This window comes from Microcaecilia unicolor, chromosome 4, assembly GCF_901765095.1.
Source record: "Microcaecilia unicolor chromosome 4, aMicUni1.1, whole genome shotgun sequence".
Lineage (NCBI taxonomy): Eukaryota > Metazoa > Chordata > Amphibia > Gymnophiona > Siphonopidae > Microcaecilia > Microcaecilia unicolor.
This window is the reverse complement of record NC_044034.1, coordinates 286,678,768-286,822,946: the sequence shown is the minus strand read 5'-3', so window position 1 is coordinate 286,822,946 and position 144,179 is coordinate 286,678,768. Positions and strand designations below refer to the sequence as shown.

The 144,179-nt window shown below is 45.5% G+C and overlaps 2 protein-coding genes across 2 annotated transcripts in view; one reads left to right on the top strand and one right to left on the bottom strand.

The window, feature by feature from the left end:
- The window catches only part of LOC115469697 (STE20-like serine/threonine-protein kinase), a 233,442-nt gene extending 217,187 nt beyond the window's left edge, over positions 1-16,255 (bottom strand). Inside the window, 3 exon segments of the mRNA XM_030202484.1 lie at positions 2,826-2,874; positions 5,278-5,442; positions 16,109-16,255. Of these exon segments, the coding sequence (XP_030058344.1) occupies positions 2,826-2,874; positions 5,278-5,442; positions 16,109-16,255 (361 nt within the window).
- Positions 16,256-23,973: 7,718 nt separating this feature from the next.
- On the top strand, positions 23,974-103,756 carry STARD7 (StAR related lipid transfer domain containing 7). The gene is made up of 8 exons (XM_030201639.1): positions 23,974-24,356; positions 30,609-30,826; positions 35,571-35,620; positions 35,809-35,919; positions 36,053-36,135; positions 51,568-51,667; positions 91,783-91,867; positions 101,838-103,756. Exons 1-8 carry the CDS (start codon positions 24,064-24,066, stop codon positions 102,008-102,010), a joined length of 1,113 nt encoding a protein of 370 aa, XP_030057499.1. The 5' UTR covers positions 23,974-24,063; the 3' UTR covers positions 102,011-103,756.
- The last annotated feature ends 40,423 nt before the right edge of the window (positions 103,757-144,179 follow it).

The following is a 144,179-nucleotide window of genomic DNA, read 5'->3' as shown; positions in this document are numbered from 1 at the left end:
GTGGTTGGTCACTTCTGCTTGTGATGAACCCGGAAGTACGTGATGTCAATTCAGGAGATGGATACAGAGAGCAGGAATGCCTCAGCCATGCAGTCAGCTTCAGAATGTTGGAGGTGCGTTTTATTATATAGGATCTATATCTATCTATCTATCTATCTATCTATCTATATATATATACACCTATATCTATATCTATATATATATATATACCTATATCTATATACCTATATATCTATATATCTATATCTATCTATATATATACATATATATATATATATATACCTATATATCTATATCTATATCTATATATATATATATATATAACATTTAAGTCATATATATACACAGTGCAATTCGCTTAAGTGCAAGGGTCTGGGACCAAAGAAATGAATGCACTTAACCGGAGCATGCACTTAACCGTTGTGACCCAAAGAAGCTTGACATCTGATAAACATATGTACAGTACTGTTTATTACTATACATACAGTATACAGTCTCCGTTAACTGACGTTAGGCTTACTTGAAGTAATCAGTTATAGTCCTCTGTACACTATTGGGTCTGTGAGTAAAAACTGTCATAGCACTGACATCCAGTGGCCTCCAGATAGGCCCGCACGGTGTTGAGACTCTCCAGCGCTCTTGCAAAAGTGACAGGAGGAGGTTGTTGAATTTCGTCAGCATGTGCCTCGCTGCTCATTTCATCATCTGTTTCATCATCAGCCGTTGTTGCCTGCATGTAGGCGCATATCTCGACATCAGTGCTGTCGTCAGCTGTTTGTAGATTGTAATCAACAGCTACGTAGCGATTAAACTCCTCTTCAGTAACACTGGCTGGGATGTCAATAACCTGTTCATCTGACACGTTTGCAACAGCTGCATCTGTTTCATCCCTCTCCACATCCTTAACAAAGCTTGCCCGCTTATAGCAGTTCACAATGGTTGCCTGTGTAACATGATTCCAGGCTTCTTTCTGCTTATGTAGGGAATCCAACAGTGATAGATTACGAGCCAGTTCAACAGCACGTTTATCCTTGCCAATCCGGTCATCCATAACGCTCATCAGACGACGTAGCACAAGAGCCCGATAATGTTGTTTGAAATTGGCTATTATGCCCTGATCCTTAGGTTGGATCAGAGAGGTAGTGTTTGGTGGCAGGAAGACCACCTTGACGTTAGACAGCCTGACATCATCCCTGTGTGCAGCACAGTTATCACAAAGCAACAAAATCTGACGCTTTTGTGCCCGCATTCTAATGTCTAACTTCTTTAGCCACTGCTTCCAAATCTCCCCAGTCATCCATGAATTTGTGTTAGCCTCATATGACACAGGAAGTCGCTTAACTTTCTTGAAGCAACGGGGCTGATTGCTCTTTACAATGACGAGGGGTTCCAACTTCTCACTTCCATCCATAATGCAGCAAAGGAGGATCATCACTCGGTCCTTCAACGTTTTACCTCCAGTAGTTTCGGAATGTGTGAATGCAAATGTTCCATCAGGAATCGCTCGCAAGTAGAGACTGTTTTCGTCAGCATTGAAAATGTCACAAGGTGCAAACTCGTTCAAGATGGTAGGAAGAACTGAAACAACCCAATTTTCAGCACCAAAGTAATCAGCGTCTTGTTTCTCACCATGCTGTTTCTTGAATTTTATGTTGTTCCTCTCCTTCCATCTTTCCAACCATCCAACAGTGGCTTTGAATCCAGTTAGTCCAAGACTTTCAGCTAGCTGGCTAGCTTTCTCCATAAGCAGTGGACCACTTACAGGAAACTGTCTGCTCCTGACTCGATAAAACCACCGAAGAAGAGCATTTTCTACCTCCTCAGCTTTTCCTGCCCGTTTTTGTTTCTGTTGTGGATTTGTATTGTTTTTCCAGTCTTCCAGAAGCTGGTCTTTCTGCTTCAAGACACGTGAAATTTGACTGGGATTGACACCATATTCTTTAGCAATAGATGCTTGACTTTGTTTGTTTTCTAATTTTTTAAGAACTTCTATTCGTTCAGCCAGTGTTAAAGTCTTACAGTTGCATGACGACAACGACGACCCCAGTGTACACTCTAACAACATTCTTTCGCTTATTCTGCCTGTGGCAGTTAAAGGGGCGGTAATTTTAAAATCTCGATGGCTGTCACGCACCAATCGGCTTCCATATTCCGTGCGCGCGCTTATGCGGAGTCTTTACTGCAGAGGAGCGGTCTTAAACCATGCATATAAGCGAATCTTGCACTTATCAGTGGTGCACTAAACTGAAATTTGTCCCCATAGAAATCGATGGTGCCAAAAACGAGACCGAAGTACGGCATGCAGTTAAACAGAGCATGCGCTTATCCGACATGCACTTAAATGGAGTGCACTGTATATTTAAATGTTTGCTATATTACCTCATTTAAATTTTGGACAATGAGGGGCAGGGAAAGGAAGAAAGGAGGGTGTCCATTCTTCTCCCTCCCCCCATGACCACCATTGCCATAACCATGGGAGGCCCTCAGCAAACTTTTGCATGGGGGACATTCATTTGAACTTATACCATTGGAGCTCAAGGAAAAGACTGAGCTCTGGTGAGTGAGATGTGGATAAAGGCAGAGATAGAGAACCATGAAGAAGTGAGAGAGTGCTGAAGAAAGAGACTAAGTACTAAGGCATGAGGTGCTAAGGGAGGAAATGGAATGTGGGAAAGCAGAAAAAGAGAGCATGAAGATTAGAAGACAGAAGAATCTGAAGATGCCACTTCTATGTCTACACTGAGAAACCATTGGAGCCAGAAAAGGTTAGAGTTAGAAGATGTGTGTCTGCAGTATTCTTTATATATATGCTGATATTAACTTACCCAGCATCACTGCATCCAGAGCACCTCCAGGACAAAATTCAATGAAGATCTGAGGAAATAAGACAAAGTAAAGAAAGTAGAGAATAGACACAAAGCAAGGATGGATTTAGGGTAGGATAAGTAGGTCACCTTAAGCACGGGGTGACAAGGGGCAACACTGAAAGCCCTAAAGCTGGGTATGATATTGGGGAAGGAGAAAACAGCGAGTGGGAACATGCATCAACCATCAACCAAAAAAGGAAATCTCCCCACTGCTCCATATTAATCTCTTGCCTGCTGTTGACATGAAGTATGTGTTCAGCTCAAACTGGCCCACAGCCTCTTCTGTTTTGTGATTACTGTGGAGGAGTAGCCTAGTGGTTAGTGCAGTGGACTTTGATCCTGGGGAACTGAGTTCAATTCCCACTGCAGCTCCTTGTGACTCTGGGCAAGTCACCTAACCCTCCATTACCCCTGGTACAAAATAAGTACCTGAATATATGTAAACCGCTTTGAATGTAGTTGGAAAAACCTCAGAAAGGCCGTATATCAAGTCCCATTTCCCATTACTCTTTCTGACCTGTTAAGGCCACTGATGCAGGATGAAAACCATAGCCATATTTTGAGGTGAAATTCAAGCTCTTGGGCCTAACTCATTGCAGAAGTGTACTGTCTTTTTAACACCACATATTTTCATCAATGGCTAAGAGATAGCTAAACAGCATATTTATCTGCATTAGCAAGATACTTCTCTGCATAGTTCTGTTATCAACTGTGCTTGGAGCAGACAGACACAACAAGGCACAGCAAGATGGGAATATCTCTTGGTTCACATCACACGCTGTTGTAAACATATTTTTCAACATTTCTGAGTTTTTTCTGATTGGCTACAGGAGATATCGAGGCTCATTTTCAAAGCACTTAGCCTCCCAAAGTTCCATAGAAACCTATGGAACTTAGCCTCCCAAAGTGCTTTGAAAATAAGCCTCATCATCTCCTGTCTGAAGAAAGTATAATCGCTATGGTATGATTCTGTTATTTGACACATCTTTGGGGGACTCCATCTCAGGGCACTTGAAACAACATCTATAGGGACTCTGTTGGAACTTTTTCTTGGGACTTTGCTTAAATATCTTTTATATTTCACTGAGACCAGTGCATGGCCTTGTGACTTTAGAGCTGGCAATTATAGCCTGCTGCTGCCCTCACATTCCCCAGGGCAGAGGCAGAAGAAGGTCCCTGTTGTTTCTACACATCTGCCTGCTGTGATTACCTTCTGATTATGCTAATTGTCTCATCTGATGCAAAGCAGCTGTGTCCATCTGAATCTAATTGTCTGCTGAATTGGCTGCACCTGCATGGTATCACCAATTGCTATAAAAAACTATGTATAATTATGTCTATCTTGGGGTGTCTGATGTGGATTTGTTTGCTCCTTGCATAAAAGCCATACAAAGATCCATGAGCTATGGCTCTATCTAGATTATTTGTGGCCCCAACAGTGTACAACAGCCACCATTACTCTCTGCCTTCACAAAATAAAAGTGGTAACTGAGTTTACAAGAAGGTCATTTCCCTTCATGGGCAGGAACCAATGGGGAGTGCCAGTGACGTAACAGTCCAGAGCACAGCATGCAGCACAGCTGGCCCTGGCACAAAGTCACTCCACTAAACCACAAACACCCTCCCAATCCTCCAATAGGCCTTATGTTGTAGTACAGTTCACCTTTGTGACAGAACAGTGTGTTTTAAACCTGTAAAATTGCTTTTATTAATGCTTGGAGTGCATTTCTCTAGTTTGGCCAGCAGGTGGTACATGTTTTATGATAAAGTCGTTATAGAAAAGTGCATGCCCTCTTAGTTTCACTAAGTGAAGAAGCGAATCTACAGTACTGTGAGCAGTATACTTTTAAAACTTGTTGACTGGGCTCAAGATTGGCCTGGCGTTTGAAATTACCCAGCAGTTGTTGCTGGCTGTTGCTTCAGTCTTAGCCCAGGAGAAAAGAGAGACAGATCTCTTGCTGAGGCTCGGTGAATGTTTAGTTAGTGTTATAATTGATCCATATTTCAGTTACCTGTTACTGTTTGCTATTTGCACTATTTTAAGAGAATAAATATAATTGTTTGTTTCCCTGTTTGTCTGGACTGATAAAGAATCCTGGTGGTTTGTGTTGGGTCTGTGAGTGCCTTCTGGGAACTGTGGGACCACTGGGAGGAGTGTGGCTCCAGTAACTTAGAAATCACTGGGGATAACTGGAGCGGGAGACTCGCCTAGAGGTGGTTGTGACCCAGTCGGTGGGAGGAGGGTGTTAGTGTAGAGCACAAGTGGCAGGTGCAGGTGGATCTGAGCTGGTGAGTGGCTAGGAATTTTGTGACAGTCTTTATACAGAATTTTCTTCCAGCACAGCTCACTAAAAACCTCCTCCTCAAACCCATTCCCCTTATGAAGGCTACTTTTCCTATCACTGCTCACCCAGAGCCTTCCTTCCCAGTAGAATGCCTCTAGCAGTTTCACGATATTGGGGTGTTCACACTGAGCCAGGATATCAATTTCCACCATGTAGTCCTCCAGATCCTCCTCACTCTGTATGTCAATCATCTTTGCAGCTGCCAGTACCCCAGTGTCCTTGTTCTGTGCCTGCAAAAGAAAAGCAGCATTTATAAATGAAAATAAGATCATCTGGCTACAGTAATCATAACATGATCAAATTTTACTTAATACCTGGGAAATCTACTGAATTTATATTTAACTTTTAAGACTATGAGGAAATGAAGAAAATGTAAAAAAATAAAATAAAATGAGTAGCTGCAAAGGTTAAGATTAATTAGGCACGGGCATTTAAAAAGACCATCTTAGAATACATATGACAAGAACATAAGCATTGTCATACTGAGACAGACTGAAAGCCCATCAAGCCCAGTATCCTGTTTCCAACAGTGGCCAATCCAGGTCACAAGTATCTGGCAAGATCCCCAAACAGTAAATAAGATTTTATGCTGCTTTATATCCTTTTGAAGCTGTGGTCTCCAAAAGTGAACAGAGTACCCAAAATAAGGTCTCGCCTGAGACTTATAGCTTCTTTCTCTTGCTAACTATGTGTAACTTTCTTTAAATTAGTCTGCTTATTTTCTAGTTCTTCTTATTCTCTTACATATCTATATGTTCCATCTTTGCTTATACCCTTCATTTACTGAATTTTCTAAATCCTTTGGGACATCACCTGGAGATTTATTTAAGAAGTATTTGATTAAAATTTTGAATTTTGCCCTGAATCTGTTCCCCCTTCAAATAAAACAGCCTCTGGAAGTGAGCCCTTATGCCAATCCTAGAGCGAGGTACCAGGCCCGAAGGCGAGGAATCAATCCTAGAACAGGCAGTTGGAAAGGCCCAGGTCTTCACCTGCAATGACCACCATTTTCTAAAGGTTGAGCCCCTAGGTTCAGGCGGCTGGCAGGACTTCGGTAGGAACTGGGCTGGAAAACACTACCAGGAAAGGTATTAGTATTGTCCGTAGAAACGCAAACAATGGTCCTGGCCTGGAGGAAGCAAGTAAGGTTGGCAGAAAAAGTGGATACCCACATACAGTAGGTCAGGTCCAGGACTAAAAGAGCAGGCTTGGGTCCAAGCAGGAGGGGAACAGGGGGCAAGGTCAGGTTCAGGCAGAGGTCCAGGCAAGCGTCGTTCCAAAGGCAAGGTCAGGCTCGGGCTGAGGTCCTGGCAGGCGGCGATCCAAAGGCAAGGTCAGATCCAGGTAGGCGGCAGTCCAAAGGCAAAGTCAGGTTCAGGCAGAGGTCATAAGAACATAGGCACCGCCATACTGGGAAAAGACCAAGGGTCCATCAAGCCCAGCATCCTGTCTCCGACAGTGGCCAATCCAGGCCTCAAGAACCCGGCAAAAACTCAAAAAACAAAACAAAAATTTAAATTAATAATGTTCAATGGACTTTTCCTTCAGGAATCTGTCCAAACTCCCTTTAAACTCAGCAAGGCCAACTGCTGTCACTACATTCTCCGGCAACAAGTTCCAGAGTCTACGCGCTGAGTAAAGAAAAACTTTCTCCTATTTGTTTTAAATCTACCACATTCTAGCTTCATCTTATGTCCCCTGGTTCTATTATTGTTAGAAAGTGCAAACAAACGCTTCATGTCTGTTCGCTCCATTCCACTCATTATCTTGTAGACTTCTATCATATCACCCCTCAGCCGCCTCTTCTCCAAGCTGAAGAGCCCTAACCGTCTTAGCCTTTCCTCATAGGGAAGTCCTCCCATCCCTTTTACCATTTTCGTCGCCCTTCTCTGCACCTTCTCCAATTCCTTTATATTTTTTTTGAGGTGCAGCGACCAGAACTGAACACAATACTCGAGGTGCGGTCTCACCATGGAGCGATACAACGGCATTATAACATCCTCGTGTTTGTTTTCCATCCCTTTCCTAATAATACTCAACATTCTGTGGGCTTTCTTAGCCACCGCAGCACACTGAGCAGAAGTTTTCAACGTCTTATCCACAATGACTCCCAGATCCCTTTCTAGGTCTGTAACTCCTAACACAGAAACTTGCATGATGTAGCTGTAATTCGGGTTCCCCTTTCCCACATGCATCACTTTGCACTTGTCAACACTGAACTTCATCTGCCACTTGGACACCCAATCTCCTAGTCTCGCGAGGTCCTCCTGTAATCTTTCACACTCCTCCTGCGACTTGACGGCCCTGAATAACTTTGTGTCATCTGCGAATTTAATTACCTCACTAGTTACTCCCATCTCTAGGTCATTTATAAATATGTTTAAAAGCAGCGGTCCCAGCACAGACCCCTGAGGGACCCCACTAACTACCCTTCTCCATTGAGAATACTGACCATTCAACCCTACTCTCTGCCTCCTATCTTTCAACCAGCTCTTAATCCACTATAATACCCTACCTCCGATCCCATGACTCTCCAGTTTCCTCTGGAGTCTTTCATGAGGCACTTTGTCAAACGCCTTCTGAAAATCCAGATACACAATATCCACCGGCTCCCCATTGTCCACATGTTTGTTCACCCCCTCAAAAAAATGCAGTAGATTGGTGAGGTAAGACCTCCCTTCACTAAATCTGTGTTGACTTTATCTCATGAGCCCATGTTTTTGCATGTGCTCTGTAATTTTATTCTTAATAATAGCCTCTACCTTTTTGCCCGGAACCGATATCAGACTCACCGGTCTATAATTTCCCGGATCTCCTCTGGAACCTTTTTTATGTTTCAACAATTTTTTATTGATGAGGTCACATGGTATACAATTCCATCTCAGTCAATATAAATCGTATAACGGCGAAGTCTAGTACACATTACTAAACCTGAAACGTCCATCATCAATGTTTTCCAAACTTTTTTCCCCTATCCCTTCCTTCTTGTCTTCTCCTATAGTTATAATGTGTACATGTATAATTACTGTGCAGTTGCATAACTATTAACAATAAACTTTTATATGAAACTCCAATATTTGTAACTCGTGTTTTACTCAGTGTATTATCCCAACAATATTTACTGGTGGGTCCTCTTAATGTGCTCCTTCAAAGGATTGTTCTCCTATCTAATAATACACATGTCCCTCTATTATGCATTGAACATTACCCTTCCCACTCCTATACCCCCCTCCCCCCAACCTCCCTCCCCCTCTACTCGCATAAAATGTTCTCTAAACATCATGGTTAGTTACCTCTACCTCTGCACATGCTATTACTACCAGAGTGTAAAATATTGGTCTTGCTTCTTTTGGCACTGTGCTCCTCTTACAATAGGGGCAGATTATTGAGCACTGCGCTTCTCGCCTTATGTGAGATTCTGGAACCTTTTTTAAAAATCGCCGTTACATTGGCCACCCTCCAGTCTTCCAGTACCTCAACTGATTTTAGGGATAGATTGTATATTACTAACAGTAGCTCTACTAGTTCATTTTTCAGTTTTATTAATACTCTTGGATGAATACCATCCGGACTTGGTGATTTACTACTCTTCAGTTTGCAGAACTGACCCATTACATCCTCCAAGTTTACAGAGAATTCGTTTAGTTTCTCTGATTCGCCCGCTTCAAATACCCTTTCCGGCACCGGTGTCCCTCCCAAATCCTCCTCGGTGAAGACCGAAGCAAAGAATTCATTTAACTTCTCCGCTATGGCTTTGTCATCCCTCATCGCCCCTTTAACACCACCGTCGTCCAGCGGCCCAACCGATTCCTTGGCTGGCTTCCTGCTTTTGATGTATCTAAAAAAATTTTTTGCTATGTGTTTTCACTTCTAACGCTAACTTTTTTTCAAAGTCCTTTTTCGCCCTCCTTATCTCTGATTTGCATTTGGCTCAGCATTCCTTATGTTTTATCTTATTATTTCAGTTGGTTCTCTTCTCCATTTTCTGAAGGATTGTTTTTTGGCTCTAATGGCTTCCTTTACCTTACTGTTTAGCCACGCCGGCTGACGTTTGGTCTTTTTTCCTCTTTTTCTAATGCGCGGAATATATTTGTCCTGTACCTCTAGGATGGTGTTTTTGAACAGCTTCCACGCCTGTTGCAAATTTTTTACCCTGTGAGCTGCTCCTTTCAGTCTTTTTTTCACCGTTCTTCTCATTTTATCGTAATCTCCTTTTCTAAAGTTAAACGCTAGTGTATTTGATTTCCTAAGATCACTTACTTCAAAGCCAATATCAAAACTGATCATACTATGATCACTGTTATCAAGCGGCTCTCGCACCGTTACCCCCCGCCCCCCGCACCAGATCATGGGCTCCTTCTCTCGTCAACTCCTGAACCAGCTGTTCCATGAAACTGTCCTTGATTTCATCCAGAAATTTTATCTCCATAGGGTGTACCGATGTTACATTAACCCAGTCTATATCTGGATAATTGAAATCACCCATTATTATTGCATTGCCCATTTTATTCACTTCCCTAATTTCATTTGACATTGCAGCTTCCGTTTGCTCATCCTGGCCAGGCAGGTAAGTCAGCAGAGAGTAAACACACCAATACTATCCAAAAAAAAGAAGTAGCTGAGGCAAAGAAACACTGAATGATTCCTTCCTTAATAGCTGAAGGCGTCTGATGTCAAAGGAGGTCCACGCCCTAGTTGTGCGTGCCGTAACCTGAAAGCATGGCGGGATGACGCGCTGTAGTTTGACGGTGTGCATGTACAGAAGATGCATGTACATGCATGTACAGAAGACGGAGCTACACACGTACATCCAGCGCGTCTGAATCAGGAACACTGCAGCTGCACATGCCTGACCCCTGTATCTGATTCCGGGTTTGTGACAAGTGTTAAGTGTGGCTGCTCTGCGCTGTCACAGACAGCTTCATACATGCAGACAAGCTGCGTATATAATAGCCATCTACAGCCTTTTTTTCTTTACCTTCTTTCCTGCTTGCCTTGAAGTGCCTGCCTGCCTGCCTGCCTTGAATCAGAGCACATTTAGCTGACACAGACCAGGGCTGCCGAGAGACTGAGCCAGGCCCGGGACAAAGCTGCCGTTGGCCCACCCCACAGGATCGTCACCACCGCTGCCCCCCCCCCCTCAGGATGGTCGCTGTTGGGCCCCCCCAGGATCGTTGCCACCCCACTTTCCACGATTGCTGCTGCTGCTGCTGCTCGCCATAACTGTTGCGTACCTTGGCTGGCGGGGATCCCAAGGCCCCGCCAGCAGAAGAGCTCATCCTCCAGCACTGTTCTTCTTTATTCTGCCACGTGGCCTTCCCCTGTGGCTGCTTTTTCTCTCGGGTCGCGCATGGGGAATTTTCCTCCCCCCGTCCTCCCTCTCAGCAGCCCTGACACAGACGACTTTATACACGCAGACAAGCTGTGGGTATAATAGTCCTCTACAGCCTTTTTTTGTTTACCTTCTTTCCTGCCTGCCATGAAGTGCCTGCCTGCCAGTCACAGTGCATTTAGCTGACACTGGTGTCAGCTAAATGCGCTGTGATTGGCTGAGAGAGACCAGCTGGAATGGACTGGAGCAGAGAGCTCCAGGGGTGGCTGGCTCCGAGCTGAAGATCCATTTTCGCTCGTTCTGATGAATGTCAACTCCAGCTGACACAGCTTCCCTTACAAATGATGGGAGAGAGAGTCGAGAAAGAGGCTGGATCAGACAGGAATCTCCAGACTGCTGGCTGAAATTTCCTCAATTGCTGTTCATCCCCCCACAACCTTTGCACTTTCAAGATGCCGGCCATCGGGAGGAGCAAAACCCGGAAGATCAGCTTCCTTGTACCAGCAATAGATGGTCTGTAGCTCACAGCAGCCCATTAACGAGAGCTGCAGATCTCCCGTTAGATTTTCCACGTAAAGTTAGAGACTGCTTTTGTGCATGGGGTCGGAAAACGGCTGTGCATCGCCTTGCATGCACATTATAATAGTAATTAGCTCATTATAATAGCTTTGCATTCCGTTTTCAGTTATCTGCTACCATGACAGGAAAATGGCTCGGACAACACTTTTGTGCATGTCTCGTTTTACTACTTGCTTGCTAAACCGGCTAGAACTAGTTTAAAAAAAACACATTGTGTGCTTGTTAGATTTAGTGCATCTGGGCCAAGAGAAAAGGAAATGGCAGCTGTCTCTGCATACTGTCAGAATTTTCACACCGCCACCACTGTAGTCGATCTTCGAGTTCCACAACAGAACAGTACCTGTTTTTTTGGTACCTGGTCAAAATGGCCCTGACAAAAAAGCTCCAAACAAATAAAGCTCCCGACATAATAGTCCCTGACATAACAGACACTGTCAAAACAGCCTGCCCACAGTATATCCCTTGACAAATTAGCCCCCCGACAAAAGAGCCTGATCAGGCTGCTCAGAATATGGAACTGCATTTTTTCCCCTAATAATCTTACCTTTCCAAACAGGATAAGGTTGGTAAGACTATGAAAATGATGACAATACTGGAGTTTTTTTAATTAGCATGTTGATGGAAGAATAGTTTCTTTAAATAGCAGAACAGATCACGAATACCAGTTTGTAGCTATAGAATTTTGTTTATTTATATATGCTTTATTTAATTGAATGCTGGTAGGAGTCTTTATCAGTGAAGATTTCAGTTGTTGTTTATTATATTTTTTGTGATGTGTTATTTTTTCTTAGGGGGCTGTTTTGTTAAGGGGGCTATTTTGTGTAGGTGCTATTTTGTCAAGGGTTGTTTTGTGGGCGGGGCCATTTTGTCAAGGGCTATTTTGATAGGGTGTGAAATGTCAAGGGTTATTTTGTTACAAGGCTGTTTTGTCAGGGCTCTTTTGTCATGGTTATTATGACTGGGTGCCGGTTTTCTTTCTGCAGTGCTGCCATAGTAAAAACTCACCAGCAACCCTGCAAGGAGACTAGGCTGACAAAGAAAAACAATGAAGTAATTATTCTTGCTTGTGTCCAAATATTCCTGATCAAAATTGTATTTCTCTCTTTTGTTCGAGCTTGATTCAATAAACAGACCTCTGGGGACAAAAAAAAAAAAAACCCCCAACAAAGTCAAAAACAAAAGCCTTTCCAGACCAGCCTCTTTTTTTTTTTTTTTGGTAAACCACAGTGGGTAAATAAAGACCAAAGAAGCACTGATACACACAACTGCTAGTCAAACCGTCTGTTGAACATCAATTAAGTTTGGACACTCAAGGAACCTAACACCCTTAAGAAAAGGTTTGGTAAGGGGGAGAGCGAGAGATCTGGGACCCTCAGATATTACACCCCTAACATCTTTTTTTTTTTATTCAACACATAACTAAAAGTATATGCCAAGCAACTTGGTGTAAATGCCATATAGTCCTTTTCTACCACCACAGTTTTTGGTTAAAAACAAAAAAATGATTGATAAAATGCAGCTCCTGAGTATCGTGGGTAAGGAGAAACAACAAGCAGAGATGTATCTGTGCTAGGTATCCATTTCCTGTTTAACATGTGATATATTCTGCGGTTACAGCAAAGCTTCACAACAGGCAGCAGAGTTTCTGAGGTGGGGGAACATACTCTAAAACAGTAACAACCCTCCCCCCCCCACACATATATACGGAAACTGACACTGCTTTCCTTACATATATAGAAACTGTAACACATACACACTGATAGCAGATAGAGACCACAAACCCCATATTTATTCCTGTTGCAGTACCCTACTTACTCTCCAGCTTTACCCTCACTGAAGATCGGTTCTTGTCCTAAGATTGCTCCAATACTCTTTTCGCCTATAACACCTCAATTGAGATCTTGTTGCATGTATTCTCCCCCCCCCACCACCTCACACACACATACATACATACACACATTTCACAGAAACACTCCTAGCATCATTCTTTTGCCCATAACAGAGATCTCCACACCAATTTCACGCTCAAACTGGCAAGTGGCTCTTTGGAACTCTGTGAGAGTTACATCTGATGCATCGCCTCCTGCAGCTAGGAAAACCTATACTTAGGAAGGTATCTTTTAAAGACTTTATTGTTTAGGCAATGCTACAGTCATGACTAAATTGTGAAGACTGAATACAATAGTTTATTCTAACAGGGAAAAACGTATTTATAATAGTTGATTATGTACAGTATGACACATGTTTACTGCTCTTCTTCATTGTGAACCACTTAGACACCAATTGCATGTAGCGGTATATTAAGTCAATAAATTCAATCCAATCCAATTTCCCTCCTAAAACATTACAGATTCTTTTCTAACAAAACAATAATAATAAGCTTCAAAAATTATTACTAAACAATATCATATAATAACTTCAGTGCTCAGAACTGTGAAGCTTAGCCAATAATGGATGAGTCTCCACCATCCAATCATCAAACTGCCTGTAGGCTTATTAGGCCAACAAAAATTATTATTTTTTACAGCTACCTTGCTGTTACAGTTCGTAACAGACAGTACTGATCCCAATCTCAACCGCTCAAGCTATGACATTGGAAAAGATGTTACTGTTCTTAAATAATAAAGTAGAAGTTCACTGGTCGGATGTGGCTTCTTTAGTCCACTACTGGACTGATATTTTACTACCCTTGTGAAAATAATCTAATGTGAAACATCTTCTATTGAATATCCATAAAGATGAAAATCCACCAACTACTTTGAATCTCAACACGGTGCCATGTTTTGTATTTTCAGCATCATCTGGGGATTCAAAAATACCACTATCTCATTCAGTCACTCTGCTATAACCTTAAAAAACAACAACAACAACAACAACAACAAAACACTATCAGCAAGTTGGGTTGAGTACTCAAAAAATATCATCACTCAACCCTTCTAACAGAGGCTTGTCCATTATTGGTTAAACCTCACGGTTCTGATCACTGAAATTATTATATTGTTTAGTAATACTTTTTGAAGCTTCTTATTATTGTTTTGTTTGATTATTGGGAGCTTATCATTATTCTTAATCTCTGATTATTCTTTTCAAAACCATTTGTTTTGTTTCATTTATGTCCCATACAGAAAGATGACCTCCTAGCAGTAGTACTGCGAGACTACAGCTAGGGGAGCCATTCTGACAGAAGGTGGCGGCTGAGGCAGAGCATCTGGGGATTGAATCTATCCTGGGATCTCCCCCCCACCCCCCCCAAGAGACTTGTAATGATAGGCCCTGGTGGGTCTACAAACTTGGAAGAAGCAGGGAATCATTTGGCAGTTGGGGTTACAGAGGGGATGGGTTCAGATTGGAGGTGGGCTTGACTCTTGAGTGGAGGGCAGTTCAGGAGATGTTCAGGGGACTGGAATCTTGAAGGAGGGTTCAGAGGATGATTGGGGAACTGGAATCTTGAACAGGGAGAGGGAGGTTCAGGGATCATCAGTAGCCTGACTATACCAAATGGGGCCTAGGAGAATCAGGCAGTGGCTTTGAGATCCGATGCTCAAGGGATGGTAAAATTTCCAGCTATCACACAACTTGCAGTGTTCATCACAAGTCGTATTATAGAATTTAAATAGTAATTTATTTATTATTTATTACATTTGTATCCCGCACTTTCCCATTAAAAGCAGACTCAATGCGGCTTACATAGTAATAGGTAACACAGAATTTTGTTATGTAAAGTAGGAAAATAAGTATAACATAGTAATAGGATGGATGGGTAGGTAGAGATAGGTGATAGAGAGGAAGGTAAGGTGGGAGATAGAGTAATGGCTGTTTTACATGCATTTGCATGTTTTGTATCTCATTACTATGTATCCTGCAGTAGCTTATTGTTGCACTAAGGTAATTTGATGCATTAGACCCCTTTAACATGCATTGAGGCACATATTTTTATCTATTTATTAGATTTATATACTGCCTCTACAATCAAAGCAGTTTACATGTTGCATTCAGGCATTTACACATGATTTAAAGCCCTAACACACCTTGATAACGTCCCCCTCCCCCTTAGTTTTCAAACCAGAAACTCATTTAATTTATAAATTTGCATTCTGCCTTTTCTGTCAATGGCTGTACAAAGTATATCACAATCTAGTAACAAATACAAAACATTTACAATATAAAAAGAGTGTAAGAAAAAATATATAACAAACATGGTAATAACAATAAAAAGTGTTCAAGTAGTTTATGTGACACAGGAGAGCTCTTCCATCAAAGCATAAAGGAAACCTACTCTACCTACAAACACAAACCTTTCTAGTGGAATCTGTCTTAGCAGCCAGAAGAGCACAATAAATTTCCTCAGACAGATTCATAACTGTGATTATTTAAGTAGATATAAGAGATCAGCAGCGTGGAGTGGCCTAGTGGTTAGGGTGGTGAACTGTGGTCCTGTTTCCCACTTCAGGCACAGCACAGGCAGCCCCTTGTGACTCTGGGCAAGTCACTTAACCCTCCATTGCCAGCTACAAATAAGTACAATATGTAAGCCGCATTGAGCCTACCATGAGTGGGAAAGCGCGGGGTACAAATGTAACAAAAAATATATAAACAATTAAAAATTAAGGGGGAAGGGAGGTCATGGATTTTTTAAATACTGCCTTTCTGTGGTACAACAAAAGCCCTTACATATATTTTATGCAGGTACTTTCTCTGTCCCTAGAGGGCTCACAATCTAAAAGTTTTATACCTGGGGCAATGGAGGGTTAGATAACTTACCCAGGTTTACAAGGAAATGTGGGAAGGGAATTTAACCCACTTTCCCAGTTTCTTATCCCACTACACTAACCATTAGACTACTCCATACCACTTTAACCCTCTTCTTTCTTAAATAAATCCAATACAGTGATGGTGTGTTTGTTCCCTTATGCTTGCTCCTCCAGACTTTGGTTTATTCTCTCCACCTGTATGTAGTAGGTGGCGGTGAGCGAAGGTGCACTTACCTTAAAAACTTTGCCAAAGGCTCCGTCACCCACCTCCGCTGTTACTGCCCAACCATCCTCTGGGTTCTCGTCCCGTTTCACATTCTCATACAGTTTTATTTTCTTCTTCTCCATTCCCAACTTGAACAGCCTTCGGAAGAAATCCATCGCCGCCAGTACTGGGGTCCAAGGTGGGGGCAGAGTCACCTCCTGCTGTTAGCCCGGCGAGGGGAAACACCGATGGGGGCGCATACTCCGCATGCAGAGTCAAATCGTCTGTGGTGGGGTGGGAAAAGGAGAGAAAAGACACCCCCCCCCCCCCCCGCGCTTCACACCGATTACAAGTTTTTCTTTCCCCCCCCCCCCCCCCCCAATTAAGGAATCAAAATGTTGACCCAGGAAGAGGAATAGTGTTATCCTTTCCCTCGGCCGGCCGATCGGTCACCAGATGAGGGTAAACCATCCGTTTAGCTGTGTTATTTGGGCTCCATCATGCCCTTGTTCACCAACAGAGCACCTGTGAGCTACATCTGAGGTTAAGCAAGTACAGCAGCAGCACCACGTCTGCCAAATTCCGCGTTTCCCGCTCGGTACCTGAAAAAAAACAGCAGTGTGAACAGAATCTTTGAGGAAATAAATGAGAGTGGAAGACAGACACTGCTGCGAGGTCGCAGGCATTGTAGTCATACGTTTCTTCTACAGTGGTTCTCCCGCGCCCTGATGAACCACATCGTGGCAGGAAACAAGCTTTGACAGATAAACTGACAAACAAAAAACAGCCAAAGGGGGGAGGGGGGTAACACACGAGGGTTCAGTTTGGACCCAGGCACAGGGAGCAAAAGACTTTAAAGATGTGTTCTATTCATGTGTTAAAATTGGCACAGGTTCCAGTTCAGATCTTTGGGGCACACTACAACGGGCCCTGTTCCATGTGAAAAGCTACAGATCTAGCCCTACTCTCTGTTTCCTGTCTTTTAATAAGTTTCCAGTCAACGGGGCTTGGGGCTGTCAACATTTTGAAAGGAAAAAAACAAAACCACCACACCTCCGTTGCCCATGCTCTTTCAGTCCTGATGCACTCCCATTAAATAAATAAAACTTAAAGTGAGAACAGCAGACAGTGCAGTACAAGAGATTTCAGTCTTCAGCCCCTATTGAGCCACAATCCTCTACGTCCCCCAACACACAAATGCTTCCCCCAAATAACATTATAGCCAAACAAATTCTGCATCCACAGAACTCACTCCCTGTCCCTTTCCCAACAATAGGTGCAGTGCAGAGCACAGCTAGAACATTTCCCCATAAAATTTGCCCTGCACAAAAAGTATAATGTCAGTAACAAGTAACAGCAACATAAACCCTCTCGGTACCAAACATGTTCGCCCCATTTTAGATAAGTCATACAAATAGAAATCCAGATGCCATTCTTTTTGGTTTTTATTTTAGTTTTATTCTTTAACTAGTAAAAAAGGCCATTTCTGAGACCAATTAAACGGGCGCTAGTAAGGTATTTGTTTTCTGCAATTAATGTTTTGAATGGGATATTTAGGATAATTGTGTTGTCATGGTAATGATTAGTTTACATTTTTGTGTTGTGTGTAATATTTTTGTTTGTTTTTTTGTTGTGTTGGTTGTTATGTTATTGTACTTGTAGGATTTAGTAAAAGAGATTGACAAAGTAGTTTGTGCCACAGTTTTATTCATATGTGTGTGTGTGTGTGTGTTTCACAGAGATAGTTTGTGTGTGTGTGAAAGTGAGAGAGGGTTGTGTTGACTTGGAGGTTGGGGGTGTCTGTGTGGTTTTGTGTGTGTGTCTCAGAATGGTGGGGAGGAGGAGGGGGCGGGGTGGTGAACTGAGAGGGTGTGATGGGGGAGAGAGTGAATGTCAATGTCTCCATGTTGCGCATCAGTGTTTGTGTGTTTTTTTTTTTTGGTGGGGTTTTTGGGGGGGGGGGGGTGATTGCATGTGTGTTTGAGACAAAGATCTCTTGTTTGTCACAAATATATTTTGTGTGTGTGTGTGTGGCAGTGATAGAGGGTGGTGCAAAGTTGGAGTGGGGGGCGAGTATCAGTGAGGGGGGGTGGCAGGCAATGCAGGTTGGTAGGTAGGGTGGTTGGTTGGGGGAGGGGGAGAAAGAGAGAGTGTGCGAGTAGATTGTACTCCCCTGAATCAACCCTTCTTCAACGCCCAGAACCCTGACGTCAATTTTCCCAACGCAGCTTGGGTTTTTTGCATGCTGCAGAACAAATGTACCACATTTGTATGTATTTAAACGCAATTGCAATAAGGGTTTCCATGCGAGTTAAAACCAGAGCTGAAACCCTTCAGTATGGTTATCCCGTAAGTAACACCGGGTTACTCCTGTGCTAAAGCTTTGTACACTGCCTCCACCTCCCCCCCAGTCCTCCTCACCAGTGATTATGCAGCGCCCTCTACCGCTGGAAACCTAATCAGCTCACCTTCCTCTTGCACAGGAACTGCTCCACCTTCTCAGGGCTACTGCCCTGGACATGTTGGCAGCTGAGTAGCACGGTGCACACGAAGCCGTCGGCGGGCGTGACAAAGCGCTGCTCCACATAGAACGCCTTGTCGTCCCAGCAGAGGAGGCATGTGCAGATTTTGAAACGCAGCAGTCGCAGGGAGCGGCGGTAGTGTACGGTGCAACCACTCATCACCATGTCGGCACGGAGCTTGTGCAGGGCGCCCAGCAGGCCAATAGGCTTGAAGTGCACGAAATGCGCCAGGTCGGCCTCGCGCTGATAGCGCGCGTTGTTCATGTGCAGCAGCAGGTCGCTCGTGCTGCTATGTTGTGATTGGGCACTGTCACTGCTGACGCACCCGGAAGTGGAAGACGTCATCATTTCAGATGGATACAGAAGCACGAATGCCTCAAGGCTTATGTCCACGCAGTCAGCTTCAGAACGTTGGAGGTGTGTTTTATTATATAGGATAGGATTATTGTACATCGCTTTGACTTACATGTTAAAAAAGGCGATTAATTAATTTATTTATTTGTTACATTTGTATCCCACATTTTCCCACCTATTTGCATGTTCAATGTGGCTTACATAGTACCGTAAGGCGTTTGCCATGCCAGTAAGGAACAAATACAAAATGGTATTATGGTGGAAAAAAGTTAATATGTTACAGACACATTTGGGAATCAGAGAGAGGAAGAGTTGCATTATGTCCATTACTAGGTTAAGTTTCCTTGTGTAGCAGGGTATAGGCATTTAAGTTGGGTCAGTAGGGTGTGCCTTTTTGAATAAGTTAGATTTTAGTGATTTCCTGAAGTTTAGGTGGTTGTATGTTTTTTTCACGGCTTTTGGTAGTACATTCCACAGTTGTGTGCTTATGTAGGAGAAGCTAGTTGCATAAGTTGATTTGTATTTGAGTCCTTTGCAGCTTGGGTAGTAGAGTTTTAGGTATGTTCTTGGTGATTCATAAATGTTAATAAACATAAACATGAACATAGTCTCCTTCTAAAATGGGGAATAAACGTCTATCAACTTGCCATATCCTTGTCCCACCCAAAATACACCCAGACCACGCCCCCTGCCATTTGACACACACTTAGGTTTCATATGTGTATATACCGGCTTTGTAAAATAGGGATTTAGATGTTTATACAAGATACACATTTAAATGCCAGTTTATACACTTACCAAATGCAAATAGGGGCTTGTAAAATGAGGGCCATTGTGAACTAATACTAAACTATATATAAAGCAGGGGCATAGCCACAGGTGGGCCCGGGTGGGCCCAGGCCCACCCATTTCCACCCAAGGCCCACCCAAAAATCCATCCCTCACCCCTGCCGTGAAGCGTCTAGGTTAAATTAAGAGCGCCGGCCGGCAGCAATTCACAGAGAACCACTCCGGAGCCTTTCCTCTGTAATGATCCGCCCTCTCTTGAACAGGAAGTTGTGTCAGAGAGCACGGATCGCAGTAGAGGGAAGCTCCCAGAGCAGGCCTCTGTGAATCACTGCTGGCCGGTGTCCTTAATTTAAACTAGAAGCAGCGCAGCGAGAGTGAGGGAAGAAAAAGAACCGAGTAATGGTAATCCGCGGGGCAGGCTGGAAGTTAGTGGCTGTACCTGCAGGATGGGAGAGGGGTGGGCTGGGAGACAGTGGCTGCACCTGCGGGGGGGGGGGGGGGGGGGGGGCTAGAGGCCGAAGGGGAGAGAGGTTCTGAACCTACAAAAGTGGGGATTGGCTGTTCATGAGGAATTGTGATATTGAATAAATAAGTGTATATTTATGTCCCTAGTCATGCATCCAAAGTTTATATAATCCTTTCAAGAAAACCAGTTAATTGTTTAACATATTAGTGGAATATTACCACAGAGACATGGTATGGTTGCATTTTAAATACGGTAATACTAGAGCCCAGCTAAGGAACAGGTTTTTTTTTAAATCTTCACTTGACCCAACTTGCATTCCTTGTACCATCACCATCCAGCTGGCACATTTAGACTGGCGCTGGACAGAACTTCTACATGAAGAAAGCCCTTCCCTCATTATTTAATACCTCTTTGTGAAATAGTAATAGTAAAAAAAAGGCAAGTGCATTTTAATAATATACTACTGCAATCCACAAAAGAAGCAAGTTCCCACATGCCATCTTTTTCTTAAGATGTAGGCACAGGAAACATTTATTTTAAATGTTCCCAGGTTTCAACCTAATTCATGTTTAATGTGGGATATAAACAGTGGTGTGCTGGAGCCGTCTCGCACCGTCTCACAAGAGCCGGTTGTTAAATTTATTGGCATCTTGCGAGCCGGCTTGCCTCTCCTCCCCCCACCCCGCGAGCTGCAGGCTCCCCCGCTCCCCCATCATCTCCTGTCTACCCTCAGCTCCCTGATAGCCCTCATTTCCTTCCTGCCACCGCCCTGTCTTTAAATATTGTATTTTTCCTTGACTTGCGGCGCTGGCATTGAAAGCAGCAGGCTCGGCTCGGTTCCAGCCTTCCCTCGCATGGTTCTGCCCTCTTCTGATGTATTTCCTGTTTCCATGAGGGCGGAACCATGCGAGGGAAGGCTGGAGCCGAGCCTGCTGCTTTTAATGCTGGTGCTGCGACTCGAGGAAAAATACAATATTTAATGGCAGGGCGGCGGCAGGAAGGAAACGAGGGCTATCGGGGAGCTGAGGGCAGACAGGAGATGATGGACGACCTGGGGAGCGGGGGATCAGGAATAGGGGGGGCTGGAAGAAAGCAGGAAATGTCTGGCGTTGAGTAGGGGTTGGGGCTAGAACGGAGATGGTTGACATGGGCTGCTGGGGGGGGAGGCTGGAAGGAGATGGTTAACTGGTGGATGGCGGGGAGGGCAGGGGGGAGAAGAGGGTTGCTGGACATGGGTGGATGGAGGGGATGGCAGGGGGGAAAGGAGGGTTGCTGGACATGGATGGATGGTGGGGAGGGCAGGGGAGAGGAGAGTTGCTGGACATGGGTGGATGGAGGGGAGGGGATAGGAGGGTTGCTGGACATGGGTGGGTAGATGGAGGGGAGGGCAGGGGGAGAGGAGGGTTGCTGGACATGGATGGAGGAGAGGGAAGGGAGAGAGAAGAAATGCTGGACATGGATGGAGGGGAGGGAAGAGTGAGGAAGGAGATGAGATGAGGGAAAAGGAAGAGAGGAGAAAAACTGCACATGAAGAAAATAGGCAGAAGCTGGATCCACTGGACAGTCAAGTCTGCGGAGGACCCAGCTTTTACTTACGGATGTAGGGCAAGAAATGAAGAAGAAAGGTGGAAAGTAAAGAAATAAATGGAAAGGAAGCCCTGGAAATGGAGTTAAGAGGACAGATAGCAGCAGAATCGGATACTGGGCCAGCATGATCAGAAAAACAAAAACACCAGACAACAAAGGTAGAAAAAATATTTTTCATTATAGTGTTTGGAATATGTCCACTTTGAGAATCAGGTGCTCAACATTATTTATTTATTTGCTGCACTTGTATCCCACATTTTCCCACCTATTTGCAGGCTCAATGTAAAAGTTTATATTTATTTACTTATTTATGACATTTTATCCCACTTTAAACATGAATTAGATTGGAACCTGTGATAATTTAAATTTTTTTCCTTGAGTAATACATTGCCCCCCCCAGGCTCACTCCCTGGCTATAGCCAGCTCTGCAATTTAGGGGGGGGGGAAGCAGAGGTGGATGAGGGGGGGTGCAGAGGTGGACCAGGGAGAGAGCCTGTTGTTAAACATTTACCAGCACACCACTGGATATAAATGTCATAAGTAAATACATAGAAAGTTTGAATGTTGAACACCTGATTCTCAAAACATGATGTCTGTTTTAGCGGCCCTTTTCCAGGAGAAAAAAAAAATCTCTGCACGAATATAACACATGCTAGTGTAACCCGGTCCTGCTCTCCCAGGTTAGAAGGGGCGTGAGAGGCACAGCATGATATTTTCACTTACTCACTCTGGTCCCGTCAGGTAATCCACTCAGGAACCACATGACACTCAGAGGATTAAAAGAACTGGACCATTTATTAATTCTTAACTGATGGTTTCCACTGTATTGATCTTCTTAAAGTCAATTGTAATTCATATTGCTCTCAAGATGGTCATAAGCAGTAATACATATCCAGGCTAATACTTATGCTTAACCCTCATGCCTGTCCTGCAGATCTGTCAGAACCCAGAGCGGATTTCATACTCCCGATATACTTCAATACCATCTGGGCCAGGCTTCCAGTAACTGAATACTCCCTTCAGGCTGCCACTCCGAAGGTGTTGCTATCAACCAGGGTAGACTGCAATCCCACCCAAGCCCCAGTGATGGCCAGACTTCTCAATCCGTCGAGTTCGGACTCCTCAATTGGTTGATGCAATATAACAGCTTACTGTCCAGGTAATCTATCCACTGGTTAGAATGCTACAGGACTTCCTCTTCTGATACAATGGCTCGTCTGGCTGGGGAACCAACAGTAACACCAAACTCCCACAACCAGAGCTCATTACTTCTTCAAGGGTCAGAACCAGTGACAGGATCCTCCTTCTCCAGTGGCCTAGTGGTTGGAGTGGTGGACTTTGGTCCTGGGGAACTGGGTTCAATTCCCACTGCAGGCACAGGCAGCTCCTTGTGACTCTGGGCAAGTCACTTAACCCTCCATTGCCCCAGGTACAAATAAATACCTGTATATAATATGTAAGCCACATTGAGCCTGCCATGAGTGGGAAAGCATGGGGTACAAATGTAAAAAAAATAAAATATTCTCCAAGCTCCTCCTGGTCCTCCAACCACTCCACCAGCAATCTGCCACCCAGGACTCACTCTATCATGTTCTTAAACAAACCATGGGTTACACTAAAGTATTCCTAACCAGCCCCTCCAAATGACATACTGAGTACGATTTATAACAAATTATTACTCTACCTATGAAAAGTTATTCAATTATTATACTTCTGTGTACATCCGTATGCTGCAGGTGCCGGCATGTTTGAAAATATAAGTGAGATTAAGTAAAAATGCTGCCAACAATATAGTGACAACTTGGATGCAGCAGCTCATACCTCTTAGTCATAGGTTTGCTTACTTTGTTTTTTGAATGTAAGCAGAGAACGACGCACGACTCCGAGTGCTACTTGGGGGGGAGGGGAAACAGGGACTCCCTTAGTGGGCTTCAACGTTTTGACGTCATGCCATCTCCTTTTTTAATTTAATCTCCTTGGTCCCGCTTAAATCCAAGGTGGCGAAGGCGCCCTTGACTATCCCCTGTGGCTTTAGCATAAGGATGTTAGAATGTTTTGCTCGCGGAGGCGGAGCATTCTTCCTTGATGGGAGTGCATCGCAACCAATCAGCGGCACCGGGAAGTTGACGTAGACAATTCAAACAGCAATGGGAGAGCCAGGGGGTGGGATATCAGCTCAGTTTGGCTGTGCGGTTGAAAGCAAGGAGGGGGGTCGAGCCCAAACGAGCCTGGCCTGCCCCCCTCCCTTTGCACTGCCAGTGCCGCCATGCTGCGTTCTGTGCCAGCTGCTATAGTTGCATGGGTCCTGCACTGGCGCCGCCCTGTCGGTCCCGGGCTACTGTCGTTGCTCGCTAGTCACTGTAGTTTTGTAACGGGGCAGCGGCTGCGCCGTGCGCAGCAAATCGCGCAGCTGTACAGTAACCTGTACACGGAGCACGCGCGGCGCGGCCTATGGCGCCGCCTGCGGGCCCGTCACGCCGGGGCCTGCCGTTTGATGGCCGCTCTTGGCGGTGTGTTCCTTTGGGAGGAGGCGCGAATACGAGACGACGAGCTATACAGGTAGGGTTTCCTGGAGTGGGGGGACAAGGTCTGGCTAAGGTCGAAGTTGTGATTAGCGTCCCTCCCTTCCCTTGGCTAGAAATTGTGATAAGGTTTTGGAAATCTGAGACACCTGGGTGGGCGGGGTCTTCCAATGTCAGTTTTTCAGCTTAAAAATTTGTCTTTATTTCTCATTCTTCCACTCTTTGAATTCAGCCATCTCCACCTCTCTCTTCCTCCTTCCAGACCAGTATCTTAATTCTTTTCTTCTCACCCCCCCCCCCTCAATCTCTCTTTATGGCAGTGTCTTTCAAGTCCAGACCTGGAGTACCCCTTGTGAGTCTGGTTTTCAGGGTATCCACATTGAATATGCATGAGCTTGATTTGCATACAGTGCTTCCATTATATGTAAATTTATTTATATTCATTGTGGATATCCTGAAAACTTGACTGGCAAGGGGTACTTCAGGACCAGACTTGGGAAACACTACTTTATGCCACTCGGCTCCTTTCTTCTGGTGGAAGCACAGAACAGCACAGAAATACAGCGTTGCAATGTGGAGGCTTTCCTTAATCCTTAATTTGTAGTTCTATTATTACTCTATATTTATTTATTTATTACATTTGTACCCCGCGGCTTACATAGTAATTGGGATTACAAAGTATTGGTGGAGAGAAATAAGTTGAGTATTATCGGAGTAATAAAAGAAATAAGAATGTAGAAATGCAGGGATGAGGGGAGTAGGAGAAGTATGAGCAAGGGTAAGTGAGCGATTGGAGGGTAAATGAGGCGGAGGGGAATGGGTAACAGTGAAGGGAGTAGGAGAGGTGTGAGTAAGGGTAGATTTTATTATGTAAACCGCTCTGAAAGCTTCTGCTGTATGGTGGTATATCAAATGTTAATAAACCTGAAACCATGGTGTGTCTCTCTACTGGGTCATACCCCTCATTGGGTGCGGAACCCGGCTGATATGCCCAACGTGTTTGAGGAGAGACTCCCCATTGCAGCTCTCTACTTTTGTGCTGCCAATGGAGGGAATGAACTGGAGCCATAAAGGGAAGGGATGATGCTGGTGTTGGAAGGTGGCAAGAGGAAGGGGAGGTAGGCATGGATATGCACACTACGGCACTTCTGTCCCCATTGCTAAAATCTGGCACAGATGTTTGCCAAACAAGGAATCATTAGGATAAGGGTCAGTCCCCTAAATTTGGGGATGTCTGGTAACCCTAGATCGTGATCTGTTCACAGGTTGCCTCATAGGCTTGTGTTTACAAAGTCACGCTGACACGGCCCTGCATTCACAATTGGCAATGCTGTGTGGCTTTGTAAACAGGGGTGATAATCTGAATAGAGGAGTAGCCTAATGGCTGGAGCAGAAGTCTGTGATCTAGAGCAGTGATTTTCAACCTTTTACATCTCATGGCACACTGGTGCAAAAATTGCCAAGGCACGGCATCAGTTTTTAAAGGATATATACGTGAGGAAAGGCTAAAGCGAATAGGACTCCAGCTTGGAGAAAAGATGGCTGAGGGGAAATATGGTAGAGGTCTATAAAATAATGAGTGGAATGGGTAGACATGAATCGCTTGTTTACTGTTAAAAAAATTACTAGGACTAGGGGGCACGCAATGAGGCTACAAAGAAGTAGATTTAAAACAAATTGGAGAAAATTTCTTCACTCAACGTGTAATTAAACTCTGGAATTCATTGCCAGAGAATGTATTAAAAGCAGTTAGCATAGTGGGGTTTAAAAAAAGATTTGAATGGCTTCCTAAAGGAAAAGACCATAGACCATTATTAAAATGGACTTGGGGAAAATCCACTGCTTATTTCTAGGATAAGAAGCATAAAATGTATTGTACTTTTCTGGGATCTTGCCAGGTATTTGTGACCTGGATTGGCCACTGTTGGAAACAGGTTGCTGGGCTTGATGGACTTTCGGTTTGTCCCAGTATGGCAATACTTATGTAGTATTAAGATTGTGTTTAAAGTTCAATAGTTAAATTTTTAATCATTGTGTTATCTTTATAGTTGAATATTTTTAGTGAAGACACAAGTTGGCAAAAGGGCAACAGAACATTTCAAAGATAACAAAATTAGGCACAAACATGCATTAAAAAACATGGAAGGCACCATTCAAAAATATTCTAATTCTTATGTTATCTGAGCCATAGCAAAATAACTCTCCACTACTAAGCACATTGTGAAAAATTACAAAACCTGAAAAAAATCCTAACGTGTACAAATACATTATACAAACTGTAGCACTAATTCCTATGATTCAAATTGGGTCATTCCATGTCAAGTGGTCTGATTGCAGAGAAGTGCCCTGCTCGACCATCACGGATTTCGATGAAATTTTCTGTGAACATTCATACATGTCCCCAATGAACATTGGTAAAGTTTTACGTTTGCCGATGCAATACTTGCTGAGATATAATAATCTGACCTCATACTGCAGCCTTTTATGGTATGACTCCGAGATTTCGGCAACTTTGAGACACTGTGAGGCATATTTTCAAAGCACTTTGGGAGGCTAAGTTCCATAGGTTTCTATGGAACTTTGGGAGGCTAAGTGCTTTGAAAATAAGCCTCTGTATCTCCAGCAATATTTTGTTGAGAGAAACAGAACTTGCCATCTTGTACAACATTTTGCGCTGTATTAAACAAACTAATAAAAAAAAATATTCATGAGCGATTTCCATGAAGAAAACTTGGAGCAAACTTGGTCCGAAAAATTTGCGGCATGAAAAAATTGTAAAGTTTGTTTTTTTATATCTCTGGAATTAAAGGTGTGATAAACATGAAACTTTGCACACAACAACTTATCAACACAAAGTTTTCGAATATAAAATTTAATTCTCCTAATATTTTCCATTAGTTCACAAATTGAGTGTAAAGTTGATGATTTTTGCAAAAACGCCAAAAATAGGGTATTTTTAGCCCACTTTTACAAAAAAAAGACCTTCTGGAAACTAATCATTTTCATTAGAAAGAGCATGTTTCAAACCCCTCTCTTTCAACTCAAATTTTAGCTGCTTTCTCAGCCTGCAGCTGTCCATCTACTTTTTAATTTTAAAATACCTACCAACTTTCCATCTCCTCTCACTCCCTAGCTCTCCCAGTTCCCATCTAATTTATTCCCCTTCCTAATCCCTTCTATCTTTCCTATACTCCCTATTGCTGCATTTTTTTTGTTACATTTGTACCCCGCGCTTTCCCACTCATGGCAGGCTCAATGTGGCTTACATGGGGCAATGGAAGGTTAAGTGACTTGCCCAGAGCCACAAGGAGCTGCCTGTGCCTGAAGTGGGAATCGAACTCCGTTCCTGAGTTCCCCAGGACCAAAGTCCACCACCCTAACCACTAGGCCACATTTTTACTCTCTCTACATATTATCCTCATCTCCCTTATCTCGTAGACAATCCCCTGTGATCTCTGTCTTATAGTTTTCCCAGTTTCTTTTCTCCCTCTACTCCCATCATTTGTTGGCCATCTTCTCTTCCCTGTGGTCCAATCTCTCCCTCCCTGTGGTCCAATATCTTTTCCCACCCTTCCTGCCCCTTGCGGTCCAATATCTTTCTCCCTTTCCTCCACATTCAGGTCCATCATTTCTCTTTCTTCCCCTCCACCCCTTGGATCCATCATTTTTTCTTTCACTTCTCCCCCTTCTGCCACTCTGGCCCATTGTTTGTCCCCACCCCTCCAGTCTGTTTTTTTCTCTTTCTTCCCTAAATCACCTCCATTCCCCAGGTCCAGTATTGTTCTTGTTCTTCCCTACCCCTCCCACAGGTCCAGCATTTTTCTTTTTCTTCCCCTTCCCTTCCGTCCACCTCCTCACGGTTCCAGTTTTTTTTCTTCCCCCCCCCCCCCCGGGTCAACCTATTTACCTGGCCCCCCCCCCCCCCAGGGTCTACTTTAAGCTGTGAACCGTGTCCTCAAGCAGGTTCCCTGCCAGCAGCAGTTAATTCACCATTGTTGCTTGGAGCCTCTCTTCTGCTGTAACCCGTCCCCTTCTGATGCAACTTCCTGTTTACATGAGGGTGGACCAGGGCAGAAGAGAGGCTCCAAGCAACCTGTGAATTACTACCGCTGCTGGGAAATTCCCTTCCAAGGCATGGTTTAAGGTAGATGGGGGTGGAACTAGTGAGAAGAGTTGATGAAAAAGGGAGAAATGCGGCACTGGGCCCCCTGCTGCTCTGGGTCCTCGATTGCCAGAACAGTCAGTCTGCTCCTGCCCACAGCACACCGGTTGAAAAATGCTGATCTAGAGAAGCAGGATTCATATCAGACTGATGCTTGAGATTGTGGGAAAGTTACTTCACCCTTTGTTGTCTCGGGTACAAATTTAAGGGTGGCTGTAGTAAGCTTGTGCTAGTGCATGGCTTCCTAACCCCAGTCTAATGCAAAAATTTAGCTCCTCAGTGTAGTAATCAAATAGTATGTAAATGTGCCTGGTGCAGAAAAACGTATGCTAACAGGGCAAAGTGCCCTGGTTGCATATGCACATGTGATTGTGCTAGGGTGAACTGGAGGTTCTACTCAAGACCTCCAGTCGACACTAGCTCAAACCTATGTGTTCATGAATCCAGACACTCCAACCCCAAAAATGTCCCTGGCGGTCCAAGTGGATCCCCACCTAGATACCAAAATTCTGGGTGGCCCATGAGCCCTGATGCAACTAAAAATACTTATGTGGACTAAAGTTGACCCCACCCCGAATCCCCAAAGCACACCTTTAAAGTGGGAGACAGGAGAATGCCCACTTGGTAGTGCCTCTGTGGCACATCCCAGGATACACTGCGTGAGCTCTGGTGCCATTTTCCAAGATGGTGATATAAAGGGAGGGGCAAGTGGATATTGCTCCTTTGGGGATTCTAATGGGGTGTATTGGGGAGGACACTTGGCTTCTGGGATATTTTTAGTGGGATCGGAGAGGGGGTGGGAGCCCACATGCCACTAGGGAAGTCTTTGGGGTACAGAGTGAGAGGGTTGGGAATCAGGGGGCAGGCCACTGGGCTACTAGGATGTTTTTAGGGTTGGGGATTAGGGGTTTGCCTTGGACCCCTGAGGTATTTTTGGTGGGCAGTCACAACAAAAGGCAAAGTACATGCAGATAAAAAGCAGTGTGGCAGCTTAGGCTCAAAAGGAGCTTTATTCAAATTCATAAATATGAAAGGTGGCACCAGGTGTAAAATATCCAGATTTCCACAAAAAGTTATTACTTAGCCTGACATGTTTTGGCAACCATAGCGCCTACATCAGGGGCAAATCATGTATTTTTATTGTGAGTCAGATAACATAGCCACCCCTGTCTGACTCCCAATAAATGTATGATTTGTCCTTGATGCAGACGCTATGGTTGCCAAAACATGTTGGGATTAGTTGTTATAACTTCTTGTGGAAATCTGGATATTTTACACCGGATACTTTCTTTTTATATTGATGAATTTGAATGAAACTCTTTTTGTGTATTTTTGGTGGGGTCAGGAGCCCATGAACCACCAGGAAAATTCTTGGGGGTCAAGAAGCAGGTGCCATTGGGCCACCAGTAGTATTTTGAGGGGGAGGGTTGATTAGAGAACTTGGGCTACTGGTGATCTTTGGGTCATCTTTATGCTGCTCTTCTGGAGGATGCAGCATCAAGTAAAGAGTAAAAAGCCACGCTAAATTTTAGCACTGTATTTTGTGGGAGCAACTACTAAATTCACACACCTTGCGTGTGTTTTGCATGCCTGCATGCCTACAGTGCTGTCCTTTGGCGTAGTGGTTTTACTCAATATTCTCTTTTGCTAGAAGGTTTTCTGCATTGGGGAGTAAGACTAGCATGAGACAATCTTCAGTAAACCACTGAGTTAAAGCATGTTGCAGTTTACTGCATCAGTCCCTTGGATTTAAGCTCTACGGGGACAGGAAAATACCTAATGTACCTGAATGTAATTTGATTTCAGCTTTATCTGAAAAGGTGTGGGCTAAATCAAAAATTCCTTTCCCTAATTTAGTCCTTTTTTTTTTTGGTCTATTATGTGTTTGGAGCTGTAGGGGTGTTGTAGGCTGCTGTTTCTGTGCATGCAATGGAACAAAACTAGGAGTGAATCAGCTTCTCTAGGCTGGCTTAGGTGAGGTGATAAAGGTGAGCCATTCATGACTACATTCCAACAATATTTCAGGGGTTGCTGGTTACGTATGTAAACTGCTCTTTTGTTCCTGCTTCAGGACCCAGGTTCTCATCTGTCTTATTAGCTAAAGCTGTCATCTCCTGGTATCTGCAGATCTGCTGAAGAGATGAGGAATATGGAGATGTTGGCTGGAATGTTACATAGGTTGAGACCTGAAGCAGGACAGCCATGCTTTTTGGATCCCAGGAATACTTCTTGCACAGCTGGCAGTGATGCAGCTGAGAGACAGGCTTGGGAGATGGTGATGGAAAAGAAACAATTCCGACTATGGAGGCGACCTATTGAGGGGACACACCTATATCAGTATAGAGGTGAGGTTTTGAGGCACAAAATGTGCTCATAGCTGTCATTGTACAGATGATAATGAGGAATTGAGAGAAATTTCTACAGCTTTTTAAGTAAGAGGGAGCGGGATCTGGGATAAATTTGCAACTGTAGAGAGTCAGGATGAATGTGCAGAGAGACAGAGTGGACGGTGTCTTGTAGACCTTTACTACCTTTAATTTATTGGGAAGAGATACGTATTTTAAATCAGTGTTGAGGTGGATGCACACATTTTGAAGCTGAGTGGCAAGATGGTGCGGGACTTTTGCCTTGATTAGTTATCCCATGTAGTTGCCTTTCCACAATCTGGATTAGCAAAAAATCAAAACCTCTATCACTGATTGAAAATCAAAGTCTTCTGGGTAATGAATAGCAGCTGAACTGAAGTGACTGATTAAAAGTAAAACATAATTAATTAATCCTTTAATTTGTTCTTGGATCCTGTGCCACTGAACTGCAGGTCATGGTGTTGCCAGGTTGGTACAGGTAAACTAATGCTCCAGAAATCAGGTCAATAGTGGCCAGGTACTGACCAGTACAGCCATGTAGACTTAGGAGGCTAGATGGTTAGGCAGAGTGAGATTACTTACCTGTAACGGGGTTCTCCATGGACAGCAGGATAAGTCAATCACATACTGGTGACATCATATAACAAAGCTATGGACAGATTAGCTGTTCTAGAACTTGGGAGAAAAAAGGCGCTTCTGAGCATGTGCTAGCCCAGGGGTAGGCAACTCCGGTCCTTGAGAGCCGCAGGCAGGTCAGGTTTTCAGGATATCCACAATGAATATGCAGGAGATAGATTTGCAAGCACTGCCTCCATGGTATGCAAATCTATCTCCTGCATATTCATTGTGGATATCCTGAAAACCTGACCTGCCTGTGGCTCTCGAGGACCGGAGTTGCCGACCCCTGTGCTAGTCGATTGCATTGCCCACCCATTTTCTCTTTAATGCATTCTCTATCTGAAAGCCATTTAATCTCAGAGGATAAGTTTTGTGTTGCTGATATATCCTGCTGTTCATGGAGAGACCCCCCATTACAAGTAGTAACCTCACTTTCTCCATGGATAAGCACGAGTCAGCCAGATGCTGGTGACTCCCAAGCATAGGGTTTTGAAGGGGTATTATATGGTGAAGTGTATATTCATCCCTTACAGCCTGTATGGAGTACCTCAGTGAGATGAAGCTGCAAATTCCAAGTTTAGGTTTGGACAGCTGTCTTATTTTTAACCTTGCCAAATGTAATTCTTATTAAATCTTTCACAAAGATAATATTATTTATCTATTAGTTTACTCGCTCTGAAGGGGAGGAAAAGACTTTAGAAGCTCAGCTGCTTGATTAAAAGTTTTTAGCTAAATGTATTACCATCACCAGGCATAAAAACCTCCCCTACTCTTGTAGACAAATTTTAATATTTATAATTTTAATTCTCACCTGTGATTCATAATATACTTAAAGGCAGCTTACAACTCTGTAGCATCAACTTTGCTAAAATGGCAAGCAATTGAACATTAGAAATATTAATGTTTGTCTACAAGAGTAAGGGAGGTTTTTATGACTGGTAATGCTCAGTTTAGTTAAATACTTTTAATCATTGGCTGAGCTTCTGAAGTCTTTTCCTCCCCCTCAGAGTGAGTAAACTAATAGATAAATCTTTCACAATAATAGTATTATTTAACAAGACTTACATTTGGCTGGGTGGTGTATACTTAAGAGTAAGTCTGGTAGCCAATTTGTCATCGGGCAGTTAGATATCTTTATTTGTAAGCAATTTTAATATATAGATTACAAGAATACTCTTGAATAGAAAAGGTAGCAGTAATCACATAAAAGTTAAGAAGAAAAGAATACAATAAATTAATCTGGCACGAGTGTTGGGGTTATGTGCAGTGCAGAGGCCTTAATCCTCCACTTAAAAGTCCTAGTGATTTACCCAGGGATGGCCCTGATCCTGAGAGGTTGAGGCATCAGCGTTATTGCATTGTGGGGATTGTTGCTGTCTGAAGGCTGGGAGGACCTACTAGAGAGAGGAGAAAAGGGCACCCGCCTGCTGATGTCTTAGCATGGCAGAGTCTTCCTCCATGGCCTTCTGACAGAGATCAGCACCAGGAATTACCTTTGGTGTAAGGTCTTGTCCACTGGGATAAAGGTTCTGTTTCTTTCAGTTGCAGGCTCGATGGGGTAACATCGAAGAGGTTTAATTGGCAGGAGACGGCAGGAACATGCTTAGCTCATTATATGTGTTGTCATGCTAATGAATAATTTACATTGTTGTATTATGTGTAATATCTTTTTTGTTTTTCTGTTTTGTTTTCTTTGTGTTGGTTGTGTGTGTGGGTGTGAGTGAGAGATGCTGATTCTGCATGGTAGAGCTTGTGTATTTATTGGGGGGGGGAGTGTGTGAGTGAGAGAGACAGAGATCTAGATTCACCGTGGCAGAGTTTGTTGTATGATGTTGTGGAGGTGGTTGGGGGGAATGTGTGTGTCCTAGTGAGAGACAGAGATCTTGATTTTCCATTTTAGAGTTTGTGTATTAAGGGGGGTGGGAGGGTAGTGTGTGGGTGAGAGAGAGAGAGATGCTGTTTCTCCATGGCACAGTGTGTGTATGATGTTGGGGGGGGGGGGGGGTGGAAGGAATGTGTGTCTGTGTCAGACAGAAAGATGGTGATTGTTCCTTGGACAGTTTGTGTATGATGTGGGTAGTGGTGGGGGTGGTGGGGGGGAGGGTGGCAGAGTTTGTGTATGATGTGGGGGAGGTGTGGAGAGGGTAACGGCGTCTGTGTGTGAAAGTGTTTGGAGGGGGGACAATTGCCTTTCTTCCCCTGAACTTCCCTTTCCTTAGCCCTGTACCGGAAGGGGGGGGCCTTGGTTATTGCTTAGGTTGGGAGTGTGTGAGTTGCATGACCAATCTGTGTTCCCATTCTTGGGGGGGGGGGGGGTGGTAGCAGTGTTCCACGTCAGTGTATGTGTTTTTTTTTTGGGGGGGGGGCTGTGGGGTGGGTGTGAGTCAGAGAGAGAGATGTTGAATTTCCTTGGTACAGCTTGTGTATTTAGAGGGGTGGGGCTGGGAGTGTGTGTGTGACAGATGCTGTCTCTCAATGGCAGAGTGTGTGTATGTATGTTCTTGGGGGGGGGTGGAGTTTGGTTGTGGGTGTGAGTGAGAGATGGTGATACTCCATGGTACAGCTTGTGTATTTAGTGGGGGGGGGGGGGGGGGTGAGTGAGAGACAGAGATCTAGATTCACCGTGGCACAGTTTGTGTATGATGTGGAGGTGGTTGGGGGGAGTGTGTGTGTGTGTCTGAGTGAGAGATAGAGATGTTGATTTTCCATTTTAGAGTTTGTGTATTAAGGGGGGTGGGAGGGGGTATGTGGGTGTGAGTGACTGAGATTCTGTTTCTCCAGGGCACAGTGTGTGTATGATGATTTGGGGGGGGGGGGGGGGGGGGGAGGGTGTTTTCAAGGAATGTATGTCGATTGTCCCTTGGAGAGTTTGTGTATGATGTGGGTGGGTGGTGGTGTGGGGGGGGGAGGGTGTCACAGTTTGTGTATGATGTTGGGGGGGGGGGGGGACAGTGTAGCAGCGTGTGTGTGTGAGAGTATGGGCACTCACCAGGATAAACTTTGCCTCCTGGTCTTGTCTCCGCGTATGCCGCTCTCCTTCAGCTACAGCTGTCAGATAATTGTTGCCTAGTCAAAAACCAACGGAGGACTACCTGAGTCCACAAAAGGCCAGCCGGTGCACTGCGTGAGATAGAGTGAGGGTAGGTGGTGCGCAGGCACGCTTGGTGTGGACACGCGAGTGGCACGATTCTTTGAGGCCGCGTGCTTGGTGTGGGCGATTCTTTGAGGCCGATATAACTCCTCTTTTTTTTTTTTCTTTTCTCATTACCCGCCCTCGACATCATCACGTTTTGATGCGAGGGTGGGGCAGAGAGAGATGGTGAGTCAGTTACACACATATGACTTTACGAACCCTTCACTGAAGCCACGGAGTCAGCTTCAGAACGTTGAGCGTGCTTTTTATTATAGATTACCCGCCCTCGACGTCATCACGTTTTGACGTGAGGGCGGGGCAGAGAGAGATGGTGATAAATCTTCTTTTCTTTTCTCATTACCCGCCCTCGACGACATCACATTTTGACGCGAGGGCGGGGCAGAGAGAGATGGTGAGTCGGTTACACACTTAAGAACTTACGAACCCTTTTTATTATAGTAGATGGTAACTCTCTATCATATATGTTAAATTTTAATTAGTTTCCCTAATTTTACCAGGATTGATGTTTCTAGAAACCCTCTTTTATTTCAGTATCCAAGTGCTAAGAATGTTCGTTTGAAATTGCTGTTCTCCTACTTTTTGGTTGCTCGTATATGGAATTCTTTACTGATTCAGTTAAAGGCACTGACTGACTACTTTTTATTTAGGAAATTATTAAATTTTGTCTTTAAGACATTTTTGGCATGCTAATGAGTTTTTAAGAATTAATATTAATTTTATTCCCAATGACCTGCAATGGAGCTCTTAAACTAAACTTGTAACCCGCATAGAACTTTTGGTGGCAGACTATAAGAATAACAGTAAATCTCTTCTTGTGGGAATTATTCAGGTGTTAGATGGGTTTTGTATAGTGCAGTAAGTGGGGGTTTCCACTCCCATTTTTTTCTTTCTTTTTGTAAGTGTTTCCATCTGCCCCTCTGAAAGTCCATAGCTTCTCTTCTCTCTCCACAGTCTTTGGGACATATACAGATGTCTCCCCTCGACAGTTCTTTAATGTGCAGGTAAGAAGCTTATTTGTGGTTTTCTTATTAGTGTGCAAAGTACCTTATTCAGCATGCTGACAGTGGTATCTTTTTTAGTGTTTTTTACCTTTTTTTTGTTGTCTGGTTGCTTTCTTCATGTTGTGACCAACATGCTGAATTCATGTTAGGCATTTGTTCATGTATAATTCTGTCTGTGTTTACTCAAGCTGGATACAGAATACCGCAAGAAGTGGGATGCTCTGATTATTCAACTGGACGTAATTGACCGGGATCCTGTAACAGGTTCTGAGGTTGTACATTGGATAACACATTTTCCAGTAAGTTCTGTGACTTTAGCACTTGAATTTCCTCTGCTTATTATGAGTTGGGGGTTAATGCTACTGCTTATTATTCTTCATCTCTCCTCTCCATTCTGTGTATTGCTTTGGCAATATTTGTTTTCTTTTTCAGTATCCGATGTATTCTCGAGATTATGTGTATGTGCGACGCTACCATGTGGATGAGGAGCATAACCTAATGGTACTGGTGTCGCGGTAAGTGTGGATTAGGATGGGAAGAGAACATGAATTGGGGGTTCATACACTAAAGCAGGCCAAGTAGTTAGAACAGTAGATTGAAAGTGGGTGACGCCAGGATTTAAATCCTGTGTCTACCACCCACACTCCTTGTGACTCTGGGGCAAGTCGCTATCTCCTATTTTTTTTTTTCAGGTGCCCACTTAGATTGAATACTCTGAGGCAGAAACATATTGTGCCTGAATACTTACCAACACCGTGTACATCTGGTAGTGCTGTAAGTCTGTAGCTGTGATGTTTGACAATACAGTCATGCAGTGCATTTTTCCTGGAGAAGAATGTTGATCCAGCTTAAAACTGAAGAATGCTGATCCTATCAGGAACTGCCATAGAGTTGTCCTTTTGCTCGTTTTTTTAATATTTTTTTTTTTTTTTTGAGAATTGATGCAATCCTTCTGTAGAAGTTCTTCACTTGTCTTTGAAGCATTTGTACAAAATCCATTTTGGGAGATATGAATGCCCTCTTAAATTACTGTCTAGGAACCTTTGGGTACAGCTAGACTCAACCCTTGTGCTGACCTCCCAAATTAAAAAAACCTTCAGGAGCTGCGTCAATCATCTGTGATAACTATGTTGTTTCTCTCTGTACATCGAGAAGACAAGTCTCGTCACACTGTTTCACCCCATGATAATATTAATGCTGTGTAACTGTAATGCATTCTACATTAGTCTGACAACAAAGGGTTTGCACTACCTCTAATTGATTCAGAATGTTGCAGCATGACTGATAGGTTGTAAGTAATGAGATTGCATCACACCATTCCTGCAAAAACTTCACTAGCTACCAGTACAATACAGGGCTAAATTTAAAACTCCTTTCCAGATCAGAGCATGCAGGTGTTGCATCCACTGGCTAGCAGTGGAGATAGAAAACTACAGAAGTATTCTCTGCCCTATAAGGACATTGTGCAGCTTCAACACCTCAGCAATTTTCTGTCTCCAGCAGGTGGAAGATGTCTCTAGTGCAGCTCATAGACTGAGGGTTGAGTACTGCTACTAGGCCATTTGGTGAACTGGTAGCCACTTGAGCTAGGGGGGGGTCCTGGGTAAGTGCAAACTTTGTCGCAGGGAGGGGTATACCCAGTGTTATGCCTCTTCCCCCGCCCAGGATATAACAGCAAGCAGAAATTCTGAAGGGGAAAGTTGATGTGGCAACAGACAACTGCTGGCAAAATGTTTGCCTCTCCTTTCTGGTAGTCTCCTGTGGAAGGGGGGTAGGGTGTCCTGGCTGGTTGAGCTCTGTGACTAGTGCTATTTACTTTTCTAGAGGATTATTCCTGTGGAGCTTCTTTGATGGCAGGACTGGCTGAAGTTGCAAAGTGCTGTTCGTTTTGTGGAGTGTGCCAGGCCAAGTCAAGGCATTGTTCTTCTTGCTGCATTGTTTGGCTGGCTTTGAGGCACGTTCCCAGCTTGGGAGAAGGCAGCTTTGATCATACTAAATATTTCTAAGGGGCTGTCCTTCTTTGTTAAACTGTACAGCGCTGCGTAACCCTAGTAGCGCTTTAGAAATGTTAAGTAGTAGTAGTTGATCATAGTGTCAGGAATCTTAGAAAGCATGGGAACAGCACAATTTTGACCTTCCATGTTTTCCCAGTCTGGACAGCAAGCTGTTCAACAGTTGTGAACTGCAAGAGTGGTGCAGGATTTGGTTACAGCAATGTTCCCAGTGCATCCAGATTTTTCTCCTTCGACTCCACCAGGATGAAATCAGCCCATCTCTGCACTTGAACCAGATGGATTCCTGCGTTTCAGTTCTGTTTGAGCAAGCCCAGTCGCTGGCATCTCTGTCCTCCTTTTCCAAGAAATCTCTGAGAGAGGATGGAGGGGGGATGATCCTTCTGTTCACAGATTGGGCCTGGCAGGTGATCCTTGTGAAACGATCTCAAAGTCCTTGGAAGTTTTGCATATTCTTTGCTAGTACCTCCAGTACTTCCTCCCTTGGAGATTCCATCATAGATGGTTCACAGAAGCTGACTAGAACCTTTTTAGTTCATTGCACCATTCAGGCTCTAGTTTCAGCGGAGTGTGAGACACATGATGCAGGGGTGATGGTGGGAGGGGCTATGGGCAAACTCTGTCGTCTTTTACTAGATGAGAAAGAGAAGTTTTTATGTAGTCCAGGTGGATGCATTGGTGACAGTAGTCATAAAGAAGACCACTGTTCCCATGGAAGGCAGCACTGTGCTCCTGGACAGCAAAGTGGAGGAGACCCTTAACATTTTTAATATTGTGGTGTTTTTGGGCTTCAGGCTTCCATATACAGCTCTTATGTTGCCAGAATCTACCTTCAGTGGTTTCAGCGCAGTGTGGAAACCAATTAGCAGTCGAGTGACCCTGATCCCAAACTGAAGGCGGGGTTAGCTATTTGTCCGATGCCCTCCGATTTGATCAGAGACCTTTCCCGTTCTATAGTGCTCTCCATTTCTGTGAGATGACTCGAAGTTGAATTGGTTAGCTCAGGGCTTGACACACCCTGGGCGCCAGGTTGCCATAGTGACTAAAAAATAGGATCTGGTTTCTAAGGTTTGCAGCCGATACAAAAACATACCTGATGAACAGTGCAGGCAACCACTTTTCTCTCTCTTCCTAACAAGGCAAACAAAACTGCCAATGAGATGCTGCTTTCCTTTTCCTGGGAATGAAAGTAGCATCTCGTTGGCTGGGAAGGCAAGCAGCTCTCATTGGCCAGCAAAGCAGCAGCCAATGGAGCCTTTTGGAAGCCCATGCCATTCGGAGTGGGAGAGGACGAAGGATGGAGCAGCAGTGGCTATGCAGAAGTGGAGGATGCTTCCCCCCCCCCACAACATGGCGGTTGTGCAGTGACAGCATCTGGGACCTGCAGGAGCAGCAGAGCAGAGAGAGCAGAAAGCAACATCAGGGAACCAGTAGGAACAGTATTGGGAACTGTCAGGAGCAGCAGCGTCGGGAACCAGCAGGAACAGTGAATGAACTGGCGAGAGCAGCATCGGGGGGGGGGGGGGGAGAGGGGTGGATCGGCAAGAGCAGAAAGAGAAGAGAAGAGTGTTGGGATCAGTGGGAGCAGAACAGCCTGCAGGGGAAGTGTCTCCAACCTTTGGTAAGGCTGCTTAAATTTACTTTCAAATTGCCTCTGCTTTTTTGTGTGGATCATGGGGGTGGATCATGGGAGACTACTAGGTGGGATGTGATGTGGGGTGTGGGGGAGACATGAGAGTGGAGGAGTAACCTAGTGATTAGTGCAGTGGACTTTGATCCTGGGGAGCTGGGTTTCATTCCCACTGCAGCTCCTTGTGATTCTGGGCACCTGTACCTACTGTGTAAACCACTTTGAATGTAGTTGCAAAAATCACAAAGTCGGTATACCAAGTCCCATTCCCCCTTCCCCCAACCTTGTGGGGTGGGGGGGGGGGTCATGAGAGAGATGGTGGGGGGATAATGAGAGAATACTGTGTGGGATGTGATGTGGGGTAAGGGTGGGGGGCCATGAGACACTACCATGTGGGGTGGGGGCATGAGAGAGATGGAGGGATCATGAGGGAATACTGTGTGGGATGTAATGGGTGGTTAATGTGGATCATGAGATACTATGTGGGATGTGATGCAGGGTAAGGGTGGGGGCCATGAGAGACTACCATGTGGGATGGGTGGGGGGGGGGGGGTTATGAGAGAGATGGTGGTGGGGGGATCATGAGAAAATACTTTGTGGGATGTGATGTAGGGGGATGGATCATGAGAGAATACTGGATGGTGGGCGGATAATGAGATGGGATGTGGGGTGAGGGTAGGGGGCCATGACACCACTATGTGGGGTGAAGGGGTCAATAGAGAGATGGTGGAGGATAATGAGAGAATACTGTGTGGGGTGAGGGTAGGGGGCCATGAGAGACTACTATATGGGGTGAAGGGGTCATTAGAGAGATGGTGGGGGATAATGACAGAATACTGTGTGGGATGTGAGGTGAGGGTAGGGGGCCATGAGAGACTATGGGGTGAAGGGGTCATTAGAGAGATGGTGGGGGGATCATGAGAGAATACTGTGTGGGATGAGGGTAGGGAGGCATCAGAGAGACTACTGTGTGTGTTTGGGGTGGAAATGAGGGATTGAAAATGGCTACTCCTGTGGGTCCCGCATTTTTCTCTCTCTCCACCTCCCTCTGTCCTCCTCACTCATTCTCGGTGAGTCCACAGTTTGTGAGTGGGAGGGAAAGAGGCAGGGTGGGGGGAATTGAGCTAGAATAGATGCCAGACGTGTGTTGGAGGGTAGAGGAACCAGATTATTGGGGGGTGGGAAGAGTGAGATGCTGACTTTGAGGTGGGTTAGGGACATGGAGAAGAGATACTGCATGGGGAAGGAGCATAGAGATAAGGATGTACAAGGGCAACGCTAGAGATGGGCACAGAGGAAAGAATAGGTTCACAGAGGGAAGATAGTTGCTGCACATAGAGAATAAATGTCAACTGGACAGGAGATCCTAGAAAGATAGTGATGAAAAACAGAGAAAAGTAGAAAAGAGATCCTGGGACCAAAGTTAATGGGGAAAATACGCTCAGACAACAAAGGTAGAAAAACATTTTTATTCTGAATTTATTTTGGGAAATGCACATTTCTGATATTCATTCCAATCCTTAATGTCTCTAGTATTGCTTTGCTTGCAGGGTCTGACTTGAGGCTTTAATTTTTGTGATTTGCCTTCATACCTCTATAGTGCTCTTGCTGCCTTGTTTTATATTTGTTGGAGGTCCAGGGATAAATGTGGCATGATAGAGTAATGTGTAGGTATTACTTATTAATAAATGTAGTCGCAGCCTCTTCCTCGGGCCTCAGACCCTCCTCTATCATGCTACATTTATCCCTCAAATGCCCTCTGCCCTTTCTATGAGAATGAAAGCCAATCAGTGTTTATTTTAATCATTGTGGTAGCAAATCTCACTCTTTGGGATTCTTGGCATATCTTGGTTCTGGTGGAGGTAATGCATTTGGTCTGCATTAATATGAATTCTATGGTTATATAGGCCTGCCTTATGTTTTTGTTTTGTTTAACAGTAGTTCATTCTCACAACAGTTTCCTTCTGTTTCAGTGTTGTGCTTACCCATTTCCTCTTTGTCTAATATTAAATTTTGTTTAAATTTGCCACTCTGTGTGCCATATATGCCAATAATAGGGGGAATCAGGAGGAGGAGAATACACCACTGTGTTTACTATTGCTTCATACCTTTTTCATTTTTCTATATTTAAATTGATGCTGTAATAAGTACTTTGTTGTATTATCACCTTGGGTGATCCATAAATATGCATAAGTATATAAATTACAGTTGATTCAAATCTGGCTCCTAGATTTTTCAGCTGTCACCTAGGTTCTAAGAAAATTTGTTGAATCCTGGGTTAGCAGATACAGTTTCAAGGATCACCTCACTAAAGTTCCCTTTAAAAACTGTTGGTGGTTGACATAGAGAAGCTAGTAAAGGATTTGGGCCAGGCTACTAAGCCTCGGTGTCTTTTAAGGACTAGCTTAAGGCTTTGGCCTATGCTGCTGCTAATCATCCATGTTTCAGAGACATCCAATGATTTAGACCAGGGTTTTTGGGTTACTTTATGTGAAATAGGAATCAAACAAAGCACCAGCAAGAGCAGTACCCATTCAGCTCACCCACCCAATGATGGGGTCCTGGTTCATTCCTCAGGAAAAAAATTGGCGGCTGGCTTGACTGTCTTTTTCAAGGACTGGATCAGAATTATGTCTGACCAGTGGGTTTTGGCCATTGTCAAGGGAGGATACAAGCTCGAATTCTCCCACCCCATTGACTATTCCTTCTTGAGGTCACCTTGTAGTGCTCCTGCAAAACAATGGGCAGTGGAAACCACATTATCCAACCTTCTTGATGTGGGAACTGCAGTCCCAATTCCCAGAGAAGACTGAAAAGAGCAGGTATTCCATCTGTTTCATCATACCCAAGAAAGAAGCCTCTTTAGTTCTGGTCCTCAAAAAGGTCAATTGGTTCCTGCAAGTGTCCCACTTCTGGATGAAGGCTTTGAGGGGCATAATGGAACAGAAACGCCTATCTCCATGGGCGTTTATCTCCGAGAACGGGTCCGTGAAGGGGCGGGGCGGATCGTATTTTTTAAAAGAAAAAGACGCCCATGTTTTATTCGTCAAGGTGTGAGCTGGGCGTTTTTGCTTTTCAGCGATAATGGAATATGAAATCGCCCAGCTCAAAAACGAATAAATCCAAGGCATTTGTTCGTGGGAGGGGCCAGGATTCATAGTGCACTGGTCCCCCTCACATGGCAGGACACCAACCGGGCACCCTAGGGGGCACTTTTACAAAAACCAAATAAAAGGTAAAAGAGCTCCCAGGTGCATAGCACCCTTCCCTTGGGTGTTGAGCCCCCCAAATCCCCCTCAAAACCCACTGCCCACAAGTCTACATCATTACTATAGCCCTAAGAGGTGAAGGGGGGCACCTACATGTGGGTACAGTGGGTTTGGGGGGGGTTGGACGACTAGTAGCATTAAGCAGCACAATTGTAACAGGTAGGGGGGGGATGGGCCTGGGTCCACCTGCCTGACGTCCACTGCACCCCCTAACAACTGCTCCAGGGACCTGCATACTGCTGCTTGGGAGGAGGGTATGACATTTGAGGGTGAAAGTAAAAAGTTGTGAAACATCATTTGTTGTGGTGGGAGGGGGTTAGTGACCACTGGGGGAGTCAGGGGAGGTCATCCCCGACTCCCTCTGGGGGTCATCTGGTCATTTAGGGCACTTTTGGGGGCCTTATTCGTCAAAAAACAGGGTCCAGGAAAAGTGTCCTAAATTCTAGCTCAAAACTGTTCCATTATCGGCGAAGGGCGCCCATCTCTGTTCGCCCGATAACCACGCCCCAGTTCCGCCTTCGACACGCCTTCGATACGCCCCCGTCAACTTTGTCCGCATCCGCGACGGAGTGCAGTTGAAAGCGTCCAAAGTTCGGCTTTCGATTATACCGCTTTATTTGTTTTTGTGAGAAGAACGCCCATCTCCCGATTTAGGTCGGAACTTGGGCGTTATTCTCGTTCGATTATAAGCTGGTTTGTGTTTCAGGATAGCCTCAGAATGCCCAGACAAATTTTTGACGGTTCTAGATCTCTAGGAGGCCTATTTCCATGTACCTACTTGACTCCTCCACCAAAGGTGTCTCAGATTAGCAATCGTAAGTCACTGTTTTCAGTTCTGGGCAACACCCTTCAGTTTCACTATGGCTCCCAGGGCATTTTCAAAGATCATGATGGTGATGGCAGTGGCCATCCCTACATGGATGACTGGTTGATCACAGCCTCTTCTCATCAGGACAGTGTGTAGGCCACCTCCAGAATAGTGCAGCTCTGGAATGGATAATCAGTTTTAGAAAGAGCCGCCTAGAATCCTTTGAGTCTGGAATACTTAGGTATCCTCTTCAACACCCATGTGGAGAGAAATTTCATTCCCAACTCATTCTATTGCTCCAGCAGAGATCTCTGATGGTTTGGGATTACATGAAGGTTCTGGATCTCATGGATATGAGACCTCTTTAGTTGTCTCTGGTGGTGGCCTATGACCTAGGATTACAGTTGTCTGTTATGAACCTTGCGAGCATGCTTCATCATGATCTGGTGGCTATAAGACAGTACCCTGCAGAAGGGAATTCCGTTATAATCTTTGATTGGATGGTAGTCACCATGGATGCCAGTCTGACAGGGTGGGGAGCCCATTGTCAAGAGCAAGTGATTCAGGGAAAATCATCACCTGCCAAAGCAGCATCTGAAATTTTGAGAGCAATTTGGAAGACTGTGCTAGCCTTTGCCCCAGCCTTACAAGGGAAACCAGTCTGGGTCTTCTCCAACAATGCGACGGCTGTACCTACATCAGCAGGCAGGGGGGCATGAATGTGTTGCTAGCCCTGAAGGCTCGCAGCTCTTCTGTTGTACAGAGTGCAATCTGACAATCTTCTTAGTGGCACAAATAGCAGGGTAATTGAATCTTCAAGCAGTCTTCTTGGGTAAGCGCTCTTGCATCCTGGCTCTCATAATATTTGAAGTGTCATTTTTTGGGTAAAGTAATTTATTATTTTAAATTCTGCCTAAAAATTAAGTGGATTACAATAAAAACGTATATAAAATAAATACAAAACCACATTTGTTGTTTACACTTGTGGTGTTTTATGATATTTTATACTGTATGTGTATTGTAAACTGTTTTAATTTTTAGCAGTTTATGCTTATTGTAAACTGTATTAAAACCTTGCTATAAAGTTATAATTAACTAGATAAATCAAACTTTTTGAGAGCATTTGTCTGATAATGAAACATCAGGGAAGCCCTCTTCTTGATCTAATGACAAGGTAGAATGCCAAGGTTTTAGGCTTCTTCTGCTAATGCCAAGAGTTTGGAGCAGAAGCTATTAATGCCTTGGTTCAGCACTGGCCAGGATAAGGCCTTCTCTACATTTTTCCTGATCAGCAGAAGATTAAAAAAAAATTACCTTTCATACCGTGAGAGGGTGGTACTGGTGGCTCCATATTGGCCCATAAGATCTTGGAATGCAGATCTGATTAAGCTCCAAATAGATCAGCCCCTCCATCTTCCTCTGTAGAGGTCATCTGCATCTGGGACAGATTTGTATGGAGGATCCATCACTCTGGTCTTACAGCTTGGTTCTTCAGAGGTCAAAATTGAAGCATGAGGGCTGTTTGGAGGTGGTCATTACCACCCTACTCCAGGCTAGGGAAATGTTCTACTTCAGTAGCATATGCTGGAGTTTGGATAAACTTTGAAAGTTGGTGTTTGGAAGAGCTGTTTCCCAGACAAACATCCTTGCATAAGATTCTGGGTTTCTTGAAGGTCTAGATTGTGGCATTATCTTGTTTTTCAGGTTGTGTAGAGAATGGCTTTCTTGGCATCTCACCCTGATGTAATTTGTTTTCTGAAAAGTGTTAACCGTTTTCATTCACTAGTAAGGTCTGTATGTCTGCAGTGGAGTTTGAATTTGGTTCTTAAGGCACTCCAGAAGCCCCCTTTGACCCATTTAAAAGGGTCGCTTTTAAGGAGCTTACCTTGAAATTGGTTTTTCTAATAGCAAATACTTCACCTTGCCAAATTTCTGAACTACAAGCGCTTTCCTGCAGAGATCCATTCCTGCTGTTCAAGGAAGTGGAAGTCTCCATTCATACAGTTCCTCCTGAAGGTGGTCTCTCCCTTTCACTTAAATCAGACTCTGATTATTTCTTCCTTTTTGTGCAAAGAGGATTAGGGTGCAGAATGTTTTTTGAGGTTTCTGGATGTCTGAATAGTTTTAATGAGATACTTGAAAGAGACAAGGAGTTTCATAGAACTGAAAGGTTATTTGTTTTGTTTGGGAAGGCCAAGAAAGGTGAAAATAGTTTTAAGGCAACAATAACACTGGGTAAAGAAAATTATTTCAGTGTATTTGCTTGCAGGCAAGTAGCCGCCCATTGTCCTTGAAGGTGCATTCCAAGATGATAGTTGCTGCGTCCTGAGGGAACTAAGAGCAGTCTCTCCAGATATTTATAGAACGACATGCTCCTCTCTTATACCTTTTCAAGACATTATCATTTGAATGTCGCAGCTCAAGAAGAAGCTACTTTGGGAGCTTTGGTGATTGTGACCAGAATTCTGAATCTTTCTTACATATTATGGACTGATCGAGTGAGCATGCTAAGGAAGGAGAAACTAGATTAACCCTCCAATTTTCTTTCCTTTAGTTCCACCAGATCAGTCTAGGTTCCTGCCCTTTCTCAGAGTCAAAGTTCTGCTACGATGTAGTCTGTCTGCCTCACAGTTCATGTCCTGTTTTTCTGGTTGAATCTTGTAGTGTTTTTATTCTACAAAATGTATATATTCTGGGAATAAAAGTTAATTAGTTTCTATAGCTTTACAAGAGTTCCACTACTTCGCTACATCAACTACTGAAGTGTTGGAGCTGCACAGTGTCCTTTGTAGGGCAGAGTGCATTTTTATAGTTTTCTACTTTCACCTGTTGACCAAAGGACACAACACCTGCATATTCTGGACTGATTTGCTGGTTTAAAAGGAAAGAAAATTAGGAGGTAAGATCTAATTTCTCTTTCTGATCTTCAAAGCCCTTAAAGGAAATTGGCAAGAATACTTGAAAAATAGGATCTTCCTCTTGTTATTAAATGTTAGTCTTTTTACCACCACTCCAAACTAATTATGTGCCAGCTACTCTTAATTTGTAGTGATAAAACTAAGGCTACGTATGAGAAAAAGCAATTTAGTTTATTTACTTACCAAAGTACAGATATAAACAACATTTTCTCATGGGAGAACAGCCGCCGCTACACACAGGTGTTTTCTGCCACTGTTTCTCCAAAGTAATGTACAGCTTCAACTGTTTTTATATCCTTTATGTTCCCATAAGTTTAACAAATCATCTTCCTCAAAGATCATTTTGTTTTCTTTCAACTGCCAAACCACATTCCTTTGTCCATCCATAGTTACTTTCCACGCTTGTTTGCACGCAAGAATGTCTTATCAGGTCATGAGTCCCCAGCTCACATAGCTTAAACCTTTTTACCTTGTTTCAAAGTGCCCTTTCCTTCTGTTTCAAGATGCACACATGTTCTCATTATTTACATCTCCCCCCTTGAAGGCCTTCGAGAGTAAGGGGAAGGGAAATGGGACTTGATATACAGCCTTTCTGAGGTTTTTGCAACTACATTCAAAGCGGTTTAAATATATTCAGGTACTTAATTTGTACCAGGGGCAATGGAGGGTTAAGTGACTTGCCCAGAGTCACAAGGAGCTGCAGTGGGAATCGAACTCAGTTCCCCAGGATCAATGTCCACTGCACTAACCACTAGGCTGCTCCTCCACTCGGCTTCACTTGTGTTGAACCTCTACTATAGTCTCATCTGCCTCAGAGGGGAGCAATGAGTTCCTTTTCAGATGCATGTTGAGCTTAGGGAGGTTACTCACTAATCAGCTTAAAGATTGTTATTCTTGCGTTACAGGAAACATAAACCACTGCCTAGTCCTGCCTATGGACCTGTGTCTCGTCTCTATTTCTTACTATGATAATCCCCCGTCTTAGGTTGCAGGTCACTCAGGTTCCCTTAGCAGGATGGGAATCCTGTGCCTGTCTTACCCGTCATTGCCATGCAACCTCATGAGCACTAAAGGGCGATCTCAGTTTCCTGCATGAATGAGGTGTTGGCATGTGTCAACTCCTTTTTACAGGGATCAGGCTATGGATGACAAGAAAGAAAAAGTGGTCATAGTGAGATGTAAGTTACCCCTCTTCAACCTTCCCCGGGCCTTATTTTCCTTACCCTCTAAATGATCCTACTACTACTACTAAGATAATAATGCAAAATAATGTGTAATTTCTTTGTGATACCCTTTATCTCCAACATTTTCAATTTCTGCTCTAAGGTGTGGTCTTTTATACAGTACATGTGCATGTCCTATAGGTTCTCTTTTACTTAAAGCAGTTTCAATTAACTGTTGCACCAAGCTCCTTATACAGGGTATTATTACACAACAACCAAGTAGTACAAATACAGCAATAACGATTATCAATGTGGTCAAACCAGATAAAATGAAAGTTTTCCATAGCATGGTGAACATTGTATAGGCAATTAACGTCAATAGTACATACAACAGCTTGTGATTTAAGAAGATAATTCAGTAAGAAAAATAAAATCTTTAGAAAAGTCCATAATATATGAACGATTAGAAATCAGGGTATTCAGAGTCACTTAAAATTTCATTGACTTGATGAATAGACAGTCATGACATCGAGAAATTTATAGCTCAGTGTAGGTTCTGGTATTATGAAGCAGCAGTCTGTATACCGTTGGAAGGCTCACACAGGCAGGCATCATGTTGCATCCAGAAGACTTCCACTTAGAGCACCTCATGGTTTCCAACAAGTTAAATAGTCCATATAACAGTTGTCCAATTCATTAGTAACATTGTTCTCCGATTTCATTCTTTGCACAGTTCAAGGTGTATGTAGGATATAATAAAAACCAATGGCCATACTGGTCTGACTACAAAAGGATGTCAGAAGTCATATACATGTCCCTGTACAAACATTTCTACTTAGATTCAGTTTACACATGCATATTTTCAGCTCTCATTACAAATAGATTTTCTCATTTGTTTAAATATTTCTATAACTTTTGTACATAAAATGTCCAAAATTGAATGGGAGAATGCTTATAAGTTCTGCACAATTGAAGTATACCATAAAATTCAAGACCTAATTTTTTAAATCTTTATCATTGGGCTATTACAAACAAGTTTCTTAAAAGCATTAGATAGACACAGTACATTTATGGAAAATAAATTAGGGAAAATAAAAATTACATCAGTATCCAATTATTAACAGTTGAAATTAGGGAAAATAAAGTTCTATATTTGTAGTAAGAAAACTAATTCATAGCTTGCATAACAAAGATTAGTGCATCAAGTAGTTAGGAGCACAATTTCTCCATTTATACTAAACCAAGGTCATAAAGAATGCAGAAAAAAGAAAGAGGGGAAATAGTTTAACCTAAAAGGTGTTTCCTTGTCATCAAGCAGATGAATCCATTACGAGTGGGTTGTGTCCATCAACCAGCAGGGGGAGATAGAGAGCACTGAAAGCTCATAATGCCTCATGGCCTGCTAGCTCCATCTGCCTCTTCAGTATTCTCTATCTCCCCAGCAGGGTGGTTGCAGCTTGTTCAAGCTCCTTCAGAAAATCTGCCTGGGGTGGCTCCTGTGCTTTTGCCAGTTGTAGCAGGGGTGTTGTGTCTGATGGTGCCCACTTTAAAGGCAAATAGATTAGCCCTTTCCCTGCCTTACCCGGCCCCCGATGTGGAAGTAGACATATAGTAAATGCAAAAGTGGAGGAGATGTATGAAAAACAACATCAGCTTATTTTTTCTGACCAAAAAATACAATAAAGTGATTAAGGGAGATGTTGCCTCAAGAAGCCCCCGGCTCTATTATATATGGAGCTCATGAGGGCTGGACTGCTTCATCATCGGCAACACCCCCACATATATAGAGCAGCTTATACCCAACACTGTTATTCTTTTTTTCTTTTTTTCTTTTTTTCTTATTGAATTTTTAACTAATGATGGGCATTCGTAAAGTTAATATGTAACAGCTACTTAGCTTTTACAGGGTCCAATCCTTCTTTCAGTTAGTTAATTAGTTACATGCTGGACGCGACCAAGACCAACAATGGCCAGCGTTTCGTTGCCTGCGTCAGGGTCAGATGGTCTGCGTCTAACTAAAAAAGAAGAAGAACACAAATATTAAAGTTTTGGAACCTCCATACAATGCTGCATTACTTATTTCTCTCAATATCCTTTACTCAACCACCTCAGCTGAAGGATCCAACATTTCAAACGGACCGACTCAGAATAAAAATGGCTTCGCTCATTTAAAGGTTTTATTGCGTCAGACGCCAATGATTAGCTAGACCAATCAGCTTGTGGTATTCACCTTCCTTCTAGCTACACGGAACACAATTTGTCAGAAACTATTAAAGGATAAACTGAGCACGATACTTCAAATTAGAAAAAATGTCCCCATTCTATTTTTGCATTCAGGCCCCTGGGGGTTATTGAATTCAAACGGTATATCCACTTTTGTTCACATTGGAATAGGATCCTTTTTCTGTCAACCCCAATACGGGTTCGAGATGCTTCTATCTGTTGTAAGACAAAACATCTTAGTTCAGCGAAAGAGTGTTGTACTGTATTGCAGTGGAGTACCAGAGGTGTAAGCATTCTTTGTGTGTTCAGAACACTACGGTGCTCAATCAATCGGACATAAAGAGTCCTTGAAGTTTGTCCCACATACAGTAAACCGCATGGGCAAACTAAGCAATAGACAACATAGTCATATAGGCAAACCCTGTCCCTGTCTTTGCCCATGCTGTGGATGCAGGCACATAGGTTCGCCCTTTCCCGTCCTTTCCCACGCTACTGATCCTCCGGAGTTGGAAATTTGCCTCTCGCTGTTGCCTCAAACTTTCCTCACAGCGTTAAAAAAAAAAAAAAAAAAGTTGCGCTGCAATCCCAGTATTCAAGGTGCAGTCACACCAGAGCGTGATACACAGACATTATAACGTTCATTTTTGTTTCCGTTCCTTTCCTAATAGTTCCTTATATTCTGTTTGCTTTCTTAGCTGCTGCTTGGAGTTGCCAATTCTTGCAGTAACAATGGCAGTACTTTCACAAAGTCAGTGGTGGTTACAGCTTAAATCTTCTCTGAGACTCCACAAATTGATGAATAAAAATCCAGAAAAATCAGATGTCCTAAACCTCTTGCCCTCTGGCTGCCCTCCTCCCCAACATACACATGCTCCCTCTTCATGCTCAACTTGTTTTTTCACCAGTTTTTCCTAGTCAGGCAGTAGGGTTGCCAAGTCAGGCAGGCACCCCTACAAGCCAGCCTATTCTTCCCAACCCCTCACCAGTCATACAGGCAGAAAATAATCTACTGACCCAAAACTAGTCATCCAGCCTCACCTCTCCTTCTTCAGCCTGCTGGTCTCCTACTCAAGTCTCAGGGCTCCTCACCAGTTCATCTGCTTTCCTTTTACTGTAGCGTGTTTTGTTTTTTTTAGTGCACCAGTTGGCTCACTGTCCTACATCTTCACGGTGCCTGTATTCTCTAGCTGAGCTCTCCTTTCATTCTCGTGAAACTAGAGGGAGACTGCAAGCAGTGCAAGACTCAAACTGAGCACTGTGCTGTGCCTGAATCTGAGCCATTTCCTGCTCTAAAAAGATGCTGTAGAGAGAGGAAATTGTGGCAAGCAGAAAAATGAACTGGTGAGAAGCCCAGCTGCTTTTATGTTCTTTGATCCCAGCAGCTACATGCAACTCTAAAATTCTGCGGGGAGGGGAAATTCTGCATAAGTTCTGCATTGTGCAGAATTCCTTCAGGAGTACAGTGTTCTCACTCAGCCCTTACAGAGTACCCATGTGCACTTTCAGATTTGTCTCGCACCTTTTCAGTGATAGCTGAAGGCAAGTTCCATTTAGGTAGAGTCAGTATATCAAGTCCCATTTCCCTTTCCCAGAGTATTTACTTCATCCGCCATTGCCTGATGGTACAAATAGATTGTGACTTGCCCAAGGCCACAAGGAATGTCAGTGGGAAAAGTGATGTTTGAACCCTGGCTTCCTTGATTGTTAGCTCACTGCTCTGTCTGCTAGGCTACTTTTCCCTCTTGGTTCATTGATGTCCTGTGTTCTTAAACTACATCTTGGAGTGCATCTGTGTTGTAGTTTTTATGGCTTCCTTATTGATATATGTGTGACGTTTGAATTCCTCAACACTCCCAGAAATGTTATCCTGGTGCAGTCTTGCTATCCTATCCTGGTGCTTATTAGTATCTGCTTCTTTCTCTAGAGCTGTGGAACACCCCAGTGCCCCTGAGTCCCCTGAGTTTGTTCGTGTCCGGACCTACCAGTCTCAGATGGTGATTCGTCCTCATAGTTCATTCGACGCGGTAAGATGCTGCCAGTATCTAGAATTTCTTCTCTCAAAGCATGTCTAGAGACTTTATTTTCTGAAACTTTTGCACTGTGAGGGAAGCAATTGAAGACCATTTTATTTAGTCAGCCTTTTAGTATTTTAAACAGTTAACGTTGAAGAGTTATGATTTTATTTTTTATTTTGTTTAGATCATTGGAATATTTTGTGTGTGTAAACTTGTACCCTACCTACAAGAATTGAATTGAATCAAACATTTTAACAATTTTATCCCCTTCACTGTCATGTAAATTTTTAAAAAATAAAGTGATAATACATTGCTTAGCCAGGAACTAAAAAGGGAGCATATATTTAATTAGCAGACACAAATGTGCTATAAAGATAGCAAGGGGTGAAGGCTTACAGTGGACGAAAGTCGGCAGGATGGTTCGAGGCTATAGTCCAGGGGTCTTCCTTGATAAAACTACATAGTGAAACGTGCTGTATCAGAAGCGACCCCCGAGCCGACTAGATTTAATATTGCACTCAAAAGATGAGTATATAGTCACTAAGAGTATTAATAAGTATTTAAAAGCAAACAACAGTGTAAATTACTTAGAGTACCTTTAGGATATTAACAATAGGGCAGGCGGTGGTGGTCAGAAACCAGTGAGGATTGCAACAGATAAGACACTGTGGTTAAAAGAACCAAGCACAGTGCATTGTTACTAAGGTTTACTTGCACCACAACCCTGTTTATTGGTATTGGAAAGCACGGAGGCTTTCGAAGTATAGCAGCCTTCTTTGTTTGTAATTGATTGAAAAATTGATTGAAATCCAGCACGGAGGTTTATTAAGTATAGCAGCCTTCTTTGTTTGTAATTGATTGAAATCCAGCACCTAACTAAAATGGCGACTAAAATGATAGCGGGGATGGGACAACTTCCCTATGAAGAAAGACTAAGGAGGCTAGGGCTTTTCTGCTTGGAGAAGAGACGGCTGAGGGGGAGACATGATAGAGGTATATAAAATAATGAGTGGAGTGGAACAGGTGGATGTGAAGCGTCTTCACGCTTTCTAGAAATACTAGGACTAGGGGGCATGCGATGAAACTACAGTGCAGTAAATTTAAAACAAATCGGAGAAATTTTTTTTTAACCCAACGCGTAATTAAACTCTGGAATTCGTTGCCGGAGAACATGGTGAAGGCGGTTAGCTTAGCAGAGTTTAAAAAGGGGTTAGACGGTTTCCTAAAGGACAAGTCCGTAAACCACTACTAAATAGACTTGGGAAAAATCCACAATTCAAGAAATATGTATAGAATGTTTGTATGTTTGGGAAGCTCGCCAGGTGCCCTTGGCCTGGATTGGCCGCTGTCGTGGACAGGATGCTGGGCTCGATGGACCTTTGGTCTTTTCCCAGTGTGGCATTACTTATGTACTTATACACACCTAGGCTAGCGTTTTTCAACATAAACCGTATTAGTATTTTGTATACATAAGTGTGCTTCATGACTGTCAAGCAATTTAATGGCTACTACCCTGAATTTCTAAGAAGTAGACTAGGATTCCATTTCCTGCTTGGGCTCCTGTCCCTGATGCACTGTATCATCTTAAGAGATGAGCACTTCCATCTGCTTCTTGCCTATTTTGCAAGTCAGTGTTTTCTAGGGGAACCTAGTAGTACATCAGTTCTGAGGCAGTAGCTTTATTTAGAATCACTGTAAGTTTGAAAAGAGGTTGTATTGGGCAGGTGAGTTAAAGTTCTTCATGATAGATGCAGTCTAGTGAGGTTATTATAAAGGGGCTCCAGTTTGGAAAGCTGAAGTTCAAGTGAAATGAACAAAAATGGAAACTAATACTTAAGGCTTCTGACTTTAGATGTTTATAAAATGTAGATTTTGGTGTTTATTTTTTAGCTGATTGGATGCTTAAAATCAGTATTTTTTTTAAATTAATTTTTAATTTTTATTGTAAACAAGTCAATAGCTCATCATACATACATTAAATAAATCTTCCCAACTACTACTACTATTTAGCATTTCTATAGCGCTACAACCAAGTAAGATCACCTTCGCTGTACAATATTCAATAGCAAAGTGCTAACATTGTATGCTCTAACAGTGTTCTTCAATGCAAGGCCTGGGGTACAGTGGTGGCGTCCCGTTGTCTTTCTGGTTTTTTTTTCTGCATTAGGAATAGACATACTGGATCAGACTATTGATCCATCTAGCCCAGTATCCTGCTTCCAACAGTGGCCAATCTAGTAACATCCCATGTTACCAATCCCAGGGCAAACGGTGGCTTCTCCCATGTCTATCTCAATAGCAGACTGTGGACACTTCCTCCAGAAACTTGTCCAAACCTTTTTTTTAAACCTAGATACGCTAACCAGTGTTGCTACATCCTCTGGCAATGAGTTCCAGAGTTTAACTATTCTTTGAGTGAAATAAATATTCCCTTCTATTTGTTTTTTTAAAGTATTTCCATGTAACTTCATTGATTGTCCCCTAGTCTTTTGAAAGAGTGAAGTCTGTTCACCCGTTCTACACCACTCAGGATTTTTTTTTTCTTTTTTTTTTAAATCTGTTTATTGGTTTTCAAAAAAAGAGAAATATACATCAACATCTTGCTACACAACCACTGTAAGTGTAGTACATCAAGGTATCAACCTCTTATAACTCAATTATTTGCTTACAACTTTTATTCTCCCCCTTTCCTCCCCACCTCCCATTTCCCTCCCTCCTCCCCTCCCACCTCAGACATCTTATAACTTATATCCTTACAATCCATTCCATTGTTCATATGATTCCCATATTTTTTGAAACTTCTGGAGTTGCCCCTTTCACATTGCTGTCAGTTTTGACATTTGATACAGATAGTGTAGTCTACCTTCCACCACCTGCATGGTAGGGGTCTCCTTCTGTTTCCATGCTTTTGCCAGTGCCAGTTTCACCGCCCCAAAACATGAATAGCTAACTTATGACAGTGTATTGGGCTCTTTTCAGGCCGTATATGAAGAAGGCAGTTCTCAGCTCGGTTTGGATAAGCTATCTCAGTCATTTCTCTCACCTTCCCCACGATCTCTGTCCAATATGTTTCAACCTTTGGGCATTCCCACCAAATGTGCCAGAATGTACCTTTCCCTCCAACAGTCTGTTGATATATGTGTGTAAAACTTTTGTAGTCTCATCGGCGTATAATACCACCTATAAAAGATCTTATAGCCATTTTCAGCTAGTGGCTGGGCGATAGATGACTTCAACAGATGTCTATAGCTACTCGCCCACCACCCTTCCGTGTACTTGTTCTGAAGCTCTTTTTCCCATCTCCCTGTATAGAAATCCTGGGGGGAGGAGAGCAGCAACAGAGCTCTATATAGCCGCGTAATGCCACCTCTACCTCCCCCCCCCGCTTCATAGCCTTTTCCAGCTCCGTTTCGGCCAGTTCAGCTCATCCCTGGCTCGCCTAACTATATAGTTCCTCAGGCAGTTATAATATACTATGTCTCTCTCCTCCAAACCATATTCTTCCTGTAACTCTTCAAATGCCCAAGCTTCTCCATTAGTCCACACCTGGCCCAACTTATATAAGCCTATCTTAGCCCAGAACTGGAATATCTTCTCCTCCCTCCCCAAGGGGAAGCCCAGCGCTCCTTCTATTGCCATCTGTAGGAAGTATTTCCTATCTAGGAAAACCCCTCTTCGCAGTTGAAGCCATGTGTTTAATATGTGACCGAGGCCCACCAGAACCCTGTCTATCACCTCTAATATTTCCCTTCCCGTTTTCCATAGTATATCCCCTGTATATCTGGTACCCATCCAAGCTCGCTCCCAGTGCAGCCACTTTTTGGTATTGGTAGGGTCCCATTCAGCTAGAATTCTCAACTGTGCTGCTTGATAATAAAGGTAGAAATTAGGGACTCCCATTCCGCCCTTATTTGGTCTTTGATACATCATACTTCTACGCACCCTGGGGGGCCGCTTTCTCCAGATATATGTGAACACTTTTTTAGTTAATTGTTGAAAGAAGGCCGGGGGATTGGAATTGGAAGGGCCAAAAATAGATACAGCAACTTCGGTAAGAGCATCATTTTGATAGCATGGATTCTACCCACCCATGATATCGTGAGACCCTCCCATCTGTCCAGGTCTTCCAGCAGCTCTTTTATCTTCCTAGGGAAGTTCTCCTGATATAGATTCTCTATTCGCGGGGTGATCCTTATGCCTAGATACCGTATTGCCTTAGGTGCCCATTTAAACGGGTATGTACTCTGCAGTTCTTGGGCCTCTCTCTGGGGTATAGTAAGATTGAGTGTCTCCGATTTATTAACATTAATTTTAAACCCCGAGAGTTCCCCATATTGCAACGTCACCTCCATAACCTGCTGTAGCGATTGTTTAGGCTTCACCACTCAGGATTTTGAAGACCTCGGTCATATCCCACCTCGGCCGTCTCTTTTTCCAAGCTGAAGAGCTCTCTTCTTTAGACTTTCCTCATGTGAGAGGTGTTCCATCCCCTTTACCATTATGCTCGCTCTTCTTTTTTGAAATACGGTGACCAGAATTGAACGCAATATTCAAGGTGAGGGCACACCATGAGCGATTCAGAGGCATTATAATATTCTTTTTTACTATCCTTTTCTAATAATTCCTAGCATCCTGTTTCCTTTTTTGGCCACTGCTACGCACTGGACAGAAGATTTTTAGTGTATTGTCTACAATGACACCTAGATCTTTTTCTTGGGTGCTGACTCCTAAGGTGGACCGTAGCATCATGTAACTGTGATTTGGATGATTCTTCCTAATGTGCATTACTTTGCATTTGTCCTTATTAAATTTCCAGTCTTCCAGTTTCCTAATGTCTTCCTGCAATTTTTCAGGCTGTATGTGCTTTAACAGCTTTGAATAGTTTAGTGTCATCTGCAAATTTATGTTTAAAACTGTTTATTGATGACTCGTAAACCACAAATATACAAAAGAAAGAGCATGTCATAATATGCTACTCATTACATTATCTAATCATTCATATAACTCTGTACAATAACATATTGTCATCCAGTTTTTGCACGTTAACCCTCCTCCCTCTCCCCCGCCTTCCCCCCCCCCTATTCATACTTACTAGAACCCCCAGCAGGTTAACTCAAACCATAGACTTCATTTGCCAACATAGCAAAAATCTTCAGTCTCTCTGAACAAACTGGCAATGCCATCTAAATGTTCTTCTCTCCTTTTTAACTAAAACTAGTTCCTTCCCTTGTTAGAAATTCCATTTCAACAAATCTCCCTCCAAATTCCTCCTTCCTACCCCCCCCCCCCCATGCGAAAACAATAAACTGTGTGTGTAGGTAAAACAAACAAAATCATTCAATGGTCAAAAATTGAGTGGATAAGCTTTGCAGAGGTGAAGATATTACAAAGAATTCACCACCAGGCTTCTCCCTCGTGGGTGCAAAGATTGTATATAGGGTCCCCAGATGTTAAGGAACTCTGTCCTCCTCTTAGATGAATAGCATAAGCCCATGAAATTTATTCTCCCAGTGCCAGTATTCTGGTGGAGAATTACTAACAAAGACTCAAGATAATACGCTTGCCCACCAGACAGGCTTTACGGACCAATTGCCTAGCAGGACCAGTCTGTAATACAAAAAGTTCATATTTATCCAAAAGAACCCCGACGGGTAAGCGGTATTCTGGAACCCAAAATAAGCATCAAATATTGTAAAATTGAGGTCCCTAATCTTTGCACCCAAATACAGTCCCAAAGGGAATGAAAAAAAGTGCTGGCATTTTGCACACAAGGGCGTCTCCACACCTCCCATTTTAAAAATTTGAACTTTGGTTAGATATGCCCAGTTTAAAATACGATACTGGCACTCCCTAAGATTTGCATTAACTGTCAGTGTGGGTCAGTGGCGTAGCCAGAAAACCAATTTTGGGTGGGCCTGAGCCCAAAGTGGGTGGCACAAAAGTTTCTCTTCCTCGCCCTACCTTCACCTCAAAATATAAATACTTTAGCTGATGAGGATCCTCAAACTCTGTCAACTGAAGACTTCCTCTGAAAGTGGCCAGAACTTCCTTTTACCAAGCTTGGCAGGCAGTAGCAACATCCCTAGGCGACCGAAGCTGGCACCCCTTGCATCCTTAGTTGTCAGTAACTCAGATGCTGTTGCCAACTGCAGAGCTTGGTAGAAGCAAGTTCTGACTGCCTTTGGAGGAGGTCCTCAGCTGGGATGCTTAGGGAGGCCCACCAGCTATAAAGCAAGGGTAAGGGCCAGTGTTAGACATGCTCTAGCCCAGGTCAGAAAATAAAGGAGGGCACTCTCTCCAATCCCCTCTCTTCCCTGCCTCCCTTCCGATTTCTGTACCTGCCATTACTATCACACTGACAGACCCTCACCAAAAACAGAACAAGGGATCACAAGTTAGAAATAAAAATATTTACACAAAAATTGAAGTGAGAACCCCAAGAAGTTAAACTTAACATGTACTACAACCCTGGAGAAATAAAAACCAAAAGTGCATTTCCTTTCTACTGAACACAATGCAAAGACATTTGCTATGCACTTTTCACAAAGCTAACATATTCCATTTAAACATTCAAAATAAAATGCTTTTTTCTACCTTTGATGTCTGGACATTTTATTTTTCCATTATGTTGCTTCTAATTTCCTGTCTGTCGTCTACTAATTCTCCTTCAAGTGACTGCTGTCCATTTGTCTTTTCTCCTCTCTACTGTCTATTCCCTCACTACATCTACCTCTGACATACTGATCATTCCTTTTTAGCTCTTTCCTCTTTTTTTTTATTTTTTGCCTGTCAACTCAAATTTTACTCTCTTTCTCCTTCTTTTTACTTTACAGCTGCCTATCAGATCGTCATCTTCTTCTCTCACCCACTACCTCTCCCATTACCCAACTCACTCCTTCTCCAGCCATTCCCTTTCATCTTTAATCTACTCCCCATTACTATATTTCTATCCTCTCATCCATTTTCTTGCCACCCTCTTCCACATGGTTCCACCATTCCCAGCATCTTCCTCCATCCACCCTTCTAGCTCAGAATCTACTCCCTCTTTCTTCCCTCCCTGCTCTCGTAGCCCAACATCTCCCTGTCCTTTCTCTTCTCTCCTCCCCTGTCCCCCATGGTCCAGCATTTCTCCCTCTCTCTTCCTTCACTCCCATTGTCTGGCATCTCTCCATCATTCTCATTTGCTCCTGGATCCAATATCTCCCTCTCTCCCCTTTCCTATGAATCTCCCCTGCCTCTCATCCAACCCCATGTCCTACATCTCCCCCATTGTCCACATCCTTCTTTCCCCCTTCCTTGTACCCCAGATCCAATATCTGTCTTCCCCCTCCATCCCATGCAGCATTCTCTTCCTTCCTCCACCATGTCCAACATTTCTGCCTCTCTCCCACTGTCCACCATCTCTGTCTCCCCCCTCCCTTGTGCCCCAGAGGTCAATATCTCTTTCTCCTCCCATACAGCATCTCTCCCTTCCTCCCATCCACTGTCATGCCCATCATTTCTCCCTCTCTTCTCTGGGCACCATCTCTCCCTCCCCTCTACCCCCATATACAAGATTTCTCCCTTCCTCCCCTCCACCCTCATGCACCATCTATCCCTCCCCTTCACCTCTGTGTCCAACATTTCTCCCTGTGTTCTCCCTCCCCCTCCGTGCAACATTTCTCCTTCTCCATCCACCCTATTATCTCTTGTCCCTATCCCCCCTCCCTCCAGGCAGCATTTCTCCCTCTTCTCCGCTATATACAACTAATTTCTCCCTCTGCTCCGCTGCCTGCCCGGTACCTTGGCTGAGCCCAAACTTTTAGCTATGGGCACTTCTTCCCAGGCTCCGCTTCGCTGCACGATCGTCGCTCCCTGCATTCTTCTTCTCGCAAGTCATGCTGCACGCAGCGCTGCCATTCACACAGGCAGCTGCGCTCTCCTTTGCCGCGTCCATCCGGTCCTCTGATGCACTTCCTGTTAGGACCGGATAGACGCGGTAGGGGGAAGCACAGCTGCTTGTGTGAATGGCAGCGCTGCGTGCAGCGTGACAGGCGAGGACGGAGAAGAATGCAGAGCGATGCAGCGAAGCGGAGCTGGGGAGAAAAGGCAGCCAGCGAAGAAGAAGGTGGATGGGCGGGCCTGGAGGCAAAGTGGGTGGGCCTGGGCCCATCCAGGCCCACCTGTGGCTACGCCCCTGGTGTGGGTATCTGAGATGTCAGTATAATGAAGTCTAAAGAAAGATTAGGCCTAATCAAATCCCTGGCCCAGCGCAACCTAATATATTCTTTATCTTGCTGAGCCTGAAGAGTAGCAAGTGCTATGTGAAGGCCAGACAGACAACCTATCTTCTCTCACCAGCTTAAAAAATTGTCGCAGGCGATGACTATGTCAGGATTCCAGGCCCTCTGCATTCAACAAGCGGACATAATGAGTCAGTTGATTATATGCAAAAATATTATTGATTTCTATACCAATCCCTAAAGCTCACAAGCTCAGCAGTGCACCCCTATTAGTCAGAACGTGCTCCAACCGGGTAATACCCATTTGTGTCCAACCACAGAAAGTACTATTTTCATTCCCAGGTGAAAACAACGGATTCCCTCCAATGGGGAGCAAATCAGATGTATGAGAGTCCAAACCCCAGAACCTAACCACATCCATCCAGAGCATTCTCAATAGGTACAACAATAAGCTAGCTCTAAAAGGAGGGGGAATAGCCAAGCGCGGCGCTTGTAGTAGAAAATAGAAGTGGCAAGGAGCAAAGTAACTAGCTTCCAACTGTCTCGGCGTATAATCCTGCCTATCAAAAAACCAATCCTCCAGATAGCGGAGTAGGCAGGCCCAATTATACCATCTAAAATCCAGCAAGCCTAACCCACCCTCCCTCCATGAACCCATCATAAGTGGCAATGAGAGCTTGGACTTTTTAACACCCCCCCCCCCCCCCAACAGAAGCGTCCCAACAGTTTATATAGCAGATTCAAATACTTCCTTAAAACATAAAATGTCATTAGCTGCATCACATAAAGCCATCGCGGGAATTCCACCATGCGAAACAACTGAATTCCACTGTGCAATGTGAGCGGTAATGCTAACCATGCCCTCAATCTTTCCCCTGTAGCCTGCAACAGCCGAGAGGTATTCAAATGATACAAATCAGACGTCTTCATTGAAAGCCTCACACCAAAATAAGGGAAGGAGCCCTGTGCCCAGCGCAGCGGAAAACCAGTCCCCCACCCCCTCTGTACCTCCACTGTCGACGCCAATGCTAGTGACTTAGAATAATTAAGTTTAAATCCAGCATAATCTCCAAATTATTATTATTATTGTATTATTTGTTACATTTGTATCCCACATTTTCCCACATATTTGCAGGCTCAATGTGGCTTACATAATATATAATACCGTGAAGGGATCGGTGAGGTGTACTAATAAATCATCTGCAAAAGCCGACAAAGTAAATAGTGACTGACCAATAGGAATGCCTACAATCTCTGGATGTTGGAGTATCTCTGTAATTAGAGGGTCCAAAGACAAAATGAACAAAAGGGGAGACAACGGGCATCCCTGACGCGTGCCCCTGGAAGTACAGAATTGCTGAGAGCACACCCCATTTTACCCATATGTAAGCTCGTGGATCTGTATAGAGAACCCTAACTGCTTCTACAAAAAACCCGTCAAGTCACTTTTTCTGAATCCCAGTGGTTTGAGATTCTTCTTATGCGCATAAGTTTTCAGTGTCTGCTGCTATCAGAGGCGAATTTGAAAGTTGTGTTGACATTTCACCCCCATCCTTTTACAAAATATGTTCCCTAATAGTTCTGCTCATATTGCTGGAGGGGGTGAGGTGTACCATTTTGAATTTTGATCATGCTTAAGAGTCAGTTTTGACCAGGTATGAAAGGTCCTAAGATCTGAGTAAACAGCAAGTTTCTTTGGCTACCCTTCCTGATAAAATGATACAAGTGCCATGCCTCTTGGTGTCTTGACTGCCCTGCAGGTTTCACCAGATGTCTTGTAGTAAGTACAGCTCACATTGCATCTTTTATATTTATGGATGATTTATATTCTGGCAGGGCAGACTTGATTTTAATTGCTAGTCAGGAGCAGGGTGGATTAGGTTTAAATCAAATCAGTTTAAATCACTAATCAGGAAGCTTATATTTAATCATCATTTCTAGTAAAAGTGCATTTTTGTTTGATATAGCTTGAATGCATATTTATCAATATTCAGATGTAGGTTTCATTTTTAGAATGTAGCTAGGTACACCCTAATCCTTATAAAGTAATTCTAGATTGATGGTTTGATCATTTTATATAATATCAAAGCAGATACATATGAAGTTATTAGGAGGTAAGCAAGCTTCTGTTGAGTTCATGGATGGTTGGAAGATACCTTTGATATCATATTGTAGGCGAATATAGATGCTTCTCCGAGGACAAGCAGGCTGCTTGTTCTCACGACTGGGTGACGTCCGCGGCAGCCCCCACCAACCGGAAGAAGCTTCGCGGGCGGTCCACACGCAGGGCACGCCCACCGCGCATGCGCGGCCGTCTTCCTGCCCGTGCGCGACCGTTCCCGCCAGTTCCTTTTTTTCCGCGACTGGAGAGAGTCGTGCCTTCGCCGCTCTCTCTGTTTTCAGCCCCGGAAAAACCGTCGTGTTTACGCGAACTTCTTTATTTTATTTTACTTAGTTGCCGCGTGCTCCACTTTTTCTTTCTTCAAAAAAAAAAAAAAAAAAGGAGCATGCGCTCCATTTTTCCCCTCGTTTCTAGCGGGGGCGTCGCGTTGCGGCCTAGTGGCCGCACGGTCGATTTATTTTTCGAGGTGTGATTACTGCCACCATCGACGACTTTAACTTCGCCGACACGATTTTTCCGTCGATGTCCTCGAAGGTCCCGAGTGGATTTAAAAAGTGTGGTCGGTGCGGCCGGCCGATCTCGCAGACCGACACCCACGCTTGGTGCCTCGGGCCGGAGCACAATATCAAGTCGTGTTCCTTGTGTCTCGGTCTCCGGAAACGGACTCAGGTTGCGAGGCAAGTTCTTCGGGACCGTCTTTTTGGAACTTGCGCCGGCCCCTCGACGTCGACCTCGACGGCATCGGTATCGACGGCCGGTTCTTCGGTACCGGTATCGAGGCCCGAGAAATCGGCACCGATGGCATCGACCCCAGGAGCACAGGTCCCGTCGGCCCGCCGGTCCTCCGGTGAGGGTAGGGGTGAGAGGCCGCGTGGGCAATCGGCCCCGGTCACTCCCTTGGCCCATGGCCCTCGGGACCGAACCCTGTCTGACCCGGTTCCTCAGGACCGAGGGGGATCGACCTCCTCCTCCTCTGCTCCACTTGGCGCTGATGACAGGCACCGCAAAAAATCAAAAAAGCACCATCATCGGTCGCCCTCGATGCACCAGGGTTCTGGTGCCGGCGAGGAGTCGACGCCGAAGCGTCCTTGTCGAGAGGAGAGATCCCCTTCGGTTGTGGAGGTACCGACGCGTCAGGGTCCCAGCACTTCGGTGCCGTCTCCTGGACCCGAGCAGCTTCCGGCACCGACACCTCTACCGGCCCCACCGTCTTTCCCGGCAGCGGGCCTGGACGAGTGCCTCCGAGCCATCCTTCCGGGGATCCTGGAAGGGCTGATGCGCCAGGCGGTGCCGGCGCTGCTTGCGCCCTCAGCGCCGTTGACTGTGGCGCCGGCGAGCTCTAGCCCGGTGCCGAGGCCGTCGACACCGCCGCCACTTGCGGCGCCGGTCTCGACCGCCACGCAGGTGGAGTCCCCGTCGATGGAGGGAGCTTCGTCCCCGCCGGCGCGGGAGTCCACCGCTCGACGACACCGAGGCCTCGGTGCCTCGACGTCGAGCCGGGCCCGGTTAAGGACTCAGCTACATGAGCTTATGTCCGATACCGAGGAAGAGGCCTCGTGGGGGGAAGAGGAGGACCCCAGATATTTCTCCTCAGAGGAGTCTGCGGGCCTCCCCTCTGACCCCACGCCTTCACCGGAAAGGAAACTCTCATCCCCGGAGAGCCTCTCCTTTGCCTCTTTTGTAAGGGATATGTCTATCTGCATTCCCTTCCCCGTGGTCTCTGTGGATGAGCCGAGGGCTGAGATGCTCGAGGTCCTCGACTATCCATCACCACCTAGAGAGTCCTCCACGGTGCCGTTGCACAATGTCCTCAAAGAGACACTGCTTCGGAACTGGATGAGACCGCTATCTAATCCCATCATCCCCAAGAAAGCGGAATCCCAGTACAGAATCCACTCTGACCCAGAGTTAATGCGGCCCCAATTGCCCCATGACTCGGCAGTCGTGGATTCTGCTCTCAAGAGGGCACGGAGTTCGAGGGATACCGCCTCGGTGCCCCCGGGGCGGGAGTCTCGCACTCTGGACTCGTTTGGGAGGAAGGCCTACCAATCCTCCATGCTCGTGACCCGCATCCAGTCATACCAGCTCTATACGAGCATCCACATGCGGAACAATGTGAAGCAACTGGCGGACCTGGTCGATAAGCTCCCGCCGGAGCAGTCCAGGCCTTATCAGGAGGTGGTCAGGCAGCTGAAGGCGTGCAGAAAGTTCCTGTCCAGGGGTATTTATGACACCTGTGACGTGGCATCTTGTGCTGCGGCCCAAGGTATAGTGATGCGCAGACTCTCATGGCTGCGTGCCTCTGACCTGGACAACCGCACCCAGCAGAGACTGGCCGACGTCCCTTGCCGGGGGGATAATATTTTCGGTGAGAAGGTCGAGCAGCTGGTGGACCAACTGCATCAGCGGGAAACCGCCCTCGACAAGCTCTCCCACCGGGCGCCTTCAGCATCCACCTCAGCAGGTGGACGTTTTTCCCGGGCCCGGCAGGCTGTACCCTATTCTTTTGCAAAGCGTAGGTACACCCAGCCGGCCCGAAGGCCTCGTCAGGCACAGGGACAGCCCCAGCGCGCTCCTTCTCGTCAACAGCGTGCGCCTAAGCAGCCCCCTGTGCCTCCACAGCAAAAGCCGGGGACGGGCTTTTGACTGGATCCACGGGAACATAGCCGCCCTCAAAGTGTCCGTACCGGACGATCTGCCGGTCGGAGGGAGGTTAAAATTTTTTCGCCAAAGGTGGCCTCTCATAACCTCCGACCAGTGGGTTCTCCAAATAGTACGGTGCGGATACGCCCTGAATTTGGCCTCCCTGCCACCAAATTGTCCCCCGGGAGCTCAATCCTTCAGCTCCCATCACAAGCAGGTACTTGCAGAGGAACTCTCCGCCCTTCTCAGCGCCAATGCGGTCGAGCCCGTACCACCCGGGCAGGAAGGGCAGGGATTCTATTCCAGGTACTTCCTTGTGGAAAAGAAAACAGGGGGGATGCGTCCCATCCTAGACCTGAGAGGCCTGAACAAATTCCTGGTCAAAGAAAAGTTCAGGATGCTTTCCTTGGGCACCCTTCTGCCAATGATTCAGAAAAATGATTTGCTATGTTCCCTGGATTTAAAGGACGCATATACTCACATCCCGATACTGCCAGCTCACAGACAGTATCTCAGATTCCGCCTGGGCGCACGGCACTTTCAGTATTGTGTGCTGCCCTTTGGGCTCGCCTCTGCCCCACGAGTGTTTACAAAGTGCCTCGTGGTGGTAGCGGCGTACCTACACAAGCTGGGAGTGCACGTGTTCCCATATCTCGACGATTGGCTGGTCAAGAACACCTCGGAGGCGGGAGCCCCTCCGGTCTATGCAGTGCACTATTCAACTTCTGGAGCTGCTGGGGTTTGTAATAAATTACCCAAAGTCCCATCTCCAGCCAACACAGTCTCTGGAATTCATAGGAGCTCTGCTGAATACCCAGACGGCTCAGGCCTTCCTTCCCGAAGCGAGGGCCAACAACCTCTTGTCCCTGGCTTCGCAGACCAGAGCGTCTCAGCAGGTCACAGCTCGGCAGATGTTGAGACTTCTGGGTCATATGGCCTCCACAGTTCATGTGACTCCCATGGCTCGTCTTCACATGAGATCTGCTCAGTGGACCCTAGCTTCCCAGTGGTTTCAGGCCACCGGGAATCTAGAAGATGTCATCCGCCTCTCCACCAGTTGCCGCACTTCACTGCTTTGGTGGACCATCCGGACCAATTTGACCCTGGGACGTCCATTCCAAATTCCGCAGCCCACGAAAGTGCTGACGACGGATGCATCTCGCCTGGGGTGGGGAGCTCATGTCGATGGGCTTCACACCCAGGGTCTGTGGTCCCTCCAGGAAAAGGATCTGCAGATCAACCTCCTGGAGCTCCGAGCGATCTGGAACGCACTGAAGGCTTTCAGAGATCGGCTGTCCTGCCAAATTATCCAAATTCGGACAGACAATCAGGTTGCGATGTATTACACCAACAAGCAGGGGGGCACCGGATCTCGCCCCTTGTGTCAGGAAGCCGTCGGGATGTGGCGTTGGGCTTGCCAGTTCGGCATGCTCCTCCAAGCCACATACCTAGCAGGTGTAAACAACAGTCTGGCCGACAGACTGAGCAGAGTCATGCAACCGCACGAGTGGTCGCTTCATTCCAGAGTGGTACGCAAGATCTTCCGAGAGTGGGGCACCCCCTCGGTGGACCTTTTCGCCTCTCAGACCAACCACAAGCTGCCTCTGTTCTGTTCCAGACTACAGGCACACGGCAGGCTAGCGTCAGATGCCTTTCTCCTCCATTGGGGGACCGGCCTCCTGTATGCTTATCCTCCCATACCTTTGGTGGGGAAGACCTTACTGAAGCTCAAGCAAGACCGCGGCACCATGATTCTGATAGCGCCCTTTTGGCCCAGTCAGATCTGGTTCCCTCTTCTTCTGAAGTTGTCCTCCGAAGAACCGTGGAGATTGGAGTGTTTTCCGACCCTCATTTCGCAGAACGACGGAGCGCTTCTGCACCCCAACCTTCAGTCTCTGGCTCTCACGGCCTGGATGTTGAGGGCGTAAACTTCGCTGCGTTGGGTCTGTCGGAGGGTGTCTCCCGTGTCTTGCTTGCCTCTAGGAAGGATTCCACTAAAAAGAGTTACTTTTTCAAGTGGAGGAGGTTTGTCGTTTGGTGTGAGAGCAAGGCCCTAGAACCTCGTTCTTGCCCTGCACAGAACCTGCTTGAATACCTTCTGCACTTATCAGAGTCTGGCCTTAAGACCAACTCAGTAAGGAATCACCTTAGTGCGATTAGTGCTTACCATTATCGTGTGGAAGGTAAAGCCATCTCTGGAGAGCCTTTAGTCGTTCGATTCATGAGAGGCTTGCTTTTGTCAAAGGCTCCTGTCAAGCCTCCCACAGTGTCATGGGATCTCAACGTCGTCCTCACCCAGCTGATGAAACCTCCTTTTGAGCCACTGAATACCTGCCATCTGAAGTACTTGACCTGGAAGGTCATTTTCTTGGTGGCAGTTACTTCAGCTCGTAGGGTCAGTGAGCTTCAAGCCCTGGTAGCTCATGCTCCATATACCAAATTTCATCATAACAGAGTAGTGCTCCGCACCCACCCAAAGTTCCTGCCGAAGGTGGTGTCGGAGTTCCATCTTAACCAGTCAATTGTCTTGCCAACATTCTTCCCCAGGCCGCATACCCGCCCTGCTGAACGTCAGTTGCACACATTGGACTGCAAGAGAGCATTGGCCTTCTACTTGGAGCGGACACAGCCCCACAGACAGTCCGCCCAATTGTTTGTTTCTTTCGACCCTAACAGGCTAGGGGTCGCTGTCGGGAAACGCACCATCTCCAATTGGCTAGCAGATTGCATTTCCTTCACTTACGCCCAGGCTGGGCTGGCTCTTGAGGGTCATGTCACGGCTCATAGTGTTAGAGCCATGGCAGCGTCAGTGGCCCACTTGAAGTCAGCCACTATTGAAGAGATTTGCAAAGCTGCGACGTGGTCATCTGTCCACACATTCACATCACATTACTGCCTCCAGCAGGATACCCGACGCGACAGTCGGTTCGGGCAGTCGGTGCTGCAGAATCTGTTTGGGGTGTAAATCCAACTCCACCCTCCAGGACCCGAATTTATTCTGGTCAGGCTGCACTCTGTTAGTTGTTCTTCGTAGGTCAATTTTCTGTTATACCCTCGCCGTTGCGAGGTTCAATTGACCTGGGTTCTTGTTTTGAGTGAGCCTGAGAGCTAGGGATACCCCAGTCGTGAGAACAAGCAGCCTGCTTGTCCTCGGAGAAAGTGAATGATACATACCTGTAGCAGGTGTTCTCCGAGGACAGCAGGCTGATTGTTCTCACCTACCCTCCCTCCTCCCCTTTGGAGTTGCGTTTTCATCTTTTGCTTGTCATTCAACTGGCGGGAACGGTCGCGCACGGGCGGGAAGACGGCCGCGCATGCGCGGTGGGCGTGCCCTGCGTGCGGACCGCCCGCGAAGCTTCTTCCGGTTGGTGGGGGCTGCTGCGGACCTCACCCAGTCGTGAGAACAATCAGCCTGCTGTCCTCAGAGAACACCTGCTACAGGTATGTATCATTCACTATCTGAATGGGTGTTTGAGCATTCCCAGTATTGAGCAAAATGCTTCACTGTGTTTAGGGAGAGGTAGTTTTTTGTACATATAAGCACCCAAAGTCAATTTTGAAAAGTTGGCTCCTAGGTCATTATCATTTAAATAGGCTTTTTAAACTGTATTTTTCCACAAGTATAACAAAAAATGTTTTAACAAAAAAAAGTACGTATTTTTGAATTTCCTTTTTTTAATTGAAAATATCACTGGAAAATACAACAAGGTTTGAAAATTTCTGTAACAAAGGTCTTATCCAGGAAGACACATTCCAACCGCTTAAACTAACAAATAGTAACTAAATCTGCTCCCACCTTCCCCCCCCCCCCCCCCCCCCCCCCCAAAAAAAAAAAAGTTCTCAAAATAATCTAATTCAACAGTCTGCTGCGGGCTACTGGCTGGAACGTCACCCAAAAACACTCCCATATTCTCTGAAAACACTCCCCCTGTAGGGAGGAAATATCGTGAATGGCTATACGTTCCATCAAGAGCAGAGATATCATTTGTCTCCTCCACATCGCTAGAGTAGGGGCCGTGGGCGCCCTCCAGTATGTTAAAATCACACATTGTGCCATCAATGCTGATTGAGCAAAAAACATCAGTATCCCTCGAGGGTGAGGCTTTGGAAGTACATATATTGCAGATAGCCAAGAGGCATGCAAGGGAGGCAACCGCCCCCACTGTGTTGTGATATTATCCACTATTTGTCACTAAAGAGAGCTTATAGAAGGACAACTCCAAAACATATGTCCAAGAGAAGCAGGAGTTTGACATTTGGAGCAAGCTCCTGTTGCTGTAGCTGCCCAGTATCTCGCTTGTACAGATGATATGTATAAACAAAGTGCGAACTTGTATTGCTGTTCCCAGGTGGAGATACTACTGAAATGGCGCTGTGTGCAAGTTATAGTTTCTAAATTGAGCCCCTGTTAGCAATGGACAAGTCTTCCGACCACTGGCATGCCCACCTGGTCAAAGTCCTCCGTCGTAATTGCAGGTATTTGTGGTGAAAAGACAAAGGCAGTCTGTTCTGGGAGCCCAACATCAGTGCCTCTGTAAGAGTGTCTTGAACATCCTCACTCAGATCCTGCCAGGGGAGTGTATGGACATAGTGACAAAGCTGGTAATAGGCAAAATAGTCAGATTTTGGTATAGAATATGTTGACTGTAAATCCACAAAAGGTTGGACTTTTCCCTTCCTCGAAAGTATGTGGTAAAGAAACTTAACCCCCATTGTATTCCATTGGGCAAAAGCTACAGAGTCATTCCTAGGTTGAAAATCGGGATTGGCTTTGATGGAAAGGAAAGGAATGGCATCACAGCAGCCAAGAAATGGTGTCTGCGACACAGCCAGCACCACACAGCCTGTTCAGATTGGAGAAGCGGGTTATATTTCAGGTTGTGGGGGGAACAACCCCACATAGTATGGAGATCCCAATTGAAGTGATTCACAGAAAGCAAAGCAATCTCCAGTGAAGTCACAGAAAAATCCGATGTGCCCCTGTACCAATCGTTGATGTGTCTCATTACACAGGCTGCTGTCAATGCATATTAAGTAAACCTAGCCCCCCTTGGTCTTGTGGCTTCTGAATAACAGATATTGGGAGTCAAACTCTCCATCCCAGCCACAGATAGGTCTGGAGCTCTCTGTGCAACAGGCGCTCATCCTTGGCTTTCAAATACAGAGGAAGCATCTGAAACACATAGAGCCATGGTGTGATTGTAATCATGTTAAACAAATTGATATGGGCCATCAACGAGATGGGATAGGAGTGCCAGAGACCCAGGGTGGCATGCAATTTATGTAGCAATGGGTGAACATTAAACTAAAGCTTAATTAAAGTTGCAGGAATCACGACCCTCAAATATTTAATACTAGTATAAAAGGCCCGTTTCGGTAGGCAATGAAACGGGCGCTAGCAAGGTAATCCCCCCCCCCCTGCAACGTCCTTCCTGTCTCCCCTCCCCCCCCCCCCGCAGCCACCCATCTGGTCTCAGGACCCCCTCCCCACCAACCCTCCTCTGCCCCTGCAGCCACGCATGTGCAGCGGCCCTCCTCTCTCCTCTGCTCCCCCTGCAGCCACCCATATCTAGCGACTCTCCGCTCCCCCTGCAGCCACCCATGTCCAGCGACCCTCCTCTCCCCTGCCCCCCTGCAGTCACCCATGTCCAACGATCCTCCTCTCCTTTCCCCTTGCCCCCCCTGCAGCCACCCATATCCAGTGACCCTCCTCTCCCCCTGCCCCCCCTGCAGCGTCCCTTCTGTCTCCCCTGCCCTCCCCTGCAGCCACCCATCTGGTCTCAGGACCCCCTCCCCTCCTCCCTCTTCCCTGCAGCCACCGATGTCCAGCCACCCTCCCCCTCAGCGCATCACCCAAGCCCCTACCCCCCCCCCCCTCGGGCTCATCAACCCCCTCGCCACCCGCAGCCACCAATACTAACGCTGTCCGGCCGCTGCTGCGTCTCCTGTTGAGCAGCAGCGACCGGTACAAAAAGAAAAAAGCCAAAAAAAAATGTTAAACCTGAAACATGGCTCTGTAGACAACCATCTGGCATTGGCTGTCATCTCTGCAGCCGCTCCTCCTCTCCCCTCTGATGTCGCTGCGCTCCTCCGGGGTCTTCCTGCAGGGGCAGTGACGTGGAGGGGAGAGGAGGAGCGGCTGCAGTGACGACAGCCAATGCCAGATGGCTGTCTACGGAGCCGCGTTTCAGGTTAAAAATCTTTTTTTGGCTTTTTTCTTTTTGTACCGGCTGCTGCTGCTGCTCCACAGGAGAAGCAGCAGCGGCCGGACAGCGTTAGTATTGGCGGCTGCGGGTGGCGAGGGAGTTGATGTGCCCGAGAGGGGGGGGAGTAGGGGCTTGGGTGATGCGTCGAGGGGGGGGGGTAGAGGCTTGGGTGCTGCGCCGGGGCGGAGGGGCTTGGGTGTTGCGCCGAGGGGGGGGGGGCACTGAGAGCTGATTGGTAGGCGGGGGGGGGGGAGTAGGGAAACATGCTCCGCGCGTTTCCCTACTCCCCCTGCCTGGCTCGTGGCTTTGCAGGGCAGGGGCTTGGGTGTTGCGCCGAGGGGGGGGGGCACTGACAGCTGTTTCCCAGGCAGGGGAGGAGTAGGGAACTTGCCTTGGAATCAGCTGTCAGTGACATCACTGATGTCAGTGCATTCTAAACTGCCTAGCAGACCACCTCCGAGGGAGCCACGGTACCAGGCACATTAGAACGTTGGAGGTGAGAATTATTATATAGGATGATCAGATGCCCAGGAAAGAGGGAAGTCTCCCCTCCAATTTTGTCAAAAGGCTAGGATGAGTAGGAAGGGCCTGAGACTGATAAATTTAACAGAATCTGTAGAGGGTCCTATATTGGATAATGGCCCGTATTAAAGCAGGTAGAGAGGACTGGGATATAGAGAGCATTACCAGTAAGTCATCAGCAAAGGCCAGGTGTTTGATCGTGCCACCTGAACCTCCAGTCCCTGTACCCTTGCCAAACCCCGTAAAGTACACAAAAAGGGCTCTAAGCATAGTAAAAAAAAAAAAAAAAAAAAAAGTAACAGAGAGGGAACAGCCCTGTCATTTTCCACAGCATATGGGAAAGGCTGCCGTTCGGATTCCATTGACCAGCAGGAATGCACTTGGACCCGAGTAAACAGCAGATATGGTTTGCTGGAATCATTGAGAGATTTCCACATAAGGTCTCAAATAAAAAGGACCACATTAGTCTGTCAAAGGCATGCTCTGCATCCAGGCTAGTCAGTAGGAGAGGCACTCCCCATACACCAGTGCCAACAGCAGTTTACGAACATTCAGCACCGATTGGCATCCCCTCACAGCCCACCTGATCAGTATGTATTAGGGAGGAGTCCAGTTAGTCTGTCTGCCAAGCTATGGGAAAAAATCTTTAGGTCTTCGTTAATAAGTGTTATAGGATGGTATGAACTAGGCTGCGTCGGGGGCCTACCCGACTTTGGTATAAGGCTTATAAGCGCCAAATTATCGTGTTGAGGGAATTGTTGGTTCTCCACTGCAGCATCAAAATAATCAATGAGGGGGCTCAATAAGTTTAGCTTGCATAAGCTTGTAATATTCCCCTGAAAATCCATTGGGGGGCAGGAGTGGAGTATAGCTTAAAAGTTCTGCTTGGGTGGCTGCTTGGGTTTCCTTAGCTGTAATAGGTTGGTTAAGTGTTAGCAATGCCGCGTCCGGAAGTTTGGGCATACCCGATTTCTGAAGACAGGCTCAAATCAAAGCTAGGGGAGGAGCCCCCTCTGGTTGCTCACAATACAAATCGCGATAATAGGTAAGAAAAACGTGAGCTTTGTCTGTCATTTTGGTGTACACTTTCCCATTAGGACCCTGAATTGTGGGAACAAATCGAGAACCTCGCCAAGTTTTTATGACATTGACTAGTAGATGTCCCAACTTGTGCCATGCTGAAAAAATTTAAATTTACAGTGTAGGGTCATATGGGAGGTTCACTCATGCATGTGAACATTTAAGGCAGCCCGCAGTGCAGCCAAATTTTCAAAGGCCTTTGTGGTAGGGAGTACTATGCACTTACGTGTTGTAAGTCTGTGATGCCCTTTGCTATGCTCTTGTTTCTAGCACTGATATGTGCTATTATGGCACCTTGCATGACTGCCTTGGCAGTAGGCCAAAACAAGGATGGGACTTCCATATACTGCTGGTTATGGACTACAAACTCATCCCATTATTTAAGTAGGACGAGAAATCTGGTAAGGAAAAAAGATAAGACAGGAAATCACCAGTGTGCACGCTGCTGAAAATAGGGCTCCAAATCTAGATCATCGTGTGATCATAAATCTCCTCTGGGCCAATGGCTGCAGAGGAGACATAGTGGAAAAAAAGAACTTCTCACAAAGATATAATCTAGACTGGAAAGGGGGTGGTGCTCCCTGGAGGTATGGGTATAGTCGCTTTTTTCTGGATGCAGACCTCGCCACTCATCAATCTTATCCAGCGACAGAAATTCGCCAATATCTCGTGGGTGCTCCCACCTCCAGGTTTGCTAATTGAGGAACAGTCTAGGACAGGGTCCATCACTGTATTCATGTCTCCTGCTATAACCAGTGGTAAATCAGAGTATGGTGAGCAAGCACGAAGAAGCTGATGAAGAAAAAGCAGCATTGCTAGGGGTAGGGCCACACACTCCCATTTAGAACCAACTCCCTTCCCTGCAAATTTAAGTGAACTCCAGTATAATGGCCCATATCATCATGAAAAAGCAGTTTGCTAGTAAATTGTAGGGGTTTGTTAAGAAGGATCGCCACACCTCCCCTCTTGCCAGCAGAGGGGGAGCTAAAGACCTCCCCAACCCACTTTCTGGCTTATTTTTTATGCTCGGTGGAGGACAACCTAGTCTCTTGGAGACAGACCAAGTGTGCTCTGTGATGCTTCAGTGCACTGAGAATTTTAAAGTGCTTCATGGGTGACGTAATCCCCCCCCCCCCCCCCCCACACACATTCAAGGAGAGGAGGCGCACAGACCCCTTAGGTGTTTTACCCATCATTCTGCTTGTTTGCATCCGACCCAATAACATAATTCTCCAAGCAGACTCTCCTAGGCACTCAGCCTCACCAAGGAGGAAGTTTTTTGCCATATAAAAGCACTGACCCCATGTTGAGAAATATGTCCTAGTTCAAGCAGCCACAGCAGGCCACGGAACCACAGCCTTACCCATCCTCCCCTCCCCACCCCCTCAATCTAGTACCCCTCAAACATTTTTGAAAGGGGGTTAGAGAACACTTGAATGGCTAGGAGGCTTCTCACCCTAGGAAAAAAAAGCCTAAACATTGTTAAATTTACTACCAGTCAGGCATGGCACAGTGAACAATCACCTGCTTACACACAGAAGGTATTCCTGTACATCAGTTCTCACTCGTGGCAGTCTAAGCCACCTCAGGAGGGTAGATCTTGATTCAGCAATGTGTTAATAAAATCCTGTGCTTCCTCCGCTGTGTCCGTAGTTTTCCACTGACCATCAATAAAGATTTTTAACATTGCCGGGTAGAGAAAAATAAATCGATATCCCTTCTCATGTAAAGCAACACACAGTGGAGTAAAGCGCTTCCTGCGTTCCAATAGGGCTGATGAATAGTCCTGAAAGAGCAATATCAGTTCGCCCTCATATTTGTCAGTTCCTCCGATAATGTTGTAAAAAGGCTACTTTATGTGCATAGTTGAGAAGTTTCTCAATGACCGCTCTTGGTCTTGATTGTCCAGGTTGAGGGCAGCCCAGGCAATGAGCCTGCTCAATCCGCAAGGATTCCTTATCGCCCCGCAAAAGCAGGTAGGATGTGAGCCGGTGTTCCAGTAAGGGTGATAGTTCACGGTCCGGAATGGCTTCAAGTATCCCACTAATCTCCCATTGTTTCATCATGACCTATTTTCTAATTCATCAAGCTTAGAAGCCTGCCCCATTAGCTTATTTTTGAGTGCGTCAGTGTCTGGGCCCGAAGTTGCAGAGGGATCTTCCAGATCCAAGACACACTGTTCCTCTATTCTTTTCATGAGAGCTTCAATGCACGACTCAAAAGCCCTGCATTTGAACGAATAGCTTGCCCAGCAAGGTTCCAAAGCCTGTTCCACTGCTGAGGTTAACTGGGTGAGTTGCGCCGGAGAGAACCCTCGAGCCACGGTGCCTGCTGCATCCACAGCTTGTTGTCTCCATTGTCTGCACCTTTTCCTTTCTGGTGCCTCTGGCGTACATTGCGGACCCCAATCTGTCACAAATCTGCCCATAAAGATAGTATCCAAGGTTAGCAGGATGTGGATTTAATAGAAATGCAAAATCGCCCGATTGAAGTAGAGAGAGTGGTGGATGCTTGGAATGCCCTCCCGCGGGAGGTGGTGGAAATGAAAACGGTAACGGAATTCAAACATGCATGGGATAAACATAAAGGAATCCTGTTCAGAAGGAATGGATCCTCAGGAGCTTAGCCAAGATTGGGTGGCAGAGCCGGTGGTGGGAGGCGGGGCTGGTGGTTGGGAGGTGGGGATAGTGCTGGGCAGTCTTATACGGTCTGTGCCAGAGCCGGTGGTGGGAGGCGGGTCTGGTGGTTGGGAGGCGGGGATAGTGCTGGGCAGACTTGTACGGTCTGTGCCCTGAAGAGGACAGGTACAAATCAAGGTAGGGTATACACAAAAAGTAGCACATAAGAGTATATCTTGTTGGGCAGACTGGATGGACTGTACAGGTCTTTTTCTGCCGTCATCTACTATGTAATAAGGGCAGGGAGCCTCCGGAGCCCTGCAGACTCACGTCTACACCACTCACTCCATCACGTGGTCTCCCTGAATTATCTATTTTAGTTATGAATTGAACTAATAAAAATGAAAGACAATGTCAGTCAAGTCAGCAAGGAAACAAAATATTAGGTGATAAAACTGTCATAGGGGTGCTTTTACAAAGTTGTGGTAACAAGTAGCCTTAGTGTTCCCTTGTACAGGTTTGTACCATGCCTTTTGGGTTGCTGTGGGTTTGGGATGGGGGGGGTGGGAGTGGAGGGTAGGGCTTTCGTTGGGAGGGTTTATTGTTTTTGGTTTTAGTATTTACTTTAGGGGGTGGGGTTATGCTTTATAAAACTTTACAAAATTTTTGTAAAAATATTGTCTTTTGTTTGATATTCTAATGATATGTCCAAACTTGCGGGAAGAAATGATACCCCCCCCCCCTCCCCCCGAAAACATATAATTTTTTAATGTACAGTTGGCATGCGCAGATTTAGCACCAACAGCAGGATGCCTGAGCATCCTGTGGTATGTCATTTTAAGCTGCAGTATGCATGCATTAGCACCTAACGCAGCTTAGTTAAAGGACCTCATAGTTTGATAAAGAAAGACAAGTTATCTTGCTTTTCAGTTTCCAGATTTTCACAATTTAGAAAGAGTTACTCCAAAGGAAGAAAAAAAATTAATTTTGCAGTTGCAGAAGCCACTATTATTAAAAAAAGCTAGATTATCACTTTAGTGGTTGCTGAATTCAAGGGTTCATTCACAAACTGTAAGTATATGATAGCACTGTCATTGCACATCTATCTGCTGCAGGGCCCATTTTATTCCAATGGACCTTTGGCAGATAATGGCAGTTTCTCGTTCTGTTAGTAAATAACCCCTTCATATTCCTCCTCCCCGCCCCCCAAATGTTTAAGGGCCCGATGCACAAAGCTTACCATGCTTACAGTGTTTACTTTAGATTGGTTGTAGCTGGTCTAAAACTTTATTTAGCATCTAATTCACAGAGGGGTTCTGCGTATTTTTTTTTTCACTTTAAATATTTTTATTAATGAAGCAACTTGCAACATTCAAGACAGTTCAGATAATGCCAAGTTGACCTCAGTGGTCCATAGTAACGATTTTAAACCCCTATGTGGGAAGTACGATTGTTCCACTTGACCTGTTGGCTTAAGCCTGCCCCTTCCCACTCCAGCACCATCTTGACCTGAGCAGCCTGATCATACCACTCAAGCCGAGGCATTGCTCTACCCCCTCTTTCAATCTCTCCCCATATCACCCTTCCCACTAACCGGGGATGTTTGCCGTCCCATACAAATTGCAATATCTGGCGTTGTAATTGCTGCATCTCCCGCTTGGGGACCGCCACCAGCAAACACTGAAACAGAAACAACAGCCTAGGCAAGACGTTCATCCTTATTACCGCCATCCTCCCCCACCACGACAGCCACAACCCTTTCCACCGTGATAATTCAATTCTAATGCACTCCACTATTTTGCCATAATTAAGTCCTTCCTCATCAACCCTCCAGACCGGTCAAGACGCTTGGGTTATGCTCGCCTACCAGCAGAGGGAGACTGAGAACACAAACTTGAAACTATGTACTTATAACCTGTGCCTAGCCATCTATAGCCAGTATTTTCTCAGTCTCAGCAGAGGGTAGACAGGCAGCCTGTGCAGCTTGCCCGATCTGGATAGGTTTTTGAGTTAATTTTCAGAGTTTTCCTTTGTTTCTGTGCTATTTCTGGTGGATCCCCTGTGCCTGGAAGACTTTGGTGTGCTAGGGGTTGCGGGTCCGCTGGGGCCCGTCATTGTCCCCTTTGGGGTGTCACACCCGGGTGGCCGGGTCCCTCCCCCGGTCTGGCTCTCCGTTTGGGCAGCTTTGTGCCTCGGCTGCAGTTTGTATACTGCAGCCTTGAGTGCCGAATTGTGTTAGCAGCAGCAAGGCTCAAATGAAAGGCTGCAGTAAAGTTAAAAAAAAAAAAAAAAAAGTCAGACCCAAACGGGTGAGAGCGATTGGAGCTGCACTCCGGAGCCTCGGAGCTGTTCAGCAGTGAGTAAGGCGCTGCTTTCCTGCTCGGGTGAGTTTCTTGACTTTTACAATCGGGGCTCTTGTTTGGCGGTCAGCTGGGCTTGCGCTAATGTCAGGGAAACCGCTAAGGTGCCGGTCATGTGCGCGTCGGGGCGTCGACGCGGTGGGGAGCGTTTGCCGGTTTTGTGGGGAACCTAAGCCTCAATCCTCCGTTCCGCCGGTGTTGGCGGCGGAGGTTCCCGCGGCTAGCGTCTCGGAGGTTACGGCGCCTTTGATTAGCGGCCCTGCGGCGGTTCCGATTTTGGCGGGAACCGCCGCCATTTTGGATTCGGCGATACTCGGGCCTGGGAGAGTCGGAGGACTGCCGGGCAGCCAATTTCCAGCGCCTTCGGGGGGTGATGCCTCAGGTAGGAGTGGTTTTCCCCCGGATTTCATTTGGAGTTTATATCAGGCTTGGCAGGCAGGGCCGTCCCGAGCGGAGCCCCTTAGCCTTGGAACGGGGGGGGGCTGGCGCGAAGAGACCACGTGTAGAGTGGTCTGAGGATTTTGAAGGTTTTTCCCCCCCGGATTCGGAGGGCGACTTTAGCCTCCTAGAAGAGGAGGAGGGGTCGTTGGCTGGATATGATAAGGAGCTTGCGCTGCCTGGGGAGGATCCCTCGGTGGTGCGCATTTTTCAGCGAGATGAATTGTCGGATCTTATTGATCAGGTGGCTGCGACCCTCAAATTTGATCCGGCGGCAGCTCCGTTAGAGGCCGGAAAGCAGGATCCGTTGGTTAAGGGGATCAGACGGGTGTCTTGTTCTTTCCCTATGAATGCGGATCTGAGGGAAATGATTACTCAGGAGTGGCAGGCGCCGGAGGCGCCGTGTAAAGTGGCTCGGGCCATGGCTAAGCTTTATCCCCTGCCGCAGGAAGATAGAGATTCGCTCAAGCCCCCGACCGTGGATGCCGTGGTTACGGCAGTGACTAAGGCCACGGCGATTCCGGTGGACGGAGGGGCTGCGTTGCGAGACCCTCAGGACAGGAAATTGGAAACTTTCCTGAAGCGCAGTTTTGATTTGTCGGCCCTGGCGTTACAGGCGTCGGTCTGTGGAGGGCTAGTGGCGCGGGCTTGTTTCCGCTGGGCGGAACGGCTCTTAGATAGCCCGCCAGGGGACAGAGGCTCTTTGACTCAAGATCTGGCTAAGTTGGAGTTGGGTTCCTCCTTTTTGGCGGATGCACTGTATGATTTGTTGCGGGCCTCGGCGAAGAACATGTCTCTAGCGGTGGCAGCCCGTCGGGCCCTGTGGTTGCGAGGCTGGATGGCGGATGCTGCGTCCAAGGCCAAGCTGTGTTCGCTCCCGTTTAAAGGCTCTTTGCTGTTTGGTGAAGAGTTGGATAAGTTGGTAAGAGGTCTTACTGATGCCAAGGTCCCTCGGCTTCCAGAACTTCGCCCTAAGGCTTCTAGAGGTTCCGCGGGTCGCGGTCGTTTTCAGGAAGCAAAGCGGTATCGGCCGGGTAGGTATTCTGGTGGGACTAGGGGTCGTTTCTTTCAGAGAACTCAGTCCTTTCGCGGTGGCCGTCGTGGAGGGCGAGGTTCCTCTTTGGGAGCGTCCGGTGCGTCCCGTCCTTCTCAATGATGGTTTGGGGGCCCAGTCTCTGGTTCGCGTGGGGGCTCGCTTACGCTTGTTTTACCAGAGGTGGGTCCAGATCACGTCAGACCAGTGGGTGCTGCAGATAATCCGAGACGGGTACGCGCTGGAATTCGACAGGCCTCTGTCCGACTTCTTCCTAGTGTCTCCCTGTCATTCAAGGCGCAAGGCGAGAGCGGTCCGCGATACTCTGTCACGTCTGATAGCTTTAGGGGCTGTAGTCCCTGTTCCTCCAGCAGAGAGAGGAAAGGGATGTTATTCCATATACTTCGTGGTACCCAAAAAAGAGGACGCTTTTCGTCCCATTTTGGATCTCAAGAAGGTCAATGCAGCCCTAAAGGTTCCTTCCTTTCGGATGGAGACGTTACGCTCAGTCATAGTAGCGGTTCAGGAAGGGGAATTTCTGACTTCTCTAGATCTGACGGAAGCTTACTTGCACATTCCCATCCTGGAGGCGCATCAGCGTTTTCTTCGCTTTGTGGTGCTAGGGAGACATTTTCAGTTTTGCGCGCTTCCCTTTGGACTGGCCACCGCTCCTCGCACCTTCTCCAAGGTGATGGTCGTGGTGGCAGCAGCTCTTCGCGTGCAGGGCATTTTGGTGCACCCGTACCTAGACGACTGGTTGATTCGGGCCAAATCAAAGGCGGAGAGCGAGGAGGTCACCGGTCGGGTGGTGTCCTTTTTGCAATCTCTGGGCTGGGTTGTCAATCTGGCCAAGAGTCACCTAGGGCCGTCGCAGTCTCTCGAGTATCTGGGAGTCCGGTTCGACACGAAGAGAGGTCGGGTGTTCTTGACTCCCTCTCGCATGTCCAAGCTGCAGGCTCAGATCCGTCTTTTCCGAGTCCAGAGGGCGCCGTCGGCGCGGGAGTATCTTCAAGTGTTGGGTCTGATGGCCGCATCGATAGAGGTAGTTCCTTGGGCCAGAGCGCATATGAGGCAGCTGCAGGGTGCTTTGTTGTCTCGTTGGTCCCCTCAGCTTCAGGATCTGGAGGAGAGGCTCGCTCTGTCGGAGGTTGTGCGTTGCAGTCTCAGCTGGTGGCTCCATTCTCCGAACCTAGTGAAGGGCATGCCGTTGGCCGCTCCTCAGTGGGTGGTGATGACCACGGATGCGAGTCTGTCAGGCTGGGGAGCGCATTGTCTGGGACAGGTGGCCCAGGGACGTTGGACAGTGGAGGAGGCGTGTTGGTCCATCAATCGTCTGGAGACACGTGCAGTTCGGTTGGCTCTTCGGTCCTTTCACTGTCTGTTAGTCGGCAAGGCTGTCAGGGTTCTGTCCGACAATGCCACAGCCGTGGCATATGTGAATCGACAGGGAGGAACGAAGAGTCCCGGGTTAGCACTAGAGGCGGCAGAGTTGCTGGTGTGGGCAGAGGCACATCTGCAGAGTCTCTCGGCGGGACACGTGGCAGGGGTGGACAACGTGAGCGCGGATTATCTAAGCAGGCACACGTTGGATCCCGGAGAGTGGGCTCTCCACCCCTCCGTGTTCGAGCGGATAGTGGTGCAGTGGGGTCGGCCGGTGTTGGATCTCATGGCGTCGTCCGCCAATGCGCAGGTCCCTCAGTTTTTCAGTCGTCGAAGAGATTCTCGAGCCGAGGGCATCGACGCGTTGGTCCTTCCGTGGCCGACTCAGCAGTTGCTCTACGTGTTCCCGCCGTGGCCGCTGGTAGGCCGAGTGGTTCAGCGGATCGGTCGTCACGCGGGATTAGTAGTCCTGATAGCGCCCAATTGGCCCCGGCGTCCGTGGTACGGAGATCTGATGCGGTTGCTGGTGCAGGATCCGATTCCCCTGGGGCCTCGGGTGAGATTGGTGCAGGGGCCGATCGAGATGGCCGACCCCTCTCCATTCTTGCTTACGGCCTGGCTCTTGAAAGGCACCGTTTAAGACATAAGGGTTTCTCGGCCAGGGTGATTGCTACGATGTTGCAGTCCCGTAAGAGGTCTACTTCCTTGGCATATGTGCGGGTGTGGCGCATTTTCGAGAATTGGTGTCAAGAGCGGGGCTATGCCCCATTGCGCGTGTCAGCGGTTGAGGTGTTGGATTTTCTTCAGGATGGTTTGGACAGAGGGCTTTCGCTTTCCTCTCTGAAGGTGCAGGTTGCAGCCTTGTCTTGTTTTAGAGGTAAGGTTCGGGGAGTATCCTTGGCGGCTTCTCCGGACGTGGGGCGGTTCTTGAAGGCAGTGAAGTTGCTTCGGCCGCCTTGCCGTCCGGTGGTTCCGCCTTGGGATTTAAATCTGGTCTTGGAGGCTCTGGTGGCGCCTCCGTTTGAACCTTTGCCTTCCATTACGTGTAAGGATCTTACTTTAAAGACAGTCTTTTTGGTGGCTGTTTCTTCGGCACGTAGGATTTCGGAACTTCAGGCTTTATCTTGCAGAGAGCCTTTTCTGTCCTTTGCCAAAGAGAAAGTGACTTTACGCACGGTTCCTTCTTTTGTTCCTAAGGTGGTGTCTTCCTTTCATGTCAATCAGGTGATTTCGTTGCCAGTGTTGGGTGATCGTGCCGGGGATTCCACGCAGCGTCGTTTAGCTAAGTTGGATGTGCGGCGCGTGTTGCGGTCCTATTTGAGCAGAACACAAGATTTTCGATCCTCGGACAGGTTGTTTGTTTTGTTTGGAGGTCCCAAGAGAGGAGAAGCTGCTTCCAAGGCCACTCTGGCTAGATGGTTGAAGGAGACTATTGCTTCGGCTTATTTGTTGAAGCGTCGGCCGGTGCCCTCTTTACTTAAGGCACATTCTACGCGGGGAGTAGCTGCTTCATGGGCGGAGAGTAGTTTTATTCCGCCGCAAGAGATTTGCAGGGCTGCGGCGTGGTCCTCTATCCATTCCTTCGTGAAGCATTACAGACTTGATGTTCAGGCGAAAGAAGATGCTCGGTTTGGAGCGGCGGTGTTGTCTTCTGCTTTACGAGGGTCCCGCCCTTAGTTGGGATACTGCTTTGGTACGTCCCAAGCGTCTTGACCGGTCTGGAGGGTTGATGAGGAAGGTGAAATTAGGCCTTACCTGCTAATTTTCTTTCCTCTAGACCCTCCAGACCGGTCAAGAGCCCGCCCGTTCTTTTCGCAGAAGTATTCAGCCGTCCGTTCTTTTCGCAGAAGTATTCCTCAGCCGGGTCTTTGCATAGCAGTATTTTGAGCCGTATATATGGATAGCAGTATTTTGAGCCGTGTTCTGCTAGGACTATTCCTTAAGGTTTGTGTGGTCAGAGAGAATTCTTTGACTCTAAGACATTACAGAGCGGGACGCTGTGACGTCTCGTCTGTTTTCAGCACACTGTTGGTACTTGTCCTTGGGTTTTCCAGGTACAGGGGTTTCTAGTTTCAGAGTTGTGTTTTTATTCTCTGCTTTGCTATGTGTATACTGGCTATAGATGGCTAGGCACAGGTTATAAGTACATAGTTTCAAGTTTGTGTTCTCAGTCTCCCTCTGCTGGTAGGCGAGCATAACCCAAGCGTCTTGACCGGTCTGGAGGGTCTAGAGGAAAGAAAATTAGCAGGTAAGGCCTAATTTCACCATAGACTCTACTCAGATCTCTAGGAATACAAACCCCCAGATACCTAATATGACTTCCGGTCCACTTAAAAGCAAACCTCTGCTTCATACGGTTTTCTTCTTCCTGGGAGACCGAAATGCCTAATATTTCGCATTTCTCCATGGAGCAGCCTGATCATACCACTCAAGCCGAGGCATTGCTCTACCCCCTCTTTCAATCTCTCCCCATATCACCCTTCCCACTAACCGGGGATGTTTGCCGTCCCATACAAATTGCAATATCTGGCGTTGTAATTGCTGCATCTCCCGCTTGGGGACCGCCACCAGCAAACACTGAAACAGAAACAACAGCCTAGGCAAGACGTTCATCCTTATTACCGCCATCCTCCCCCACCACGACAGCCACAACCCTTTCCACCGTGATAATTCAATTCTAATGCACTCCACTATTTTGCCATAATTAAGTCCATAGACTCTACTCAGATCTCTAGGAATACAAACCCCCAGATACCTAATATGACTTCCGGTCCACTTAAAAGCAAACCTCTGCTTCAAACGGTTTTCTTCTTCCTGGGAGACCGAAATGCCTAATATTTCGCATTTCTCCATATTAATCCGCAACCCCGCATACTGTTCAAATTCCCTACCACCTCCAACGTTTTCCCTGGATCTGTCACATAAAGCAACAGATCATCCGCATACAGTGCCATGCGATGTTCCCTCTTCCCCACTGTGAAACCCCGAAACTCTGGATGGCCACGTAACCTCTCTGCCAAGGGCTCTATATATATAGCAAATAATAGGGGCGACAGGGGGCAGCCCTGCCTGGTTCCACGTTCAATAGCAAAAAAGGAGGTATACTGGCCATTGATCTGTATACAGGCCTTCGGCGCCGCATACAAGGCTGCTATCCACCTGCAGAAATTATCCCCAAGACCCATACGCTGCATAACCTCTTTCAGAAACACCCAGTCAACCCTGTCAAACGCTTTTTTGGCGTCTAGTGTTAACAGTATTGCCTCTGGGAGTCTCTTCTGTGCTTCCCATTGCAAGTGGAGGGTACGGCGAATGTTGTCACCCACCTGTTGACCCGGGATAAATCCCGACTGGTCATCCCCTATCAACTTTGGTAGGACCCGTCCCAACCTGTTGGCCCACACCTTGGCCAGTATCTTTATGTCAACATTTAAAAGTGAAATGGGTCTATAGGAGCCACATACAGTGGGATCCTTTCCTGGCTTAAGCAACAAAGAGATCCCTGCTTCCATCATTGAATTTGAGATCCCCCTTCCCTGCAATACTCCATTCCCTAGCCTGATAAGCTGGGGCCCCAACTCCTCCGCATAACACTTAAAAAAAACCGAGCGGTGTAACCATCCAATCCCGGGGCCTTCCCATTCGGGAGGTTCTTAATTACCCCATATACTTCCCCCCATCTTATCAGTTCTCCCAATCGTACTCGCTCAGCTTCACTAAGACACGAGAGCTGTAGCTGATCTAAAAATTGTCCTATTTCCCCCCTACTCATATCCTCCCCCTTCTTATACAATTCTTCATAGTATGTCCCAAAGCTTCTAGATATATCCACATCTGCATAATGCCAACCCCCCTTACCATCTCTCAGCCTTTGAAATAAGTGTCTTCACTTGCCAATGCTCCCCTTACTGCTGTAAGCTCCTCCCCCAACTTTTTTGTGGGTTGCCTCTTATGTTGTTTTTCCAGTTGCACTAGGTGAGCTCGTAACTCCAAGGATTTCTGACCTCTTTCTCTTTTTCTCCGTGCACCCCATTTAATAAAAACTCCTCTAACCACTGCTTTCATAGCGTCCCATAAGGATCCATCATTAACCTCACCATTATCATTAAGTTGATAAAATTCCTGTATCGCCCTCCTGATGTCCTCCCTCACTGTTTCATCTCCCAATAGAGTCTCGTTGAGCCTCCATAGCCCCCACCCCCTGCCTACCCCCCAGCCCCTTAAACCTAATCCATATAGGAGCGTGATCAGAGACCTGACAAGTCTCTCTTTCTGCTGCTTCTATCATATGCCAACTGTTGCGGTGTACCCACAAGCTGTCTAACCTCGCATAAGACTGTGCTGCATGTGAATAATGGGTGTAATTTCTCTGTGTTCCATGTAATAATCTCCAGCAATCCACTACCTCACATTCCTTCAAAAAGTTCAACAATGCCTTACGACTGGCGCTTCCAACCCCCCTCCTTCCCATGGAATGATCCAAATCCACGTCTGGGGCAATATTGAAATTCCCCCCCCCCCCCCCCCCCCATGATCACTTGGCCTTTAATAAAACATTGAATTTCCTCCTTCAGAGAATCAAAAAATTGCTTCTGACCTTCATTAGGTGCATAAATATTAATAAATGTGATCTCCTTACCTTGTAGAAGTCCCCTAATCCCCAAACATCAGCCACTCGAGTCCTGAAATTCTTCTTGTATGCTTAGCCCACAGGTGTGCCGCACCATTATAGCTACTCCCCCAACCTTTCTGGCCTCCCGTCCCTGATGTACTAGTACTTCTCTAAAGGGCCGACGCTGCAATAAATGCGTGTCTCTCGGTCTCAGATGTGTCTCTTGCATCATCGTCACATCCCATTTTAACCTATTCAATTCCTTAAACACTCGGCCCCGCTTCCCCTGATGGTGAAGCCCATTCACATTCCAGGACCCTACTGTTAGTGTTTCCCCAGATCCCTCCCGCCTCCCCCCGCCTTCCCTCATCTTCACCCCTCCCCTTTTCCTTTTCCCTCCTCCCCTCTCCCAACCCCCCCCCCCCCCCCCCCCCCCCCCCCCTTTGCCGATCTCTGGTCCAGAAGATCAGCCATAGTAGGAAAAGTAATGTATGTTTCCAGAGGCTTTGATCATATATATAATTAGACAAACCCCCCTCCCCACTCCTCTTATAGCCCTTAAACACAGGCTTTCCTCCCCCCAAAAACTCTCTTGTCTAACATCAAACTGCACCAGCACAAGCCCTATGTGTGCTTTCTGAGCCACTCATACAGTCTGGATGCCTCTCCCAGAAACATCCCATCGTTCTGGCAAACCAGATCTTCCACTCTCTTCCTCTCCAGCCTCAGCAGTTCAGCTTGAAGTCAACACCACTATTAAGTATAACAGCCGCTTGTGACGCAATCCAATTTGGGTAGCATAGTTCCACCTGTTAAAGCGATTACTCTCAAAGCAACCAAGTGACTTGCCCCAAACTCCACATCAAGCATGCTAACCAGCTGTCCTTTCGAGTCCAGGTTTGCTCTATTGTCCAGTGTAGCAAAGCGGTAACAACCCATGTGTCCGTAATGTCTCAGCAGCCCCCACTTTAGGAAGCCTGCTTGTCCCTCTTCTTTCCTCGCTCCACCACCACTTGCCACGCTGAATCTCTCCTAGGAGCCGCTTGAGTTCACGATTCCTGATTCTGCATCGGTACGTCTTGACATCCCATGGCCCGCAACGCCGACCACGCTTCCTCCGGCGTTGTAACCTTGCGGGATTTCCTGTCTACTGTAATCCAAACTGCAAAGGGGAACAACCATCTGTATCTGATCCCCTTAGTACGCATAAATCCAGTAACTTCTCTGAATGATCCACGCTTCATCAGCGTTGTGCGTGCCAAATCCTGAAAGACCCCTATTTTGTAATTCTTCCAGGTAATTTCTTTGCTCAACTGGGCCTGTTTCAGGATTAGTTCTTTTATGGGGAAGTCTAGAAAGCAGACAACCATATCCCTCGGGTTTGAATCTCTGCGGGGTCCCTGTGCTCGATGCGCACGTTGAATGCGTATCTCTGGGGGGGTGGGTGTCTGACCCCGAGGCCAAAATATGCTGGCGTAGTTCTTTTATAACAGCTTCACAGTTGGAAAAAATATCTAGCTCAGGGATACCTTTAAATCTTAAATTGTTCCGCCGAGACCTATTCTCTAGGTCTTCAATTTGCTTCCTGAGCCGGCCCAACTCCTCCTGTTCCTCAGTTGCCTTCCTCCGCATAGAGTCCACCTCCGATTGAAGGGTCACCATCCCCCCTTCTACGTCGCCCACTCGGGACCCCATGTCTTTGAGGGCGTTTTGAACATCTAATCGGATCCCCGCGAAGTCAGATTTTAAGTCTTGAAGCAGCCCTGCTACGTCCGATTGCAACATACTTGCAGCCTCTGCGGGTTCCTCGCTTCGTACCATGTGTTCCTGTGGGGCGTGTGCAGTCGCCATCTTGGATCCTCGCAGCTCCGGCCCCACTGGGTTCTGCGTATTTTACCGTTCGCCATAGCAGCTACCAATAACCCTATGCAAATATATTACAAGCAGCTCATCCGTATTAAAATGAGCATTCCTTGTGATGCACAGTAAGAGACACCTACCTTTAACTTGATAATTCTTCTGGTAGGTCTGGAGCTGTCCTTGTGTAACCCGATCTCTCGTCCTACCCTTTTCCCAGGAGGTTTCTTTCTGTTCCCCTTGCTGGAGAGACTCCAGAAAAAAGCCCTGCATACAACAGTAGAAATACTATCAGAAATCCTTCTGATTAGTTAATCTTCGGATACTTGTTAAGATATGATGCCTTGGATCAAAAGCAGTTCTCTGCTACTGCGTAACTGCCACTAGATGCAACCTTATATAGGAAGGGTGAAAGAGTTTGGGGCAGCCCACATAGAAGAATTATCAGCTTCTTAATGAAGCTGGAAACATAACTAAGTGCCCTGAGGCACAGGCAGAAAGTGAACCCCAGGTGGTGGGCACAGACAGGATCTGAACCCACCAGCAGAGTGTGCAGCAGCTGTTCCTGGGCATGCACAGAACATGGACTCTTACCAAGAGACTGTTCTGTGCATGTTGTAGGTCCCTTTCTCTTGCAGAACTTCCATGCAGCTCATTTATTTATGTTTTTCCATTTGTGCATCGGTCACTGTTTATGAATCGGTAAGTTCACCCGCAGCTGCCGTATTTAAAGGTGACCTTTGTGCATTGACCCCTTGGTGAATTCTAGTAGCTCCTTAGGTTGACTTTAAAACTTCATCAGCAAACGTGTTTTGTTTTTTTTTAAATAGGTCACCCTTGCTGTGCAGTTGGTATTATGAAGGATTCATTGATGAATGCCCACATTAGAATTGGCTCTTCTTCCTTTGGCAATTCATGATTGACCCTCATACAGAGTATTGAGTAATAAGAAAATGAGATGGCTATAGTGCTCATTCATTTGCTGTTTTACATGTCAATGTTTATCTGTTATAAGCTGTTTCTCTCTTCTGACTTTTCTGAACAAGTTTAGAAGGGAAAAGCTAGATTTCTGCGTTTCGTTTAAGCTATGGAAGTAGCCTTTAGCAGGGCTCAACAGATCCCAAGTGTGAGGTTGCTATGGTGCCTAGAAATTATCTAGATTGTAAGCTCTTTGAGCAGTGACTGTCTTTTGTGTATGGTGTACAGCGCTGCGTATGCCTTGTAGCGCTATAGAAATGATAAGTAGTAGTAGTAGAAATTGCACTCTGACACCTGGAATGTCTTGCTTCCATATACTTATTTTTTGTTGTGCTGCAGCAGAAAATGGCACGTTTTGCCTACTTCCCTGCTGCCATTCAACTCTCTGAAAGCTTGAGCCAGGCAGTGCAGAACATTTGGTAAATCTCATGGGACTTGAAATCACAAGACCAGCCTGAACTTCCTGCATTGCTTAAGCTTTCAGAGAGCCAAATGGTAGTGGGGGAAGTCGGAAATGTGCCAGGTTGTTTTGTTTTTGCAATCAGCAAGGTGAGGGGAATAGATGGCAGGTTCTGAGAGGCTAGGTGAAGGCTTGGGGAGGAGGGGAGTATGAGAGAGAAGCTCTGTGAAGACTTGGGGGGAGGGTGGAAGACAGAGCCACCGAGAGACTGATCCAGGCCCGGGGCAGGGCTGCCGCCCCCCCCCCCCCCCCCCAATCGCTGCTGCTGCCTAAAGACCTCGACTGGCAGGGATCCCGAGGCCCTGCCAACAGAAGACGTCTTCCTCCAGTGCTGACTTGCCTGCCCCCGCAGCTGCTTTTCCTCTCAGGGCATTCTCAGTTTCAAAACCATGTGTGCCTGAGAAGAAAAGCAGCTGCTTAGCAATGGGCAGGAGATAAATGTTGGAGGAAGCTCCGGGTCCTCCCCAGCCTCCAGGGGGGACCCGGTGCCGGAGTTTTCTGTCTCTTGCTTCTGTCGGGACACAATCACTCGGGTCCTGTTGGGAGAGAGAGACCCCAGGCCCGGGGAATTTTGCACCCCCCCAACCCCCACCCCCCCCCCCCCCTTTTTGGCCGGCCTGGTGGAAAAGTATGAAAGAGAGAGGCTGGGTGAAGGCTCAGGAGAAGTAGGAGAGAGACACTGGGTAAAGACTGAGGGCAGGAGGAAGAATGAGAGCGAGAGAGATGGAGACCTATGGCAGTTACCTCTTTGTTTCACCTATCAAGAGGGTGGTATCACACCATGCTTCCAGAAGACTACTGGTTTCTGGCAGTGAGGTGCAGTGGTATCTTAAGGGACTAATTTACTAAACTTGTTTCCTACAGACACAGAACGGGAAAAGAACCTTAGTAAATGAGTTTCTAAAGTTGCCAGAGCATCTACTGAGCTCGGAAGGGATTACCCCCCCCCCCCCCCCCCCCCCCAGCCCTTCATTATGAACAGTGTTTGTTGTGGAGTGAAGGATTAGCAAGCGGTTTCAGCCACTGGCTGCTAAGTTTTTGGGCTGGCTCCTAGATTCAGTAAAGATTTGTTGAAGCCTGGCCATTAGGATAGACAGCCTATCAACATTTCTCTTCAGCCCAATTTAAGAACGATGAGAGTTCTGCTTACTAGTTGATGATTGCAATAAGATTAGGCTAGCTCTTGATTAGAGAACTCAAAACAGTTCACAAATGAGTTCCCCTAGGTGTCTTCTGGACAAGTTAATTTGGTAAACCATCATTCCATCTTGCTGTAGTGTACTGATTTTTATAATTTATTTATTTATTTATTGCATTTGTATCCCACATTATCCCACCTCTTTGCAGGCTCAATGTGGCTTATAATGTATCATTCTTGGTGGTAATAGATTACAATGTAATCACTTATTGTTACATAGGGATGTTGATAACATATTAGAGTTTAAAGCAAGCAGATATTATAAAAGTAGTTACCGTATTTTTCGGACTATAAGATGCACTTTCCCCCCCAAATTTGGGAGGAAAATTAGGGGTGCGTCTTATAGTCCGAACGTAGAGATTTAGCAGGCCGCCCGCCCACCCTCCCTCCAAGTTTGGGATCGCCCTCCCTAGGGTTATCTCCCCTCCCCCCCCGGCCCTGTCACCACCTCTCCCCTTACTCACGCGATCTTCCCTGGTGGTCTAGTGACGTCGGGGCAGGAAAGAGCCCCCTCTTTCCTGCCCAGCGCGCTGCTCTGCATCCTCCTGTATGCTGCCTGTGACGGTCTCGGTGATATTCAAAATGGCCGCCGAGAATTGAAGTCTCGCGAGGCCACTTCAATTCTCGGAGGCCATTTTGAATCTCGCCAAGACCGTCACAGGCAGCATAGAGGAGGATGCAGAGCAGCGTGCTGGGCAGGTAAGAGGGGGCTCTTTCCTGCCCCGACATCACTAGACCACCAGGGAAGATCACGTGAGTAAGGGGAATGGTGGTGAAAGGGCGGGGGAGGGGGAGGGGAGGTAACCCTAGGGAGGGCAATCCCGAACTTGGAGGGAGGGATTCGGACAAGACGCACCGGAGCACCTAGGTTTTAGAGGAGGGAAAAAGTGTGTCTTATAGTCCGAATTTTTTTTTTTCCTATTTCCCTTCTCTAAAATCTAGGTGCGTCTTATAGTCTGAAAAATACGGTACTTATTGTTAAATAGAGATTTTGAGATATATAGTAGAAGTATAAAGCAAGCAGATATTATAAAAATAGTTCTCAGTAAAGGTGTGGGGGATGTATACATTTATATTTGTTATTCTATGTGGCCTATCAACATTTCTCTTCAGCCCAATTTAAGAACGATGAGAGTTCTGCTTACTAGTTCATGATTACAATAAGATTAGGCTAGCTCTTGATTAGAGAACTCAAAACAGTTTGTTAACTTTCTAGGTTGAGAGTTTAAAGTATTCTTTGCCCAAGCCCATTTCACTTTTCTACAAAAGGTTTATTGTCTCCATACATCCTTGGAGCTGTCGGCATACCCTTTGATACATTTTTCTTACAGTATTCTACTAAAGTAGCACTATACAATTCTAATTTGGCTAAGATCTTCATTTGTTTTAATAAATCTGGCCAATTAGAATCTCCAGAATCAACCTCTGCCAAAGTAGTTAAGGACGGGGCTTGGAGAATTTCCAGTCTTTGACTGTCTGAAAACCAAAACTGCTCTGCCTATTGTGAACCATCTTAATGTTGCCAGTAAGTCAATCAACAAAAATTAAACCAGGAAAAGAACTGGACCTTAAATCAGAAAATCACAAAAAAGCCAGCTCGCCAAGGAGGCATTTAAGTTTTTTTTTTTGCACCCTTATTGCTGCGTAAAAATTTGTAGAGAGAAAATACCTCAGAATTATATGCTCACCACCCTTTTAGTACAACCATGCAATATGTAGGTGTTAAATTAATCATTGGTCAGGAAAAAAAAAAAGCACAACAAACTCATACCATTTGAGTTTCACAACCCTTTTTCTAGAGATATTACCTGAAAGATATTAATTATAACTTTGAAATTGGCAAGCTTTCTAACCTGTATTGAGATAAATTCATTGCTACTAACAAATTTTATAAAATAATGAATTTTTAGAAATGGAAAATTTTCCATTCCACATCTCTGGTTGCATCCTGAGATCATTGACAGTCTCAATTAATAGATGGTGTTGGATAGAGAGGGATGTGCAATGATGTGGCTACTCCCCGTTTATAACAGTAGGAAGACAGGAGCTGTGTGTATGCACGCTGGTAGGGTGCTAGTGCTGTAGTGAAAGGCGTTTTTGTTAGTTTGAAAGCATTCCAGATACTTAATGATTTACAGAAAGGAGAAGGTGTTTCAGCAAATCTCGTCTGTGCCAGAGCCGGTGGTGGGAGGCGGGACTGGTGGTTGGGAGGCGGGGATAGTGTTGGGCAGATTTATACAGTCTGTGCCCTGAAGAGGACAGGTACAAATCAAAGTAGGGTATACAGAAAAAGTAGCACATATGAGTTTATCTTGTTGGGCAGACTGGATGGACCGTGCAGGTCTTTTTCTGCTGTCATCTGCTATGTTACTATGTATGTTCTTCTCATCTCCAGAATGGCTTCGACTACCTTCTAACCTACAGTGATAATCCACAGACTGTGTTTCCTCGGTATTGTGTCAGCTGGATGGTGTCAAGTGGTGAGTATGCCAATATCAACTGTCTAGGGGGAGGAGTGAGGTGGAGTAACACTGGTCTGGTTTGATGGCAAGGATGAGGAACAAATGAGAGATTGAAGCAGCAGTGGTGGTGATTTTTTTTTTTTAGGAGAAGAGAGAGCAGAGGATGTGGAGGCATGAAGAGAGTTACTCAGTTGTTTCTGGAAAAAGATAGGGGAAGCAGTGGCAGTGAGTTTACTTTTCCATATGGCTAGTGCCGCTGAAAATAACCAGTTAGTACTGAACTGCAAACCAGCTATTTTGGGGATGTTCCAGGAGCAGAGTCAGCACTTGGCTGGTTTAGTGCTCATATTCAGCACTTAACCAGCCAGGTTAACCGCATTGCTTACCCCATTTCACTCCTTTTAAAAACTCTGTCTGATCCTTACCTATTAACCTGGGCAGAACGTCACTTAGACACACTGCCAGCCTCTGAGGCTCCTTCCTTTATCAGTTTGGAGAGCATTTCCAGCACTTTGTGAACATTGCATACCCTGTTTCAACCCTTTTAAGAAGTCTGTCTGATCTGACTAACCTGCGCAGAACTTCACCGAGACACACTGCCTGCATTATAGCTAACAATTTGGTATCAACTTTTAAGAGCAAAATGGACTGATATGATCACATTAATATTGGGTCCCTCCTGGAGGAGTGGCCTAGTGGTTAGAGCACTGGTCTTGCAATCCAGAGGTGGCCAGTTCAAATCCCACTGCTGCTCCTTGTGATCTTAGGCAAATCACTTAACCCTCCATTGCCTCAGGCACAAACTTAGATTGTGAGCCCTCCTGGGACAGAGAAATATCCAGTGTACCTGAATGTAACTCACCTTGAGCTACTACTAAAAAGGTGTGAGCAAAATCTAAATAAATACTGTATCTGCTGTATATCCTGGGAAAATCCCACCCCTGCACAGAGGAGTAGAGCTCCTTTAGAGGGTCAGCAAAACCCTCAACTTCAGAATCTTGTAAAATTCTGGTCCCCATAATTCCAGAGGCCTTCCCCAGACACAACTTCTGTATGGCCGTATAGACTTCCGGCATTGGCCTTGCTTTTCCAATGCTGGAGTTACTATCTAAGCACTTCTCCTGCCCATCATAAATGAATTCATAGCTGTTGTGTTAAATTTTCAGTTTGATGATCATCTTTTTCTATTTAGGGATCCTTTGTGTCTATCCCACACATTTTTTTGAATTCCGTCACTGTTTTGTTTTTTTTCCTCCATCACCTCCAGAAGGGAGGGCATTCTAGGCATCCACCACCCTCTTCATGAAAAAGTATTTCCTGGCTTTACGCCTACCACCCGGCAATCTCCGTTTATGTTCTCTAGTTTGCCGCTTCTCTGTCTCTGGAAAAGATTTGTTTGTAGATTAATACTGTTCAAATATTTAAACATCTGTATCATATCTCCTCTATCCCTTCCTTTCCTCTAGGGTATACATATTCAGGTCTTCAAGTCTCACTCGTGTTTCTTGGTGCAGTTTTGATATCATTTTCATTGCCTTCCTCTGGGCTGCTTCAAGTGCATAGATATTACACAAGTGTATTCGAAACATTGTACTCCTCATAATGATATACTTGCTGTCAGGGTTGGGTATCACTTGTTCCAGCTCAAAAGGGAGCTGCTTGTGGACTAAAATGGCTACTCCACTGTGCTTAACTAAGAGGCACATTCACACTGTTCCACCCACTCCTTCCTGAGGGGCCCTTTTACTAAGCCGCGTAAGCGCTTACGCGTGCCCAACGCACACCAGTTCTGAGTTACTGCCCGGCTACCGCGTGGCCCTTGCAGTGATTTTATTTTTGGCACGGTTCCGCAAAATATTTTCTAGTTTCTGGCGTGCATCAGCTACGCGCACCAAGTGGCATTTGACACGTGTAGGTCATTACCACCTGAGACTTTACCGCTTACCGCCAGCCATTGACCTAGGTCTCGGACCCAAAATGGACATGCGGCAATTTTCATTTTGCCACATGTCCATTTTCAGCAAAAATTTTAAAAAGACCGTTTTTACAGGTGCACTGAAAAATGATTCTGCATGTGCCCAAAACTCGCACCTACACTACTGCAGGCCATCTTTCAGTGCACCTTAGTAAAAGGACCCCTGAGTTTCTTGTACTCCAAACTCTTTAAGATAGGTCTCCTGCTTCAGTCCAAATATAAGGGAAGGATTTTTTTTTTTTGTTACATTTGTACCCCGCACTTTCCCACTCATGGCAGTCTCAATGCGGCTTACATGGGGCAATGGAGGATCATTTGACCTCATCAAAAAGAACAAAGAAGTACAGTACTAATAAATTCTCCCTACAGCCCATGAATCAAGAAACATCATCAGAGAAATATCAAATAAAGATGAATACAGAAGATGCTTAGACCAATATGAGAAAAGCGCTCATGTTTTCTTTTACACAACTCCCCTTCCAGACATTACAATACCCTCTATCCTGCAATTCTAGTTGGAGAGAATAAGGCAAAGAAAGTTGTCCATGCTTCAGCATACCCATCTTCTACCACCCTCTTAGAAATAAATATCATCTGTTCTAGCTAAATATATTCCATCATTTTATTCCATCAAAGTGACAATTTAGGCAGAGCTTCTGTAATCCAACAGGAGGGAATAGCTTTTCTGTTCAGGAGTAATGTTGGCTTAAGCTTCCAAATTAGGGGCAATGGTGGAGGAGGAGTGGGTGGGAAGATACCCTAGGTTTGGAGGAGAATGAGTGCCATAAAAACTTTTTAATCTATTGACACCCTACAGGGGACTTATGACCGGAAGCAATGTTCTTTCTAATTTTTATTGGCCCATGTGCACATGAAAAACATTTTGTGAGCAAGTTTTCAGCCTTGACAATGTTCCCAATAAAGAAAGCCAGCAAAAATGTTGTGTGTGTGGTTGCTAGGCATGTGTGCTCCCTTTCTGATCCACATGTATGTATACTCATGCACAACTTAGAGGGAACACTGACCCGAAGGTTGATAAAACAGCTTCTGTTCTCATTTTTCTTCTCTACTTAGTCCAGGAGCCCAGCTGTCTCTTTTTGTAGTGCCCCAATCTGCTGTGTAGCCCTGTGACCTTCCTCTTCCTGCTTGGCAACCCTTTGCTTCTACCTCCATAATGTGCTGCAGTTCTTTGTGAAAATACTCCTTGATCTCTTCCATCGCAGACTGCAGTTTTTCATCTTGTCTTCAGGGCCACCGAGACACCTCACGAGATTGGATGTACTAACTCTGGGGCTTGTGCTAATGCCTCTCTCCCCTCCTCCCCCCCCCCCCCCCCCCCCCAATCTCCACTCACCATTTTCTGCTTGTCATGCTTCATTTTCTTACAGCCTCCCTATTGAAGTCTGGTGCTCATGCCTTCCTGATGGCACGCTCCTGGACCAGATTTTCCCACTTGCATGTGAATGATACTGGCTATGTGAGGTGTCACTGACCTTTACAGGCGTTGTGAGTAAGTTTCCCCTAGGGAATCTATCTGTCCAAGTGTATTTTGCTGAGTTTTTGGGCATCCACCACGAACCTATCCTAGCATGTGTCCGCTCATCCCAGTGGCATCGCATGACTTCTTCAGAAATACAGTGTTAGCCCAATCAGATTGTAGTTCCCCATATGAAGAAACACTTCAATCCACATGCAGTCATGCAGAACTAATCCATTTCGCAACATTGCCATTAGAAAAGTTATTACAATTGTATGCTGGTGCTGTCTGCCTAATTTAAAAAGAATTTTTGTCTCATGACTTCCAGAAGGAGGCGCTTTGACACAATGCAGATGCTGAGACTAGTATTAGCAGTGAATCTCCAGCATACCCTTGGATAGGATGAGGTTCATACTTGTCACAGTGTGTGCAGAATTAACCTATTTGAAAAAGTTACCCCAAGCAAAATGAACACATCACTACGGTATAGCTTTCTGTTGTTCCATGCTTAGCACCAACCCTCTTATCTAAAAGCTGCTTTGCACAATTTTTTGAGCCATATATTAAAGTCATTGTGTTATAGCCTTTCACGTACTATTGTAAAAGGGAGGGGTGGGTGGGTTGGTTGGTATTTGGTAGGTGGTTGCCTAGGGTGTACCAGGACTTTGAGTAACCCTTCTGCATAAACAATATTTCATTTGATTGAGACCAAAATCCTCTGGGAGGCAGTAAGCAACTTCACTTTCTCTCCACACTTTCTGCTCTCGCAATCAAGAAGGTTTAATGACAGGTATGGCGAAACAAGGAATTTTCCTGCTTGAAAACTATATAGCTATTGTTTATGATGTACATTTCCTTTGTTTGGCCAGAAGTTGGTGACTGTCTTTTGTTTGTAAAGTTGTTACAGAACTTTCTGTTTCTTTTTCCTGCCAAAAGCTGTTAGCTTAAGCTGTGAGGTATTTTTTTAGTTGCAGATAAGGGAGTGGAAAGAGAAGGTTCTCTTTTCCTGAGACCCTGTGAACAGTTAGACTTCATAACCTGTGAGCAGCTATATCTTGTTCCTAATCTCCCCAGGTACTATTTAGGTAGTAGATAAATGTTTAGATAGTTTTATATTTGATCAGGGGTGTGCTGGTAAATTTTTAACAGGCTCTTTCTCCAGACATAGCCAGCTCTGCAGTTGGAAGGGCCAGGGGTGGCCGGGGGGGGGGGGGGGGGCAGCAACACTTGCCTCTCTCTCCTCCCTCCCTTCATGCGGGCACGCTAGGTATACTTTTGCTGGCAACCAATAAATGGACTGCCACCACTCCCAACGTCTTGCTCTGAGCAGCATGCTGTAACTTCTCACACATGCTGGAGAAGTCCCAGCCTGCTGCTCAGAGCTGAAAACAAGGAGCAGGGAACAGCAGCAGTCTATTTACTTGGCTGGCAGGGCTCAGCATCCCCACCAGCAAAGTATAAGAGAATTCAGCAGGGGGCCCAAGCCCACATTTTTTGAGCCAGTTGTTAAAGTAGCCATGGAGGGCCCTACTTTAACAACCGGCTCCCAAAATTCTTAAAAACTTAACCGGCTCTTGCGAGCCTGTGAGAGCCTGCTCCAGTACACCACTGTATTTGATCCATATTCAGTTATCTGTTGTTTCCTGTTCTTTTCCACCTGGTTCATTGTTCTGCTCTGACAATAAACCTGATTTGTTTGACTGCTGTCCTGGACTGATGTTTTGGTCTGTGGGTGCTTTCTGGGAACTGGGGGACCCCTGAGAATGTGGCCCCAGTAACCTAGAAATCACCGGGGAATAACCTGAGAGTGGGAGACTCGCCCAGAGGCAAGTGAGACCCAGTTGGTGGGGTGAAGGGTGCTAGTGTAGAGCACAGGCGGCTGGTGGGGGGGGGGGGGGGGGTGAATGGGACTTGATATTTATTTATTTGTTGCATTTGTACCCCACATTTTCCCATCCATTTGCAGGCTCAATGTACCACCTTTCTGTGGTTTTTGCAACTACATTCAAAGCGGTTTGCATAGTATATACAGGTACTTATTTGTACCTGTGGCAATGGAGGGTTAAGTGACTTGCCTAGAGTCACAAGGAGCTGCAGTGGCAATCAAATCCAGTTCCCCAGGATCAAAGTCCAGTGCACTAACCACTAGGCAACTCCTGAGCTGTGCTGTGGACAGATTCTCCAGGTGGTCGCAGGGTTAGCACCAGGTGGATGGCAAGGCGTTTCGTCACAACAGTAGACGGCATGAGCTTATCTGGGCTGAAAGCAGTGTACGGAGCTTGCTGTCATGTTGGTGACACCAAAACAATAGCAATCGGTATTGAAAACAATAGCAAACGTTGTTTTTATATTGTTAAGCCTCCTAGGTTTTGCATTCTTTCTGTTAGGAGGGGATCAGGGGGGTCTTATAAGGGGAGTGGGTTTGGAGAGTTTTCAAGGGGTCTGTGAAGGGGGGAGGGATATATTCAAAATGTATTTGTCGGTGCTCCATAGCTTGCTTTGTTGTTTACAGTGCTGCTCTATATGCCTTTATTTTTGCTTATGATGATGATAAAGATATATCTATATGCTTCACAAACTGGCATGTTTCTGTAATTGAGATGAAATAAAAATGCTATCAACAAGGAATCCTGTGCAGAAGGAATGGATCCTCAGAAGCTTAACCGAAATTGGGTGGTGGAGCCGGTGGGGGGAAGAGGGGTTGGTGGTTGGGAGGCGAAGATAGTGGTGGGCAGACTTATACGGTCTGTGCCAGATCCGGTGGTGGGAGGCGGGACTGGTGGTTGGGAGGCGGGGAATAGTGCTGGGCAGACATACGGTCTGTGCCAGAGCCGGTGGTGGGAGGCGGGGCTGGTGGTTGGGAGGAGGGGATAGTGCTGGGCAGACTTATACGGTCTGTGCCCTGAAAAAGACAGGTACAAATCAAGGTAAGGTATACACATGAGTTTATCTTATTGGGCAGACTGGATGGACTGTGCAGGTCTTTTTCTGCCGTCATCTGCTATGTTACTATGTTATGTAAAGCATGCAGCAGCAGATGGATTGTTTTGGTGTTGCCAATATGGCGGCTGCGGGGGGTGGGGGGGAGGAAGGAGATGGTTTCAGCTTTTTGACGTCATGCCATCTCCTGTCTTCATTAAACCTTCTTGCTCTCAATAAACCAGTCTACTCCCAAAAATGTACTGAATCAGCAGTTTACTGAGCTTGTCTTCAAGAAAAAATTACAATGTGGCAGAGGCATACAGTAGGCAAAAGGAACAAATGGCAACTGAATTATTTACAATGTTTCTGATATTCTGTATTTCAAACTCCTGTGGCCAGAGAAAATCCAGATTCCTCTCTTAAGTACAACCACTAAGGGTAGTGGGTCAATACAATTCATTAGTATCTCCACTTACAGTTCTGGTTGTTAGCTGCGATGAGACTTCAGACTCAAGATGTAAATATATATGGTAGTTTCTCCTTTGACTTAGTAGGAGCTTCTTTACCACTGGTAGATGGGATGAGATGGGAGGATACACTTGTAGTCCAGTCTCTCTCCCCTAAGTATCTCACAAGGGATGTAGAGGGTTTCTTGTTCCCTCGAGCACCCAACAGGGCAGGGGCTTAAGCAGCCCTTGATAGGGCTAAGGAAGCACAGTATAAAGGCTGTAATTGGTCAGACGGCGAGGAGGCAAAAAACAAAGACAGTTGAACCAAAGTGAAACAAGGTTTTATACTCTGTAGTTTCCTACTAAAACTGTTCCTTCTGTCTGATTATAGTATTCTACAAGCTACTTCTTTCTGAAAGAGACTAGAATTTCCAGGTGCCAGTGTAGTGCTCTGCCAGACAACTACAGATATCAGGAAAAATTACATTGCTTATTGTAGAGGCCCTGAAATCTATATAGGTACCCATACTGTAAGATTCCAGCTGCCCCACACCATGAACAGCTATAATACACCTGAGAAAGCTGTGGTTTTTGCCAGGTGCTTAAGTCTCTTCTCTAAATTCTGGAAATACACTTCTGTAACACCAATTTATTTTTAGCCAGGTCTTTTATCCCCAGTGGTTCAGTGGAGTCCCAGAGCTTTAGAAGTGGCTTTGTAACAAGACTGATATTTCAACAACTTTTATTTTCTTATATCTTCAGAATTTTCTTTTGACAATAGCATTGTGTTCTTGTAGAATTTTTGTGGTGATGACTACACTCTCAAGAGGGCTGGCTGCAGTCAAGACTAGCTGTGTTCATTCAGCTGAATCTAATTATCAATTAAGGGGGCAGGTACTTTTCTCATGGGTGATATGGGTGTTGGATAACTTTGTTCCTTAACACAGGTTTTTAAATTATTCATTTATTTGTGTTTACTGAGATGTCCTTTGTCTAATATTACATTTTGTTTAAAGATCAGAAACCATTTAGTGTGATACCTATGTAGTAATAGAGGAAATCAGGAGGGGGTAAAAACATTTTTAAGGTTTATCGTTTTTTATTCAGGATTAAAAGAACCATATATCCAACCACTGAACAACAAGTCTAGACAAAGCATCAAGCTGCTACATAAGAATAAGCAAACAAAAAGAGAATAGTAAGCAAACACCTTACAATATAAAACTGAAAAAGTATGATCCCTGTTTATGACCCCCCCCCCCCCCCTTTAACCACCTCACAAACAAATGTTTCACATCGTATCCACTGAAATTTGGATTAGAATTTCATAGTCTCTAGGTCAGGGCTATTTAGACCTGTCATGGGACCCCACAGCCAGGCAGCTTTTTGTAATAATACATAGTGAATATGTATGAGAAGTTTGTATACACCAAAAACCTGATATATGTAAATTTCTCATGCATATTCACGATGAATATCTTGAAAACCTTACCAGCTGCTGGATCCCAGGACAGAATTTCAAAGCTTGCTCTATTTTCTTTCCATTGATGATGGTAGCAATTAGAGAATGACACGGGAACAAAGTTTGTTCCTATCCTGCTCCGTCTCTATGAACTCTGTCGGATCCCATCAACAGGCTTCGAACAGTTACGATTTTATGTTTAAATCATTTTATTAAAGTATAAAAAGAAACAATATTCTGTACAATTGTCATTTTATAAATCACAAACAGTACAGAACAAGAGTCAACAAAATCCCTGTCTCCCCTCACAAATATCCCTCGGCTACATAAGGTAGAGCTACTGTGCGAGGGAGGCAGGCACGGAGATTCTGGACCCGCAGAAGCAGCTTTTTTCTTTTTGTAAACTACAGGAGCAAAGCTTTTTACTGTTCCTGTGGGGCAGTTAAAAGTTTTGCTCCTGCACCCGCAGCAAATGAGCTAATTTTTTTTCTTTTATCACAGCTCCCCATTCTCATTTCATTCTCTAGTATCGGTGCTCATCCTTGTTTCATTCTCTAGTAGCAATGCTGGAAAGCCTGCACATGAGGCACTGAGCTCACCAGCCTATTTGTAGTTGTTTGCCTGGTGTTTTCTGAGACATTCTGGGATTGCTGAGGGACCGCTTGATATCCACTCATCGAGTAAAGTATTGACTGTGATACGTTTTCCCTCTAATGGAGAGAGTAGTAGAAAGAAATTAGCCAGACCTGTAGCTGAAGCTTAGCAGAGAATCCACTCATCCCCAACTGCCTCCCCCCCCCCCCCCCCCCCCCGCAACAGTATATTTTTAGGGGAAATGATAGGGAAATGTGAACTAGGCTCAACTATTTGTGGGATGTATGAAATGTGCAATAGGGAGGAGCTGGGTTTTCAATTAGGGAGTTGTTTTCCTTTTGCAGTTGGTTTCAGGGGATTATTGAAACCAATGATAGGAGCTGTTAAAATTGGGGGAGACCATCTCTGTAAGCACCCCAGGCTGTTGAGGTTTCTTTTTTGTTTAAAATCTATGATGCATATTATGGTCTATGTTAAAGCCAAACTTAGAGCAAATTAATTTATGATAAGCTGCTTCTGATTTTTGCTCTCCAGTATATATTTTTTTATTTTTAAGTAGTATACTATGCCATACTTTGTATTGTTATCTGAATATTTTTACTACTGTAGTTGTCTATTGCTTATGCTTGATTTATTCTTACTGAACACCAGTGACGATCCTAGGTTGGCTGCCACCCGGGCTGGATCGCCGATGCCCACCCCCCCCCCCCCCCCCAAGGTGCATTCTTAGCTGCTGGGAGCAGCCGCACAGCTCCCTGCTCCCTCTGCCCCGGAACAGGAAGTAACCTGTTCCGGGGAAGAGGGAGCAGGGAACCAGCGGAGCCGACAGATGCGTGGCTGCTCTCTGCACCCCTCCAGCAGCATGCACCTGGGGCAGACCGCCCCCAGCGCCCCGCCCTTGGTACGCCACTGCTGAACACTGCCTTGAGTGAAATCCTTCAAAAAGGTGGTAAATAAATCCTAATCAATAAATAAAATATGTTTTTGGTAGTGATTTTAAATCTGGTTAGATATAAAGATCCATGTCCTCTCTACACACTTGCTTCTTTCCCTCCTTTCTTCACTTCCATGTGCTATTTACCTTGCTCAATGTTTCTTCCTTTCTGCAGGCATGCCTGATTTCCTTGAAAAACTGCATCTTGCGACACTCCAAGCCACAAATATGGAAATAAAAGTGAAAGATTATACCCCTCGACAATTGGAGGGCAGCAGTGAGACTAAGCCCAGCTCAGAGCGCAAGGCTGAGACATCTTGCAGTAGAGGACAGATGGAATATGCCTAGTGCTTGGGCTTCTCTCATGAAAGGATTTTGTTCTCACTCAGTGCAAGGACTGTTTGGGGTAGGTGTACTCAAGAGACTGATTGATACTTGAAGTCTGCTCCAACAGAACTGTGAATGAGAAGATCTTGGAGGATCCCAGTTACCAGCTCCTCAAGAAAACAAGCTTTGGTTACTTTGACTGATCTTGAAGGCCAGCATTTGTGCCTAATTTGTTGGTGATTTTTATGGGGGAGGAAGTCTGACATTCCCATGCCATCTCTGGTGTTTACCAGCAGAAGTGTAGATGATGCATGCTGCTGCCGCCTTCTCATTTTTGCCTCATATGGCCTTGAACCTTGCACGGAGGCAGTTCTGTGTATTCTTGTTATGTTTCTGCGAGTTCCTGGCCAAGAGGGCAAAGTTCTCGTTGCTTCGGAATATGGAAAACTAAGCTGGATGCAACCTCTCGATGCCTTAAACTGACTTTGTTTTATGGTAATGTTCATAGAGTTGTGCAAAACTCTTTAGTGTTTGAAAAAAAAAAAATTGGCCATCTGTCTCATCTTTGCATTGTCCTGTTTTTATACAGGTATCTGTCCATGGTATATCCCTTCTCCATGTCTCAGTCCTCCCTGTTTCGGTTAGTAAATGCTAAGTACTTTTAAATGAATATTTGAATCCTGAGTGCTAACTAACTCAACGTTGCTAACGAAACTTTTTAGAAGAGGCTTGAGAGAGAGTACTTAATCTGACAGATAACAGAAGGTATATACACATGTCTGTGCACTGAAGCATCAAATGTGATATGTTTCCTGTTTGTAGCTTTTCTTTGGCATCTATTGTCTGTCTTGTTAGGTAGAAGACAGGTCCAGGAATTGAAAGTGCCATAAATTACATCTGGGACCTCGGCCAGATTACTTTTCTTCCCTGTGCTTGAATAATAATGGTTTTTAATCCGTCCATGAGGTGGTTGTCTACCTTTCTCTGAAGATCCCAATTATAAAGGTTGTAAGGACTATTTTTTTTCCTACTATATAAGAGCAAATTGTTATAGGAACATTAAGCTGCCAGAGGATCCTTCTCGGTGCTGTTGTAACAGATAACAGAAGTCTGTGACAAGCTCCTTAACTCCTTGGCTCATGTGTCTAATGGTAATTATGCTTAGGTATGGGATCTCCCTCATTCCTGCAGCATTTACTGTTTGCATGGAATAGCTGCGATAGTAGTGGTCAAGAGTGACATTTCTTGTGCATCATGTTTTGGATTTTTCAAAATAAATTTTAGTATGTTTGTCATTTTGCACCATTTATACACTTCTTGATGGTCTATAAATACTACAGATGGCAGGACTGTTGTATCTTTAATGCTTGCTGTTTTTCCAATGCCTAAATGAGGTGGTATGGGAATATGTGATAATGTTGGAGACACGTAACACAAGCATTTTATGTAGCTGGCATAAGCTGTCCCCAGTGTATCATATATGTTTGAAAGGGATGTGAACCCTGGGGCCTGGATATCTCCTCTTGATAGTATAGTATTGCAATGAGGAGGACTTTATCTTCAATACCCAGTGTAGTGCCTTTACGAGAGGTACGTTATCAGGGACTGTTTTCTTACTGTGACATCTGTATAATAGAAATGCTTCTCCTTTACCCATTGGGACTGTGTGCGTGAATTTCATCGATATAGTTGCTTCATGATATTGTTATTTCTGTAAAATCTGTGGCAATTTTATTTTGTGTGAATAAATTTACTGATTTATACAAAATTAGCTGTTTCTTATAATTTTGGTTGGCATGCCTGCACACCACTTTATCCGAGATTGATGTCTAAAGCCTGTGCTTTCTTGAACATGTGGACTCTTCAGGAGAAAGTTAAATTCAGCAGTATGGCTGGAGTGTGCAAGGTGTGATAGTATGGATGGACAGATTTTTTTGAAAAATTTCTCTATGATCTACCAAGGATAAAATGCACTTGTCATATATTCATTCCACCCCTCTCCCTCATCCTCAAGTTTGTTTTGGGGGATAGTGGGACTACATAGTTAGTGCATTTCTTTCCTATAGAGTGCACACTGCCTATTCTACCAAGCAGCCCCTCCCTCTTTCCCTCATACCCCCATCCTACTGCACTCAGGTGTAGCCCTCTCTCCCCTCACCTCAGGTGTAATCTTTTTATTTTGGATCCCCTCTTATTCTCATCACTTCTCCCAGATCCCAAGGTAAATCCTACTGCACACCTCTCTTATGTGATGATATGTAGTGCTGCATCTCCTGCTTTACTGCAGTTGGAGAAGTGGTGGATGTTTGGCAGATACCACAGCTTAGTTCCATGGCACTCCATATCTTCAGAAATGAGGGTGTTCTGTAGCTCTTCTCCTGTGGCTGCTGATTTCTGTGAACAGGGATATTCTATGTTTGACTAGGTCCTGCTGTGCCTGCTAGAGGCTATCTGTTAATCCTGTGGTACAAATTGGGACCTTTCCTCTTTATATAGTTTTGAATCTAAGAGGAGACCCTTTCAAGCTAACTCAGTAATCGGATTGAACCTTAATAACCTTTGCAGGTATTCCACTTGAACCTCATACCTTAATTAACGTCTAATTCAGGTCACTAGTAGTGCTACCTCTCCAGCAACCAAAGAACAAAAAATAACTGTCTTTTAGAACAAATCACAACATGAAATTCCTCCTTAAAATGCATTCCTTTAGTCCTTGAGCCTTCCTACTAGGATCAGTGAAATGCAGGTACTAGTACACAACTACATGAAATTCCTCAATGCATTCCTTTAGTCAATAAAATGGAGCAGAGACAGTTTTGGGTGCACTGCCTGATTGTAGGTGTGACCCTCTCCTCTCTCCCTATGGCAAACTTTGATCTATATATATATTTTTATTTATTAATGGTGTGCATGTGGATTTCTTCCCCTTGGCCTCCTGGAGTTAAAAATAAAGAGCCAGCTATGTTCCTATTCTGGGCGGGGTCCCAGGCAATCACCCTAAGCCATATATTCACCCAGGAGAGTCTTCTCTCCACTCGCTGGTCTTCAGGAGAATGCTCATGTATTATCTGTCTTTTCTAAGGAACATCTCAAGTCTTCACAGATTTTTATACCCTTCTGCCATGCATGATTAGGCCTCCAGGCGCACTCTGTACACCTGGATAGTTGACTGTATGATATTCTGCTACTAGCAAGCTGATTTAGACCCTTTGGGCCACATTGGAGCGTATCCGCCAAGGGATATGTCCACATCACCAGTAACAGACATTGGCAAAGCTGCCACATAGTCCTTGTCTATTATAGACCTTCACATTTTAGATTTTAACTTTAATGTTTATAGCTTTGAGTAATGATGCTCCACTATCTATTGCCTCCAGTTTTTTATTGACCTACACAGACATTAAGATCATGGGGTAAATGGTTACTAAGTTATTAGATGTCTCCTCTTTCCACTGAGTTCCCTTGCATGAAGATAGAGCCTGACTTTTTTATAGCAGGACCGACGCTATGAAATGATCTTCTGTTACATATAAACCCCCGGGATAATAGTCTAGATGCTGCTAAAGCGTTCGACAGGGTCGGATGGGACTTCCTGTTCGCAACTATGAAATGGGTAGGACTGCCTGGTGGGATACTGCAAGCAATTCAGGCCCTCTACACTGATATGAAGGCGCATGTAATGGTTAATGGGGGACTATCAGCGGGCTTTTCAATAGGCCGGGGAACGAGGCAGGGCTGCCCCCTCTCCCCTTTACTGTTCGATTTAGCACTAGAACTGTTTCGGCTCCTAAATTCCAACCCCAAGATTAGAGGTGTGTGCGTGGGAGATCAGGAGGTGCGGGCCTTAGCATATGCGGATGATATCCTTTTGGTCCTAACCGAACCGCAACGATCACTTGAGACGGCGTTGGAGGTGATCCAGGAGTACGGTCAATTGTCTGGGTTTGCCCTCAATTATACCAAATCGTGTGCAATGCCTCTAGATGGTAGCGTAATAGTGAAATGGAAGGGGGGATTCCCCCTCAGATGGATAGACTCTAAATTGGAATATTTGGGAGTGACTATTTCCAGTAGCCAATCTTCTCTGTACAGGGATAATGTGGACCCGCTGCTGGACATGACTAAGTGTAAACTGTCCATGTGGTGGGAACTACCACACTGTATGGGGCCAAATTGCGCTCTTTAATATGGTGATCGCTCCCAGGTGGCTGTATGTCTTCCAGCAATTGCTCCTCTTTTTAAAGAGCAGGGATGAAAAAATGCTGAGAAGGTTATTACAGGGCTATCTATGGCAGGGGAAAAAACCCAGAATACCATACCAACAAATAGCATCCCCGCGGGACGAAGGGGGTATGGGTCTCCTAAATATTAAGTTTCTAACAGTCGCCTGCTCAATGCGACATATCAATGACTGGTATCGAGGGACCTCGGATTTCTCATTGACGCCCTTGGAGACTTCCAGGTTCCCAGGAGTACATTTCAGCCATTTACTCCACACCGGGGGTAGACTGCCTAGGGATGCTTTTAAAATACATCCGCTGTTGCGAGCTCTTAGGGAAACCTGGAGATGGTATGTAAACGCCACTATTTTTTGGCCCGGGTATCCCCTTGGCTGTCTATATGTAACAATCTGGCCTTCCCGCCAGACCAGGGGGGCGGCATATTCAGCAAATGGGCAAAAAAGGGACTGGAATACTTAGCGCATATAGTGACAGAAGAGGGGAAAATATATTCCTATCCAGAGCTTCAATTTGAAATATAAGATCCAGGCAGGTAATCATTTTGCTTATCACCAGCTCAAGCATTATGTTGCCTATCTAGAATGGACAGATCTGACAGAGGATGTGGTTCAGGTCCTATCTGAGGATTTTACTTTAGGAGCCCAACTCTCTGTACCTTTGAAATTTCACCATCAGCAGCTAAAAGACATGACTGCAGAGCTGGACTTTATCTGGCTAGCTCAGGAATGGTCGCGGGATCTCAATTGCGAGATTTCGGCGGATGATTGCAGGATGTTCCTGAAATCCTTATACACACAGAGGCTCTCGGTGCCACAGAGAGAGAGATTATATAGGTGGATAATGAGAACACACATATCCCCACGTAGGGCACTTAGAGCAGGGTTTGCAGTAAACGGGGACTGTCCCAAGTGTAAATACAGATTAGCCTCACTGGCACACATGTTATGGAGCTGCAAGTACATTGAACGGTTCTGGCAAAGGGTGGGGCGAGAGACCGGATATGGCACTGTACCTTTCTTAGGGATCCCCTGTTTTTATTTAATATTTTTAAATATTCAACAGACCCCCCCAGAGGGATTCAAGGTGTTCGCAAGGATGGCTGTATACTTCGGAGTTACATCTATTTTACAATTTTGGAGATCTAAAGAGGAGCCCCCTCTACAGGTGTGGCGGGCACAGCTGATAAAACAGATGCGAGTAGATAGATGTGGAATCACTGATATGGATAGTACACCGGGCCAACGGTTCAGGGCGCAGTGGGAACCCTTGTAGGCTACCTCCCTCCTCGAGGGAGAAGTTTACTGCTAAACTTTTAGCGCCTTTTAGACATAACATGACTTTACTAAGTACCGGTGGAGACTGGGGGATGAATTTGAAGTCCTAGCATATTTAAGTTTAAATCTTTTTTATTGACAGTATCATAAAAAGTACAACATCTCAAAGCAGAACACAAGCGCCAGATATCAACATCGTAGCCAGTGTCATTATACAAGTTTTCATTTTCTCCCCACCTCCCAACCCCTCCCCCTTCCCCCCATACATATTCTATAGTGCCATCATATTCTACAGCCACCTTGCAGACGTAAAGCTGTGTCTTGCTGTGTAAAGAAAGATGCCATCAAAATAGTGCCTAACAAAGTGTCTGCCTCAAGACAGAAATCTGTCTAATACTTGAAGCAAACTGCCATTCAGAGTAACATATTGCAAAGGGCCTTGGCTGTTATCCCCTGCACCTAACGGTATCACCGCTATTACTTGATGTTTTATATTTCAACAAGTATTATGGATGATGCAACATAAAAAAAAAAAAAAAAACCACCAGTCACAAATCACAGCAAAGTTAAAAGAAAGGAAGAAAAGAGATTAAAAAAAAAAATGGTTCTGACTAACAGCACACTACTAAGCTCATCATTTAAGTTTTAACAGTGTTCTCCCCTCCCTCCCTTAACCAAACTTACATTCACAGCAATCAAAACAACTCCCTCACCCAGAACCCCCCCCCCCCCCCAAGGAGATGCCCGAACCCCCGATCTAAATACAAGGTGAGTGGCCTATATCTTACTCCACTCCTAAAGTGAATTTACCAACAAACTCCTCCCTCTAGCAGGCAAGCTTTGAACGTATGGCCCCCAAGTTTCAAGAAACAATCTCTGCCGCCTGGGGGAACTGCCCACACCTCTTCTTTCAAATAACATAAATTCGTGCAGTTTGTTCCGCCAGTGCCAAAAATCTGGTGGAGAGTCTACCATCCACTGGCTCATTATAAGCCTCTTACCCACCAGACAGGCTTTCCGAATCAACTGACGGGCCGAACGCCCCTGCAAAATAAAAAGCTCATGTTTGTCCAGCAAAATCCCCATAGGGGAACATACCACTCTCGATCCCAAAAGGGATTCCAAATAATGGACTATGGAACCCCAAAATTGTCTTACCTTGTGACATTCCCATAAACAATGAAAAAACGACCCCGGAGCTCTCCCACATTTTCCACACACTGGCGTTTCTGTCCCTCCCATCTTGAAAATCTGGGCCTTTGTGAGGTAGGCCCTATGCAAAATCCTATACTGACATTCACGCAATCCCGCATTCCCCGTAAGACCAGGAATTCTAGATGTCAACACATTAAAATCCAAAGAAAGATGCGGTCTCAACAAATCGCCCGCCCATCGCCGTCGAATATACTCTCGATCCCAAAAACTTCCCCAACACCCTGTGTAAGCCAGAAATAGAAAGCCGCTCCCCCTGCACCGAATGAAAAAACTGCCGCAGGAAGTGACTATGTCTGGACCCCAAAGCCAATTTGTCTAAGGAGGCCACATAATGTGTCAACTGGTTGTAAGCAAAGATGTTCCCCATGTCATAGCCCACACCCAGGGCTCCAAGATTTAACATTGAACCCTGCACAGTTAACACATGTTCTAACCTCGTTATGCCTTGCTGCGCCCATTTCCGAAAAACCACATTTTCCATACCCGGTTGAAATTACTTGTTCCCCCTGATTGGGAGGAAATCCGACACCCATCTGCTTAACCCAAACACCTTCATCATATCTCTCCAAAGATTCCGTAAAGGAGTCAACAATATGCTATCACGTAACAAGGCCGGAACCATCTTGCTGGGGGCTTGCACTAGAAACTGAAACTGGCAGGGTGCATAGTACTGACTTTCCAGTTGCCTACAAGTATAATCATCCCTTGCCAAGAACCAGTCTCCAAAATACCTCAAAAGGCATGCCCAGTTATAACGCCTCACATCTGGTAAACCAAGGCCACCCTCACCCCAGGATCCCATCAGAATGTTCAACGGGAGCTTAGCCTTTTTTCCCCCCCAACAGAAGCGCCGAAGCGCTCTCTGAAGCAGTTTGAGATCTCCCCCCGCCAGATATATTGGTAACAACTGCATCACATACAACCATCGGGGGAATTCCACCATTCGAAACAACTGGATCCGCCCACAAAGTGACAGAGGAAGAGATATCCAAGCGCGTAACCTCTCCATAGTAGCCTGCAACAATCGAGAGACATTCAGGTGATACAACTCTGAGACCCGCATGGACAAGTGAAGACCTAAATACCTAAAAGATCCCTGCGCCCAATGAAGAGGAAACTCCGAGCCCCACTCCTGACGCACACTCTCCACAGAAGGCAACGCAAGAGATTTAGAATAATTGAGTCGGAATCCCGCGAAATCTCCAAATTCCCGAAAAAGATCTAGGAGAGCGGACAGAGAACTGTGTGGCTCAGTAAGATGCACCAACAAATCATCAGCAAAAGCTGAAAGGAGAAAATCCGAGCCCCCGATTGGTACCCCTTTAATCTCCGGATGTTGTATAATTTCACGAATAAGGGGATCCAGAGACAAGACAAACAAAAGAGGAGACAATGGACATCCCTGCCTTGTCCCCCTATATCCTAAATAACTCTGAACACCTTCCATTCACCCACACATAGGCCCGCGGCTCCAAATACAAGACCTGAAGGGCCTCTAAAAAAAATCCCCCAAAACCATAGCGTCTTAACACAGCAAATAGATAGGGCCACTTCACCCGATCAAACGCCTTCTCTGCGTCGAAGCTGACTAAAAGCGATGACAACCGTTTTTGGGCCACAACCTCTAAAGATGCCAAAATAGAACGAACATTTTTAACTGCTGTACGCCCCTTCACAAACCCCACTTGGGACACATCAACCAAAGACGGGAGTACCATCGCTAGCCTATTGGCTAAAGCTTTGGCATACAACTTAGCGTCTACGTTCAGAAGAGAGATTGGCCTATAGGATTCCGGCTCTGCCTCATTTTTCCCCCCCTTAGGAATTACCACAATCTGTGCCACCTTAAAAGTATCTGGGATCTCCTGGTTAGCCACCATTGTGTTGAATAAAGATATTAATGGCGCTTTGACCTGTTCAAAAAACTGCTTATAAAACTCTATCCGATATCCATCGGGTCCTGGAGCCTTATGAGAAGCACTCTGCTGCAGGGCCAACATCAAATCTCCCTCAGTAAATGGCGCATTCAGCCGTTCCCGTTGACAATCAGAAAGCTGAGGTAAATCCAGATTATCCAAATACATGTTGCTATCCAAGTCCACATCCAAGTCAGGGGCATACAATGTTTTATAAAACCGACCAAAAGTATCTGCAATATCCTTGTCTGAACGCATCATCCGACCGTCCGATGCCTTCAACTGTAAAACACGACATGCACCTCCTTTCTTACGAACCATCCTGGCCAACAGCCGCCCAGCTTTATTACCATGTTGAAACAAATGATATTTATAATAAAGCTGAGACTTAACTGCCCGTTGATGGAGCAATTCATTTAATTCATTTTGTGCTCCCAACAGAGCTTCCCTACACGAAGCAGTATGTAAGCGCCCATAAGATTTTCGCAACTTTTGTATCAATGCTCCCAAACGCACAATTTCCCCATCCCTTGCCTTCTGATGTCTCGCTAAATAAGAAATAATATCCCCGCGTAATACAGCCTTTGCGGTTTCCCAAAAAAGAGCCGGTTGATCCACATGAATGCCATTATGGTGCACATAATCCTCCCATCTCTCCAACAAGTAGACCTGAAATTTCTGATCACGTACGAGCTCCAAAGGGTAGCGCCAAATCCGACAACACAGGCCGCCCAATTTACCAGTCAAATTCAACCAAACCAAAGCATGATCGGACACCGCGTATGGTCCGATCTCCGCCTGCTGCACCTGAGAAAAAATAGATCGGGAAACAAACAAATAATCAATACGTGACTGAGAGCCGTGTGCCCTTGAGAGGTGGGTATAATCTCGCTCCGAGGAATGCAGCACCCGCCATACGTCCACTAGATCTAAAGCCTTACACAACAAAGACAATGCCTTACAACCACCCCCTGACCTCTGTGCGCCCGGATTTGATCTGTCCATCAGGGGATCAAACACCAAATTAAAATCTCCTCCCACGATCAGTTCCCCCCCAGCGTGCGGAGACAGCCTCCCGATCAAAGCTTGAAAAAAACTCCCAGTGAAAACATTGGGGGCACATACGTTGCAAAGCACTAGATGGCGACCAGCTAGCACTGCTTCAGCCAAAACCCACCGACCCTCGGGATCTGCTCTAACCGACTTGAGCTGAAGAGGAATATTTTTCCTAAAAGAATCATCACCCCTGCCTTCCTCCCCACTGCGGGGGCCTCCACCAGAGATCCCACCCAACTACGTTTAAATTTGGCATGTTCACCGGAAGACAAATGTGTCTCTTGTATAAAAGCCACATCGGCCCTCTGCCTTTGCAGTGCCTGCAGTACCTTGGTACGCTTAATGGGCGAATTTACCCCCCCCCCCCCCCCCACATTCCAAGAGACTATTTTAAGTGACCCCATTAAGCCAATACTCATCTAATCCTGTAGCAAAATTTCTCAATCTCAAAAACAACAGAGGATGTCCCCCAGCCCATGGACATCCCCCCCCACAGCCATCCGTTCCCACAACTCCTTCCCCAAAGAATATCCAGGCATCTCCTCAGCCTCCCTCCCCTCCCCCGCTTTCCCAGCCCCCCCACCCCCTGCCAACCCCCTCCCCCTCCCGTCCCCATACAAAAACCCTCATAGCCCCTGTGGAGCCGAATCACGCGCGCTCCCTCCCCTCCCACACAGTACATAAAACAGCATAACCCCCTCACTTAGTCTCTCACTCTGTAACCAATCCACTTATACACTCCCCACTCGCTCCTCACCCAAGTATAAATCATCTATCCCAACAGTTGTTGCAAGCCCATGAAAAACCACAGACCACCCAAAACCTCCAAGGTTAAACCAATCCCAAAATCCTCTTATTAAAATATAAAGTCCAACATAACTACATTAACAACGCACACTGGCATGCCTAAAAGGAACACTGGGCCCCAGCATTACACCAGATACCTGACCATCCCAGCCAACCACTCAACTGCTCCTGCCCTAAGGGCCATCCAAACAGGGATCTTCATGCCGGCATCTCCACCTCCAAATCGTGTTGCATGAATTTCACCGCATCTTCTGCTGTTGTGAAGAACTTCTGAGATCCCTGATGCCAGATCTTCAAACGTGCTGGGTACAGTAAAGCAAATTGGATCTTTCTCGCAAATAGACGTTGACAGACATCGCGGAACGCCTTGCGCTGTGAGGACACTGCACTTGAAAAATCTTGGAAGCAGCGCACCACAGAGTTTTCATATTTCAGCTGCCCCACCTTCCTGATCGCCCGCAAAATGTCCTCTTTATGGGCAAAGTTCAAGACCTTAAATATCACCACCCTGGGGCGGGAATCCTCCTTCCGCACGGGCCCCAGCCTATGGGCCCGCTCCACACGCAAAGGGCCTGTAGTCAGCTGTAACTGTAAAACTTTAGGAAGCCAGGACTCCAAAAAGGAGCGCAAATCACCTTCTCTGATTGTTTCAGGCAGCCCCACCATCCGAATGTTGCTCCGACGAGACCTGTTCTCCAGGTCCTCCAATTTCGCTTCAAGGCGGTCTACCCGCTGCTTCAAAACCGCTCCTGACCTCTCTTGTTGCTGCACTGAGTCCTCGACGTCCGATAACCTCTGCTTATATAGGGCGACCTCAGACTGGATGCTTCCCAGTTTCTCATCGATCCCCTGTAGCTGGTCTGCAATCCTCTGCAATTTTAGGTCCACAGACGCCTCCAGCATAGAAGAAACCTCCGCTGCCACCTCTGCAGCCCACGCGGAGCTCACTGTTTTAGGACTCCCGCTATCAACATCCGCCATCTTGGCTTCAGGTACGCGACTCCGCGTCCCTTCTTTTTTTCCGCATTTCGCCGCCATCCTCCGCTTGCTCTCCCGTTCCGCTTTCACAAAATCGATCCGTGCTCTGCACCCGATCACCTCTTTGGTCTGCAGAAACGGGAAACGCCGCAACACTGCTGGAATTTCGCAATTAAGGGCAGGTGAGGAGGGAGCTCCGCACGACGACAGCCTTCCTCTAGTCGTGCATCACGTGACTCCAGTCCTAGCATATTTAAGTTTTGATAGACATTGGTTGATACCTTAAATTCCCCCCTCTAGACGATACACCAAAGTCAGTCAAGAGAATGAGGAGGGCACTAGTACCCGCGTGCTAGATTAAACCAAAATACAGGTTCATGTTAGCACCAGAGAACAGATGGGTGAGAGAGCCAAGAGTGGGGAGAGGGAAGGGATAACACAGAGAGGAGTGACACATATCTTATTAATAAGCATTATGTTGGCATGCCCGAGTGCTGACCTGAGGGCTTTCAAGTTCTTGAGTGATGCTGGCATTATAACGTGATGTTGTTCTCTCCATGAATCAATGTCAATTGAATGTGTGGGGAGGTGGGGGGGGGGGGGGGAAAGGGGAGAAAATGTACTTACGAATGTAAGATGGCAAAGAAGAAACCTGTTGTATTTGTATTATGTTTATTTGGAAGCTTCTGTTTACTTGTATTTATCTTTCTTCGTCAATAAAAGATTTGAACAATAAAACAACATATTTGCTTTCATTTAGAAAAGCATTGAAATCTTACTTATTTTTACAAATATGTAAGCAAACCTAGGGCTCCTTTTTACAAAGCTATGCTAGAGATTCTACTACTACTACTACTATTTAGCATTTCTATAGCGCTACAAGGCGTACGCAGTGCTGCACAAACATAGAAGAAAGACAGTCCCTGCTCAAAGAGCTTACAATCTAATAGACATCTATTTCAACTCTTAGGTTAAATTTGGATCCTCATGTAGCAATTTCTCTAATAAATCCTGCTTCAGACATTATACTTAGATACTGCAGAAAAAGCACCATAAGCACTTTAACATTCCAATTGTGTCAATCTATAAACTTTAAGATGATGTTTGTTACGCGTTATTAACTTTAGCCACATTCTCGACTATGTGATGGAGGAGTAGTAGTAGTAATTTGGGGAAAATTTTTTTGTTGTGTTTTAATTTTGTGTATGTTCACTTATAACTTGCTTAGAATGTCTAGAATGGAGGGATATACATTTTAAATAAATCATACATATGAGTACGTAAATGCAACAGTGCTCTGAACACTGGATGCCCCACCACATTTGAACATGTACATTTATGCTAGTATACACACTATTCTTTAAAGGGTGTGCTCACCTGAATGCCTATTATCGAATACTTGTATACATTTGGGTGAATCCATTTAGGTGTATCACTATGACACTGAGTGTTCCTTATTATACCTATATAGTCAGTGATGCTATCTATCTATCTATCAATCAAACAAACATATAAATGGCAAGTGACCGACTCACCTGCAAATGTGCAGTAGAGACTTCCCTCTGTCCCGCCCTCGCGTCAAGACGTGATGACGTCAGAGGGTGGAACAGAGAGGGAAATGGAGTCCGATGCTACCGCTGGAGCCTGGAAACGATCATCGCGCGCACCAACCTCCACCCTCCGCCCCCCTCCGTATCGGACCCCCTGCACTGACCTGACCGCCTCTCACCTCCGTGTGGCCGTATCGGACCCCCTGCACTGACCTGACAGCGCCTCTCACCTCCGTGTGGCCGTATCGGACCCCCTACACTGACCTGACAGCGCCTCTCACCTCCGTGTGGAAGCGCTGCAGGCAGCAGCAGAGCTTTCACACGGAGGTGAGAGGCACTGTCAGGTCGGTGCAGGGGGCCCAGCACGGAGGGGGGAGAGAGCGGTGGCGAGGAGGGTAGCTGGAAATCTTGCCCATTTTAACGGGCTTAACGGCTAGTGTGTGTGTGTATATATATATATATATATATATATATATATAGCACTATGTATCACTTAACACCTTTAGATTGTTTCAAATAGATATTCTGTTGAACATTGAACACACTATGCAACCTGCTATATTTTCTGGTAGATGTAGAATCTGGTTCTTAAACTTAAATTTGATGACAGATAAATACTGCAAGTCCTGTTTAGGATGCTCATAAATAAGCACTTAAAATATTTTTAGAATAAAACTAAGGATTTCCATAAATCATACTGCTTGTGCTTTACTCCAATTTGGAGTTTATTGGGGTAATGTATGATGTCATTAAAGGAAGAACACTGGAGCAACATAGGAGGTTGCTGAGGATTTAGGATTCTCAGAAAGGTGGGTTAAGTCACTTAGGAGGTCTTTTACTAAAGCTTAGCTCGAGTTATCTGCAGCAGGGCCCATAGAAATAAAATGGGCCCTGCTGTAGATAACTCGAGCTAAACTTTAGTAAAAGACCCCCTAAAGATTTTCAGTGGGGTTTGTCACAAAACACGTTTGGTTATAGAGCAGTATGTAAGTTTCTGCAGTGCTTATATTTGGTTATTATTATCTGAAGTTTTGCAGTATAAATGTGACATGCTACAAGTTATTTTATATAGCATGTGTAGCATTTTCCTTGTAATGTGTCCCCAGTTGTGTCCTGATTTGATTGTGCAGCCCTCCCTCTCCCCCCCAAACACCATTAGGGCTTTTTTGTCACTTGACTCAGCAGTGATGGTCATGGTGCTCAAAGTCTGTAATGCTGCCAACCAAAGCTCCCACCTCATAAGATTATAACCCAGTGCTAGTTTTCTTTTAGATCATCTTTTGAATGAGTCTAGACATACAGACAGTAACACAATCAGCTTGTTCATATAAGAATGACAATACCCTTCTGGGAGAGACATGACAGAGCTAAGCCAATGAAAACATGTGACTATTACAGCATAACAACATAACCAAGTGAATCATAGCTGGAGGCAATAATGACTCAGAGGTCTTGCAGGATTAAAGCAATTTAAAGGTAAAGCCATTGCATTGGGGTTAAGTGTGATGATAGGAGGAATAAGGCAGATTTGGAGCCAAGGCTGTAGATACCTGAATAGTCTTAAAAATGCCAACCAGGTTAGGTTTTTTAAAAATGGGTATTGTGTCCATGACCCAACACAATAATTTTACAGTGATCACTGCTACTATTTTAACATTTCTATCAGTATTTGCCTACTTTTCCTGAACTAGCCAGTCAAATTTTCAGGATGTCCACAATCAAATTTGCATGGAATAGAGAGAGCACAATCAAACAAGTCATGTCATGCATATTCATTGAAAGCCTGACTGGCTAGGTGTGTCCTGAGGGCTGGGTTGAGAACCCCTGGTCTACAGTAAGTCTTGCTGCTGATGAGGTTGGGGGGGGGGAGAAGGAGAGAAAGGTGTTTTCTAGTTAAAATAAATGTGTAATGCTGACGATACCTGTGACGCACAATGGTGTTAATATTTGTTGCTACAGATGTCAGCAGTTGAAAAAATTAAGTTATTTACATTACTTGTAGCAGGTGTTCTGAGGACAGCAGGACTTGAATCCTCAAGCATGAGTGATGTCACTGACAGATACAAATCAAGGTAAGGTATACACAAAAAGTAGCACATATGAGTTATCTTGTTGGGCAGACTGGATGGACTGTGTAGGTCTTTTTCTGCCGTCATCTACTATGTTACTATGTATGTTACTTGCAGAGTCTGGTGCAAGCAACTTTTCCAAAAGTGTTTGGGCCATTCACTATACATTCATGCCTGTTCCTACCTGTCATTGTCACACAGGGCCTCCTCAGGTCTATTACTAGATAGAAGAATACAGCTCCTTGGCTGGGTGGGAGGGTTGTGAGTGTAACTCCCTGGTGTGGATGTGGACTAAGTGGCTGCCTTGTCACTGTGATGATGGGAAGAAGGGCGTAGAAAGAATTTGGGACAAGGGCAATATCCTGTCAGGCCGGGCAAGAACAGAATCGGACTAATAGCTCTACAAAATAAAGTAGTCCACACCAGTTGTCAACTTGAACAAAAACAAAACTTGTGCCTTCAATTGATGAAGCAAAACACCATAATAGTCCATACACTGGTGGCCAACTTATTTACATCAGTCCTCTCCAGCACAGGAACAGTACTTGTTAAAGATGTTAAGTGCTGTTTCCTCAGTTACAGATGTTACAATTGAATTATAAATGCCTTTGAGGTGAACCCAGTAGTCAGATGTTAGTGATCTGCAACCTGCTAAAGCTTGCTGGAAAAAGAAAAAAAAAAATTGCAAACTTCCCTTCTGAGATGTATACAATCCCTCAGCTGATAGCGGGCTGTAGCCTGGATACTATGCATTGCTTCAATAAAATCATCTCCTTCGCATGGAATTCTCAGGGGTGCAGTGGTTCCTTTTATCATCACACAGTTCCAGTCAGCAACTTTTCTGGCTCAGGTTCTGGTCCCAGGAGCTCTAGAATCCTTGTTCCAAAAACAAGGGCCAGTGGTTCCTTCCCAGGGGGGTATAGGCAGGCTGATTATTCAAAATTAGAAACCAGTGACAGGCATGGCAGGAAACAAAAACAGGGCTCTCCCTGTGAGATGGATAGTCAGAGGCAGGAGAGTATGAAAGGTAATTTTGGCGGGCAAAACTGGAGCCTAAATTACTTTGGGGGGGGGGGGGGAGAGGAAAGAGAGAGGGGGGGGGGAGGGGGAGGGGAGGAGTTATTGCTCCCACCAGGAACATCCCTCAACCATAAACTCCTCATTTATTTCCATTGACTTCCCTAAATGTATGGAAAGTTCTGGTGGCAGAAGGTCTGAGTTTCTGCAAGTTCACGGAAAGGGCAATTTAGGAGCTCTAGGTTGCTTAAACAAAAAAAACAAAAAAAAAACACACACGCACGCACACACGCACGCACGTACGCACGCACACACACACACACACGCACAAAAGTAAAAAAAAAACCAAATTAGGAACAGCAGGGATAAATTCACAAAACTAATATGTTGAATTTCTCCCAATGTTACATGAGAATTCAAGTCCTGCTGTTTTTGGAGAACATCTGCTACAGGTAAGTAACTTTGTTTTCTCTGAGGACAAAGCAGGACTGTGATTCTCATGCATGGGACTCCATATTCTGACAGTCACCAAACAGAAGATATGATCCTGTTCCTTCCTGCTTATTTATGTAATATATGGCTACCTCATCTATTTGAATCAGGACGACTTTGTTGGACAACCAATATCTGAAAGCATTTAGAGTATTACAAATAGCTTTTAGCTCCAGGAAGTTTATTTGGTGAAATTTTTCATTAGCTAGCCATACTCTGCATCTAAATGAGCTCCCTAGCTACTTAGCGTTTCCTGATTTGTAAAAATTTGGAAGGGGATTCCTTTTGCCGGATTGGATTGATTTGTCCACTAATGACAGGGACTGATGACAGATATGAAGTAGTGAAGAATCCTTATAGACTGAGTCCACTGGATAAATAAAGTCCATTGAGCTTGCCTCATATGGAGATGTGCTATGGGAGTGACATGTACTGTTGAAGCCATATGGCTTAGCATCCCCAACATCTGACCAGCTATTTGCCAACTCTCCTTAATTTCTTCCGCAGTGGAAATCAAGTTGGTTATTCTTTGCTGCAGAAGGAAGGCAGTTGCTTGAATTGTGTCTAGCAAGGCTTTTATAAATTCCCGTTTTCGTGTTGGATACAAACGTTATGAGCCCTATTCAGCTCCAACATGGTTGAGCAAACAGATTGATCTTCTCCTTTCTGAGTTGTATGCTTGAACGGTCAATCATCCAAATAGGGAACATGCATTCCCAGCCTGTGTAGATACGCTGTGATGACTGCTAAGCATTTCGTGAATACCTGAGGTGCCAATGTGAAGCCAAATGACACTATGCAGTACTCATAATGGTGATCCCTATGACAAATTGCATGTACTGCCTGTGGCCTGGATTATCTGAATGTGAGTTTGTGTCCTTTAGATCCAGAGAACATAGCCAGTCCCCTTTCTGTAGGAGTAGAATAAGGGAGCCTAAGGAAAAAAAATCCTAAATTTTTGTTTTGTGAGATATTCAGAGTTCTCATGTGTAGGATTGGGTGGTATCCTTCCATTTTCTTTGTGATCAGGAAATACTGGGAATAAATCCCCTGCTCTCATTCTTCAGTCCCTGCTCTCATTCCTATGGTGGAATGGGTTTGATTGTATTTGCCTGCAAGAGGGAAGAGAGTTCTTTTGTAAGTATTTTCTGATTCCTTAATCTTGATTCTCTCAGTGGGCAGTTTGGAGGCTGGTCTTCCAACTGAAGATGGCATCCTAACGTGCCTATTTTGAAAACTATCTTAATGAGGTTACAAGTGGCTATCTGCTTGCAAACAAAAAAAAAATCAGCCTCTTCCCTACAGGCGGACCATTTGGAACAGATAACAAGAACTGCAGCAGTATTCTCATGGAAGCTGTCAAAATTCCATCCCTGGTTTTGGCTGCAATGCAGGCTGGGGCTTTGGGCCCTCTGCTGTTTGGGAGAAGAATCTTGCTGAGACTGAGAAGAGTGAGAGGGAGGAGGATACTTATGCCTATGAATGTCATAGGACTGCCTTTGTCCTCCACTCTGATTCTTCTTGAGGAGGTCAGATTGAGCCTGAAGAGTGTCACTGTGCTGCTTGATGAGTGAAGCAGCTTCCTGAACTTTTATCTCTGAACAGATTCTCTCCATAGTATGGCATGTCAGCAAGCTTTTTCTGCACATCTTTTTTGAGGTCTGAAGCCTGCAGCCAGCTGAGTATGTGAGTGCCAAATCCCACAGCGGAAGAGTAGAGCCTCAAGTGGAAATGCTTGGGAGGAGTGCCAATCCCGAAGTGGAAGCTCTTGGTCTATGTATTTTCCACACTCCTTCCCTTCTTTGGACTTATCACTAGGAACAGTGTCTGCAATTTCCACCACACTGAACACAAAATTCCACAAGTGCATACCCATGAAAAGCTGGTAGTCTGCTGTCTGGGGTTACTGAGTAATGAGTCTTGGAACTCTTCTAAGACTCTTGGCTCCCTTGAGAGCAGATTCAACCACAATAGAATGGTGAGAAAGCTATTGCTGTTTGAAGCCCTGAGCCTTCTGGATTCTATACATAAAGAGGGGCATAATCAAACGGCGCCGGCGAAATTGATCGCCGGCGATCTATTTTGGCGGTGCCACAACAGCTGGCTGGAACCGTATTATCGAAAAAGATGGCCGGCCAACTTTTGTTTCGATAATACGGTTGGGGCCGGCCAAATGCCACAGATCGCCGGGTTTGAGATGGCCGACTTTGTTTTTCAGCAATAATGGAAACTGGAACCGGCCATCTCAAACCCGGCCAAATCCAAGGCATTTGGCCGTGGGAGGGGCCAGCATTCATAGTGCACTGGTACTATGATCAGTTATGTTATGACTTATTTGTTTAGGAGTGCTGTATTTTGTGATACTGTTTTGAGAAATGTTCAAGAAAGACTTCATACAAATGAAAAAAGTCCCTGCCGTGCATTTTCCCTTGATGGCCGTCCCTGACGTGCACTTCCCTTAATAGCCATCTTTCTCTCGATGGCCGTCTTTCTCTCCGAAAGTGCACTTCTCTTAATGGCCGTCTTTCTCCCTGAACAGGAAAATCAAAAGTTTTTGCACACTGCTTTTTTTGTAGTAACAGTGGGATTTGAACCAGCCACCTCTGCATTACAAGACCAGTGATGTAACCACTTGGCCACAGCTCCACTTATTTGGGTGTCCCTCCCTTTTGATTATACCCCTCCAGGTCTCTCTCAGCCACTCACAGACAGCTTAACGCACTGTGATTGGCTGAGAGAGACCTGAAGGGGTATAATCAAAAGGGAGGGACAGCCAAGTAAGTGGAGCTGTGGTCAAGTGGTTACATCATGGCTCTTGTAATGCAGAGGTGGCTGGTTCAAATCCCACTGTTACTACTAAAAAAAACTGTTTTGATTTCCCTGTTTGGGGAGAAAGCCGGCCATTAAGAGAAATGCACTTTCGGAGAGAAAGACGGCTATTAAGCGAAGTGCACGTCAGGGACGGCCATCAAGGGAAAATGAACGGTAGGGACTTTTCTAATTTGTATGAAGTCTTTCTTGAACATTTCTCAAAACAGTATCACAAAATACAGCACTCCAGAACAAGTAAGTCATAACATAACTGATCAGCAAGATCCTTTTTTTTTTTTTTTTTTTTTTTACGAGCTGGCCGACTGGCTTCCCCTCCTAGGAAGGAAATGTTTTAAAGTTTTTTTTGGGTGGGAGGGGGTTGGTGACCACTGGAGGAGTATGGGGAGGTCATCCCTGATTCCTTCCGGTGGTCATCTGGTCAGTTTGGGCATCTTTTTGAGACTTGGTCGTGAAAATAAATAGACCAAGTAAAACCGGCCAAATGCTCGTCATCGCCGGTTTTCTTTTTTCCATTATCAGCTGAAGCCGGCCATCTCGTAAGCACGCCCACATCCCGCCTTCACTACCCTGCCGACACGCCCCCTTGAAGTTTAGCCACCTCCGCGACGGAATGCCAGCGCGTTTGTCCAAAAATCGGCTTTCGATTATACCGATTTGGCCGGTTTTAGGAGATGGCTGGCCATCTCCCAATTTGTGTTGGAAGATGGCCGGCTATCACTTTTGAAAATAAACTGGAAAGTCAACCTTATTAATAGGAGGTACAGAGATGAGAGTAGGGGGGGGGGGGGGTCTCTCAGGTATGTCCTTCAGGCTGTGCATGGGCACTGTCACAACATTTGGGGGGAGAGGGTAGAGGAATTGGGGGATATGCAGTCTTTCTGCCCTGGGCTGCTCCTTCATCTCCTACTGCAATGAAATAGCCTTGGCCAATTCCTGAATAAAGTCAGTGAAAGAGAGTTCCTATGGTAGGGATTTCAGTCTCATGTGGTGGTGAGGGGTCTGAAGGGAGACCAATTGACCTGTCTTCCGAGAAGCTCTCTGACTCCTCTTCAGACTTCTAGGAGCATTCTGACTCAGTCAAAGAAGAATTCAGTTGGTGAAGTCTGATGGCCTGGTAAAGCCTCCCACTGCATCAAGACATGGATGATTCTTGGTGCCTTGGTAAAACTTCCTCATCTGAAGCATTGGAAATGGGTGTTGATGCAGCTGACCTCATCTTCAAGCCCCCTTCAGTCCTTGGTATCAATATGTCTATTTCAGGCAAGGCATGGGTCTCAAGTATTGGTGGACCACTCCTGCTCTCAACATCAATGATGTCAAAGCTGCTGCAGCAAGTCAAGTAAAGAAGTGTTCCACCTGCTCCTAAAAACTTCTACATGAGCTGCTTCTTGAAGGCTGCCATTGACAAAGGCAGGGACATCACAGTAGGAGTGGTCACATCTTCCTAAGTCACTTGGGGCCTATCATAACCAGGGTACTGGATCTGTGGAGGTTGGCATACCCTCCAATGGTACAGGGGATGAGCAGTCCTCATGTCGTATGTACTTCGAGGATACTGGTGACTTCAGTGCTTTTGGTTCCATGCTTCAACTGGGAGCAATGTCAAGAAACCTTGGCCTCCTCTCAGTGCCCTGTATCACATTCCCTTTGCACCAATGAAGATGGCGTTGAATACTTCCTCTTCTTCGGGTGAGAATTGAATGATGACTGCTACTGGTGGGCAATACCGATGATCAATGTAGAGGGTGACTGATATACTCTGAATGTCAGTGCAGCTCCTGAACCCTTGGAGACCAATGCTTCCGATGCCAATGTAAATAGACCAGTCTTATCTCCAAAAAGCTTTTCTCTCTGCTTTCTTCTACCATGAATCCCTCTCTTTGACATCTGTGAACAAAGAATATAATGAGAGGGATCATGGGGTTCCGGGTATTGCAGTCACCATGAGTAAAATTACCTGTTATAGATATGGTCCTGTTGTACTGGGAACACCTCTTGAAGCCACTGGTGGCCTTCTTTGGGACATATCTTCTGGAAAAAAAGCCACAGCAAAATCAAATGATGGTTACAAAAATACTCTCAGCGGGTGCTCAAGGATGAAAAATAGGCCTGGGTTGAGCTAACGCAAAAAAAAGAAAAAAAAACTTAGAAAATATTTTTAAAAGCCTTATTAAGACACTACTGGGAGAATGCCAAGATCCATGCAACAACAATAAGAAAGGAGAGATTTTCTCAGATGAAATAACTGAAGGACCGTGATTCGAGATAACAGGCTTAACAGGTCTGCAAAATAAAAGTGACTGAGAGTCTTGTGTGACAACAGCAGGCAAGAACAGGCATGCATGTGCAGTGAGTGACCCCCATAGGCCAGTGATGGCGAACCTTTCAGAGACCGAGTGCCCAAACAGCAACCCAAAATCGAATTATTTATTGCAAAGTGCTGGTACTCATTATGGGCGGGGTCACCACATATGACTCCACTCCTATGATAGCCACACCCCTTACACCAGCCATGGCGCATATAAACAGACATCATTGAAAATATTATACTAGTATAGGAGAAAAAATAACATGATTTTCTTCCATTATAAATCATTTCTGTAAGCTGTTACAGCTCCAGTATACCCAGTGCAAAATAAGAAAGCAGATGTAAATTCTCAAATTCGACATATTCCAAACACTAAAATGAAAATAAAATGATTTTTCCTACCTTTGTTGTCTGGTGATTTTGTTTTTCTATCCATATTGGTTCTAGTCGCTGATTCTGCTGCTCTCTATCTGTTCTCTTAACTCCGTTTCCAGGGCTTCCTTTCCATTTATTTCTTTACTTTCCTCCTTTCTTCATTTCTTGCCCTCCATCCATGTCCAGAAACCATCCTCTCCCCTCCAGCTACAAATGTCCAGCAACCCTCCTCTCCCCTCCAGCCACAAATGTCCAGCCACCCTCCTCTCCCCCCTGCCCTCCCTCCCAGCACCCGGCAGCACCCAGCACCAGGCCTCCCTCCCACCTAGCACCCAACATCAGGCTTCCCTCCCACCGAGCACCCACCATCAGGCCTCCCTCCCTCCCAGCACCCACCATCAGGCTTCCCTCCCACCCAGCACCCAACATCAGGCCTGCCTCCCACCCAGCACCCACCCTCAGGGTTCCCTCCCACCCAGCACCCACCACCAGGCCTGCCTCCCACCCAGCATCCAACATCAGACCACCCAGCAGCACCCAGCACCAGGCCTGCCTCCCTCCCTCCCAGCACCAGGCCTGCCTCCCGCCCTCCCTCCAACCAAACAAGCAACCATCAACCCGCTTGTCCTCCCTTCCTCCCAGCACCAGGAACCCCCCTTCTCCTCTTAAATTTTAAAAGCGTACCTCTCGGAGTTCATTCAGGCGGCGTGCATCGGCAGCGAAGCGTGTGTTCTTCGCTCGGCGTGCTTTCCCTTCTGTCCCTCAAGCTTTGACTTGTTTTAAACCTTCAGTGAACTCAGCACCTACCTCTCTGTCTCCTGAGCTGAAATCCAACGTACTATGTGCGCTGCGCCTACTGGAAGGAAGTGGGAGAGGGAACATCTCTCAGTCTCAGACACTCTGATGACTGACTCTCTTCTTCTTAACCAGCCTGAGCCTTCCCTACGTGAGGCCCCTCCCGCGCGTTCCTGCCTATGCGGAACAGGAAGTACATGACGGGACGCCGGGAGCGAACGCTTGTAGGGAAAGCTGACTGGCTCTGGCTGCCTGAGGCCGGCGAGGCGAAAAAAGAAGAAGCACTGGCTGCAGAGGCACAGGACCGCGGAACTCAACTGGGCAGCTGATGATGGGGTCGGCATCACGTCGTTCCAAAACCGTGTCGGCGGCGTCGCGTCATGGTCGGGTCCGACCGAAACTACAGCTGATCAGCTGATGATGTCATCAGGATCCGATCCTGCGGCTAGGGAGGCTTAGCCTCCCCAAGCCTCTTATACTGGGCGCCTATGAGTGACCCCAAAAGTTGCTAGACTACCGTTTCCTGTGCTGGGCTCCATGAATGAAATCACCAATACATAAGGATTCACAGTCCTGCTTGTCATTGGAGAGAAATTGGTGCTACTGCAGTTCCTTTTGTGTTCTGTAGATTACCAAATGAAAATGCATGAAATCCAATAGCCTTAACCATAAGGCAGTAGATCACTCTTCCCCTACACACACAAATACATACATACTATCAGGTCTTTTTTTGAGGGGGTATTGAGTATTGGCACCTTTTCCATTGCTAAAACTGATCCATGGACCCCAAGTTTTAATGAGAGCACAGGCTCTATATACCAATTCTGCTTTGTCATTGATTCTGTGACTGGTTCCTGGCTATCATGGGGTGGGTCCCTCAGTGATCATCCCACCCCTGGAGGGTGGCCTAGCATTTGAGTACTGGCAACTTTTTTGCTAGAAAAAACGCACATCATTCTATCCTCCTTCCTCACCTTTCCCCTTCAATACTCTCTCCTCCTCCCATACATCCCCCTTCAACATTGTCTCTTAGCTCATCTCCCCCTAGAACATTCCCTTATTCTTTGCCTCCAGCCTCCCCCAGTTCTTCTTTGCTGTGAGGAAAATACAAATACAAGTGTGCAGCTATCAATTAAAAATTCAGCAGGTGCCACAGCCTTCCTGCACCACACAGTGTTTGCAGCCTGCGATCAGCTTGGTACCTGACATCCTGTGCTGTTTTCAAGTCTTGCAGGAAGGCTATGGCACTAACTGCTGGTGTCACCTCCCACCAGCTCCAGAGGTCTACTCTGTGCTCCGGGAGAATTTTCCACAAATTCTGTAATGTGCAGTTTTTCAGAATTCTCCCAGGATTAAACTTGAATGACCATGTACTGAAGCCTTCTTGCAAAAAAAAACAAAAAACACCTCATTGTGAGGGAAGTATGGTCAAAGAAGAAATCTATCATAAGCATTGTTAGACCCTGATGAGCTATCTATATACCTGTTTTCCTCTGAATACGGGGTGTCGTGCGACCTTATAGATGATAACACAGCATGTGTAACCTGGGAACACTCAAAAGATCTTTGTGAGCTGCTGGTTAACACCACCAATCCTCATTTACAACCATTTACAGTCTACTATTGAACAAGCTGCTGGACAGTTTGCATGGGCATTGTCTTTACCAAGACCCAGACTGTAATCTTTGTGAGCAAGGAGGATGTGTGGAACCCCTCCTTGGATTATTATTTTGGTGAACTAATGAACAAAATTCCAAAAGGTGAGCATATTGTAGAGTTTGTCTTGAGGGACCCCAAAACATGTGGCTATAGACTATCAAATAGGAAGTGGAAGTGAAAGGGATTACATTTGATGCTGAAAACTGCAAGAAAATCAATTTTTGGGAGGAAGTGATGTCACCGCTGCAAGATGGCCGCTTCAGCGCGGAGCTCCGCCGGTGCAAAAGAATAAAAATCTGATAAACACCGGTAAATGTTTGATTCCTCACCAAATTACTTCTAAAAGATTCCTGAAAGCATGGCGGCACGAAAAGCGCTTGTAAAATTTAAATATAACGCCAACAAGCAGAGAACAGGATCAAATGGGGAAGGAGTCTCGAAATTGGAGACACAAAATTATTTGAGGGAGTTGGGACTCCAGAGACATTCAGATAAAAAGAATGAAGAGTTAGAATCCCCCATATCTTTAGATGAAGTGACCAGAGGGATTAAAGGCCTCAAAGGGGGGAAGGCCCCCGGGTTGGATGGGTACACCGCTAAATTCTATAAAATATTTGCTTCGGAGCTAGCTCCTCTCCTGAGGAGGGTGAGAAATGATTGCTTTGCAGGACACTCTTTCCCTCCCAGCATGCACGAGGTAGAGGTATCGGTACTTTTAAAACCAGGACGAGATCCGACTGTTTGTGGTTCCTACAGACCGATATCCCTACTAAACGTGGATGTAAAAATACTAGCTAAGATAATGGCAGATTGCCTAGGAAGAGTGTTGCCACAGCTAGTTCATGAAGATCAATCAGGCTTCATACCCAAAAGGCAAGTGGTGGATAATATCAGGCGCTCTTTGAATATAATTTGAGGAGCCCAGAAGCAGAAGGTCCCATTGGCTTTGTTGACCACAGATGCCGAGAAGGTCTTCGACAGGGTAGAATGGTCCTATCTGTGGGAGGTCCTGGAGTCCATGGGGTTCGGGACTAAATTTGTGGGCTGGCTTCAATGTTTCTATGCATCTCCGGTAGCTAGAATTAAAGTCAACAGGGGGTATTCTGCACAGTTCCAGATCCAAAGGGGCACTCGTCAGGGATGCCCCCTGTCTCCCCTGCTGTTTACTCTATCCATAGAACCTCTGGCGCAAAGGGTCCGTACACTAGTGGACATTAGGGGAATGCGGCTTGGGGGGAGAGAATACAAAATAGCATTATTTGCCGATGATATCTTATTCTATGTGGGCAACCCTTTGCTGACACTGCCTATATCATCAGGAAGCTTAATAGATTAGGGGGGATGTCGGGATTCAAAGTTAATTATGATAAATCTGAATTGATGGGGGTAACTATCTCAGACACGGAGTTGGATAGAATGTTACAGTTATTTGCATTCAAAAAAGCAGGAGCTTGCTTCCGATACTTAGGCATACAGATTCCCAGAGATTAAACACAACTATATTCCTTAAATTATAGTCCCTTGTTCAGGGACCTGAGTAGGTGGAAAAATGGGTGGCTATCCTGGTGGGGACAAATATCAGCCATTAAAATGAACCTATTGTCCAGGTTGTTATTCCTATTCCAATCTCTGCCCCTAATGGTTTCTAAGGGGGGAGATAAGGCACTTTCAATCAGAAATCTCCAGATTTGTCTGGGGAGGGCGCTCGGCTAAATTATCTAGAAAGGTGATGTGGGGAGCGACGGAACAAGGGAGCAGAGGCACGCCTAACTTGCAGTGGTATTTCTAGGCTGTTCAACTAAAATTGATAGCAGAATGGAGAAAGGGCGAGAAGTCACCGATTTACGATTCTGGAACAAAATTTCGTCCTGGGATATGTTCTAGATGCAGCCCTCTGGGCCTCAATCCTGGCCAAAACCTATAAACAATTGACATCAAATCCATTCATTTCACACCTGTTGATACTGTGGAGCTCCTTAAAATATAAGTTGCGTGGGACCAGAACTCTGTCGACTAATGCGTAGATTATGCAGGAGCCTTGCTTCCCAGCTGGCCGACAGGGATTAGTATTTGCAGTTTGGGCGCATAGAGGACTGGTTAGATTCGGGGACCTAATGGAATCAGGGGGCATGAGGTCTTTTGGGGAATTAAAGGAGACCCATAACTTGCCAGCGTCAGACCTCTTCGCTTATTTACAAATTAAACATTTCATTATCAAGCAAGGATGGTTAAAAGCTGATCCAGGCAAGACTGACCATCTGGAGGATCTGTGGGTCACTGTAGACAGGATGGGGAGGGCTATTTCTTTCTTGTATCGTTATATAAGGGGAGATTAAACTCTGGAATTCGTTGCCGGAGAACGTGGTGAAGGCGGTTAGCTTGGCAGAATTTAAAAGGGGGTTAGACGGTTTCCTAAAGGACAAGTCCATAAACCGCTACTAAATGGACTTGGGAAAAATCCACAATTCCGGGAATAACATGTATAGAATGTTTGTACGTTTGGGAAGCTTGCCAGGTGCCCTTGGCCTGGATTGGCCGCTGTCGTGGACAGGATGCTGGGCTCGATAGACCCTTGGTCTTTTCCCAGTGTGGCATTACTTATGTACTTATGAGATGGTTTTGTTAAATTGTCATACAGTATACTGTATGTGTGCATGGGAACAAAATTTGGAATGCAAGTTAAGCACGGCTGAATGGATAGCGATATGTCTGGAGGTGAAAAAAGCATCTACATGTGTTCTGATTAAAGAAAATGCATATAAGGTATTAAGTAGATGGTACTATATACCTGATCGGATGAAAATAATGTACCCGGACGCCAGCAATCAATGCTGGCGTTGTGGAAAGGCCATTGGCACATTCGTTCATGTTTGGTGGGCATGTCCATCTTTGGAAAAATTTTGGTTGGAGGTGGTGCGTAGTCTCACGATAGTTTCCCCATGATCCTAAGTGGTGTCTTCTGGGCTGGGGAAACAGAAGAGAACTAAAATGGCAGCGGCGTATAAAACGACTTTGCCTGGTGGGAGTGAAGACAATCATTGCCTCTCACTGGAAGTCAAAGACTGGACATAACTAAAAAGCAGTGGCTAACAAAAGTCAAACTGGTAGCCGAATTGGAGAAACTGACAGACAGTAGATCAGGGCGATTTGATCAGGAAGCGACAGAATGGGCACATTTGGACCGTATATTAGATGCAGAGTGAAAGATGTTGTTGATAGGGTTATTGCAATGGGGGAGGGGTGCAATTGGGAAAGGGGGTGGGAATGGGGGAGGGGGCAAATAGTGGGGGGGAAGAGAGTGCTGATGGTTGGGAGATTGGTGGGGGTGGATGGAGGGGTATTGTTAGGGAGCAACTGTATTAGGGAATGAGTTATCTGTTTTAAATTGTTTGTATTCGAACTTTTCTCTAATGGTTTAGAACTGTTCAACTATTCAAAGCTCTCAATAAAATTTAGTTATAAAAAAAAGAATATCAATTTTTACAATTTGAAAGAGCTAGTCTTGAATGATATCTCAGAGGTAGAATAGATAAAATATCTATACAGCAAACAGTCATAGTAAGGAACAAAGCAAAGAGGCTGGTAGACAGCAGAGTGCTTAAGAAAATTGAGAGTAGTCTATGACAAAAGACTAATGCAGTGCTTTTGTGACTAGCTTTCAAGTGTTATGTTCCCTTCATCAGGTTGATGAAAAAAGAGCTCTCTTTCTTTTGTCCAATTAAAAAAAAAGTATTGCCTACAGTTTATTTGACCTTTCTTTATACATATTGGAATTTAAGAAAGCATAAGAGAAGCACAGATGATTATTAATGGTATAAAGTGAAGATAAAGTAAGGTCTTTTAGGTAGGTGAGTCTGTAGGTCTTTATCTGCCAACATTTTCAAAGAACTGAGACTGGCAACTTCTTTTGAAATGTTTAGCTTTAGCTTGGATCTGTAAACATGGGCCCTTTATTGTCACATGTAAAGGACAGTATTTACACATGTAAAGAGGCCTTTATTTATAAATGGCATTTCACAAGAGGGGCTATTTATACTAGGAAAGCTAACTGCATCTAAATGTCAATGGGATGTAGATAGGGAGAGAGTGTCCTGAGCAAGCTGGCTTGGATTTCACATAGGGAATCCACATCTCTATTATGAGATAGAGGTTGGCATTTACAGCTTTCTTGAACCAAATATAAATGCCTGCTAGAAGGGGCAACTGCAAATCAATATCTGGCCCCTCCCAATCAACCTCCCTCCTGACATCTGATCCATCTGAGGCAACTCCCTTCTGGGGCAGCAACATCCCAAGCAAAGAAAGCAAAAAGGAGGAAAAACGCTCATGCAACTGGCTAGTCAAAAGAAGAAACAAAAAGTGGAGGTGGACGTTGGCTCTTTCCAACCACAGAAGGCCAAAGTTTAAAAAAAAAAGTATTTTCTTGTGGTCAATCCAATGTGGTTAAGAATTATACAACAGGCATCAAGAGGATCTCTCATGAATGAATTACAGTACATTTTCGATTATCTGACCTTCGTTGATCCAACCATCTGGCATATCTGAGAGACCCTGCCTCTGGTGATGTCACGCGGTTTCTATTTTCCGTTTTCCAAACCTAGGACCTTACTTTTACCACCTTTGTAATCCGGGACCCTGCTTTTACAGCCTTTTTCTGCATTGTTTGAGGGGTTACCATCAGAAGCATAGCCAGGTTAAGGGTGGGGGTGGGGGGGGGAAGCAGAAAGCAGAATGTCAATGGTGCTGGTGTGCATTTTAATCATGACAGATTGCATAAAAAATAGGCGCTGGTGCCATTGGAAGTTCATTTGGGGGAGTGGCTGTTCCCCTGGCAACCCACCTAACTATGCTTCTGGTTACTATTGCTTACCATATTATCTGACTTTTTTCATTTATCCGACAACGGGTCGGTCCCATTTAGATTGGATAATTGAGACTGTACTGTATTATAGTGAAACCTCTTGTAGCTGAAACTGCTATACACCAGAATTATGTACCACGATAGAGGCATTCTAAGAGGCACTTAAAAGGTTTTTCATGAGATCTCTCAGATGTTATGACTCCTGATGCAGGCACTATTGCCGAAACATGGGTCCCTGTCAAGTCTTTTTTGGCAAGCATGTTGTATGGTTTTTAGACCACATTATAGTGACCACAAGAGAATAATTTTTTTTAAACTTTGGCAGTATTGCCTTCTTTTGGACAAACCCATTGTCCAGCCCCACCTTTTGTTCCTTCTTTGACTAGCAACACCCCAAGGCCATGACTCCCACCGTGGCAACACCCTCATGCAAGAATCCCCCAACGCAGGACCCTGTAGCAGGTACTTCCCTCCCCACTTCAAATGACCACAATTCCTCACAACACCAAACCCCTTCCAGAAAAAAACCACCCATCCCCAACCCTGGCCTTAACATGGGTCCCTGGTGTCTAGTGGGATGGGAGCAGTGCCATGCTGATCCATTGTAACTACATTTAGTGGTGGCATTCTAGGGGCTGCACCTTGCTCAGGGTGAGGAAATAATATGTGTAGATTGTATATTCAAATTTGGAAGCCATTTTGAAACCAGTAATCTTTGTGGTGGTAGTGGGTGGGCAATGTTCCCACCCAGCTAGGCACCACGGACCCTCTGTAAGGCCAAGGTGGGGATTGGCAGGTGGGAGTTGGGGAATCTCAAGGGAGGTTGTTGCCTGAAAAAGGTTTGGCCTTATGGGGGTTGGCCACAGAGGGTTGCTATAGGAGGGTCTGCATCAGGAGTTTCCTTTGTTAGGGAGGGGAGGTTCTACTGTGGTGGTTGCTGCAGTGGGGGACTTGTCTCATGGTGGGTCAGGTGAATCAGATATTGGGGGTGGGGTGATCATAGGAGGTGGCCATCAGGAATGGGTGATTGGGTGTATTTTGCCCCTTTATAGAAGCCTCACCCTAGAGGTAATACTGCAATATTAGATTGTAAGCTGTTTGAGCAGGGACTGTCTTTCTTCTATGTTTGTGCAGCGCTGCTTATGCCTTGTAGCGCTATAGAAATGCTAAATAGTAGTAGTAGTAATATTACCACTACAGAACTTGGTGGCAACTTTGAGAGCTTTGGTCCCACTCTACTAGGGACCCTGGTAAGGCTAGGGTGAGAATTGGAAATTTGGGGAGGGGTGAGTAGGTCTGCTGGGGGGCACCTCAAAGGGGGGCTTGTGCCAGGGGGAAGGAGGTTGGCCTTCTGGGAGGTTATGGCCACATAGGGAGGGGTTTGCCATGGAGGGTCCTGTATCAGAGGGGTTCCTGCACTGGCGATGTTTTCTGCCATGAGGGGGGGGTATCTGTCCACACTAGGGTCATGCTGGTGGGGATTGGATGCTTTAGCAGGGGCTGGGTGGCCACTAGTGGTGGACTTGGAGCTCTCTACAGTGGCAGCACTGATTTTAGAAAGCTACTGCTATGTATACTGGGGGGGAGGGGGGGAAGGGAGATTTCTACATTTTTCCCCAAGCGCAGCTTTCTAAAATCACTGCTATCTCTGTACATGGAGGGATTTACACATGCAGTCCTGTGCCTATTTTACAAGTGGCTGTATCTTTGGCAGATGCTCTTGTAGGATAGCATTGTAAATCTCCTCATGTTGCCCTGGATTTATGACTTCTTTCTATATACTACCTAAAATATGCCTTATGGTAGCATATTTTCTGTTCTGCGGATTCCATGAACAGTGATGATAGATGTGTTCTGGTTTACTACCAGACTGGTATCACCCATTCAGCCACCATCTGCCTTGTCTACTTAAGAACATAAGAATAGCCATACTGGGTCAGACCATTGGTTCATCTAGCCCAGTATCCTGCTTCCAACTGTGGCTAATCCAGGTCACAAGTACCTGTCAGAAACCCAATTAGTAGCAACATTTCAAGCTGGCAATCCCATGTCCATCTCATTAACAGTCTATGGACGTTTCCTCCAGGAACTTGTCCAAACCTTTTTTAAACCTAGATAACACTAACTGCTGTTACCACATCCTCCAGCAGCGAGTTCCAGAGCTTTGAGTGATAAAATATTTCCTCCTATTTGTTTTAAAAAGTATTTCCATATAATTTAATTTAGAGTCCCCAGGTCTTTGTACTTTTTGAAAGAGTGAAAAATCAATTCACTTTTACCCATTCAACACAACTCAGGATTTTATAGACCTCAATCATATCCTCCCTCAGCCATCTCTTTTCCAAATTGAAGAGCTCTAACCTCTTTAGCATGGGCATAGTTTAATTGTTTCATTTTTTTTTGGGGGGGGGGGGGAGGGTGTGGAAAAGAAGGCCTCTCTGGTACTCGAATGTAGTAGCTGAAAAAGTAAGGGAAAGGAGACTAGCCTTTGCACGTTATAAGACGACTCAGAAAGATGAGGGGAGAATACCTAAATAAGCGAAGAGAAGCTGAAAAAGCTATCAGGAAAGTGAAGTGGCAAATGGAGGAAAAGATAGCTAATACGGTAAAATTGGAGGACAAGATATGTAAGTGACAAGAGGAAGTGCCATAATAGCATTGTGCGGCTCAAAGCTGAGGGAGAGAAATATGTGGAAGATGATAAGGATAAAGCTGAACTGCTTAACGATTATTTTAGCTCTGTGTTCACTAATGAAAGACCAGGGGTAGGGCTGCAGAAAACAAAGGCTAAAGGGGATGGATGTATGGTAGACCAAGACCCCTTTACAGAGGACTGTGTTCGTGAGGAGCTTGCCAAACTAAAAGTAGACAGAGCGATGGGGCCTGATGGGATACACCCGAGGATGCTTAAGGAACTCAGAGAAGTTCTGTCGGCATTGCTGACGAACCTGTTCAATGCTTCCTTAGAAACTGGAGTGGTCCCGGTGGACTGGAGAAGGGCGGATGTGGTTCCTTTGCACAAGAGTGGAAGTAAGGAAGAGGTTGGGAATTACAGACCTGTCAGTCTGACCTCGGTGGTGAGTAAGCTAATGGAAACGCTTCTAAAAAGGAGGATTATGACATTTCTTGACCTACATGGAATGCGAGACCCGAGGCAGCATGGTTTCACTAGCGGTAGGTCGTGTCAGACAAATCTGACTGTCGTCTTCGACTGGGTGACCAAACAGTTGGATGTGGGAGGGGTGCTTGATGTGGTATACTTGGATTTCAGCAAAGCCTTTGACACGGTTCCGCACAGGCGACTGATAAATAAATTGAGTGCCCTTGGTGTGGGACCTAGAGTAACTGATTGGGTAAAAAATTGGTTGAATGGTAGGAGACAGAGGGTGGTGGTAAATGGAGCTTGCTCTGAAGAAAAGGAGGTCGTCAGTGGAGTACCGCAGGGATTGGTCCTAGGGCCGGCTCTTTTTAACGTCTTTGTGAGTGATATTGCGGAAGGGCTGTCTGGTAAGGTTTGTCTCTTTGCGGATGATACTAAACTCTGCAACAGTTTGGACACCCTGGAGGGTGTGAATGACATGAGGAAGGACCTAGCGAAGCTGGAGGAATGGACTGATATTTGGCAACTAAGGTTTAATCCCAAAAAGTGCAGGGTTATTCACTGGGATCGCAAAAGTCCGAGGGAACGGTACAGTATAGGGGGTGTAGTGCTTCAGTGTGCGAAGGAAGAGTGGGACTTGGGGTGATGGTGTCTGACGACCTTAAAGCTTTCAAACAGGTAGAAAAAACGATGGCCAAAGCCAGAAGGATGCTTGGGTGCAGACCTCATATCCCATCTAAACTTTTCTTCATGCTCCAACAAGGTCTGTTCCCTAAGGAAAATGGCAACATCCTACTCACCCCAATACCAAAAGATATCAAGAAAAAAACAAACAAACTCACCAACTACCGCCCAATAGCATCTATCCCACTAGCAGTCAAACTGATGGAAAGTATGGTAACCAAACAACTTACTGATTACATTAACAAATTCTCAATATTACATGAATCACAATCAGGATTTCGCCCCCCTCCACAGCACCAAAACAGTGCTAACCACTCTCCTGGCCAAATTAAAGCTAGAAATAGCAACAGGTAAAAGCATACTTCTCCAATTCGACATGTCTAGCGCTTTCGCCATGGTAAACCATAATATTCTACTAAGACTCCTAGACTACTTCGGGATCGGTGGAAATATACTTAGCTGGATCAAGGGCTTCCTAACCACCAGAACATACCAAGTGAAATCAAATTCAAACATATCATCACCGTGGAAAGCAGATTGCGGAGTACCTCAAGGATCACCACTATCACCGATACTTTTCAACCTAATGATGACCCTTCTAGCCAAGTCCTTATCCATCCAAGGCCTAAACCCATTCATCTATGCAGATGACGTCACAATATACATCCTTTGCAAACATGACCTGACAGAAATCACCAATGAAATCAAGCTCAGCTTGAATACCATGAACTCATGGGCAAATGCATTCCAACTAAAACTCAATACAGAAAAAACACACTGTCTCATCCTCTTATCCCAACACAATACAACAAACCCACAATTTTAAACATCCCAGATTACACCCTCCCTATCTCAGCCTGAAAATCATTGGCGTTACAATCGACCATAACCTCACACTTGAGAGCCAAGTGAACTCTACAACCAAGAAAATGTTCCACTTAATGTGGATACTGAAATGTGTGAAACCATTCTTCCCAAGGGAAACATTCCACAACCTGATACAATCAATGGTACTAAGCCATGCAGACTACTGTAATGGAATTTATATGGGATGCAAAGATCAATTCATAAAGAAACTTCAGACCGCACAAAACACAGCAGCTAGGCTTATATTTGGAAAAACGTGATTTGAAAGCACCAAACTCCTCCGAGAAAAACTGCACTGGCTCCCAATCAAAGAATGTATTGCTTTCAAAATCTGCACTCTGGTCCATAAAATTATTTACGGCGAAGCCCTGGGATACATGACAGACCTCATAGACCTACCAACCAGAAACACAATAGGATCAACACGAACATACTTAAATCTCCACTACCCAAGCTGTAAAGGACTCAAATACAAATCAACTTATGCATCCAGCTTCTCCTACATAAGCACACAAATGTGAACGCACTACCAAAAGCCGTGAAAACAACATACGACCACTTTAACTTCCGGAAATCACTAAAGACCAACATGTTTGAAAAGGCATACCCCACCGACCCAACTTAAGTGCCTGATCCCTACAACACTACAAAACCAAAGCTCGTAATGAACACTATATAACTCTTCTTCTCTACGATCCCCCAATGTGTCTGTAACACACAAATCTTATTCGACCACATCACTTTGTATTTGTTTCTCTACCGGAGTTGGTGAAGTAAGCCATATTGAGCCTGCAAATAGGTGGGAAAATGTGGGATACAAATGTAACAAATAAATAAATAAATAAAAGAGAGGCATGACCAGCAGGAAAAAGGAGGTGATAGTGCTGCTGTATAAGTCTCTGGTGAGGCCTCACTTGGAGTACTGTGTGCAGTTCTGGAGACCGCACCTACTGAAAGATATAAACAGGATGGAGTCAGTCCAGAGGGCGGCTACGAAATTAGTAAGTGGTCTTGAATGCAAAAATTATAGGGACAGGCTTATGAACCTCAACATGTATTCGCTGGTAGAGAGGAGGGAGAGAGGAGACATGATGTACAGGAAGAGAGCCTTTTTCAAATGAAGGAGAGCCCTGGAATGAGGGGGCATACGACAAAGTTAAGAGGGAATAGGCTTAGGAGTAACCTAAGGAAGTATTTCACAGAAAGGGTGGTGGAGGTGGTGGAGTCGAGGACTGTTCTAGAATTTTAAAAGGCATGTTGTGATAAGCATGTGTGATCGCTTAGGAACAAGAAGAATAAGGGGTTGCAAAGGACGGGCAGACTGGATGGGTCATATGGCCTTTATCTGCTGTCATGTTTCTATGTTTCTATTAGCATATTCATTTGCATATGTACATCTCATACATATTCATTGTGGTTATTTAAAAAACACACACACACACATGCTGAATATGAAGCCAACATATCAAAACAATGAAGAACTGAGCCAGTACCATGGGAAATTTCTCTCATTATTTCCCCCTCTCACATTCATACAAATTAACTAGGGGAGCGTGCACTTTCCCTCTCCCCTTCCCTAGGCCTGACACCAGAACCCCTTTTCTCTTCCAAATCTCAGCTTTTTCTCCCTCCTTAAAATATGCCCCCCCCCAAACAGGTAGCACTTTTTTTTCCTGGGGTCATCCAAAGGCAGAACCTTTTCCTCCCTCCCCCCTTGCAGGTAGCATTTACTCCCAGGGGCAGCTCACAGAAGTCTGCTGCCTGAAGCGAGCGATGAGGTAGCACCCCCCCTACAAGCCACCCAAAAGAAAAGGCCCCCTAAAAACTCTGATCAGGAAGGAGGATGAGGAGGTCCTCTCACTCTAAACCAGGGGTTCTCAACCCAGTAAGGTTTTCAGGATATCCAGAATGAATATACACGAGGTACAGTGCTGCGTATGTCTAGTGGCGCTATAGAAATGATAAGTAGTAGTAGTAATAGTAGTAGTAGTAGTAGAGATAGATTTGCATTGAATGGAGGTACTGCATACAAATCTATCGCCTCATATTTACTGTGGGTATCCTGAAACCCTGACAGGCTAGGTGTGTCTTGAGGGCTGGGGTTGAGAACTCCTGCTCTAAACACTAGTGAGGCAGTTGCCCCAGGAAAAAAAAGAGAAGATCCACATCACTCTACCCAGGGAAATAAATGCAATTTATATTCCTAAACTACACAAAACAAAATAAATTGCCAACATTGATTATATGCAACAAAAATTATCTGAGTTAAATTATGTTTCCTGAAACTCAAATATAAAAAATACTGACCCCTGACTCTGCATTGTCACAGTGTTAAATGCAAGCATATATTCTACATCCACAGGAGCCTTCTTCATGCAACGAGTGCAGAGCTGAACTAGCGCATTTCCCCATAGAATTCACCATACAAAATAAAATCTGATTCTGGTTTCATCTCGGTATCAGCAACATAATCCTTCTCAGAAGACATTTTGGGCCTGATATTCAACTGGCGGTAGTCAGTGTTTTGCTGACCGCTGCTGACTTTATTCCCAGATATTCAATACCAAGCCATGTCCAGGCACCTGCATTGAATATCCATTTGTACGCGGCTGGATAAAACATAACTTGTGAGTTATCAAGCACTTAACTGGCTAGAGTGAACCACATTAAGACAGTTCTGTGTTTGATGTGGTTATCCTAGCTGCTTAAGTGCTTTTCCCCTTTACAACTCACCATACAAAAATATTTAAATTGTGATCACCAGCTCAGGAACAGCACAAGCTTAAAGCAGATGGGTTTTTGTTTGCCCCAATGCCTGCATTCAAATAGGACCAGACACTTTATGAAATAACACAAAACCCTGCAAAAAGACACTCAAAACCTATACAGAAAACTAACAGCCCTAACCCACCTATGAAAAGACAGTGCTATAAATATTACACTGGACCCTAGAGCACCAATACACCTGCTACTGGAAAACTGGAGCAAGCTGGACTGTTACACATTCCTATACAGACACTACACACTAGCAGAATCTGTCACTTTAGTCACACATGCAGAACATGGACAGACCCTCACGTGATACAAAATAGGGAACCTCAAAAAACATGCCCACAAAAAAAAGAGATCCCCTCAAGAAAACCTGACTCTATAAGCAGTTCAAATACTGGTAAAAAGAGAAACAGAAATGCATTTTCTCCTGTACTCTGTGAAAAAAAGAAAAACAGATAAAGTGTACATTTCACAAAGTAGGCACATTTTAGTCCTTAAAAAGCATTAAGTAAAAATAATGTTTTCTTTTCTACCTTTGTTGTCTGAGCATTTTATTTTTCTAATTGGGCTGGTCCAAGTTTCTTTTCCAATTTCCATGTGTCAGTCTTCTAAATTCTTTTCCAAGGTTGCTTTTCCATTTCTTCTCTCTCTCCTCTTGCTTCTTCCTTTCCTTTTCTACATGTCTGGCACTGATCTTTCATTTTATGTATTTTTCCCACTTTTCTCTTACCCTTTAGTCCTTAGTCTCTTTCACTTCTCATCTACCTGCTGGCTTTTACCATCTCCCTTTCATTCCCTCTCCAGCACTGTCATTGCCCCCTCTGTCTGTTCCTTGCCCAGTCTCCTAAACCCATCCCTCATCTTTCACCCACTTCTTTAGTCTCCCATTTCCATCCTCTATACTCACCCTCTTAGCCCTCATCTACCCTCCACTGCATGTCATTACCCTATTAGTCCCAGCGCCATCCCAGTTTCTCCTTCCTTCCCTTGCTTCCAAGGCCATTCTTTTGTCTGTTAACCTATACCCCATGCCCAATAGCCTCTCTTTCACCATCTTTTTAACTCCATGTCTACCCTCACTCAACCCCCTTCAGAGACCCATCCCCTTCCTCCAATACCTCTCCCCATTCCTTTTCAATGCCTCTCATGCTCTCTCCAGCCTTCCAGGTCATTCATATTATGTCTCAGCATATCCCTTTTCTTGCCTCTCTTCTCATATCCCTCATTTCACATCCTCACTCACAATCCCAACCCATCAATATACTCCCACATATCTAAAACTGCCAAGTATTCACTATCCCCTCAAATTCCTAGTCAATCTCTCCTATCCATAATTCCCTGCTCTACTCTGTTCCTCTTCCCTCCACCACATCTCCTAGCCACATCCATCTTCCGCTCTGTTCCCCTCCCCTCTACCCATACCCCCAGTTCCATCCATCTCCTGCCTCCCACACTCCTATCCCCATCTTCTACTCTATTCTCCTCCCCATCCCTATCCTCACCCACACTCCCTAGCCTCCTTCCCCTCTCCTACTAGTCTCATCCACCTCCTGCTCCTTCCCTCCACACCCACTCCTCCCTGTCCCATTCATCTTCTGCTCTTTCCCTCTGCCCCAGTCCCATCCATCTTCTGCTTTTCACTATCTCTTATTTGACTTTTTTCTTGCTCCATGTTCACCGTCATTCCCTCTGTGTCCCTATGTGTCCTGTCCAGCACCTCCCTTCTGTGTCTTTGTCCCCATTCCCATGTTCAGTATCTGCCCTCGGTGTCCCCATCCCTCCCCCCATCCCACTTCTGCCCCTGCACTCCCACCCTAAGGCCAGCATCTCTCCCCTGTCCCCTCCCCATGGTACTGCATCTCTGTCTCTCCCTCCCTGGATACAGCTTCTCTCCCATTCTGTCCCTCCTATGTATCCCATCTTCTCCCCCCTCCATCCCAGGCCAGCATGTCTCTTTCTGTCCCCTGTGGGTCCAGTTTCTCTCTCCCTCTCTTCCCCAGCTCCTCATCCAAGCTCTTACTTACTCTTCCCCTTCCCCATGGTCTGTAATTTCTCTTCCTAACCCTTGTGATCTGGCATTGTTTTTCTCTTCCCCATCCATAGGTGGGGCATCTCTCTCTCTTTCCATCCACTACTACCCTCCCGAGGTCCGGTGTCAGAGTCCCTCTCTCCTTCCACCCCTCCCACGAGGTCCAGTGTCACTGTCCCTTTCTCCTTTCATCACCCCCCCCCCGTGTCACTCTTCCTCTCTCCTTCCACTGCCGCCCCTGAGGTCCAGTGTCACGCTCCCTCCCCCCCCCCCCCCGTGAGGTCCAGTGTCACTCTCCCTTGCTCCTCCCCCTTCCCGTGAGGTCCAGTGTACTCTCCCTCTCTCCTTCCACCCCACCCCCACAAGGTCCAGTGTCACGCTCCCTCTCTTCCCCCCCCCCCCATACACATGAGGTCCAGTGTCACTATCACCCTCTCATTTCCTCCTCTTTCACCCCCTGCCATAAAGCACTATATAAGGGATGCTTGTCTGGAAAACTGCTTGGATGCATTACAGAAGAATGCTTTATTGGGGACTATATGGTGACATTGTACTAGGTTGCTTTCTGGGAAATGCATGGAAGCAAATACAAGAGTACCTATTGAAACTGTATAGAGGTACTACACAGGTGCTTTATGGGGACCCTATGGAAGCAGCATACAGGGTCTTTTATGGAATATTATATGAAGGCACTTCATCCATAATCTTGACATCATTGCTATATTTCAATCATAAGTGTTCAACCTTATTTTCAAGTTTTGTTTCAAAAAATGTATTCTAGCTCTGAAGATGCTTCTTGTTCTAAAATGATTTGTTTATACAGAGGTTAAGTGGTCACTGCCACTTTAAAAGGTACACCAGTTTCATTATAAATTACTTTAAGCCAATAAAGTCATTCCACCTCATTCTAAAACAGGGTGCCTATATTTAACCCATTAGTACCCACTGTTCCCATATGGCTTCTTATGGGAACATTGGGCACTAATGGGTTAATCACCTCTTGTCTCTTAAATGTATAGAATACAGTACTAGCACTTCTGGGATGAATGCACACTTACAGGCATGTGCTACAAGTGCTCAGTGGTATTCTATAAAGTGCCTGCAAGGGGCTGTATGTGTGTGCAGAGTATGGGTGAGGCTGGGGGGGGGGGGGGGGACTGACAGTGATCTGGGCCCCCTGGCCACTGCCTGCCACCTCTTCATCATTGCAGCTCATGCCCCCCCTCCCACACACTACCGTCCCCTGAGCCTCAGTGGGCCCTTCCCAGTCCTACCTTGAAGGGCCCTGGTGGTCTAGTGGCTTCTTCAGGGGTGGGAAAGAACCCCACTCTTTCTTGCCCACTACCACTATTCTGCCCTGCTCCACTGTGTTTTCAAAATGGATGCCAAGACTTCCCCTGGTAGTCTTATGGGTCTCGACAGTGTCGCGAGACTGCTGCAGGGAGTCTTGGCAGCCATTTTTAAACACACAGTGCCGCTGAGCAGAATAGCAGCAGCGGGCAGGAAAGAGTGTTATTTTCTGCCCCCACAGAGGCCACTAGACCACCAGGGCCCTTCAAGGTGGGTCCGGGGAGGCTTGGGGGGCTGTAGTGTGCGGTGGCGGTGGGCAACCAGGCAGAGCCTCTGGGCCCTCGGGCACTCCCCAGTTGCCCAAATGGTCAGTCTGCCCCTTGGTTGAGGCTCCCAGTTACTTACCAGGCTCTGTTCTTAATAGAGTACATATAGACATGTAGGCTTCTACAATGGCACACGTACATATCTTTGTGCTGACACTTGCTGTGTATATTCTGAAATACTGATACAGAAGACACAGTGATGGAGAAAAAAAAATATCACAGGATGACGCTCTATGTATTAGAATCTTTTATTGACATCCAAGTCTTGGCATGGGCCGGGTTTCAGCTACTAAGCCTGCATCAGGAGTCTCATGAGGATGTATATGCACACAACTAGTGTGTTGCAGTAGCATCGGCGAGAGTCTCGGCTAACACCGACTCTCACTGGAGCGTCTCTCCTCTCTCTTACAGCAATGTATATACAAGAACTAATGGCTCTGCAAGCTCTTGTCACTGTATGCACAGCTCACAAATGCTTTCAACATCGGTAAGAGAAATACTGAAATGATGATACTTAAACCTGTATGTTGCCTCATTGCCCAACTGAAATTGTAGATGTTGACACTTATAAAATGGATGATCCCATTGTATGTAGCCAGTACACACTCATCAATTCCGGCAAGTATTATTAAAAAAAGATTCTACATTGACAAATCTTTTTCAAAAATGCTACCAGAAATTGATATATTCTGATCTAGACATCTGAATTTCTGTTTGTACATTCTGGCTAAAATGTTTGTGTGTGTGTGTTTTTAGATTGTCTGTGTCTGGATTATGTGTTCTATGACTGTCTCTTTTTTTTGTGTCTTGCTTAACTGCTGAGATATGTGTGGGCTATAAATTAAAGGGAAAGAAGATCATATAACAGGGTTGTTCTACATGTGGCCCACCTGACCTCCAGATGTGGCTTGCTTGTACATATGATTTTGAAGCACTGCAGAGGTATTTGGTGAATATGAAGTCACAATTTCAGAAAACATTCACAGATTTTGATGAGTATAAATTATGCTACAACAAGCTAAAGAATTAATGCGGCCCATAAATGTATGAATTTATGATCTTGTGTTGCCCACTATGAAAAACAATCATGTACCCCACGGTTGAGGAAACTTTGAATACCTCTATCAAATAACTGTACAAAAATAAAGAGTCTGAAATACATACATATCCCCATCCCCTGCTTTCAATAAGAAAAGTATTGCACAAGTAGAGATAAACATTTGAACAGTACAATAGATTCCCTGCTATTCTGGCAACAATAAAATTATATATTCCCATTTCATTCTTAAATCCAGCAACAACCACACTATTTGGTGATTACAGGATGCCAGATGATCTCTTACTGTGAAACATGTTCTCCATTTGTAAGTACTAGATCCAGTATTGCCACCTAGTGGTGTATTACTAGTGAAAGTACTCTTGATCGCCCTGTTCTTCACTGTACGTGGGCTGCTCAAATTCAGGTCCAGAAGATTAACAGCGTCTCTCTGTCATGTACTGTCTCGGCTTCAGTTAAATAGCTGTTGAACTTTTCTGTCAGTACTAGAGGTCTGTAGATCTGTTAGAGGCAAAAATCAAATCTCAAGGAAAGGTACAGATGTAAACCATTGAGTGATGTCTACAAATAAATTGCATAGAATGATAAACAAGACTGGAATTATTTCCTCCATTGACAAC

What these genes read in the sequence shown, in the direction of transcription:
- STARD7 (XM_030201639.1), top strand. Translation starts at nt 24,064, where the DNA reads ATGCTGCGTTCTGTGCCAGCTGCTATAGTTGCATGGGTCCTGCACTGG. An exon ending in CGAGACGACGAGCTATACAG is followed by an intron (nt 24,357 to 30,608) that starts GTAGGGTTTCCT and finishes TGGTATCTGCAG; the next exon opens with ATCTGCTGAAGAGATGAGGA. An exon ending in CTAATGGTACTGGTGTCGCG is followed by an intron (nt 36,136 to 51,567) that starts GTAAGTGTGGAT and finishes TTCTTTCTCTAG; the next exon opens with AGCTGTGGAACACCCCAGTG.